Genomic DNA, 143,380 nt, shown 5'->3' on the forward strand with positions numbered 1-143,380 from the left:
AAAATACAGAAATCACAAACCAATCAGTGATGTCATTCGTCTTTTATACACAGTCTGTGCTCCATGCTACATGCCCACTAAAAAGGTACAAGAGTGGCATCTATGATCTTGTCTCCTAACCAATGCAAATATGCAGATTTTCCAAAACGTCCTTTCACTGAACCTCACCATCAACATGATGTAGTTTAGTTTGGATGCACGGGTTACAGTATTCAGTTCATCATCAACATCAAAACAAACGCATAATCTGCAGCACATTCAATAATGCCATCCAGTGTCTCTGAAACATTGTGGTTTAGACACCGTCAACAAACAATAACTACATTCTGTACATTGTTTTCCCTGCTCTCAATCAAGTTCGAAATGAATCTAATGCAGCTTTTTACTGTTCAAAAATGGAATGCTGGTAAACAGCTAGAGGGGAAATGAGTCATCCAGTGTCACTCTATAAGCACACACACTGTTCAGCCACAACATTAAAACCACCAGCTCTGAGTAGGTTCCCCTCATGACACTCGGACACAGGCCACTGATAGGGGACCACACAGAATGTCTTGTGCTGTCTGGGACTGGGACATCGGGAGCAGATCCTTTGTCCCCTGAGGGTTTGGTGCATTTTGTGGAAGCATCATAGGACTGAAATCTGGGAAGTTTGGAGGCCAGGTCAATGCTTTGGGCTGTTTTGGATGCTTTCAAGTAGGTCTTGAGCAGTTTTTTGTGGTGTAGGAAAAGAGCCCATTGCTACCAGCTGCTTTTCCCATGGGTAGCTGTGCTTGGTCTGCAGCAGCTTTAGCAGGTGTTTGTGGTTAAATTAACATCCACACGAAAGACCAAACTTCCCAGGACGATGCTGGATTATAATGAGATGATCAGTGTTCGTTTCTCCTGTGTGTGGTTTAAATGTTGTGGCTGATTAGTCTACAAATAAAATATAACATTACAACATTGATCATTCCTTGTTCACCACATTCGCTTTGTGTTAAGAAAAAAAAAGTATCTTTTCTAAAAAGAGAATTAAAATCTGTACCTGAAAATCATATATCCATTTTTTGCACGTTAGTACCCTTATTGACAGTCTATTGACAGAAATCCCAAACCTAAACTTCCTCGCAGCTTAACAACAAAATTAAAAGGACTGCTTGGAACTATAATCAACTTGCATCAGAAATATGCTTCCCATTGAAAATCTGATGGTCCTGCAATCTGTACCTTGCTGTGGGGTTTCCACTCTGCCACAAATGAAGCTATGTTTATAAATCACAGCCAAATCATAGAATTAGGGGGGTAATAATCTTACTGGGGGGGGTGCTCATAGGACGGGAACATTGACTTCCGTGCCTTTGGAGGCGGTGGAGGAGGCTTGCTCTCAATTTTCATCGGGAGTGGAGGCGAAAACTTCGGGGAAAAAGAGAAGAGTGCTCGTGTTAGGACTTCAAATAAAAATAAAAACAGAATATTTTAGCGTTTACATGACATTAAATATGTATTTGTAAGGGGGTGTGTGAGATTTTCTCTGAGCAGACATACCTCTGTAGAAAACCCGGAGTTGTCAATCTCATGCGGGTGTTTCTTTGGTGGCATAGGTGGAGGAGTCCCTGGAGTGTCAATGGTTCTGACATCATTGTCAGTGAGAAGTGATGAATAACCTATGACAGGAGAGAGGAAATAAAAGCTTTTCAGGCCACATGCATCAGTGAATACGAGGTGTGTGTGTGACCTGATTAGGGCTTCAGACCAGAATGTGCTTACACAACGGAGCCCTCCTGTTTCTGCGTGTGTAAGGCATAACTTTAAGAGAAAATAAAACGATGACATGCAGTGTTTGACTTTTTTTGGAGGTGGGGGGGTAACATACTGGAGCTGCGTGGTGTTTGCGGTGTGTGTGGAGAGGCAGGTAGAGGGCTGAGCGGGTTAGACAAGCTGAGCTGAGATGAAACCCCCTGAAACAGGGAGAGGGTAAGCCGGCGATCTCCCAGCTGTAAACTCTTGGGCCTCTGCTGCTTCTCTGGAGGAGTCTAGAATGAAAGTGGAAAACACAACAATGCAAAACCATTTAAGCACAACGGGACTGCTCCCAATTCACAGTTAAAACACTTGACACAATAACAACACGGCCTTTTTAAGTACCTTTGTTTAGTGCATGTTACAGGGGAATAAGAATAACAGAAGAAATATGAAGTGTGTAAACAGTTCTTGGGCATAAGGCCTTACCTCATCTCCATCTGACTGCCTCTCAAGGAGGTTCTGGGATTTGCTCACACTCCACTCCTTTCTGTTCTTTCTAGCAATCCTATTGTCTTCATCTGAGCGGGACAGAACAGACGCCCTGCGATCTCTGGGACGGGACAACAAGGAACTGTTTGTGAATGAAGCAGATATAGAATCAGATGCATAGACGGTGCATTTTTTTTTTTCCCAAACAAGGAAAACAAAAGTCTTTTTTTTTAAAGTAAGCAATGTCTAGACAGGATGGAAAGGTAGATAAAATAAGCAGCACAAGGATGCTGGGACTAACTCTTGGGAGGAAAGGCAGGAGGGCCCGTCTGAGGAAGCAGAGCCGCTGGAGAGGCCCGAGGAGGCGTTGGAGATGGTTGAGATAGTGGACATGCGACGCAGGGTGGAGGGCAGGATGTAGGGCATCACCACCGAGCCCACGCGACTCTTCTTCTGCTCAGTGAGAGAGCAGGGCTGGGACACACAAATGGGATTAAGCGTCACTGGGGGGAGGAGAGGAGATCTTGGCAGGGGAGGAGCACAATGACAGGCAAAACACAGGTCGCAATAGATTGGTTAAAGGAAGATTTATGGTCCTGCACTAATATAATGTACACTCTGCTTTGAATGAGAACCATTTGATAGGAAGGCAAGAGGGCCAATAGCTTAAGTTGGCACCCTCTTACATTAAATTGAGTTTTTGAGCTGGCAACACACCAAAGTTATGACGCCATATTGCTTCTCCACTTTCTCCCGAAGGTCTTGGAAGCAAGTGACCAGGCGGTTGTGCAAGGGTTTCAGCTGCTCCGTTGTCCTCTCCTCGTGGACGCGAATTCCGTCTGCCAGGAGGGGGATCTGGAAGGGGGAGAGGAGTACCTAAGTGTTTTAGAAGGCTGCTGTCATGGATACCGTGGCAATGACAAGCGAAGGATTTACCTGCAGGGCGATGAGGCGTTTAAGTTCCTCAATGCGTTGACGGTCCTCTGGGTGTGCTTGGATGTAGGCGTTTGTGAAGAAAGCCTGCAGAGAATGGAACCAGAATGAAAATTGGACAACTTGGGGTCTTTTTGTGTTGTTAAAGCCTTGTCACTTAAAATACAGCTACTGGCTACATTGAATAGAGCTCCAAAGAGTGGCAAAGAGGCCACAGTGGTATACTTATGAATACAATCAAGTAGCTCATAACAAGCAACAGGCCAGCCAGAAGTTTTGAGTGGGGGAGAAAAAAAAAGGATTTAGAAATTATAATTCACCATTATTGTTTGGAGTTGAATTAATTATGTTTTATTAGAGGGCTTTGGCAGTAGTTGGTCGATTGAATGCTTTATATTCTGGCTCAAAAAAAAAAGTTAAGAGCTGTGCAAGCGACATGAAACCAATTCAGCAAACAATGCAGTCTGCAAGGAGAAGCAGTGAGACACTGTTCTACTATAGTTTAATAGATGTAAAGGGTGGCTTCTAGTGTGCACTGTACATATTCAATTTGAAAAAGAAAAAAAGGAGCCTTTTTTCCCATTTGTACAATTTACATTGCTGTTGTCGCAGTAAATGATCAATTCATACAGCCTGCCAAACACTTGGCATGTCCACATGTCCATATGCAGTATTTCTACACCACCACCTACACCAGAAATACAAAAAACGCAGGTGAATTCAAAAGATCATTTTTGGTATGAAGTTCTGTTCGCTGTCATCTGGGTCACGGATGACTTTGTTGTTCTTTGTTCTTTTTTTGTTCCCATGGTGAAAATCTTCAAGAGTTCTTATGCGACTAAAGCCACAATGACAAAGCTTATTTCCATCTACTGACTTCTCATTTGATGATGTGATATCAGGAATGCTCAAAAACACACAGAAATAATTACCCTTTCATGCAGAGATGAGCCTAACAATGAGAAGTATTGTAACAAGGTGAAATGCATCAAAATCCATGTTTTCTCAGAGGACAGTATGTTCTCTGTGATCTCTGTGTGCTCCATGAGCACTGCTGTTCCTTTAATTCAATCATCAGATTAGAGTTTGAATCTGTCCGTTACTTTAGTTAATGACCGTATAACTGCATTCACAGTACTGCACGAGCAGTGTTGGTCAAGTTACTTGAAAAAAGTAATCAGTAACTAATTACTGATTACTTCCCCAAAAAAGTAATCCCGTTACTTTACTGATTACTTATTTTCAAAAGTAATTAATTACTTAGTTACTTTTTAAAATCACAATTTACAACCTGAAGAGGTGATAAAGCGATAGATCTTTCAGCCCAATTCTACTTTTTCTACATAATCCATCATACAAAATGTAATCAAATGGAAAAGTCTCTTTTTTAACTTGTTTTATCAGTTTTAATCTTTTAACTTTATGCATCAAACAAAAATTTAATTACATGCAACATTCTCTGACTGGAAGAAATTTGTTTAATATTTAAACCTATTTTCTGCACATTCCAGCACATAAAATAATTTTTGTGTGTTTACACTCACTCTTTCAAATAGATGCAAGTAAAACACAGCAGAAAATAAATAAAGTCAAAGACTAGCGGTCCTTTTGCTCTATTTTCACCTGTAAAGCGGGAGTGTGGTAGGCGGAGGTCAGTTGAAGAATCCGCGAGTTTCTCTGTGAGCTTCCCATTACGTCGTTGCGCACTCGATGCTTGCTTGGAAGTTTAGGGGGTTTTTTCGCTGTAAAAAGAAGTTTTCTTCCCACGCACGATGGACGCTAATGTTTTTGTCACTTTTTATGGAATCAAACTCAAAGTAAGGTCAGTACTTCCACGCTTTAAACGCTGCACGCTCATACTCTCTCCCACAATCGATATGTGATCCATTGTTGATCTGCACACAGCTGTTGTCACTAACGTCGCACTCGCTTACGTCACTGTCGTGAGACATTCTCGCAAAAAATCACAGTTTTAGTAACGCAGTAACGCAGCGTTCCTACGGGAAAGTAACGGTAATCTAATTACCGTTTTTGCAATAGTAATCCCTTACTTTACTCGTTACTTGAAAAAAGTAATCAGATTACAGTAACGCGTTACAAGTAATGCGTTACTGCCCATCTCTGTGCACGAGCTGTTCTTTGAAATCCATGCCAAAAGTTACTATCCCTATACACACTGGTATAATTGAAACAAAAATGAGTGAATGTGTGTTGAGGACGTCTTTGTCGGGAATCAGCATTTCACTGTGAAGCGTGAGATTTTTTTTTTATCTGCTTGTTGTCCAGAAACCATTTTTGTTTGCTTTGAGAACTTCCACAAAGCTTCCAGCCTAATAAGATGACCCAATTACAAAAAAAATCCCTTTTAAATTATTTGTCTGTTAAAAAAAAAAAAAAAGCAATCTGAAGAGAAAATGTCATATTAGTTTTTTTTTTTAAATGACCTTTTCATAGTTGGAGAAGCCACCCATGACTGCAGGGTCAACTATGCCATTGAGCATCATGGACAGTGGGTTGACGGACAGTGAGCGATCACATGCTTGCTGTTGCACAAGGTTACTCAGCTTTTCGTTGGTTTTCTCCATGGTTTCTACGGCGTTTTTCAAAGGACTGATTTCCTCCTGCACATTAAAAAGACACACATTAAAAATAAAGTGTATTTTAGGACAGATTTTAGTGAACCAAACGATGCGACGTAAGAAAACACAGAGTGTGAGCATCAAGGCTTAGTCCAGTGTTCTTACCATTGAGACAGATTTGACTTCAAACCATTTGAGAATCCCTGGGAAGTGATAGGCTGTAATGTATGTTGTTCTCTCGATCCACATGGTCTATAGGGCAGAATAAATAACAATAAAATATAAAGGCTGACGTTTTCATGTCTTCATCAATCTTTGAGGTGCGGCATGTGCCTACACAGGGTTTTTTTCTGCCTTCTTTTAATTTATGAGTGTATGCTTACATATGAGTCATTGCTTTAAAGTAAATTTAAAAAGTCCTAACCGCAAATTCATTGTCTGGGTCCTTTTCACCTTTCCTGAAGGGCCTGGAATACTGGAATTGGTCCACTTCATTGGTTCTGTAATAGCTGGAAAAGAACAGGGAAGGACACCATTGAGTTAGCGCTTTGCCCAGGGAACCATAAATCCCAGGATAGCCACGGGAAAATAAATCAGCCTTTAAGTGTTCTGTTACGCACTTTAATATCTGCTCTGGAACCCCCTTGTCTTTAAACTGCTTCGGCAAAGTGAGAACAGGCTTGACAGTAAAGCACTGGATGTCTGAAGTTCAGCTAAGGATAAGACGAGGGACAATATGAAAAAGCAGAGACAACAAACACAAGTCAAACTCAGTATGGTTTTAAGAGTTTCCTTAATTGGCAAATAAAAGCAAGTGCCTTCTTATTTTTTAAAATTGTACTCCTGAGGTAAGAAAAGAACTCTCACAGTGCTGGTGCTAACATACTCTCTTAGCATGCTAATATGTGCTAACTAGCCATGGACCAAAGCTAAAGCTAAAGCTTTAATGAAGGTATCAGACATACACAATGGTTCTTACATCTGCATTGGTCTGTGAATCTTCAGCTAGACCTGCTTTGATCTTTTGGGGGGTTGGGGTTTTTTGTTACAGAAATACAGAATAGATACAGTGAGGCAAAAAATTGTTTGCACATTCACTCTCTTAGACAAGCTTTCGTAAAATAGTAAAATAGTTCTCCTTTTCTTTGGATTTTACTGCCTTTTGTTCTCTGTCAAAACGATCCCACACTGCTTCACTAATATTGGGATATTGAGGCTGGGACTCTGAGGAGGCCAATCTATGAAGATTTTTGCACTTACTTAATTGATAGTTTATTTTAGATCATTTCCATGCTAAAAAATGATGCCGTTCCTGTTCTGATGAAACTTTTCTGCATTCATAATTTCATCAATGTTAACTAGATCCTCACAACCAAGGGCTGAAATCAAGCCCCGCAATAATGGTTCATGAGTTAGGTGGCATTTTTTTTATGCCTAAATAATTCATAGGTTAAGTAGCTTAACTAGCATTCCTCTGAAAAGGGTCAGATACAAGAACTGGACTGTAATGGGTGAAAAAGCAGCCAATTTCCAAAGAAAAAACTTTGAAAGACATCTATAAGGCCTGCAGAACTATGGCTGAAGACCACATAAAAGAAAGGAAAAGAAAAGAGAAAAAGAAAATCACAAGCAAGTCTGGCTTCTTGGAAGCAAAATATGAAGAAATAAGGGGTGGGTCACAATACTCCATGTCCAAAAATGCTGACATATGATTTAAAAGCATTTTCTTATCATTAAAGGATACACTGTCCTGGGGAGTTGCTAATGTTTTCTTCGGGGGGTGCTGTGCTGGTCATCCGCACGGCATTTGGAAACCGAGAGAGCAGCTTTAAGCTGAAGTCCTCGAGCCACTCATACTCTTTGCCTCTGTAGATGAACATTTTATTCTGCAGCAGAAAGTGTAATTGTGTAACACATCAAATGAAAGTCAATAAGCAGCAAGAATTATGATCAACCTCATTTTCCATGATATACGAGAGGTGTGCATGTGTGATGCTGTATTTGTGCTGACATTCGCTCGTGTCATCAGAAAGCTAATAACCTTTATCGGCATTATTGCACATTGCCCCGAGACATTTTTCAAAAAGCCAGCTCACTGCATAAGCAACGGGTACATAAGGGTTTTTCCTAAGTCTCTATTTATTGAGATAGGTGTTCATTTTCTTACCCTGAGGAAGGACGGGAATCCAAGGCCATAATATCCAACAGCAAAATACTCGGGCTGCGGCCGCATCGCATGCATTATTTTCTCATAGAACTCAGCTTGCTTTTTCTGTAACACAAGCCAAACAAGATTGTAAATACAGTTCAAAGACAGTATTTTGAAATTAAACTAACAGCAGTTACAAAAATAAAACCATTTATAACAGTATTCAAAAAAAGAAATCACTGCAACAAAACTTTCATTATCTTTTACCTAATTTCAAGAAAAGACTTCTGAAGCACAAATATACAAAATGACTAACGCTGAGAGACTTTATAACTAGACTGCACATAATCAAATTAAACTCCACACTATCAGCAGACGCTGTCGGAGTGAAAATGAGCTCAGCAAAAGGTTACCGCACACACTCTCTTCTCTCCTTCCCAGAGAACCGGCTGCAGCCTCGAACGAGCTGGCACATAATTCTTGTCATCACGCTCATTTAAATTAGTATTAATGAGGCCATAAACAATGAGAGTCTGCACTTTATATCAGTTGTTTTCCCTATCTGTTTATGAAGGTGACTTTCTCTGAGGTTTCAGTAATCACAGTGCTTTATTTGCAGTACTCAATTCTAAAGCATCTCTTCTTACCAGTAGCTGGCTCAGCTCCATGAAGTCAAACATGTGGCTCTCGTGCATCTTGGCCAGCTGTTTGCCCAGCTCAATGGCCTTTTCCCACATCTGAGAAGACACATGCACCACTCGGTCATAAGAGGGACTACTGTAAACATAACACAAGGTATACTTCGCCATCTGGTTCCCCCTGCTGTTCTCGGTAAAAACCCCTACCTCACAGCTTCGGGGGATAACAGTTGATGCTTCATGCGCTAACTACTGAGAAGCCTAAACGCTGTCACAACTCAAGAGTCTTGTGGCTGGGTCTGTGTTTTTGTTGCTTTTGCAACTTCCTGAGAAGTTTGCCAATGTTGACTTACAGAACAGACATTCTCTGGAGTGGTTTAAGCCTCATGCTAAGACAACAGCTCACATGTAGAGCAGCTAATAATCACCTTGCCCTTGTCCAAGTAACATATAATATCCTGGAAGAGCCTCTCTTTCAGCTCCTGCTGGGTCCACACATGCTCCCCGTCTCCCCGAGGTATCAGATGAGCTGCGCAAGGTTTGTCGGACCACTGCGTTAAAGCAAATAACCATAAATAAGCATTCAGTTCACCATTTAGAAGCACACTTGAAAAAGATTAAACAGCTCAGACTTAAAAAAAAAAGATCTCTCTGTCAAAAAAAAAAAAAAAAAAAAAAAAAAGGCTTTGATGTGTCAGAGACCTCCAGTAATTCGGCATGCAGCAGCAGAGTATAGGCTGCCTCTGTGTAGTTCTCACAGTCCAGGTGCAAATCTCGCAGCTTGTACAAGTACCTGTTACAAGAGCACAGCGGTTAGACACAGCTCGCCCATTAGCCTGCAAACCAATAGGCTTTACGTCTCAATCTGACACACCTAATGTAAATGTCCTCCCTCTTCTTCTCTTTGTAGAAATTCTGCAGGAAGAAAAAAAAAAAAAAAAAAAAAAAAAGAGGGAAAATTTGATGCTTTTTCTTTAAACATTTTCTTTCAAGCTATTTGCATAGGTAATTGCTTTATATTGCAAATAGCATTACACCTTTGGTTAATATAGGCAGAGGGCATACCAGCACATTGACGGTGCAGCTCATGCGGTGCTCGGGGCTCTCATCGTGTGTGATGGTGCGGTACGCCAGTAGATTCTCCAGCAGGCTGCTCAGCAGCAGAGCCAGCTCTTCTCCTGACTGGGACAGGTATCTGTGGCGTCTGCAGTGCTCCAATAATCTACACATACCCAACAAAACAAAAGTCATTTATAGACCACTCTTCAATTGTAAAGGTAAATTTCTAGTTCATCACTTTGCTAAAGCCCGACTTTCTTTCTGACAAACACAATAAAATTTGCTTTATTATTCCAGAATGGTACATTCTGTCCCTGAGAGACATCGCTTTATTAGACACTGCTTACAATTCTAACAGACTACCTCGCTCTTCTGGCTCCTTGAGAGCCGAATCAAAATACAATCAGAAAGGCCTTTGTATTATTTTTTGAAGCAATCCTATGCGAATCCCTTTTTGAGAAAGAATCAGTGCTTTTCATCAGTGCGGTGTACTCCTTAAACAGATTCGGGTAAAAGAAATCTTTGCTGTTTGATCTGCTCCTCTGGCTTACGTTTTCTCCAGCAGGACTTTGTACTGCTCATCCCCTCGGCCTCCCTCTACCTCTTGATCCAATTTTGTTATCAATTCATTTTCAAACTGCAAAGATGAAAAGAAAATTTAAAAAATAAATAAAGTAACCAAGGCCACCATCACACAAGCATCACAAATGTCATATTTAGCCAGGAGCAGCTTTCGCAGAATTCAAACAAAAACCACCAAAGTGGCGAACTTCTGAGGCAGATTTTCACCGTTTCAAACGTGTGTCCAGGGCTGAAGTTGTGCTCGCACTGCATCATATCAAAGAAGATTGGGATGGTGGCTTTCCTCAGTTCGGGCTCAGGCACTAATGTGACCTCCAGAATGGGTCCGACCATAGCTGGGATGAACTTCATTTTGTGGGGGCCTGAGGGACAACGAACATTATCACACAGAAACATCATAGTGTTATTTGAGGAGGCAATAAACCACATCTTCATTCTCAACAAAGAGAGGACAAATCTAATAATGTGGCAAACAAAACAACAACAAAATATGAAGCCGGACAATAAAAAATATTGTCTTGTTATTCCCCTTGCATTACTTGCAGGGAATGAATACACAGTTCCACAAACTCTGTGATAACAGAAGCATTACCAGATGGTCCAGCACACTCACCGAGATTATACCACATATCTCTGATCTTAAATCCAATAGTCTTCCTCATGTCTCCGTATCTGCAGCAAAATTCAATCAAAGCGTTGTTAAAATATGCTCTACAACCACAACAAAAGTGGCATAAGAGGTGTGCAAATGGGAAATGATGACAAAATGCAGTCATTTGCATATGATTTAAATCTTATATTTAACTGCAGAAAGGAAAACAAAAAATAGAACAAATAATTATCAGACCACATCCTACCTCGTAGTACCATATCACCCATATAGAGCAGCTCACTTGCTTGCTAGAGTATTTAAAAGTAAAATGGGAGGCAGAGCCTTCAGCTTTCAGCCACCTCTTCAGCTTCCAGTTTGGATTCGTTAGATCATAAAGGGCCATCTGATTGCTGGGTCTGTATTACTGTATGGTCTGTACAATGTAAAGCACCTTTAGGCCACTGTTGCTATTATTTGCGCTATATCAATAAAATTGAATCAAAAACTCTCTTGTTCTTTTAGTTTGAGAAGCTGGCAGATAAGGACCTGTGAGGTATCTGTCAAACTCCTGTAGGTACTCTGGCTTCCCACTAAAACCAGTTTGTTTAAATGGAGTGGTACATACTGTTGAATTACCAGGATACCCTTTATTTCTTAGAACTTGAGAAGAACATTAGATTTCAATTTTTTTGGTCCATTTTAACACTATAATTTGACCCGCAGAGCCTGATTCTCCACCCGCTCCACTAACCAAATTTACCACTTCTTTAATCAATGCAACAGCGGACGTAATAGGAATGGGGTTTTCAAATGATTAATCAGTCTTTTAATGTGATGAACTTGAGTTCGGTAGCACAATGTGCCACAGGAGAACAGAAGTAATGGTTGCTAACGAGGCCCAATGTATGCCTTTGTAGATACTCCATTAAAAAATTCATAAATGATTTATGATGAATTATTCCATTAATCATTATTTGCCATTTACAAGATTTCCAATCAATTTCAGGTTACATTAGAAGAAAACAAATGTGCTTTCAAAAATAAGGACTTTTCAAAACAAAAGTGATGCCAGTCTTTTTTTTCTTGTATTGTGTATTAAAAATAAAAATGAAAACACATTTATTCTTCAGCATTTAATATGCTTTTCTTCCTTCCATATTTAGCCAATTATAAAACGCACTCTATTTTTGTTTACATTCTACACAACGCACAATCTGTTTGTTATCTTTAATAACCTGTCTGATGAATAGTAAATGGTCTCACTTGTTCAGTATCTTGTTTCGTTTTTCTTGAGAGAAGGACTCCAGCTGCAGCGTCTTGTGAGTGAGAAATGCCACGGTCAAATGAAAGTAGTTATTCCACAGCTGCGAGGGGAAGCAGGGTTTTCAAATATTAATACCATAATTAACCGATTTCGAGTTTGTGTTTAATAAAGAATGTAACCTCTACTGAAGCAGGAGGAGGACGAGACTAACCTGGAGTTCAAAATGCGCCTTGTCCAGGAAAAACTTGTTAAGGACGTCTGAGTACAGGTTAATGGCCCTGAGGAAGACTCCCATCTGCACCAGGTTCATGACCATCCAGTCAGCGGGGAAGACATTTCCCATGAGGTCTTTAAACATGATGAATGTCTCCATGAGGAAGTCCTTGGGTCAAAAGTACAATAAAATCATTACTGCATGGGTTTACTCTCCAGCCCTTTAAAGAAATATAATAAAACCTGCCAAAAATTCACAGCACTGCAACTACACATCAGTCAGGCATAATGGTCCCACGGCTTAATTAAGGCCCACGGACATCCTCATCATGCGTGCTTAATCCACTGCATGAAATGTCTAGAATCAATATTCTCTTAAGGAGCAGTAAGTGGCCTGGGTGGTTTAAAGCCCATTATTGATGAGATGCTTCAGGACAAGCTGTAGCCAAGAGGGGAGGAACCAAGACACTTACAATGATATCCTGTCTCGTCTTGAAGGTGCTGATGTAGTGGGAGTAATGCATGTCGTCCATTTGTTTGAGGATCGCCGTCATGCAGGCGAGATAGTGACCCTGCCACAAGAGAGAGACAGTCAAATATCTTTAAAGTAAAAAAAAAAAAAAAAAGACACTTTCAGCACATATTTTACATATTCAGCTATATATATAGCCATTGTTCATGTCAGTGCCATTAATATTAAAACCAATGCTGACAATGTGGTTGTCAAGGACACATTTCAGCTGTAATATGAGTGTGTCTTACAATGAGAGGAGATGATCGGTCCATGCTGATGACAGTGCGATTAACCCTGCGAAGAAGCCTCTCCATTATCAGCTGAACGTGCCCCCTGGTTGGACCCTGCGCAGACAGAACAGCTTCAGGCACCGTTACCAGCGACGTAGACGTGCTGTCACAGACTGACAGAATCCCTTTTTGTTAAACTGTTAACAGGGGCGCTTTCATTATTTTTGAAATACTCAGCTTTGACAGTATTTGTCCCCGTGGAGATGAATGAAATTCCCTTTGCGGTGCCCACAGTATTTAATTTTAAAATAGACACACACGCGCACATACACACATAAAATATAATAACTCAATCAATTAGTGGATTGATTCACTAATTCCAGTTGTCAAGCATTTCTGTATCAGAAACTGTCATGTCTGGATTTTAGTCATATTAGAGTAAAAATTCAAGAGAAAAATTGTGGTCGTCCATCCCCCCCCCCATTTCTGACTAACAAGTAGTTGTGGCAACTAACTGCTCCTCAGGTGGTTGAGAGTGCAACAACCTCAACCTCTGTGTGACCTCTGGTTTCCTGGTGGAATCCGTCTCTAAACCATCACGGCCTGATTCGTGCTGACTGCAATCACTCTCAGACAAACTGGCGAAGGCTTGTAAATAATAGCAGACTGCTGCCGCACGTTCCAGCTAATCACAGTCATTCTGTTCCAATGAGTTCAGAGTTGGAACTCAACTCAACTGGTTGCCATCGGGTTGTATTCTGGTTATAATCCTTTATATAAGAGAGGCTACGTCATTTTGCAGTTGAATTGCTGTCCTGCAGCAATTATGTCCCTGTTTGTGGGGGAATGTCTGAAATCCTGTTACAAATCCACGTGGTTCTGGCTGGATTATGAATATGAATAGTTATTGTACATTTTGTGTACATGCAGAAGGCTCCAGATTTGTGATTTTTACCAGATTGCATGAAATTGACCACATTCAGTTGCAAACTAAATTAATCAGGATTAATTTATGCTTTCTGGCAATGGAAAGAAAACTTAGAAACAATTCAAAAATACAAACAAATGTGTACAACCTATAAGAGACTGCCAGCTCTAAGGTTTTTAGCGTTTTAATGGATTCAGCTCTAAATTTACTGACACCACGTTGTCAGCTTGGCTACATTTTTGACCACAAAGCTGAGTGTAAACTCAGCAGCAGTTTGCATATCACCAAGCTACACACGAAGCCTGCTCTCTCATCTAAACAGTAAAAAGATACTGCAGTGGGATTTGTTGAATTTATTGCTTTCTACTTTATTACTCTGTCATGCTTGTGCTGAATCATCCTTTGACATAGCTCTATTTTTGGAACTCGTGAATATGGGCAGGTCGCTGGTCTGTTGTGGTCTGCTGTTTTTCTTTAGGTATAAAATAAAAGGATGAAATAATTTAATGTGTATTTTTCATATTTATCAACGTTAGAAGGTAGGCTTCACACTAGTAAATGTAGGTTTGTGGATTATCCAGACAACCTATGTGGGAAGTGATGTGACTGCCATTTTTCTTCTCACTGGAGCATCAAAGAAGGTAATTCCATTCATCTCCGGTATAATAGGGTGGGGGGGGGGGGGGGGGGGGGGGAGAGAGGAAAAGTCACTAGAGAGCAATATTTCAAAACCTAGGCAAGTAAAAGTCAAACTGGGATAACTAGATGTTCCACTTAACCATCCATCCATCCATTTTGAACAGCTTATCTTGGATAAGCACAACAGTGGCAGCAGGGTAAGCAGAGCAGCCAAGACATTCCTATCCTTAACTACATCCTCCAGCTTCTCCAGAGGATCGCAGACTCCTCCAGGTTAGATGAGATCTATAATCCCTCCAGCATGCTATGGGTCTGCCTAAGGCTTTTTTCTCCAGTTAAAAGTACTAAGATAAAATCTAAAAATAGGCTCAATTCAATCCAACTGGCTCCTTGTGATGGTAAAGAGTAGCAGTTTTTCTTTGTGATCCCCATGGATACCTAAGCTCTTTACGCTCTCTGTGGATAAATTGAATTTTGGCAGCTTGTATCGACCACCTCATTTCTGACGAGATAATTCCTACGGTAATTTGGACGTGAACCAGTAATTGCCTCACCACGTCTTTGCGGTCCAGGTTGTCCAGCACTGTGCTGAGCAGCTGGACGCAGGCCTCGTAGTCTGGTTTAGTCGAGTGGTCGTCCAGCTGCCCACTCAGCTGATCGGTAACAAGCGGCAGAAGCACATCTCGACACTCTGAGGGAACACGGCACATTTCCCGTTAATGGATCTAACCTAATAAACTTGTACGCAAGTGTAAAAGTTGTTTTTCCTCTTTCATCTCGTACGAAATGTCATCACAGGCTTTTTTTTTTGAGCCTCAAGGACTCCTACCTGGCTGCCTGAAAAGGTCACTCTCCACCATTTTACACATGCAACCAAGCTTCTGACGCACGAGCTGAGAGTCGGGAATGCTCTCGATGAACTTCGCGAGGAGAACGCTGAAAGAAAAAGAGGCAAAAGAGCAGCTGTGACAATTTTAATGCTATTCACATTTCACATCCAGTAATTATAGTCACAGAGGACTAATGAGCCGCACACACGACGGGTTGATTTTACTGCGGCAAGAATTGAGGAAAAACGCCTCCTTTGCTCAGAAGTAAATATGACAATTTGCACATAGACAGGCAATTATCATTTCCCGCTGTGCAAACTCTCTGGAGAGTTACCTGAGCTCCACAGGATCAAACACAGTCTGGATGTCATTAATGATGCTGGGGAGGTATTTCAATATAGCCCCCTGAAAAAAAGAAAAGAATCAGGTCTCATCAGGCTGAAGACGATTTTTATTCTCTAGTCAAACAAGCTTTTTAACTGAGCTTGTTCCTCACCTCATCGAGCCCGCCAGCAAAGAGCTCACATTATTTTGCAGTTAATTTGTACAGCTTCCTCCATAACTTGTGTACAACAGTGTAACACATTTTTCACAGCTGGATTGCTGCAGTTATTGAACAGCAGCAGCAGAAAAACAGAGACCAAAAACCAAAATAATATCTTCATAAAGTCTGACCAGCTGCATTTTAGTTCCATTGTAAAGCTAGACAAATGGCTTTTTGGTTAAAAATAAATAAATAAATACAATTATAAAATGCTTCCACATGATATATTTAGTTCCTAAACACACAAACACCTTCAATGTACCTTTATCTTTACTCCCTCATCCAGCGGTCTGTCCATGAGAGAGTTGAAAGAGAGGAAGAGGGTGCGGATGGAGTTGAAGAAAGCGTCTCCGTCCTCGCTGTTCCCATAGAACCTGCAGTAAAAACACCACCATTAAAACACAAGAAGTCACCCTCCGAATGATGGAAATGCTGAGTGGATTCTTGTGTTGCAGTGCTTCTCACACCTGAGATAGAGGACTCGGGACTGTACAATAAACCTGAACAGGTACTTGAGAGCTTTGAGTGCAGCATAGAGTCTCTCAGTCAGGCCAGGCTCTTCAGCATGGCCCACATAGTAGTTAAGCACCCCGGTTAGCTTCCTGAGAAAGTGAATCAGTTAGACATTAAGGTCTAAGGGGGTAATTATGGTGTGGGAGGAGAAGAAGAGCTGAAAGAATTAAGAATAAACAGCACAAGCTATTAAAAGTATAAATATAGAACGGGGACTCACACGTAAGCCAAGGTGGCGCTGAAGTGCTTGTTGATGTAGGTTTCCAAGACGGGGTTAAAGTGCTGGAATTTGATGTCGCCAATAAGAGTAATTATAAATACCTGGATAAAAGCAAAAGGAACAAGGAGGAAATAAAACTAAAGTCTGTGCAGATTAAAACAGTTCATAAAGGTTATCATTTTATGTAAATGAAAAGTTGTTCACTCCTCTAACGTTATAGAAAGGCTGTATCAAGTAGGCGCTAATGCAAACAGAGCATCACACAGTCACTACTTCACACGAAGTGCCAGGTTTTGGTAAAAAAGTATTAGTTCAAACAATCGGAAAAACATCAAGAGGCAAATGCGCTCAAAGCTGCTATGAATGGCCATATTTCATAAAGTCTGCCATCACAGACAAGAGGGAGGCATGATATGATTTAAATATAGAGATGACAACACACATTTTCATACAGCGCGTCCTAGAAGGCATTCACAGCGTTCCACTTAGCTGTTTGCACGAGAAGTGCCAGATTCAGTTATGTTACAAACGGAAGAAAACAGAGAGACGAGAAAGTTTTAACCCCGATTACTCTGTCACCATCGCACAGCCTGGGTGTGAAAGTCAGATTGCTGCTTTCAGGAGTCATAGTAATAATAAACAGTGGGATCTTGCCAACCTTGGCATAAAAAAAAGAAAGTGTGTGTGTGTTTGCGGGGGTAGTACTTTCGCACAATTTTTGTAAATTTCAGAATGAATTTAAATTTGGGAAGGAAAAAAAATTCTAAACTTGTGAAATCAGTTCAGTTTTATTATTATGACTCATTTTCATCCCTGTGAACTGATTCAGCCTGAGAGAACCCAAACTGAAACTCAACAGTAGGATTTAACACATACTGACACTGGCTGCTGTTGCATGTAAACTTTTTTTTTTTGTCAGCTGTCTTTGATGTGTTTTGATCAGCTGACTGAAAATGGGCATATATACTGTACAGTTTGTTCACTGCAACAACAACAGTGCCTGTCATTGGGTAGCCAGAGGACATTGACAGGAAGAGCTCAGCAAGACACTAATCAGGTTAAATCATTTACATTTGATTTGTTGTTTATACTGATGGGATTATGAAAAGGTTTGTTCCACACCCCTGCAATTAAGCAATGGGTTGATCCCAATTATGGAGTGTTTTAATTGTGTTTGGGCTTTTAAACTGATGAGAATCCTAATATTAGGCTATATGCAATTGTAGCTCCTGTGACTAACCAAGGCATTAAACACCAGAGTGTCAAAGGTGTCCTTTTCTGAGGTTTCCATCATGATGTTGAACAGGGCATCGAGAGTGTCCTGGAGGAACTGTGGATTAAACAAAAACCTGTTACAACAATGCCATTAAATACAGTGTTCTAAAACACTCTAGATAATTTTTGTGCATACTTTAACTATCTCGCTTCCTTCCACCTCCATGAGTCTTTGCAAAATCTGGTCAAGATCCTCAGTGTTAGACCTCCAGTTCAAAAGGCCGAGTAGATCCACTAAAGGAGAAAGGGGAGAAAACAAATGAACACACAAAAAGCAGCAGGAGCAACGTCTCCTCTGTTGCCACATCACTTAATGTAATCCACATTAAAAGGCAGAAATTTCAGCATTAATTGAATCAGAAATGCATCAGACAGCATCAACACATCAGCAAAATATTGGCAACACGGATCACTTTAATTAATTTCAAAGCCATCAGCAGGGAGGTCAAATGACAGTATGCTTAGCTATCCATCAACAAAGCTGTTTCATTTCTTAAAACACCACTTGTGACAGGACATCTTTTCATTATGACAGGCTGGAAGGGTGGCAGAAAAAATAAGAGATGAGCCAGATGGTACCATTCTGAGTGAGTTTAGTGGAGCAGGTGAGTGTGGCAAGCTGGAAGCTGTCCTTAGTCACAGGAATGACTCCTGAATGGTGGAACGGCTTTCCCGTTTGCTTCTCCTTCTCCTCCACTTCCGCCCAGGTTGCTGGCAAGGTGAGATAAACCTTAGCATCCTCTGCTTTTTTCACGTCAACCTAGGAAAAGTCAGAAACTAGGGAATGAATCATGAGGTTTCACTGATCAATGGAAATCTAATTTCATATTTATTGACTCTGGAGAGATTCATGAATAATCCATCTACCCATTGTCAGCTATTCAAGACAGGCTTTTTGCATAATTAGATAAAAGCAATAAACATTCTCTTGCTTATCTTAAAGCTCAATGAATTACCTTTAACACAGCATAAATATGTGAAAAGCATCCTGTCCTATACATCATTCCGCAACAATACCTTATAGACGATAAGATCGTGTCTGCCATCTCTCAGCGTGGTTCCGTCTCCTCTCATAAGCCGGACGAAGGCCATGCCAAAGGGCTTCTCTGACTTGTCCCTAGCTGAAGGGCACATAGGAGCATAAAGATGGGAACTCATCCAAGAACACTCACACTAGCTGTGTTTAACATGGTGGCAGCATTACACGTGGGTGTTTGTCATACAAATAAGGCACAGTCACTCACAGTCCTGGGAGGATCTGTGTCTAAACATCACCCTCAAGTGGCAGCGGCACACGTCTTCAATGGGAATCGTCACCTTGCAAGGACAAGGAAAAAAAAGGTACTGGAATTAGGAAATGTGCTAATACAGGATTATGCATATGGAACAAATGCAGTTGGGAGATTTACATATAGCGCATTCAACCAATGCAGTCCCAACAGATTATTGTATAAATTGAGCCACAGCAAATCCATTTTGAAAAGAAATCTCATTAGATAACATGACGGCACAGAGCTGCTCATGTGGGTGCTTGCTGTGAGCTTACCTTCGCTGTTTCATTCCAACAAGGCTGCTTCACCTGGTAGTAAATGACAGACTTGTACTCCGTTATGCCATCATAACCGGCTCCAGGGAATATGGCTTTCTAAAGACATTAAAGGAAGAGATTAGTTTACATGACAGGAACATCTTCAATGTTCTTTCTGCTGTTTTCAATTGTCTCTAACTTTTTTCTTTTTTGGTTAAAGTACAGCAAAGCACATAAATTGCTACATGTAATCAATACAGAGTTACAAAATGTCAGTTATCAGTTAGATAATGATGCAGCAATACGGATGGTCTCCCACCAAAGGATTTTAAGAAACAATTTAGCTTGAATAATTTGGTAGATCCCTCCTTCACATCATCCACTGCCGCTTATCTGAGTTTGGGTCATAGTTGAAGCCCCAACTTCCCTCACCCAAGCCACCTCTTCCAGCTCATCTCAAGGGACACAGAGTTGTTTCCAATCCAGCTGAGAGATATAATTTCTCTGTTGAGTCCTAGCTCTGCCCTGGGGCCTCCTCCTATTAGGACTTGCCCGAAACTAGTTGGTTTCCAAGAGGCATCCTAATCAGATGCCTAATCCACCTCAACTGGCTCCTTTCAATGTCAAGGAGCAGCAGTTCTACTCCAAGTCCCTCTCAAATGACTGAACTCTAACCCTATCACTTCAGGGAGAACCCTGCTACCCTTTGAAGCAAACTCATTTATCTGCAACCTAATTTTTTCAGTCACTACCCAGAGCTCATGACCAGAGGTGAGGGTAGCAACTTAGATTGGCCAATAAGTCGTCTGCTTTGCTTTAACAACAGATTATTACAATGTCTGCTTCACTGAGGACGTGGCGCCAATCTGTTTGTCAATCTCATGCTACACTCTCCCATCACTTTTGAACAAGACAGCAAGTGACTCAAATCCTCCATTTGGGGTAGTAATTCATCCTGGTCTAGGAGTGAGCACTCCACCCTATTTTGAGTGGCCTCAGACTTTGAAGGTGTTGATTCTCATTCCAACAGTCCCACACTTTGCTGCTAGTTATGAAGTTATCATGCATATCATTGGATTGGAAAGACAAGTCTCATTCTGGAGACACTCATATGGATCTTAAAAAGCTGCAGGTATTTATTAAACCAATGGGAAGAATTCTGCAAATAGCTGGAAGCAACAAAGCAAGCTTCAACTCCAAATTATGTTTTACAAAATCCACAATAGGGCATATTTATTGGTGAATCTCATCAATAATCTCTAACAGAGAGGTATGGGGCAACTTGAGTAAGTGAACTGTGCTTTCCAGTTTTTATAGACTAGTGTTTACTAAACAGAAAAAAAACAGAACTTCTGATTGTTGATAAGTGAAATAGAACACTTTTCTATCTTTAGGGCTGTCCACAACCACATGTATACTGTCACAATTATATGACTTATATAAAGATGCCATTCAGTAAGCTGCATTAAGATCAAATTAAATTACATTTTTTTTAAATGTCATTCACTGGTCTATTTTACCTCCATGGGATTGCCTTCATCATCGTGCACACTCAGTATGACCTCTACATTTTTGGGGGTCTTCTTTTTACCACGGTCAAATTCTCCTTGTAGCAAGGTTACATAAATATCATTCCTCACGTTTCCTGGATGAGGGATAACAGACGATCAGAAGGTTGTGTTGAGAAATTTTAAAAAAGCCCCTCACAGCTTCGTGAGCAATTAAAATGAGCATGACCGTCGTGAGAACTGCCCATCAACAAAGGCTTTAATTCACCAGGGAGGATGATTTCTGGAAAGCCCATTTTCCTGACGATAGCGGTGCTGCGGTCCACAAAGTGGGGGTAGTCCTTTCTGACTTGGGCAAGATCCCCTGGGAGAAGCTTCATGGTCACAAACAGCCCTGCCAGCAAACATGTAAAGAAATTCAATGAGGCAGACTGCACCTTGCAGACCCCTCACACATCAATTATTTTCCTCAAAGCAAAAAAAAGGTCAATTTAGAGCAACCCTCTAAAATCACAGGGGAACACACTGTCTGTGAGCACTTCATTTTACCCTGGCCTTTGTGATTGACCTCCCGCGTGGCAATGACTTTGTTGAAGACAGCTGTGAGGGGCTCATTCTCTCCTATGACTCGAGAAGGGATGCGCGGAGACATGATGAGCTGCCTCTGACGGATGTAGGTTTCCATAGCTATCCTAAGAAGGAAATATAGAGGTGACAATACAATGAAAGTAAAAAAAAAAAAAAGAATCAACTGCCAGCATCTTTGACAGGTGACAAACAAATGGACGGAAGAGCTGCGAAGGCACTGTGAGGCTTTCTGGAGTTTTTGACAACACGCACCATCTCTCCCAGATCCCTGCTGCTCTGCTCGAGTGACTACAGCAGAGAAAATCTGCTTAAAATACTAGCACTACTCTAACTTTTAATAAGACAAACACCAATGTGTATAAATTTGAAATCTCTTTATAGATTTCCAAAAAAAGAATCGATCAGTTTTGATCTTTAAAGTACTTTAAAGCCCTTGACCACATTTTTAGTTTACAGTTACACTACTATGGAAGTACTCAGCGAGGTTAGCCAAACATCTTTGTATCAGAAAACAGAATTACACAGTGCCGACGCTGTAATTACACAGAAGGGAATAATCACAAAACTCTATTGTAGTGGTTTAGTAACAAGGAACAAGGAAAGCAGAAACGTGTCAGCTAAGGTTTCACTGTCAGGTTTCTGTGTGCTGCAAAAGCATATATCACATTAAATCAATGAAATGTTGTGTTTTTACTCTTCTACAATGTTGGATTAGCTTTCAGTTCTCCAACACCATGCTATGGCTAGTCTGCTCTACCTGTGACTGCAGGTTAACACAGCAGATCGGGGTGTTAATCAAGGGCCAAAATAGGCCCAGCAAAAGGTCCCAGCTGGTCCACTGGATGGCTTTTTAAGGTGTAAAATTAGCAGAGAAAGAAAATCAATGGGTTTTTTTTGTTTTTTTGGAGGGGTTACTTTATTTTGCACCACAAAGCATGGTGTTACAGGCTGTTAAGGACGAGTCGCATCACGAGAGCTGTTGTCCAAACCATTAATTTAATCTGAGACAGAGGTCTGAATCATCATCACTTTTACAGCCTTCTTGCCGACAAAGACATCACCCAAGGCTTTTACATAATGATATTAGACTAAGACAGTTAAGCCGACACACTGTGCTGACAGCAAACTGAATGTAGAAAAACTGAGACGTGTTGTTGTAACTGCATTTTTCTTGCAGCATCTCATGCTGTTTTGTAAATGGAAAGTTTATTAAATATGAACGTTTATGTATCTATGAACGTTTTTTTTTTATATGTTAGGTTATTATTTAGTTATTCTACTTCACCAGACCAGCTCAGATTAAACTGGGCAATGTGTGTCCCAAGATGTAAGGTGAACTCTAGAGTTTGCTACAGACAGCTTGCCAAAACTGGTGATCTCAATCGGTTCCATCTCACAGCCTTTCACCACGTTCAATGCTCAGGAGAAAAATGTAACAGTGTCTCGTTGTAGTTATTTATTTATTTATTTTTATCTTGTGTTCAATTAAAAATTTACTTACCCTGGTCTATTTATATTTACCTAATTGTTCGTACAGTGCGAAAACATTTACTCTGTTAATGAAATGAAAAAAAAAATCATTAACCTGTCAAGGCTGGAAAGCTTAAAACGCTCAGCGGTGCAATCTTTCCTTTGTATATGTCCAAACAAAAACTAATATTTATCTGAAGGCTTGCATATTTCCTGTCAGATACAAAGCACATAGGGCCAAAGTCTTTCAAGATAAGAAGGATGCCACGAATTGAAAATTTAAATCAGTATTATTTTTTGGTCTCTACCTTCTCAAAAAGACAGAGTGATCTGTTCTAGAGTGAAAAGAAAAGAAAAACTGAGGTTAAAACTTGGTAAAATTTGTACAGAAGCCAGAAATGAGTCGAGATATTTTTGGCTCTCTTCCATCTACGATCCCTGTGAACATATGACTGTCATTGTTTATCTCCCCCCTCCCCCTCCAGTTTGTAGGTGCCCTAAAAACATGATCTTGAAGCTTCTCTTTCATTTAGAACTGCAAAAAGTGTTTTGTCCTTGAAATACAGTGTAGGAAAAGTCGAACTGCAGCCTTGGAAAAAGAAAAAAAAGCAAACGTAATGGAACACAGTTGGCAGTAAGTATAACTCGAGAGCTATTCATGTTCTTATGAATTATTTGTGCTCAATTGAGTTGCGTTACAAAACAAGACCGAGCCTGTAAACAGCAAAAATATGACAACATTAGAGGACTCACTGCTGAAAGGGGATGAAATGCTGTTTGTCCTCGTCATCTATTTTGCCGTGGGCAATGTCTGTTATGTCCATAACTGCAATGACAAACACATTGACACATTCACAGTAAGGATGCAGACTGAAAAAGACGAGCTAATTAACTAGATTTGACAGCGTTTTCTAGTAAATGCCAAAACGACAGCAAAATGGGAATCACCTTTTTTCTGTTTTATTTTTTAAAGAGCTCGGAAAGTTAATTAACTTATAAGTCTGGAAAGTGTATTTTCCACGTCTGAAAAAGAAGCCGAGCCAGGTGTTGGATCTCGCTCACCTGTTGCCTGGCGCAGCAGAAAGCCAGCTTAGTAAGATATATTGAGCGGTCTTGATCTTGCCTTTAAATTGTTCATTTCACCCGGATCTTTTCCTAGAATGCTTTTTTTTTTTAAACGCTTTTTCCCTGGCTAAGAATAATATGACTTCTGAGTTGAATGTTCATTCTGACTCCGGTTTCAGTCCATTTGCTGGAACACCAGAGGAAAACCATTTCCCATCAAATCCACTAATCATCTGGCCGAAAACAAAAAGACAGTTGCTAAACCAATTTTCCTCCGACTGCCTTGCCAAGGCAGAGTGAAGGCATTTTCTAGGTCAGGAAGCAGGTGTTCCCATTTCGTTTTGACACATGGATCTTTCATTTCTCCACCTCAACAAAACTATTCATGCATCTGTACCACGAGAGAGGGCTAGCTTTTTCTTTTTTTCCTTCTTAAATTGAACTTTTATACTGCTCTTACAAATATTAGGACATAAAAAAGTCCCTCACCGGCCACACCAAATGGTCTCCTAAGTCCGCCTGTTTGTTTCTTGCCCTCTTTCAGCTCCATGCTGCCCACTCTGATGATCTGGCACACCAGGAAGAGTCGCTGCCTCATCAAGTCAGTGCTGCTCAGGTCCTGGACACAGAAGACACACAAAATATTATTTATTATGGCACTGCGAGAGATAAGGTGCATTAGGTACAAAAGGCAGTGACTCTACTTGCCAGTCATTGTGTACACACACAGGGCTGGAGCTGAGGACCAGATGGAAAATATTTCCATGATAAAGGAGTGGAGTAAAAGCTTTAAACACATCGCCTTCCCAGCATGTTTATATGCTTATTTTTCTCAAGGTTTTTACTTTTCAAAGGACCATCCACTTGTGTGCTTTGCTATAATCTTAAACTGTACACCTTGATTAATGTGGCTTTATCACACTCCAAACCACTAGCTCCTGATGGCACACATGGAGGTTAACACAGTGACTTGATTACAGAGCACCGCTTATTAACTTAAGCAGAAGCAACATAATGGAGGCGAATGCATTCAAATTTTCAATGATGTGCTGTGAGTGAGCCATTCAGTGAAACTTTTAGTAAATTAGGAGCAATCCAGACGCTAATTGTCTTCTTTGTCACAGACTTCAGGCGGCGCTTGGATTGTTTAAATCTGAAAGAGAGGGAACGCACTGTGGTGGGTAGGGATTTGGTTACCGTGAATAGCGCTGGCAGGTTGTTGAGTTTTTCAATTTCTTTAGGCATTCCCGTACTGTCCCAGCGCACCAGGAAGTTCTCACTGCAAGAATTTAAATAAAAGTCACAGTTAGAGACGGCGTTATCTGAAACCAAAGCCAGTGATGTAAAAGCAGCATTATTTTATGTCTCACCCAATAAAATCCAAAAGTTTCCAGAAAAAAATTTCAAGTGTCTGCATATTTTAAATGCCATAATTATAAGAGCCTAGATATCCCTGTAGGCCTTACCAAACATAGGAGGATGCAGCCATCCTAAAAGAATCATCACCAGCCGGTCATTATTGGTATTTCTGTCAGGACCATTTTAGTCAAAACAAGACTGATTCCATCTGCAGTAAATTATATTTGGCGGTACATCCCTGTTCTGGGACCTCCCCGAGAGCACACATCCCTGCATTTTCCATGCACAAATATGGAAAAATGCAGGTTGGACAGCAGCGAGACACCCCCACAGAACAGAGCATCCCATAACAATGCACATGACATCAAAGCTGCATCTACACAGGAAGTGATTTGCAGCAACGTGGTGACCATAGAAAGCCAATGTCATTCAGGGTGGCTTTAAGCAATGCTGTCAACACGAAGCAGGTGGGTCATCTCCGTGGCAAGCCAGTGAAGTGAATACTAATAAGAATGCAGAATAACAGAATAGACCAGCATCACGGAACATGACATCCGAGCGGCATTGAGGAGAGTTAAAACAAGGAAAGCGGCGGGACCAGACGGCATCACCGGCCGTCTGCTACGCTGCTGTGCTGACCAGCTAGCAGGTGTGTTCACTTACATCTTCAACGAGTCCCTGGCGAAGTCTGTGGTCCCCACATGCTTCAAAAGATCCACCATCATCCCTGTGCCCAAAAACAGCAAACCCTCATCCCTGAACGATTACCGGCCAGTTGCACTGACCTCGGTAGTAATGAAGGTGTTTGAGAGGCTGCTGAAGAACATCATCTCCTCCTCCATCCCAAACACCACAGATCCGATGCAGTTCGCCTACAGATCCAACAGATCCACAGAGGATGCCATCGCCCACGTCCTACACACCACTCTCAGCCACGTGGACAAGAAACAGGGTAACTATGTGCGAATGCTGTTTGTTGATTATAGTTCAGCGTTTAACACAATAGTGCCCTGCAGACTGTTCACAAAGCTGAGGGATCTGGGACTTAACAGCCGTCTGTGTGCATGGGTGTTGGACTTCCTCACTGGCAGAACTCAGGTGGTGAGGGTGGGTAGATGCGTCTCTAACAGCATCACCATCAACACAGGAGCACCTCAGGGATGTGTCCTCTCGCCACTGCTCTACTCCCTCTACACTTCAGACTGTGTGGCCACCCATGGCTCCAACACCATTGTGAACTTTGCTGATGACACAGTGGTGTTGGGTGCCATCTCCAACAACGATGAGGCGGCCTACATGGATGAAGTGAAGAATCTGGCATCATGGTGCCAGGACAACCACCTCCAGCTGAACGTCAGCAAGACCAAGGAGCTGGTGGTGGACTTCAGAAGGGGTCAGCACAGAGACTACAAGCCCATTATCATCAATAGAGCTCCAGTGGAGAGGGTGCAGTCCTTCAAGTGTCTTGGTGTCCACATCTCCTCAGACCTGACATGGGCTGCCCACATTCAGGTCCAGGCTAGGCAGCGCCTGTATCACCTACGACAACTGAGGAAGTTCAGGGTCTCTCCAAAGATCCTCAGGATTTTCTATACAGGTGCTGTGGAGAGCATCCTCACACAGAACATGACATCGTGGTTTGGGAACAGCTGTGTGAAGGACCAAAAAGCTCTCCAGAGAGTGATCCGTACAGCAGAACACTGCTGCAGGATTGCTCTCCCCCCGCTTCAGGACACCTACACCAGGAGATGCCGGACTAGAGCAGCGCAGATACTGAAGGACCAGCCCCATCCTGGCAACAAACTGTTCCAACTTCTGCAATCTGGTAGAAGGTGAACCTTGAATACTGAAGAGTGATGCATGACAGGCTACATTTTAGGACTATCTAGGCAACCGGAATTTCAACTAGCAACCAACTGTGAAGTTCAATGCGATGCTTAACATTCAAATCACTCCGTGTGTGACGGCAGCTTCAGTGAGACAAAGCACGAGTAGCATGAAACGATGGAGGTGGGTTGTAAAGCAACTTGCAGAAACAGCAATAAGAGCTTGCAGGCCAGCAGCTTAAACAGCAAACCACGAATAATATCTGCCAGCCATCTGCTGATGTAGTGAGGCACTGAGGTCAGCTGGTCAGCCTGGGTTTTCTCGCCAAGTCTGACTTCTTTCAGCTTTAGCCCTGCCAGATCTAAAGCTATTTGTTGCACTTAAAATGTTCCATCTACAAGATCTCAACGTCTGAGCGTAAAGTGAAAACAGTGTCATTTCCACTCGTTGCGTTTGTACGTGGTGGGTCAGATATGAGCATCGGCAGTATGACTGTTTCGAGGTTTTGCACCACTAATTTGTCTAACATTCAGTTAGCAAAATGTTTACTTTTTAAAGGTTGCTTTAATCACTTCCATTATTTATGCGGGTATAATGTCTAACAGCAAATAGAGACGGTAGTTTTCTACACCAGCAAGCAGATGAATGCCTAACAACGATCAGCCTTGAGTGCTAATTTAAAGCAGAGCTGTGCTGAGTTATTTGACGATAATGCACAACCTCCAGCCATTATTACATTTGTTTTCCCCATTGCATTACATAAATAATTGCAATTCCTAATTTTTCACTTTAGCAGTTGTAGTATTGCGAGCCATTAATACTTCTTTAAAAGTTTTCTGATCAATTATATAAACATTGTGAACATTTCTATAGACTTTTAGAGGCATAGACGAGCGCAAACTATCGAACGGCAAACTTGTTTAGTTGTCGAGTTAAGAGAAAAAAACAAAAAACAAAAAAAACAAGCTAACCTGATGAATTCAGACTGATCCGGGTCATACAGAGACATTAGCAGCTCGGCATCTTCTCCAATGTTACACACAAAGTTTTTCAAGTTCATGAACAAGCTGTAGGTGTGCACTGTACTGAAAAGAGTCTGACGCCTCATTTCCAGGTTCTGTAGCCGTGTCTGGATGAAAACAAGGCCGGAAACAGTGAGTGGACAACAACATTAAATGAAACTGACAGCCAGTGATAGTATCAACAAATCGGAACTGTGCCTTCTCCTCTTGTATCCTGTCATCAACGCTGCGGGAGGCGGTCTCATGGGCCCGGAACAGGCTGACCGTACTAGTCCTGTCAGGATTCAGCATGTTTCCCGCTTCATCCCGCACCACCAGGTCCAGACCCAGAATCCTGAGCAAGCCAGAGGATCAACACAGCATCAAATAAGTTTACAGAAGCAATTTTAAAAGGCTCACCCATACAACCTGAGGAGATTTTACAACAATAATAGTTCCTAAAGGGAAAAAAAAAAAAAAGGATTCATACCGGTTTCCATAATCAATCTTTGCTGTGACTTTCTTTTTGAGCTCTACAAGGTCATCCTTGGGCAGCGTTCCTGACACTATCTGAGATCGATATTCGATGAGGCTGTAGGCCATCTGCTGCACAGTCCTGAACAAAATTGTCTTGTTCTCCTGCCAGTTAAACAGGTTTTATTATAAGTAATACCTTTCTTCAGAGGAATGAAGAGCAATGAAACTTTATAACAAAAGTGTGTCAAAGGGGTGAAAAACAGAGGTGCACGGAACTGTGTGTACAAAAGTCAAAGTGGCAGATAAAAGAAAAAAGTCTCCACATACCACATACAGCTTCTGCCATATCTGGGCCCATTCCCTCAGAGTAGCTCCGAGCTCTTGTACCAGGGGTAAATCGGCCGGAATAATTATTTCCTGCTGGCTACCAGCCACAAAAAGAGAATAGAAAGACATTGGAAAAGTGGCTCATCACTCATAGATCATGTCATATAATTTGGATAGATTCAAGTGCTTTTCTATACATGATAAATAGGTGGATGGTTTCCTTACACAGCCAAGAAAAGCATTACTGAGTCCTCACTTATGATAATTGTAAGTGCACTGCTATGTTGCTGGCAAAACACAAGGCTGGACAGCAAACCAAAAGCAGAGCAGATTATCATCAAAATGATCTGTTTACTGATATGTGATCTCACCCTATTCCCTCAACCGTAGCCTCCTTTAAGTGGATGTAGGAAGCAGGGAAAATGCCCTGAAGAAAAAGAAAAATTTCATAGTGATCAGTAAATTACACACACACATACACACCAAGACAATGATGATAATATAGCACTATTGCCCATACCTTTTGTGATTTCCTGCGTAGAGCATAGCCCCTATACCAGCCTAAGAAGACATAAATTACCCAACAAAAACGTTACACTGAGGGATAGAGCAAGATAGGAGTGATGTCAGGAGGACAATGTAATAGACTCATTTACATTACTATGCATAACACACTGAGTGCCAGTTAGTTCAACATCTCATTTAAGTTCCTGTGTCAGCTTGCTTTAGATTAGGGGAAAGAGGGATGTGTCGGGGCCTGCTGTGTGCTTATGCTTGCTCACCTTCAAATTTCTCAAGTATGTGCACCGTGTCCCCCACTTGTAGACACAGCTCCTGTTCGCCACTGGCATCATAATTGTAGATCACTGAAGGACAAAGCAGGACTGTCTCATAATGTGAATCTTACACACACACACACACACACACACACACACACACACACACACACAACAAAAACTGTTAACCAAAAAAAATTAAATAAAAAGGTTCGGGCAGACAGATTGATTGACGAGTTTTGTTCCTCCTCAAGGTCCGGTGAATTACTGCAAAAACCCCAAATCCCTTTTCAATCACTTATTGCACAGAGGAGCAAGTCTGTTTTAAAAGAAGTTCTGGATCAGAGGTTTGCAGTTTCTCACTGGAAAAAAGAAACCAATTCAACCTCCATGTCACAGAGCACGCACGCGCAGCAGAGAGGATCTTGATCTTTGATTTATTCCTCATCTTATTGCGTTTTCTAAAAGCAGGCAGTGTGTTTGTGCAGCACGCCTGTGTGACTCAAACCTCTAAAGCGTTTGTGCTATTTTTAATTGAATTGGATGCCTTCGGGCTGTGATTAACGTTCCAGTAAATAGACCGCGCCGGAGCAGGTAGTTGCAGTGTCAAACGTGAGGAGTACCGCTAAAAAAGCAATAGCATCAGACTCTCCCTATATCCGATAACATGCGTGCTGTGACCTTTGGTCGGCAGTTACACTTGCAGCCTGTGTTTCTGCCAAGTGACTCACCTGCAAGCGCTGCCCCTCCCTGTGCTCATTTTTAACCTTGCAGCTTTCCTGGAGGCAGCTCCTATCTTTTCCTTTTTAGCCGTTTACCAGGACAGACATTGGAGGGGTTAATACAAGAAAATGCTTGTGCGTAAAAACATATGTACACTCACTCATATACACACACATGCGCGCGCGCATAAAACTGCAAAAGAGAAACCTTGGCAAACACTACTGTAGCAAAGGTCTTATTCACGACTTGAGGGAGCTGCAATAACGCGCAGCCACTCATTCTCACAGTAAGATGGAGGAACTATGAGCAGAGCTCTGCCCTGACTTGCATGGTGATAATGCTTGTTGCTGGAGGCCAGATTTCACTGCACGCTCCAACTGGCTCAGCTTATCACACCTCAGTCTGAATACCAAAACTTGACAAATCACTGAATGTGACTGCTTTTCCTTCTCTTTGACTTCCTCCTCATCGGCTTTCCATAAAACACATTTTTGCTTGAGACTTTGTTTGCATTTCTGCGCAAAAAAAACTCCTGGAATATCACGTTGGCTTTTGACGGCTGTTTTGTTAGGAGCACCTGGACAGGTGTGAGGTTCTTCCTTGTGTCAACAAAATAGACAGCTAGTGCAACCTAATAATAGTTCAACTTTTCCTGCTTTTGAACATGAACATGAACAGAAGCGACAGATGTTGTTTTCCAATCCCAAATCTAAAAAAAAAAAAAAAAAGATGGTGTGCAAAATGTAAATAATAACAGATTCCAATGTTTTGTAGAGCTCAGAAACACAATTCTATTTACAACAGAACAAAGTCTCAAATGTTTAAAGTGAGAAAATGTATCACTGTAAGAAAAGAAGTTGGGATGCAGAAACAAAAGGATGAAGATGTAAGGGGAAGAAAAAAAATAGCTGCTAAAACTGCAGCTAAAGAGGTTAATGGGGAGAAATCTCTGTGCGCAAGGACAATGGAAGTTAGTATTGCATGCCCATGCTCTTTGGGCCCTCAGGCAGCACTGCATTAAAAACAGACATGATTCTGTCATGCAAATCACTGCATGGGCTCAGGAATACTTCCACAAGTGGCATAGACAAATGCAGGGTAAAGCTCTATTGTGCAAAGAAGAAGCTGTATGTGAACATGATCCAGAAACACTGCTGTTTACTCTGAGCCAAGTTCATTTAAAATGGACAAACTGGAAAACTGTGGTGAGACTAATCCAAATTTGAAATTCTTCTTGTAAGTCCTCCCGACTAAAAAAAAAAAAAGAGAGGGACGATCTGTTGCTCAGCAAAAAAGCCTGTATCTCTGACGGTCTGGGGATCCATTAGTGTCTATGGAATTGGGAGCTTTGATTATGTCTTTTGAGCCTAGGGCTTCCATTTTTCAGCAAGACAATGCAAAAACCACATACTGCATCTATTACAATAGCATGACTTAATAATAGAAGAATCCGGTTGCTGAACTGGCCTGTCTGTCGCCGAAACCTTTCACCAACTGAAAACATTTGGCCCATCATGAAATGAGAAATGGGGGACTGCTGAGCAGCTATAATCCTGTCAGACAAGAACGGGACAACATTCCTCTCCCAAAAGTCCAATAAATGGTCTCCTCAGCGCCCAGATATTTTTGACTTTTGTTAATAGAAGAGGGGACGCTATACAGTAGTAAACATGGCCCCCCTGACCCAACTTTTTTGAGACATGTTGCTGTCATCAAATTCAAATGTAACTTATTTGTTTTTCCTGAAATGGTAGATTTTCTCATTTTAAACAACTGATGTGGTTTCTATGTTCGATTGCGAATAAAATGTGTGTTTATGAGATTTGCAAATCATTGCATTCACTTTTCATTTACAGTTTACACAGTCTGAACTTTTTTGGAATCGTCTTTGTATTTAAAAAGAAGTTACAGGCATACTATGAATCACCAGGAAATTAATTATATATGCAGCCAGAATATGTGCACTGAAGAAAATGACATCTGCCTCTAGTCAAGCCAAGAGTGACAATGGGCCATTCACCAACTTGACAGTGTCCGGGCCTGGCAAGAGCCACACTGTCTAAAGCAAAAGCATCAGTCTGGGCTCTGGCAGCAAAGCTAATCTGTGCCACTCTGAGGCACCCTGTCTTCCTCTTAAACTTCAAATGCTGAGCCTGTAGCTACTGTTGTAAAGTCCAATAAAGCTCTATCGGCACAAGTTCAAGTTAATGAGCATGCTAATGTTAAATCAGAGTCAGCCTGATTCCCCCTAAATGATTTACCATAGAGGTGCACTAGCCAACAATTAAAGAACACCCCAGTCGAAGAGTTTGGGCAGCCGCTGGCAGCTCATCAAAGTTAACACAATACAATGAGAATCTATTGTTCTTAGTGCTGACTGGGCATGAAAGGACCATTGCATGACCAAGATAAAACAACACAGCATTAAAAGAAAAGAAAAAAAAAACAGCTTTAAATGATGAAAGAATCAATTTCTGAAAGAAATCCTTGAAAATGTTACTATACAAATCCTCTGCATTCAATGTAGAAAAGCCTTCAGTGCAGTAAAAAAAAAAAAAACATAAAGTCCATAATGGGATAGAAATACTAAGTGCCACGCTGCACGGGGTTTGATGCACAGGCAGCATATTCATTTATACAAAATCAAATCACTTTTCAGATGCAACTACTAAAATATTATTATTTCCTCCTATAAACTACCACTCAGTGATGTATCACATCCAGTATCTCTTGTGGCATACAAATGTCATACACTACCAAAAGCAGGGACAGGTTCAGTTAGTATCTCTCCAAAAAGCCATTAGATAAGTAAGTCTATTAAGGTTTGCTTTTGAGCCAATTCTCCCCCGGCAGCATTTCTCAAAAGGTAAAGGCCTCACAAGAAAAGCCTCGAGCCTCCCATCTCCTTGTCTAGACAGCCAGAAATGATCTTAAAACTGTGCTCCAGCTAATAAGTCTTTTTATGTTATCCATAAATCAGAAAGTTAATTCTCAAGTTCAAAGCAAAAAGTGCAAAAAAGGATAAAATTAGAGCAGCTTGGGTTCATCTTTTTATTTGGGTAGGGAAAAAAAACCCTGCTGCAACATTAAACAGAAAAAGAAAATTAAAAAAACCTTAGAAGTACAGACTTCTTTCACCAGGTTGTAAAAGAAGAAGGAGATTCATCTGCTATTACGTTTTAAAAGCAAACAGGTATTGGTTCAGTCTGTCCGAACTGAGAACGAAGGCAGCACTTATCTCCAAATCACCGGCTGCAGTTAGGTTTGACATGGCAAGATTGGCAAACTGGGGGATGTAATGACTGTGATGTATTTACGCTGCAAAGCCAGTGGATTTTGTTAATAACAACCTCCACCCCCCAACCCCGCCCACCCCAGGCAAGCAGAGAGAACAAAAGTAAGCGGTTCATCATTTTAAAGAAAATGCTACATGCTATTTATTGCCTAATTTCATCAAGTGGAAGTTGTGGTGGCTAGAATGGCAGCTCTCTGAGGAAAACTTCAGGTAATAACAGGAGGCAGAAGTGTTGCTTGTAAGAAACTGTAAGACAGCTTTTACAATTATGACTCAATTATCACACAAGCCGCTTATTGTTACTCAGAAATGTTTATTGTTACTTCACTGGAACTGTCTCGACTTCCCTGCACTAAAGGGTGTTCATCAGCTTAAATTTGTATGTATGTGAACAAGCATAACTGTGACACAGCTATTTTCACAGTCATTGTGGGCCAACAAACTGCTTACACAAGACTGATTTGGACACCTGATGCACCCAGGGCACGTAAAACGATAGCGCACCACTCAGTTTATCGGGAGACATCATGGTTCTAATGAAACTAACTTTCACATTGTGCTTTTAAGAATTTTTAGATGGTCTATTACATTTTCTTGAAGAGTGTAAGCCCTTCTCAGACACACATTATTATTCAAGGCGATATTTTTAGGCCTCTTCAAACATTTCTGAAGGGGCCCTTTTAATGAGTACCGCCAGCGAGTAAGTGTTGTTATCAAATAATACTGTGAGCGTCGCAATGGACAGTTCTTAAAAGGGATAAGGTTCGATTTAGCACAGCCAGAAAATTCATGTTCTTATTCCAGACGACTAGTGGGAGAGGTCTGCTTTGACAAGGGTGGAGGCGCACTGATGCAGCGGTTTTGTTCTCCCCGTAGTGGTTCCTCTGTATGTATGCACGGCTAACAGGAGATACATCAGAATTTAATTGTGCAACATTTTGCAGAGGCAATAAAGGCATGCTATTCTAAATCTAAAGGAGCCTTGTGTAGACTGGCAACCAATCTACCTCCAAGCAGAGATGAGCTACAGTTTCAGAAGTCGAAGAAACTTCTTTCATGCTGCACACTATATTAGTGGATTTACCAGCCAGTGCTGATAAGACTTTGATGGATTTCATGGAAAATTCCATTATCAACATAGCTGCCTATATTCTTTAACTATGCATAGAGTAGGTATGGGGAAACAACAGATACACTCACAATACTTCACTCAAGATACAATATTATTGAGAATTTTTACCTTTTTCTTAACATTTTAACAGAATATTGCAAAGACATATGCAAATTAACAACTGCAAATTAAGCCCTCACGGTTAAACTTGGTTTTATCCAATAAGATAAAGTTATCTCACCCCAGTCTTTTTATTGTTGTAAAATGAGTCAAACGTGCCAACACTGTCACTAAAACCTGCCATAAATGTTGCCATAAGCTAGACTTCATAGACGTAAGGAGGCTAGTGTCCTATTTTCATTTGTGTGACTGAGCCATTAGCGTGCTCTGAATTAGGCGGTTGCTCTGTAAGTGTGTCCAGTGATAGATAATTTTTCACTTGAGTCAATTTAGTGTACGTCAGCTCCACTAACATTCTCTCAGTGTGGTGGTGCATTAGATGAGCCCTCTTGTTTGTAGTATTCCATGAGTATTTCCATTTACTTTATAAAACATAGATCTTTCGTGTCCCTGCATCGATAAAATATCTCCATGCAAACTATCACAGTACTACGCTGTACTGAACACACAGCATTTATACTGAAACAGGAAGAAAAAAATTATAATAGAGTCATTGTAACAACAGGGTCACTTCAAAAACTGGTCACAGTTTACAATAAAAAGGCAGGCACCAGCTGCGATGTGTCATTAGCATAAAAACAATGAAGTCAACGCTGCTCTACTGGTTAAACTGTGTGAATTTCATTCGTAAAATACCCCAAGCATCTTCTCCTGCATTATATTTCCTTGTCGGCGCACATAATACACAGCATACACACCAACAGTGGCATATCTGAAGCAGGCCAATATTAGCCGGGAATTTAAATGTATTGGTCGTTCTGTATTCCGTACCTCCAGGTTTTTTTCTTCTTCCTCAGACGTGAAGTCCCGACTGATGCTGACTCAACTGACATCACCTGAGGTAATTTACCGGATTTTCCAGAGCTCCCTCTGGAGCCACACATGTGTCATCACTCCCCAAGACCTGGTGATTTCAATGCCTTTGAGCCTCCAGGGCAGCGTTTCTCTTCTGGATATAAAAAATATGAAGCTATCCTATTATGACAGTGTCACAAATTCACCATTACAGCTCTTAAGCTCCTTATTATTCACATTTCCCCATTAACTAGTGTGATATAACTGATATGATCAGAACCCTTACAATCTCTTCTTTCATCCAAAAAAGTGTAGTTGCCCGTATTTGAGCACAGCCTTGGTTAACTAATCGGATTAAAAATGTAAGCCCTTGTACGGGGGTCCGATGGCATTTTAAGGATTACGTACAACGTTAGTGACTCCTGCCTTGTTTCTGGGGCAAGAAAAATAATGTCAGGAGAATGGCACCATCTACACAATATATATATATATATTCCTCGATATCAGCTGCTAAAACAAGGTCACATGCAAACCAAAAGGCAGAGTTTGTGTGCAGAGAAACACATGCGGCCTTAGAATTGTGGCTTAGAAATATTTTTAGTCACAACAGCAAATCGAGCACAGAACATTTTATTTAAAGCCAAAATAAAGTCATGGGCGGGGGATCCAGGTTAGAGAACACAGCCAAGGTATTTCAGTCCTAAGCTGTGATTCATCCAGAGAAGAAGAAAAAAAAGACACCAGATATATTCACTCTCATGTGTGTAGTACACCAGGAAGCGATATTGGTAAGTGTCTGTAGCTTAAACCAAAAGATCCAGCAGTGACTCAGGGAAGAAACCGATGACCAGACAACCTGTGTAGGCTATAAAATCTTTACAGTAAACATCAAAGGGATTCCTAACAGAGACAACAGTTGTGCTGATTTGCCTTGAGGGCGTGGATAACTGGTACCTGATAGCACGAGCATACGTGTATGCATTCATACATGCAAAGTAAACTGCAAGCTCACACACACACACACAGGTGGAAGGGCCACACCTTAGTTTAACAAACTTAAGTGTAAAATACAGTCGTGAGGACCACAAACATATGCTACGTGGTCATGGTCCACTGCATTGACACATTACAGTCTTATGTAAATGTAGCCAAATGCCACTTGTCCACAAAGTTCCTCTCGTGCCTATGCAAATAACATTCCTCCACTATCTCACATGAGGCATGCAGTCACAGCAGCGGATCCCATGTGGGGGCCCGACAGGAGTCCTTGAAGGAAAGGACCTTTCAGCAAAATGACGATTCATTCAAGTTCACCTTAACTACAGCACAGCTTCAGCTCGGCGGGATTATAAACTCAAGAATGGCTGATACGTTCACTGAACTCCCGGCTCTTCCCCCATTTCTCCTCGCACATTGTAGTAACTGAACTGTAAATAATTTCTCACTTAAAACCAAACTGCACAGAGGGACAAACGGGAGAACAAGCCCCCACAGGGAAGCTTGTGAAACCCAGTTGGGCAACAGTGTGGTAACAATCACTTCAGGTCACAAACAACAACAGCAACAAAGTCGCCAGTAACTTAAGTTTCCCAACTTCCCGACTCTTGTCCCTCTTGAAGTTGGTGGAGTTTCTGGGAGTTAACGCGGAGAGTTGTTCACTAGCAAAAGAAAATAATAAAGAGGGGTGGTGGGCACGTAGTTAAATACAAACACTTACCCACTCCGTACTTCTCTTTTTTAGTAGGAATCCAGCGGGTCATAGCTGAGGGGGAAGACGTGAAGTTGGGTGGATAAATAAATAAGTATATACACTTGCTAACCGAGGGCGGGCGGTGCACTCCTGCTCGTCCCGAGATCTACAGTTCCGCCATCATAACTTGTTCACGGGGAGGGGAGAGGAGGGCACAACACGGCCGAGAGAGGAGAGAGCGGGATAGGCGTGAACCATTCACTTGACGTGCTAACCCCCAACCCCCAGCGCAATACAACGCAGGGCAGTCCCACAATACACCGCAGGGACTTATTTCATCAAGGGGAGGTAGTTGTCCCAGGCAACCTTAGTCCCAGCAGCTATTTTGCTCTCGCCATCAGTCAATCGATAACTTTAACAGTTCCTCATAAATCCTCAAATGAGCTTCAAATTGAATTCGGGGAAATTAGAGAAGACTGAACTATCTCTCGCTTTGCTCCAGTGACTCCCGATAGTGTCGGTTTCAGGAGGCCACTGCCTCACAAGTTGACAATCTTACAGAGGAATAATTAATTGAAGACAGAGTTATAAATCACTGATGAGCAATAAATAAATGATAGCCAGGTTATTGTTTTTTAATTCAAAATGAGATTGAACTGCAGAGTCCCTGCTGCAGCTGGTGGTGCTCAGCACTGTGTGATACTGCAAATGTTGGTACCAGTATCGGTATACCAATACCGAGAATGATAGTTATACCTTAAAGGCAGCTTACATGAGGGAGATCACTGTGTCATGACTTATCATCCAATTACAAGTTCTTCACACATTTGAACAATTTTATTGATTACACTTTGCTTTTTATTTTCCACAACAATTAGCACAACAAAACACACCTTTCAAATGTTCATTTATTTTTGAAACTATGTTTTTTTGGAGACGTGGAATATAAATGAGCCTGTCTTTAAAGCACTTAGGGCCAAGTTCTGTTGTTTAAATGTGTTATAGGCTATAGACATTTTAATAGTATATTTAGCATATTTTTTCATTTTCAAAAAACAAATATTTATTTATCACAATCCTGTGGGCTGCATACTGACTTTGGGAAAGAAACAAAATATCGATCCTGTCATGCTAGTATCAATACCAATATCAGCGTTGGTATTGGTACTACTGATATTTGGATTGTTCGGCCCCTCTCTAGGTATGCTCTCATAGTCAAGACTATATCTGATTTAACTGTGGCCCATTCCATGCAAGCCACAAAATTAGGAGAAGCCTATGGAGGCAATGCCAGAAAACACAACTGCTGATTTGTCCATCAGTGAGATGAGACTTCACCCTTTCCCCTCCCTTTGCCTTCCCATCCCCTACCCACTGAAGTAATTTACAGCTGTTGGCTCTGAGATCTGGTAGCCCATTCAGCCTTTTGTTTGCCCGTCATATGTGTTTATTTTTCTGCTGCCACTGGTCAACCAAATGGTGCTGTCAGTAATGTTCAGCCGTGGTGCTTTTGTTGTACCAGGACAATTTCCATTATTCTGTCCCCCATCTATTGTGATGTGTCTCTTTTTTGAACACAGCTTGTAATGAATTATTACTAATGCAGAGCAGTCTGATTAGAAGCTGTTATTTAAAAAAGGGTGGTGGTGGTGTGGGGGACTATTAAACATATGGGAACTACAAAATAGCACTTTATAAGCCTATAGAGAAAACTGTAATTAATTAAAGCCGGAAAGCATTTCTGCTCTTAGTTGATAGGATTTTGAGTGACTGTGCATGTTTTCTTTCTGCTCTAAGTTTAACCAGTTTTACAGAGCTAAATGGTTTAAGTACACTAACTGAGGCCATCCAGAATACTGGGGACCAGGGATGTATTTTGTAACTGAATTTTCAAGGTTATGACTTGAGCCGTTACAGATGATTATTGTGACCTATTTCTGGCTGAGCCGTAGGTGCTCGCTGAGTTCATTGTAGGAGGGTGTTCGCATCTGCTCGTGCCCTTTTTGCCTCTGATTCTTCTTGTGCTTTGGGCAAAATCTCTCATATGAAATGTAAAGAGTTGCTTTTGGGAAGTTATAAAGAAAACACTCAAGCTTGCAAAAAGGAATGCAACAGTGCCATCACCTGACTGCTGTCTGCTATTGCAGTACTATAGATAAGCCTCATTCTTGAGTCACATTTATGGTCTGCCATGGTATTTTTTTAATATCTACTTCTGCTCTTCCTCCATAAGGAGAAATCATGAAATTTAGATGGGTGTCTGCGTGCACTGGTGTGTTAGTGTGTGTGTTTGAAAGAGAGAGAGCGCGAGAGACCGAGTTACAAGCTGACTGAACCCCAGAGTTCACCTGAAGTTTAATGCTCCATAAGCAATAGAAGGAGACAGGCTGTTCCTTACTAGAAACCCCTTTTGCCCTCATTGTCTCATTTAGATCAGGTCAGGCAGACGCCTGCGCTAGTCTTTGACTAGGTGCAGTATTTTGATAATAAAGCCTCCTTTTTCTGGAAATAAAACAGTTTATAATCCAGCCGTGTGCACATGTGCAAAGTAAATGGAAACAGGTTGCACAAGCAGCTCAGAGCCACAACAGCTGGGACATAAACACTGTTTGTTCTCAGCTTCCTACATGAAAGCAAAGAAGTTGTCCTGGTGATGAGGATGTGCTGCTGATATGGTAGATAAAAAAAAAATCAGAGCTAGCAGTAATGTTTTTGTCTTTATTGCGGGATACACTATCCGTTTACATTGCCTCGGGCTTTCTCAGTGTATCGTCGGACAGATGAATGTGCATCTAGTATGACAGACAGCTGAAATAATAATAAATAAGCTCTCAATCCAGCGTCCACCTTGTTATTTTCTGCTGCATTTGATGAGTTTTTTTCTGCAGGGAAAAGCTTGAACGCATATGCCCGTGTGTGTGCATTTTGTTTTGTTTTTTGCGGCATGCACAAAGATGAAGCACAATGGGCATCCATATGTATGAAGTGTTATAAAGCTTGACCTGAGTTGACTTTTCCTCAGCGTCGGGAATTACTAAACTCAGTGAATTCTGATTTTCTAGTATAACGTGAGGAAAGCACGGAGGCCTCAGAGACTTCTAAGTGGAAGGCATCTGAGCACAGAGTCGCACTGCCCCCTCTGAGGGAGGGCGGTTCAGTTCCTGAAACACAAGTCGACAAAAAAGGCTTAATGGATTTATAGGTCCACAGCCAGAACCACAAGATGCCAAAGGCAAATTGGGGTTGGGCATCCACCTGGCTGTCAGGCTGCAGATACAGGTAATTGCTCAGTCCAGCAGCTCTTTGAGGATAGGTCAATGCCCTGCCAGTGCATGACAACTCTACATCCTGGGGCACCGGCTCCTGTTGACTTTCTCTGTTGTTTCTTTTTCTGAGACATTTGTAGTTTTGAAAAAAAAAAAAAGCTTCTGTTTCTCATGTTTGCTGCATGCTTTTGAAGCCTGCTGACGTGTCACCACATTTCCTGTGCAAAGATCCTAATTAGATAAACAGTGTTATTTCCACAGGACGATAAATGTAGCCCTCACATGACTTAAGGAAATATACAGTGTCAATATATGTGATCACACCCTCCACTTTCACAGGTATAGTCCAAGCAAGCTTCAGCACATTTGTATCCACATGCCTAACATCTCATTTTCAGGTTGTGATGCAAGAGAAGGGATGCACCCTGAGGCTTTCCCATTTGTCTCCATCTGACTCACTGAAGCATTCTTTGTAGCACTGAAAGTGGGTGCATGAGGCCATCTGAAAATTGAAGCTAAGCTGTATGTACACATGAGAATCTATTTATAGAACTGGAGTTTGCAACCTCTTTAAATGAAATGGTCTCTGCCTGCTGCCTTCCAGGCCAGCGTGAGGGCTCTTTTGACACAGGCTTTTTAATTAGACCATTCTCTCAGATCAGCAGAGGGAGCTGCAACTCTTATCCAGATTTCCGTGTTTAACATCCATCCAAAAAAAAGAGAAAAAGACAGACTGCAGTGCCACCACAATCACTGTCTGGACCAGAGCCTGGGAGCACATGCCCGCCCACCCACAATTTAAAACCCATAATCTGGACGACAAGTGCTGCTTTCAAGGTGAAAACACCATCTTTCCAAAGACATGGAAAGCATTCATTCCTGCAGTGTTTTTAAAAAAAAAAGAGTTCATGCTCATGTTTTCTTATGCATGTACACCAGAGTGTATCAAAGTGCAGCTTTTTGTTTTAACAAAACAACTTAATTAATATTCCATAAAAGACCACAAAAGATTAGTAATGCTGGGATTCTGCTTTGTAGATTAGTGCTGTGCCAGACTGCACATTTTGGTCGTATCAGTCACCCTAGTATTGAGCCGATACCAATATCGGCATTGATATTGAAATTATCGATACTTTCATGATATTTGTAACAATCTACAAACCACTATTACTCCTGAGATTTTTACCCTTTGGAAATTATAATGATAGTGATCATAACAGAAGGTCTATATTCAATTTTTAATGTTGACTATGTCAAATGATCCAGGGTGTTTACACGGGAGTGGATGTATATCTATTGACTAGTAATTTCTTTCTAAATCTGACACAAAGTTGAATCAGTTAATTTCATCTACATCATAAAACAAGAGTTTACACTTACTGTACAATCCTGACACTTTTTTTAGCTTGGTTTTTGTCAATATCTCCTGCTGCACCTCCAGCTCTTTGTTTTCTCTCTCTCTCTCTCTCTCTCTCTTTTTTTCATCAAAGGGATGTAACTCTTGGAGGTCTCCGGTGGGCCCCGGTGATAGGCCTCCCTGCCTCTAACATAGTGTTATGCCCAGAAGAGGAAGAGGGCCATAAGATTTATACACCAGTCCGTTCACAGCCCAAATGTGACAGATGAAACACGAGCTGAAAGTCAGTATCTGAGAGATGAAATGTGATAAAAAATAATACAGCCTTGCTTTGATATGCTGCATTTACAGGGGATCTGTGCCCCACTGTGCCCTGAGCTGCTTCACACAAGCTGTAGGCACATACATGCACAAAACCTTGCGAGGCTCCCTAGCTGTATGGAAGGCAAGTGGGAGAATACATCCTACTGGTGGTTTACTATTTCTGCTCCGAGGAGCCTTATACCCTTTTCAGCATTCTATGTGCAGCGTGGTTTGTGTGTTATAATCCACCCAGTGGTATGTAATTAGTGGTCTTTTAATCCAGTAAAAAAAACATTTGCTGTATTGCTCTGTCTGAGTGGTGAAAGGTGTGTGTAACACAAAGCCAAATTCACTCTAAAGTGGAATTTCTAATAATTAAACGGAGTGCTCCTCTGGACCGACTCTACTGTGGCAACCAAGAGCAACATAACGAGGAGGATGGCGGTGTGTGTAGCAACGAGTGAGGTAAATTGAGGACATGGGGGATGGCGAGAGAGTGGCAAAAGATACTGCACAGTGTTTAGGGCATTGCCTTTATACATGCGACACTGAGTAGGAAATCTGCTGAATGAATTAAAAGGGCCATTATGTGCTTAAAATTATATGATGCAGCACTTCTAACCACTTGTGTGTCCCATTTGTGTGTGTGTGTGTGTTTGGGGTTTACTTAAGTGATAAGAACTGCATCTCTGCAAATGCCTAAAGGAAGCCCTGAAATCCTCCACCTATTTGCTGGATAAAGACAGTCTGTCCTCTGTCAAGGTTTTAGTGCAGCAAGCTATTCCAATGCCCCCACCCCCCGAGTCCACCCTCAATCTGTCTGTCTTTCTCCCTAATGAAATAATGAAATTGCTCTCTCTTTTTCCTCCACTCCTCGCTGTTCTGCATGAGCTGACACTTTGCCAGATTCTTTGGTGCAGCAGACTAGCTGAGTCATAAAGGTTTCAGGGCGCCCTGATTTATGGACAGTGATGTGGATGAGGGTGAGGCAGCAGGGAAAAAAACACCGGTGTCAGCTCGCTGATCAAACACAGACGGGACAGCGGACGACCTGCTGACTTAAAAAGCCTAAAACGCCAGCTTAACACAATTCGTTAACACCAGCCTTTGGTTTCACAAGTTACTGGAAATCTAAGGAGACTTTATTGGCTTTGTCATGTTGAAAAGCTAAAAGATTAATGCTTGCCCGATACACTGAAAATTTATTGTGTCGTGTGTTGTTTTTCATGCATTTTAATTGTGGACTGGTGTGTGTTTTTTTTCTTTTTTTTTGCTGAATAAGACCTAAGATGATCCAGACTTGCTGACCGTGCTGGTTTGCTGCAGCCCTCCTCCTCTCAGTCAGTTGTGAGCTGATTTATCGTGGTGAACAGAAGCAAGGCCCTCTGGCTGCCATTTCTGTACTTTTCCATTAACCTCCATTAACATTCTAGTGCAATAGTAGCATTTTGCTTTAAGACTCTGAATGAAAGAAAAAGAAGCTCAGGGTCTAATTAGGAAGGAAAAATTTCCATCCTGACATGTGCAAGTGAGTCACAGGACTTGGACACTGAATATGATTTTCTTTTTATGCGTTTTATTTATGCTAAATGTGACTCGATTTAACACACCATTGCAAATTATTTTTGTATGGAAAAATGAAAATCCAGGAGATAGCTTCTGGTTAAGAAGGCTTCAAGGCTTTATTGGAGTTTAATGCAGCACACGATGGACTTGAAGGCTATTGCACATACAAGGCAGTTACATAAGCATATTTTGGTTAAGGTAAAGCACCAGCAAACATTTCTCCACCAAGCAGAATTCCTACTCCTGACACATCCTGTCTTTGTAAATACATTTTTTTTTTTATCTTTTGCAGAGTGTACCTGTGCATACATGCTTTCAGGTACAAGCTTTCACTCGTGTCGACCACACAGAGGTGAAGGTCACCAGCACTTTTTTAAGATATTTTCATTTGGTTTGAATGAGACATCAGAGCAAATAGGAGCACCAGAGGATTTGGAACATCCTTTTAGCTACAGGCTAGCACTTTGTTTTTAAAATGAGTAAAGTTAGACTTTTTTATCTGTTGTTTTCCTATTTTTCTCTTCAGCCTCTGCTTCCTCTTCTTTTACAGTTTCTTCCTCCTTCTCACCCTCTTCATCGCCCTCTGTTTCTTTCTGTTCGGCATCTTCCTCATCTTCAGGCTGGCCGTCCTCTCCTCCTTCCTCCTCATCTTCTTTTTCTCCATCCTCTGCTTCAGCCTCTTCACAATGAAAATGAGGTGAAGAAAGATAAAAGGTCACATTAGTTTCCCACTACATACACACAGGGACACGCACAGGGGCATACATGGAAATTTACCACACTAACCTTCTGCATCTGCCTCTTCCTCCTTCTCTCCCTCTTCTTCTTCTCCTTCCTTCTCTGCTGTCTCCTCCTCCTCTTCTTCCCCCCCTTCCTCCTGCTCTGCCTCTTCTTCCTCCTTTTCTTCTTCTTCAGCTTTCTCTTCCTCTTCCACCTGCTCTTCTTCCTCCTCTTCGGGAGGGCTAGCCTCTGCCTGCTGTGCTTGGCTTGCAGATATTGTCTCCTCTGTGGGCAGCGATGTAGTATACAGGCGGGAGCTCAGCAGGTATGGAGCTGCAGAGCTCAGCTGAGAATGCATGGAGATCTGCGTTCTTCCATAGGACGGAGCAGAAAACATGGCTTGGGAGTACCCAGTGACAGAAATCGGTCCTGCCACATTCAAACGATTCTCTTCTCCCTCAAGAAGCTTCCTGATAGGATAAAGCACACATTACAAGAAGATGAAATGCCTAATTACCCATTTTATTGTGTATTCCACAATTACCATCCAGTATATAAGACAGTGGGACACTATGTATAAGACACTTACCTGTATGCAGCAATTTCGATATCCAGTGCCATCTTCACATTCAGAAGGTCCTGGTAATCTTTCAAGTAGCGAGCCATGTCATTTTTGTTTGCCCTCAGCTCTTCTTCCAGTTCACATATTGTATCCTGTACAAAGAGAAATGTTATATGTACATAAGTTAAATATCTGCTCTGTGACTCCTCTGAGTAACAGAAAATAACAAAGGATCACTTCTTCTTCTTTTTTTATCACAGGAAAGAGACAGAGGTCACTGCACTTCCTTTGTTTCTGTGCCTCACCTGCAGTGCAGCAATCTCACCACTCTGTTTCTCCTCCACTTCCTGTAGTTGGTTTTCCAGAGCTTGGTTCATCTCGCGGCAGGCATCAATCTCCAGCATTTTGGCTTTAAGCAACCGGCGGTACTCTCCAACTTCATCTTTGGCACTGCGTGCAGTCTCCGTGGTGCGAGTGGCGCCCACTGTCATGACATTCATCTTGTTGCAGAACCATTCTTCGGCTGACTGCAGGTTGCGCTGTGCCAGCTTCTCGTACTGCACTCGGATGTCACGGAGGGCAGCAGACAGGTCCGGTTTGGCAACCTCCATCTCCACTGACACCTCTGCGCTGTACTGGATTTGGGCCTGCAGCTCCGCAATCTCACTCTCACAGAGACGCTTCAGGAAGGTCAGCTCCTCCAGCAGGGTCTCGACTCGTTTCTCAAGCTCGGCCTGGCCCAGTGTGGCTTCATCTGCTCCCTTCCTGGCATCCATGAGCCTGCCCTCGGCCTCCTCTCTGCCAAGCACTTCCTCCTCATACTGTTTCTGCAGGTTCCTCAGCACATCCTCCATCTGATCCCTGTGGTCCTGGGCTGCTTGCTTCTCATGGCGGGCCTCTTCCACAGCTACGCGGAGCTGGCGGATCTCATGCTCATACAGGGCCCGAATGTTGGATGGCTCCGTCTGCCTTTGCCTAAGCAGCAGGAGCTCAGTCTCCAGCAACTTGTTCTGCTGCTCAAGTTCATGGACCCTCTCAATAAAGCTTGCAAAGCGGTCATTCAGGTCTTGCAGCTGAGCCTTCTCCTGGGTCCTTACTGCTTTGAACTCAGAGCTGACTTGGGCTGCTTGGTCAAGGCGTAGCTCAGGAGCAGGTGCAAGCACAGGAGCAGAAAGAATGGTGGAGTAGCTGGAAGTAGCTCGGGCGTATGCAGGATAACTTCTGCGTGAAGATGCATAGGAAGTTACTGGGGCAGAGTGGGTGGAGTAGACAGACCTAGCTGCTCCCCCTCCACCAGTCCCATATCCTCCGCTGCGCACAACTCCCCTCTTCTTGTAAGCAGAAGAAAAGTAAGGGTCAAAGCCTGCGGAAGCCATGACTAGTGAGACGGGCTGCTCTGTGTCTGTGAATGTTGCCGGGCCGACTGCACAGTGAATCTGCATCACTCTGACTTTTATAGGGCCAGTAATGACTGTGACGTAAGCTTTTTTTTTTCTTTTTTTTTTTTTTTGTTGCAGGCATGCTGACAGAAAGAATTGATAATAGTGCCAGCCAGCCGGTCTCAGCCAAGGAAGAGATGGGGTGGGTGAGGATGAGTGTAGGGATGGAGAAGGCGGGGGAGAAGCAACGAAAGAGCAACAAGGGACTGCAACACACAGGGTCAGTGAGGACAAAGATGATATACTGTTACACCTAGAAGCTGCAGTTTTCTTGCAGTTCGTCATCAGAAACCCTGACAAAGACCTCATCTCTCTATCACATATCTGTGCAAACTACAGAAGAAAGGGGAAACCATCTTTTAGCCACTGCTTTGCATAATTTTATACAATTTGTCAGCAGTGTCTGAAAAGGTATCAGTGAAATTTCTATTATGATCCAACTATCACAGCAAACGTTTGCTAAGGTAATCAGCTCAGCATCTTGGGGTGCTGAAAAAAGGGTGAAACCCCCCCCCACACACACACTGGATCTTCTCATGATTATAGATAAAAGTTTGCCCTCTAGTGGTTGATTGTTTCCCATGCATGTCACAATGTTGATCACAATGTTCAATTTCCAGAACTTCATTTAGACCCTGATCCACGCCTTTAAAAAAAACCCGAGTCACTCGAATGGTTCTTAGTACGTGAGGAAAGTTCCCATGATGGAAACAGGGTTATAAATATTTAAGCACTAATGTATAACAAACGTTCACGTTTACACCTTGTTATCTCCTGATTTAGGCTGCTGGGGGATTCCCATGATGCATTGAGTTTTTCCTTTCCAGTCACCTTTCTCACTCACTATGTGTTAATAGACATCTCTGCATTGAATCATATTTGTTATTAACCTCTGTCTCTCTTCCACAGCATGTCTTTTATCCTGTCTTCCTTCTCTCACCCCAACCGGTCGCAGCAGATGGCCGCCCCTCCCTGAGCCTGGTTCTGCCGGAGGTTTCTTCCTGTTAAAAGGGAGTTTTTCCTTCCCACTGTCGCCAAAGTGCTTGCTCATAGGGGGTCATATGATTGTTGGGTTTTTCTCTGTATCTATGAAGCGCCTTGAGGCGACTTTTGTTGTGATTTGGCGCTATATAAATAAAATTGAATTGAATTGAATTGAATTGATTTAGCCAATATGAACTGTATATTTGGTGAATAAATATATATATTATAAATTAATTCAATAATACTCATCGACTGTATGTGGTTGGTGTTACATTCAAAATGAAGCGATATTTTTCATAAAACAACATGTCTCAGTTTCAACATTTTATATGTTATGCACACGTGCTGCTTATGCTGCAACATCCACGCTTTCCAGGAAACGGTTGCATTTTTATCTTGTAAATATGGGGAATTGGATTCTCAAGAACATATGCACGTCCATCCATGGGCAGTCAGCTTTATAGTGCACAGGCCGAACTACAGAACCGGTCTAAAGACGTACTTGGAAAAAAATATGAGATGGCTATGTATTTTACTACAAACTTTGCGTGTATTTCTGTTAGTTTTGCAGTTTACATACAGTTTTGGAGTGTCGCAAATCAAGAAAAAATATTTAATTAATAAATGTTTCCATTATTAATGCATAATTGATAAGTTATGAATGGTGCAGGAGAAACACAACATTTTGCTTAGACATTTTTTTGTCTGATTGTACACAGTTGTTTGAAGATTTAATAGCTTGGACTTTGATGAGAACAAGTAAATGTACAAACAAACAGGTACAAGGCTACTGGTTTTCTGCTCAAAGTATTTGTTGCAATAGGATGTTCCCAAATCCCTCGGTGTTATCTTTACCAAATCTGTGCACTTGCTTACCTATCTAACTGTGGACCATGACACTAGTACACACTAACGAATGGACCTCTGCGCAGACTTGACATACTACTGTTAGCCTAGCTTCTGATGAAGTTATTTTAACTTTGGTCAAGAGGGGATAAGCATATCTCTGCATATTAAAAGTTCATATTCGTTTTTAGGAAGCTGGCACAGGTATTGTAACGAGCCACTCATGCACATCGTGCTGTTTAAATAGCCTGCTGCCCCAGTGAGGCTTTAAGACCGCAGAGGGGCTTTTTAATGGGCTACTTGCTGAGAAAACCGGTCTATTCAATTAGTATGATTGATGATCAATGATAGTATAATTACCAGCAACAGGATAATTTCTTCCCATTTTAATTAACCACTAAAATATACGCACGACACTATTATAAAGATATAATGTTATTTCGCGGAGCATCCACATTTGGAAAATAAAGATATAACCAATAACAAGTGCGCATCCCTCTGACCGACCTGATTTTGCCCCAAACTTTAATTTGCAATTTTATATATAGAGGTTCCTGATTGGTCACCGATGTAGTTTAAAATAACACTATGCAAGAGTACGCATTTGGCAGGTTGGGTTTCTGTTGCACAGATTAGGATAATATACAATATTCTTTTTAATTCCAACAATTGGGCCACCTTAGTGTATTCCTTGGGTAAGGTGTAGCTATGTAATAAATGCTCTTTCAGTCGGCGTGCTCTTTTCCTTGTCGGAACTCAGGATATCCGACACTTCAAATGCCTTGTCGCGCTGCCCCTCCGGCAGGCGTACGGCGATGTAGTAATAAAGCGAACCCAGACGGTGTCACCCAATATCATACAGTATCGTTGGTCATAAGAGTACGCCCACTGGGTATTGACCAATCAGTGACCACGTTACTGATTGGCGGGTGGCAAATGTCATCCAGTGACGCAAACATTCTCAGGGTCTCATCCATATTTGACAACAACAAAGGATGATGTATAGGTTAAGTTTCTAAATTGCTTCGTAGCCGCGGAGTTTTCAGGGTTTGTTATGTTGCTCGAGTACCTGAAACTTTACAGGTGCAGTTTAATTGAGAATGAATGGTAAGTCGCTGAGCTCTGGAAGTGACGGTCGTCCGGCGGACCACAAGCTACAGTTAGCTCACAAACGTCTCTGCTAATTTCGGCTAGCTGGAGAAACTGTGAGCTACGTTTAGCATCTACTCTCCAGAGTTCTGTATATTTGCTAAGAGCGAAATATCGTTTACAGAGAGCTAAGTTAACCAGATTTGGTTTTGAATGGCGTGTCGGTAATGTGAGCTAGTCGGTCCCAAGTGGTCGTAATCTCCTCTTTAAAGAGCAAATACGTGGCGTGATAGAAACGCCGGCTCGCATTGCTTTTCTGTGTTGTAGGTTGTGTACGCCCAAAGCTCTCACATACACTCAAATGAATAGATAACAGTAAATGGAAAAGACACAGAGGACATACTAAATGGCTTTGCAGTGTATTTTTTGTTTTTCTTGCATTAAACGAAATCTGCGAACCGTGAAGGCAGAAGAGCTGCTTTTCAAATATTAAAATGGTAAGACCTTGAATCACAGCGTCAGCTACATCCTCACTGTAACTGCGCACACTCCCTTGCCTAAGACAGATTATTGCATGGTAAAGCGTTTTCTCTCTGCCCTTTTACACAGATTCGCATAGCAGCACTAAATGCTGCTTCGGCAGCTGCAGACGAGTCTCAAGATCCCCTGAGAAACAGCAAGAGTCAGACAAAAGAGGCTCAAGTAGGCTACATACTATATGCTGATGAATAAGCAATATTAGTTCTATCTGCTGATGCAGTCGTTCATCTCTGTACATCCCATTAAGTCAGTTGTATTCCCCCGTTTGTTTCTGTCAATAGGAAGCAGAGGCATTCGCTTTATATCACAAAGCTTTGGATCTGCAGAAACATGATAAATTTGAGGAGTCCGCCAAGGCCTACCATGAGCTTCTCAAAACTCCACTGCTCAAAGAGGTAAACACACCAACACAAACTAATAATATGGTTGCACAGAACAGCCCATCTATCCATTCTTTTACACTTTTCAGGGTTGTGGGGGTGGGTGGGCTATCCCAGGGCGAGAGTCAGGGTAAACCCTGAACAGGTCAGCAATCTATCGCAGGGCTAACACATTGAGACGGTCTCTGGCAGGAAGCCGGAGTAACTGGAGAGAACCCACAAAAACATGGGGAGAACATGCAAACGCAACACAGCTTTCCCCCAATCAGATGGTGGATTCGTAATTAGGACGTAGTAGCTGTGAGGCAACAGTGCTAACAACTGTGGCGCTCCTTAAATTAAAGCTGTTCTAAAATTAGCGCATTACCTATAGAGGTCATTAATTTTTTTCTATAATTCCACCATCCAGTCAACAGTGCGCCGGTATTCTCATCACTGACAGCCATCTCACCCAAGATCCTTGTCTGTTCCCATTCTGTCAGTCTCCATGACTGATTGAATGTGGTGAAACCGGCATCAGTGGATGTGTGCACGCACAGAAGTCCATCGCTTGGTCAAGGATGACCACGGGAGACATAAAGAATGAAGCAGACGCTGCCTCACTTGCTCCGTTGGCTCTCTACGCTGTGATGTTTCTCTTTAAAGAGCTGGAGAAAATCAATTTATCAGCAGCGCAGACCTTAACAACAGCTTTTATAAAGGCAGCGAAGGAGACCCCGAACCTACCCAGGATGCTGTTATCAAAATGTTGGAAAAGAAAAACTTAAAAATGAACTATTAAGAGGCTATAATTTGCATGGCTGCAGATGATATGGAGGAGTTGATAATTGACAGGAAAGTGCCAAAATTCCAGGAGCTGAATGAAAGGGCTCAAGCTCTGAAACTCATCCTAAGCACCCTACCTGATGAGCTCATCCTGCATCCCATGTTTGTGAATTGCAATGAGACCAGTGCAGTGCATTTAGCATTCAAACTGAAACGCCACACGTAGCCAGCTTGGAGGCTCATTTGATCATGAGGACTAAAGTGGTGATCTGTGATATTTAAAGTTTCACACATTGTTGCAGATTTTCTTCCATTTGTGTTTCTCAGGACATACATTTTCATACTTTGTGTCATTATGAACATATCATGTTAACCATTTTCTGTGTAGAATTCAGTTTCACTGCGTAAATAAAATTGGCCATGTTGACATTATTTACCTTGCTTGATCTTATCAAGACCCCATGGGTTTGGTGTTGAATCTAATGTATCCTCTTAATATTTCAGGCCATGCCCTCTGATGATCAGAGAGTGGGCCTCAAGCACCCCGGATTGATGCTGAAATATTCAACTTTTAAAAATCTGGCTAGTATGGCTGCGTTACGGGATGACCTGGAGACCGCTATGGAGTTTTACTTAGAGGTAATGTGTCACTTTAACTTGATTAAATTCAATGACCGAATGAATAACGCTGGCAGGTGTTCTTACTATAAATTCTGCTCTGCTCTGTTCTCAGGCTGTCATGTTGGATTCCACTGATGTGAACATGTGGTACAAAATTGGTCAGGTGGCTGTGCGACTGGTGCGCATTCCTCTGGCTCGTCATGCATTCCAGGAAGGATTGCACTGTAACCCTGACCACTGGCCCTGCCTGGACAACCTCATAACTATACTCTATACACTCAGTGACTACAGCTGTATGTAACATGTCATCATAAGCTTTTCACGGTCAGGTTAAGAGCTCATGTATGGGGGGGAAAGTAGCTAACATTTCTCTATGTATTTCCAGGCTGTTTGTACTTCATTTCCAAAGCCCTAGAGAAGGACCATTGTTACACCAAAGGTCTGGTGTTGAAGGAAAAAATATTTGAGGAACAACCTTGTCTGAAGAGGGATACGATGCAGATGTTCATGAAATGGTAAAGGCAACTTTCTTTTAAGTTCTTAATCTGTTTACGAGTTGCACCATACTTTTCCATGACTGACAAACTTGTCTCCGTCTTTTTTTTTTTTTTTTTTTTTTAAACTTTTCTCAGTGATATTTCTATTCACTATGTGGAAGTAGAAGAAGAGGAATGCAAATCCATTATGGAAGAGGCACTAGAGATAAGGAGGCGCAGGCAGGCTCTCTCTCTTTCTGAACCAAAACCTGACCTTGTACTCATTCAGCCCATCCACAGCTTCTCGTGAGTGCTCTGCTGTTGTTGCTGTCTGCGTCATTTCATCACACAGTCAGCATTTAACCATAGATTATTTGTTTTAATGAGAACAGATTATTGTTAATTATTACAATGCTATGGTTTACATCAGCAGAAAATGCAGAATCTGTTAGATTTGTATTGTTTATTGTCATTTATGCTTAGAAAAATTAGTCATATATGCTTAGAAGTATATAATCATTTGTAGATTGAAAGAATGTCTCATCCTAGGAGGTCTGTAACAACTCTGTGTAGCATGAAGAGGGGGGTGCGTTCACTCCTCTACAGAGTGTTCTGGCATAGATCACACACCTCCTAGGAGAGGTCATATCTTCTCTTGGTGATATATGGTATAGCAAACACACGTATATCTGTTTGAGTGTAAGAGCCTTTTGTTTAGATGGACCGCTAGACTCCTGGCACCAGCTTTGGGGAGTCGCATCTTGACCCCACACACGCACACACACATACTTATGCAACGCACAGGCAAGGTACTCTTTGTGTGTATGTAGACGTCTTATGTTAATGAACCTATGTATATTCATGTGAGCTCAATAAAAGAACAATGTTATGGGGGAGCGGACGAGAGCGACTGGGGTCAAGCGAAGGAACGGCGCTTGTTGTGGTTCTCTCCCTCATGCATGAGTAACACAAAGAATTTTGCCTACTTGTGTCTTGCTTTTGCTGTGTAGTAAATTGTCCTTAACGTTCCAGCGAATAGGTTTATGCTACAAACCTATCACCGGACCAAATTTTTTGCTATATCTTCTGTATTTATTGCAGATGGAAACATCTGGGTGAAAGTCTCCTTGCAATGTACAGACATCAGACCACGTGTGAGCTACCACGCCCAAGTCTTGGCCGCAGAATTGACTTGTCAGAGTACCGTGACCCAAACGTCCTCCAGAACATCCCCCAGCCAAGCAGCCCTGTCAGTATGGGCCAGACCACAGTGCTAAGCAGCAGCCCCAGTTCATCCCTGCCTCCAGTGGTCTTCACTGAGCCAGCAGTGATGGCTCAATCTGGCAATCAACCTCAAATTGCCACCAGTCAGTCCACTGTAGAGGTCAACACCTTTGTTCCACCTGTTGGTCAGTGCTGTTTGTCTTGCCTCTCAATGTGATTATTTGTATCAAAAGTATTATTGTTGTTGTTATTGTAGCCATTTAAATGTTCTCAAATCTTCACAGCTACAGCAATGGAAGTGTCGCTCACAGATAAGGTGAAGAAAGCGCCGAAACGGAAACGCGTGGTAGAAGATAGCGGGGAAACGGCAAAGCGGCGCTCTGCACGTGTTCGAAACACTAAATGCAAGAAGGAGGAGAAGATTGATTTTCAGGAACTGCTTTTTAAATACCTACCTTCTAGGTAGCCGCTCTTTACTGAACCTTATGTAGAATGCGTAAATCTTACAGGTCTATTATAGTTTTGTTGATGTAAAAGTATTTTTCTGGTTTCTCTTAGGCTAAAGAAATTTGATCCTGATAATGACGATGAGAGCCTCAGTAATCTCGAGACACAGTGTGATGGCAAGGATGACATACAGCCTCTGCATGGGAGTTGCTTACCTGTGGACTCAGTTGAATACATGAAGTCTGGTATGTGGTGCATCCTAAATGTGTATTCACAATATCATATCTCATTTTGGTGTTTCCATCATATTAACACACTATCCACTCCTTCCTCCAGAACAACAAGATGTCCACAACTTCCTACTTGACAATATGGCCAATGGTGGTATACTGGACCTGATGATGCGCTATCTGAAAGCAGTGGGTCAGAAATTCATGGAGGAGTGGCCCCGGGGCTTGACTGCTGTGGTCTTGGAGGTCTATCAGACCTGGAGGAAGCACAGTAACGGTCTTCCTAATCCTCTCCTTCGGGACTGCAGCAACCAACATATCCGGGTAAATGAAAGTTGGTTAATTTTATGGTTGCTTGAATGTCTTTTATCATCATGCTTATGGCTTAACATTAATTTACTTTAAGCCCTTTAAGGCTTTTCTCTAAGGATCTAGTTTTGTTTTTTTGTTTTTTTAACGTATGCAGGGGATGTTGACAATGAGCTTGGCCTGTATGGAACTGCAGTTGGAGCAATGGTTACACAGCAAAGGGAAGGCTGGTAAGTCTGAGTGAGCTTCATAATTTTTCTCATAGCCTAGTAGATTTTGAAAAGATCAATTTGGACAAATAACACTACTGAGCAAAGCATTCAAGAGCCTGAATGTGAGAAATGTATTGCCATTTATCTAGCATTTTAAATTTGGCTTAATGATCTAAAAGGTGTTGGAGTCACTGTTGAAGTTGAACATGATGATATGTAGTATTTGTTTTACAATGGAAATTCATTGTTTATTTTTGGCTTGCATTCATATTTTAATTCCTTATCCAGTTACTCCTAGAAGAAGCAGCTGTGGCTCTGGAAACAATACCACTGACTCAGAATTTCCTGGGCAGCACTTCCAGGGTGATTTATTACTTCTCGCTCTTGGTGCATCTCAAAGAGATCTGTTTGAGGATGACTGGCTGGATGTCATGGTGCGAGTATACTGGCTAAAGGCACGATTCCTGGCCCTGCAGGTAAAGTTTATATGTCTATTTATATTTTACTTGATTATTATTGAGTTATTTTTTTCACTCAGTAACAGTGCATTTCTTGTTTTGACAGGGGGACATGGAATTGGCTCTGGAGAGCTATGATGTCTGTGTAGGCCTTTTGCAGAGCAAATCAAAGAGCCCAGATGGGAAACAGTACACAATCAACCTGCCTAACCTTCGTGTAGATGCAGCAATCTCTGTAGAGGAGGTTTGTGTGCTGGCCAGTATATATATTTTCTCTTTTATTAATATATTTCCCATTTCTCTCTTATGGGGTTTATCAGAATCAAAATACTTAATTATGTAATATATAAATGTATGTATATATGGCGTATGTAAAAGAGAGAGGGGAATTTTTAAGCATTCATTTCTTTCATAGCAATTTAAGCTTGAAAATATCGAAGTGCTTATTTTGTAGATGTTTTGACTGTGTTTTTGGTGGGTTTTCTCTGTTCCCACACACAGATTGACAAAAGGCTAAAGTGTCTGGAGCGCTGTCAATCTTTGGAAGAGATCCAGCGCCTCTTTGAGTCATCGGATTTCGACTCAGTGGTGCGTCTGCTGCAGCCCACCCTTAATTATGGGAGCAGGAGCAAACCTCTGGAGTTTGTGAGCTCAACACCTGAGCGTCCCGCACAGTTGACGTTACTACAGGTTAGACAAACTACAGTGATATCAGTGGAATCGCTAAACGATTTGAAATGCGTAATTATTTCTAACCCTGTGTCCTAGAACTCACTATTGAAGCTGCAGGACTACCAGCAGTGTTTGGAGTGCAGCGAGCTGGCCTTGAATGAAGCCCTCCAGCAGCTCAACTCTGCTCCAAGCAGCTCTCCACCTAGCAAGGAGGAGTGGGTTAGCACCATTGTGAAGTTGCTAGATGGCATCGAGGTCTGCTTCAATAAAGAGGCGGAGCTTCTGAGCAATGTCCCCCACTTCTCTAGTATGGCTCGACTGGCAAACAACCTAATCCAGGTTCAAAGAGAGTTTCTGTTCGCCTTAAGTAATGCTTTAATTCACGCAACATTAAGGTACCGATACACTTAATTTTTAGATTGCTAATTTATTGTGCTGTCGGTTTGCGTTTCAGCTGATTGATCTTAGCATGACCATTTCTGATGATCCCAAGGAGCCATTTTTCTTCTCAGTCCTGCCTTGGATTATCCTGTATCGCATTATCAAGCACGAAGAGGCTGCCTTTGACTGTATGCTTCGACAGCATATGTCTGTAGGGGATGATGAAGGTTTGTTGATATCTTGCTTTTATGCTTTTTAGTTTTCCTTCAGTGTACTGTATATGCCATGTCAGTTGTTACACTGAGTGACACTGTCAAGTCTTAATTTTTAGAGGACTCAGACACCCCCATGCTGCCCTCCTCCCTGATGCTTCTAAACACGGCCCACGAGTATCTTGGCCGTCGGTCCTTGTGCTGCAGCTCAGACGGAGCCCTTCTCAAATTTTTTGTAAGTTTGTTTGCTCTCTGCAAATGCTACATCAACACCAAAAAAAACAAAACAAAGTAATGTACAGCCTGACATGTAGGCTGTACATTACTTCGTTTTTTTGTTCTTTTTTTCAAAAACATATGAAAATGTTTTTAAATATTTGTTTTTGTTGGTTTAGGTGCGAGTTTTGGAAAAAGAATTTGCAGCCTCTACTAGCAGTGACTCTCACCCCTACAAGGAGGAGTTGGAAATGGCCCTGGAACAGTGCTTTTTCTGTTTATATGCCTACCCCAGTAAGAAGAGCAAGGCCCGCTACCTTGAAGATCATTCATCTCCACAGGTTATAGATGCTTAAAACACTCTGCTTGATTTAACGTGTTATAGTTTGGTGTTTGATCTACAAGCGGCTCTGCCAAGCAGAAGTTAATTAATTTAATGACATAGTCCAAAAGTCAATACCTGAAGAACAGGCAGAATTGCTGAGAGGTAACTTAAGGTCGGACTATTTTGTGTGATTTCCCAGTGGTACTGACAAACCTGCATAAATAGTGAGTTGTTTAGCTGAGGGCTGATGACTCAGACAGGCCCTCATGACACACAGAAAAAGTCTGTTATATCCATTAATGTTGTTTTGCTGGTGAGGAATACACTTCTGATGTCACTGAAATAAATTGCACCGGTGAAATAGCGTTAATGGCACTGATTCAGTGTGTGAGGAAAAATGCAACCACATTTAGATTAACGACTTACCAGCAGAATTGTGGTTTGTGGGCTTTTAGACTTTTACCGTAATTTAGTGAAATTGTCTTTGAGTAACTCACAAGATAATGAAATATTTAGTATATAACAGCATGCTTCCTTTATTGCTTTGTCACTATAGGAGATGCTTGACAGAGTTCTCTGTAAATAGTTACATTTGATTGAAGATAAAGAGTCAAAGGGAGCGAAAAAGGTAAACTCGTGTTATATTATAAGAGATAAAGTGACTCAGCAGGAGGTTTGTGTGTAAAGTACCCAATCTCTTGTATTTTTGTAGTACTTGCGTTTAGCCACGAGGTGGGGGTCATTCCCACAGTTGTATGTCATTGGTTTTCAGTGGCTGGAGTCCTAACTGTACACTGTAACTAATGAAAGAATAGTCTTATTGGGACCTTTTAGCAGTAATTGCTGTAGCCATGTATGTTACACAGGTATTAATTTCCCGTGGTATTACTCTGCTTTAAGGTTGAGCTTCTGTGGAGCGATGCCCTCTTCATGTTTCAGTATTTCAAACCAAAGTCGCTGCCTGAGTTTGACAGCTATAAGACGAGTACAGTGTCTGCAGAATTGGCCAATTTGCTGAGGAGGTTTGCAAGCATCGCCCCCCCAAGTGACACTCCCGTCCTCACAATGGATGAAGTGGCAGCCTACATTGAGGACATGACAGAAAAGGTCAGTTTGTGGGGCCATGGTGAAGAAGTGAGAAGCACTAAGTGACTTGGACGTTATAAACAGGGTCTTCCTTGCTATAATATTTATATATATTTAATATATTTTTTAAAAGCCTTGAAGTCAGTAACAGTCTCGTCTAATTAAGATTTTTTTGTTTCTCTCTTTAAGGCTCCATGCCTTCCCGAGGGCAGTGCTCCTGCACCTCCGATCATCAATGAGATCTACTACCTTGTGGCGGACTATCATTTTAAGAACAAGGAGCAATCCAAAGCCATCAAGTTCTATATGCATGACATATGTGTTTGTCCTAACAGGTAGCTCATTGCACACAGTAATCAATTTTTTGTTCTTAATGTTTTAAAGTTAAGGTTTACTGTAATTTTTGTTTGAAAAAAGCACAAATTTGGATGTGCAGAGGAATTGTTTGTATTTGTTTGTTTTTATAAAGTAACATAGTGTACTTTTAAATGCAGTGAGAATACTGAAGTGTTTTTCCTCGTCTTGCTTTAGGTTTGACTCCTGGGCAGGTATGGCTTTAGCGAGGGCCAGCCGTATCCAAGACAAGCTCAACTCCAATGAGCTGAAAAGCGACGTTCCCATATGGAAGCACTCCCAAGCAGTGCTTAACTGCTTTAAGAGGGCTCTGGAGATCGACAGCTCCAATCTGTCATTGTGGATAGAGTATGGTACCATGTCATATGCGCTGCATTCGTTTGCTTCACGGCAGCTCAAACAGTGGCGCAGTGAGCTTCCCCCTGAGGTGGTTAAACAGGTGAGGCATGCTCTGACATATAACTCACCTGTGTTTCCTATCCGTTCACCTTTTTTTTTTTTTTTTTTTTTTAAAGACATTAACTCACCGATTGCATTGGGCCACTTCTTGCTCATTCCATACTGGCAGTCTTTATAGAGTCAATTAATCTACCTCCTTGAGCTACAACGTTCATGATGTTTCCAACATGTGCATGTTTGTGTGTCTGTGGTGTTTCAGATGGAAGAAAGGAGAGACTCCATGTTGGAGACGGCCTTTCAGTGTTTTCAGGGCGCCTCCCGTTGTGAGGGTGACAGTGACGAAGAAGAGTGGCTGATTCACTACATGCTGGGAAAGATAGCAGAGAAACGTAGACAGCCTCCGGCGGGATATCTGCAGCTTTATAAAAAGGTGAAGTGGTTTGGTGACAAGAAGCTAGACCAGTGGTTCTCCCATTTTGTAAAAAAAAAATTTAAAATATAAATCGCTAACGTTCAATACGATTCATCAATGTTCCATCAGAAAATCTTACCATTAGGGCTGCTCGATTATGGCAAAAATGATAATCACGATTATTTTTACTGAAATTGAGATCTCGATTATTTGACGATATTTATTTAACCCTTTAAGACCTACTATAGAACCAAGTCCGCCAGAGCTTATATTATTTTTTTTACATGTTGTAGTGCCATTTATGGGAGCATTTCAAGTTGCTATACAACTGTTATAGCCCATATTTTAATAATATGTATGCATTAAGTCCATAGTAACTACATTAATTGCAAAAAAGTGCAATAAACTACAAAAAAAAATTTAAAATCGTTTTTGTTTGTTTTTTTTACATATATTACTTGGAGAAATTTAAGAGGTTTATCCCTCAAAACTTTAAATACAAAAAAGTTGCAAAAAATAGTTTACAACAACAGGAAATTTATTTTGAGTGTGTTCATAGTTTTATTTTGGAGATACACCAATTTTTATATACTGCAGGAAAAACAAAAAGCAATCCTATGATGCAAATTGCAAAGAAAACAGCAGGTGCATCAAAATAAACTATTTCCAGCAGTGCAATTCGAGCTCTAAGCATCCCAGCAACTATTCAGAAAAGTCAAACATGACCAGTATAGGCTTTTAAGGCCTACAAGTAAAAAACTACATTTCCGCGAAAATGACGTCACTTCCGGAAGTGTTAAGAACAGCTGATCGGCGAAGCGTGTTTCTGGAATATTATGCTTTTGTTCCTGCAAGCACTTTTAATGCAATTTTTGCAAAGCTTTTTGTGGAAGGAAACCGTGACCGAGGACAAGCTGATGGCATCAGATGTAAGTACAACTCCTCCGGTTTCATATGCAAAACAAATTATTGCGCTAGCTTACGCGGTTCCGGTTCTACAGGGATTTAAAAATAGTTACACAAAACGGAGCGTGCTGCTCTGACCGGCTTTAAAGGGTTAACAATGACTTTAAAAAATAATATAAAATAGTGTGCAACACCACTGAAGTTTTTTTTTTTTACCTCTCTTTTCAACCAACGGCAGTCACTCTCCTCTCCAAATAACTCCTGCTTAGCTTTCCGAGCTTCCCTCGGGTCCTCTTAATCAGCGGTCTCCAACCTTTTTTGCGCCACGACCGGTTTATGCCCGACAATATTTTCACGGACCGGCCTTTAAGGTGTCGCGGATAAACAAGGGAGGGGCTAATAGTCGGCTCAGTCATTTTTAATGATCGTTGAAAGCCCAGATCGTAATCGTGATTAAAATTCGATTAATTGAGCAGCCCTACTTACCATCATATTTTCCCCTGGTTTTGCCCCACCAGGGTTGCTTACCCCACAGTTTGAGTATCACAGGGCTAGACACATTGTTTAAATCAGGGGTGTCAAACTCAAATACACAGTGGGCCAAAATTCAAAAGTGGCTCAAACTCGCGGGCTAACATTAATATTCATTGAAAAAAAAAATCTTCCTCCAAATATAACAAGGAATCATTTCTTATGGACTCAAACAAGTTTTGCTGAAAAACTGAATATGGAACAAGCAAAGCTTAATACTAAACAATATATATAACTTATATAAATGTATATATAACTTAATATTGCACACATGCAAAATCAAAATTCCAATTAAATAATACATCAGTGGAATTAATTTCTTAAATAAAAATTGTATTTGCAGCCTTCTGAATTAAATTGTATCATTTTATCATTTATCAAATTTTCATCATATTCTCCCACCTGTCCAGAAAGCTCCTGTTTTCTGACTTTCTTTTTGCCATTTTGGGATAGGTAGCATGGCAGTATTTGCATGGTTGCTATGACTATGGTCAACAGAGGAGAGGGTGCTAATGGGTCCTGTCATGACTGACGTGCCAAAACACCAACAGAGCATTCTGGGAATTGTATTATTAGCAGTACATGCACTGTATAATACTGGCAGGCCAGCTCTAATGGTAATTTTGTATGGCTTCGCAGGCCAAATGTAATTAGGCTGCGGGCCAGAGTTTGACACCTATGGTTTAAATGATCCTACATACTGTGTGTGTCAGGAACTCTTTAAATAATTGATGTTTAATAATAAACATTGGTATTGAGGTGTGACTTGCCTGGAACTTTTCTAAGGATAGCACAACGTTAAATGTATTCCTTTCAGTTTCATTAGATATTAGTTAAGTAATAACACAAAAACCACGAGGACTGTTCCAGTCATTGTAATCAACCTTTGATTGCCGATGTATTCTTTTTTTTTCTTCTCTCTGGTGTTGTTTCATAATCCACCTACAGAAGCAAAGATCACTGCCCTTCCACTCCCGCAAGATGTTTCCTTCTTTTCTTTTTCTTGTCTCTTTCTTCCCTTTGGCAGAACAGTTAGTCATAACTCTGTTGTTCTGATTAGATTGTTGGAAGCACATGAACTGTATGACCCGTGATTTCAGCAGGCATTTTTTTTATGCGTTTAGGAGTTAATTTCATTTGGCAGATGATTGTCAGGTTGGTGACTCTCACCTTTTCTGTGTTTATAGGCAGCAAACTATCTGCACGAAGAAGCTGCCAGATACCCCCGTAAAATCCATTACCATAATCCTCCTGACCTGGCCATGGAAGCCCTGGAGGTATGCTATCTGTGACATGTGGCTCCCAATAGTTTCTAGTTGTGTTACATCAGTGCTGTGTTATGTAAGATTACTGCCTGGAAACATTCACATTTTAAAGACATTCTCTGCATATATTAAACTTCTTCTAGCTGCATTTCCGTTTGAGTGCCACCATCCTGAAACTACTAGAGGCTGATGAGCCAGATCTGGAACACGAGCTCTTGTTTAACTTACTGGTTGAAGCAGCTACAGGACCATTTGCGAGGGGAGAAGAGAAAAGTATGCCAAGCATGCCAAGGGCCCATGAGAAGTAAGTTATAAAAAATACAACACAAGAAGTGTGATATAAGAGTCAAATTTAAAAAAATCATGCAGAAGAACTTATTCTTGTTTTTGATTTATTTCAGGGAGAAACCGCCCTCTATGATGGATGAAGACTTTAACTGTCCCTCAGTCTGTATAGGGAATGTCCTTAACTCATCCATTCCATCAGTTGTCACCCCAGGTCTGACATCACCTCCTTATGTGGCCACGCCGTTTGACCACGATTACGCCAAACGCAAAACACTCCGAAGGCAACAGTGGCAGCAGCAGCGGCATGAGGAGCGGCAGGCTGATGGTACAGTCCCAGTCCTAGACACTGTCTCAGGGGTCGGGCTCTTTGGAGCTCTTTCTGCGCTGGGACAGGACGCCCACTGGGGAGTGTTCCGATTGCTAATCACCATGCTTAATTGCTTTGGTTTCAGTTACAATGATTCCTGTGCACTGGGTGATTGGGATGTGGTGAAATGGGCAATATGGCTACTGATTATTTGACTAATTTGCAGCAGCAGTGTGGAAAGAGACAGATTTCAAGGTTGGGTATGACAGAGCATTAAGGCCTGTGGGTTTGCATATATCTGTGTGTAGGTGTATTGGTGGCATATCCTTCTCTTGTGGCTCTTTATTGCTGGCACCATGTTCTTTCCTAACTATCACTTTGCCCCTCCTAATATGTAATAGTTGTTGTTGTGTTGCAACTTCCTCAGGCTTTTAACATCCAGCATTTGTTCTGTTGCTGATATAGGGGTTGCATACATGAGCTGCTGTTTATCACACCAAGAAAAGCTGAAAATTCTCAGTGATCTGGATTTTTATTAAGACTTGTGACTGGTACTTGTTCAAAGTCTGCTGCTAAGCATAACCAGTTAGTTTACTTTAACCTGGTAGATTCTTGAATTTAAAGTCCTATAAATATTTATGCATGCCTTGCACAGCTCAGAAGTGAAAGGTTAGATTGATTAAGTTGGATGATGTATTTGAGGGTTTTATCTGTAATTAAGTGCATTTAGTATTAAATAAATAAATGGAAGTTCAGTATTTATACACACACATTTTTAGACGGCAGAGGTCAGATTAGTTCGGTCTGCAGGTAGAAAAACTTGATGGTGTTTGGATTTTATTATGCAGATAAAAATCTAGTTTAACATGTTCAGAACGCTCGATGTGCTCGACATGTCAGCGCTGATAAACAGAATTGTTTTTGTGAAATGTGATTTTTCTCATGAAGCTGGAAATGAAAGTAGAAAATTTTAATTCTTAAAAAAAAAAAAATTTGATAGTTCTATGTAGTAATGTGCTAATAGCACAATATTGCTTTCAGCAATGTAAATATACTACCGCGTGTACAGTTAACATTATAAGAGACCTTACTGACTCACGCGAACTAACCATCTGTTATGTTCTTGCGGTGTGTACTGTAAGCCTAACTGCCTTTCTTTTAAATTAAGGGACAACACTTTAAGTATTGCAAGATGGGCTGTTTTTTTTTGTTTGTTTGTTTGTTTGTTTTTTTATTCCAGTGGTTGTTGCATACTTACACAATGACTGTGCAGCAGAGCTGATTTCAATTTCCTGAACTGTAAAGGCCGAGTGCTGTTTGGACCAAAGAGTCTTGGACATTGTTTCCATGTGACAAGAACTGTGACATCTGTCCACCCACCCCATGTATCATGTTGAGCTTGAATGTGCAAATAACGCAGCCATATTGCCCATGTTGCCAGTTTTGTCACCCTTTCCAGATTCCTTCCTACCTACCTACCTACCTGCCTGCTACCTCTTTGCCTGCTTGCTTTTACCACCTGCTTTGCCATTTATATGCATGTAGTTCTAATGGGGTGAATGCCTTCACAACTGGACAAAGTCCGTCCTTTTATCACAATCCACTAAATTGTCTGGTGTATCATATGGTCACATTTTTATGTGGGCTCAGTGTGGGGGGTAATTTTGCAGAAAGTCAAACTTCTGGGAGAGATTTCAAAACCTTGCGTGAGTCATGTTTGCTATTTACCACTAATTGGATCTAATTTCTAATTATGGCCAATTAGTGTGAAAATGTCAAGTCAGAAAGAATGTGGCTGCCCTGTTATTGGCACTCAAAACTGAGACTGAAGCCAGAAAATGCCCCACTATGCACATTGCTGCTTGCAGGTGTCCAATTTCTCTGTCTTGAGTCCTGCTTAAAGTGCATCAGCGTGGTAAAACCGCAGGACCAGATTCAGACATGCATTTATGAAATCTTTATGTTCATTATTGACTCTTCGACACTTTTCGAAGAATTCTTCCTGGACTACTCCCATGATTTGATTTCATTTTTAAAATTCTAATAGTAAAATGGGAGAAAATTTATTCTTGGTTTTATTCATATTGCAGATTCTGGACTTAGTTTGTAACCTGCAGATTTTCTTATAGAAAGAAATGTGTGTCTGAATCAGGTTCTACACTTTTAAGGGGAGTGGCATTAAATTTGCATTCAGTTGTCTAGAAGCATAAATGACTGATTTTTCTCTTTCTTTTTTTAATAATCTTTTCTATAAATTAAGAGGTGCAATATTTGCTTGATTATATCTTAAAACCAGCTCCCCGTATCTTCAACAGCCTCACCAGAGTTTGACCATGATTACTGCCTGCCCAGGTCTTCAATATGGCTGGCTTCCCTGAATGGTACTGCTCTTCAAACCCACCAAACCTTTTAAGAGGCTATATTTTGAATCTAGAGTGAAGTGCTTTCTTGTAGGAAGCACTGAATGCACAGCTGTCAGTTTACACAAATTTTACAGTACCATAGTAACTTGGCTGTTGACTCATGACTGAATCTTTTGAAAAGTCCTTTGTGTGCATTATTCTCTGAAATAGCTAAAGCTTGTTGCCCTCTTGATTCTTATTTACAGTTCTCAGCCCAGGATTATTTTTTCCTGAGACTGCAGAACGTAATTAGGAGGAACTGTAGCATTTAAAAACCAAAACAAAAAACAGTTTTACTTACAAAAACAGACCATCTCTCTTTGTGCGATGCACTAATAAGAATTTCTGGCTCATGAGTTGTTGTTTTTTTTCTCCTAAATATGTATATACCCCCCCTCCTCCCCACATTACAACAGGAAATGTTTGTCACATTACCACCAATTCCAAAAAGGCATCCACAGCATGCTGTTACATATAATGAATTATTATGAAAGTTTTCACTGTACAGTATTTTCACTTGATCTTTATGAAAGATCACTTCACCAGAATTACCTTTTTGTACACAAAAACTCACAAATATGAATAATTCTCCATTTTTATCCCAAATACTGAAGTTATCTGTCTGCGGCCATGCAACTGGCAGCATAACCCTTGTTTTCTTTTCTTTTTTTCCTTTCCTCCCCCCTCTTTGTTTGTTTTGCCAGAACGCAGTCAGGACAGTGAGGTTGTCTTGCTTTCTGACTCCAACTCCACTCAGGATGCCTTCACAGACCCTGCTAGCTCACAAGACAGCAGCCACAAACTCGCCTCCGGGAAAGCAAGCTCATCGTCATCAGAGAGTACAACCCCGGTAAAGGATGGCCAGCCAGCATCTGAGGACACAGGTAATCAGAGATTAAATGAGCCTTTTATTGCTTCAGGCACATGTTGGCCCGTTCCTCCGTAAAGTAGCATTTTGAAGATTTTTATTCAATTAAATGAATGTAGTTAAGGTTCCCAAATGAGGGAACACAAACTTAGTGTTTGATATGAAATAAATTTTATTTGAAAGTTGTTTTCTCTTGCCGTTTAAATAGATCATAACATCACTTAAAAATGACATCTTCCTTCTCTCACTTCGAGCCAACAGCCTGTGGACTTTCAGTGAGAAAGAGTTGAATTTGCTATAAAATTCAGCCAGAATCCAAAGGAAGCAACACTTATGCCCTGAACATTGCAGAGTTCCCAAAAGGCTCTGCTCTTCCACTTCACTCATTTCACCTCAGATAAAGCAGGAAGTGAAGGGGTGGGACTTTTTAGGTCAAAGCCTATTGGTTATCTGCTTTTGACATTGCAAGAGGGGGAAATTCTTTCTAGCTTGTGAAGGTTTTAGGTTATGTAGGTGTTTCTGGGTAGAAAGAATTTTGATATTTTCCCCTTCAAGTTCATAAACATGTCAGAAACTACAACATGGATACTTAACTGCTGGATTTTTTTAATTTCCGTAATCTCAGCTTAGAGGTAAACAAATGCAAACAAACGGCAGGACTGTGAATGTCTTTGAACACTGAAAGCTTGTTGTTTTGAGACTCATAATAAAGAAAAATGCTAATAATTGGCCAGTTTATTTATTAAAACAATCAAAGTTTAGTTTCCTGCCCAAAGAATTGTGTAACCCAAGCATTAAAACCACATTTGTTTCTATCAACATTGACCTAACCAAATGCCCCACAACTGAAATCTTTGAGACTTTTGCGCTGAATTCAGGGTCTAAAGTTTTGATTTTGTGCTGTATCTTAGCCTCACGTGGTGAGCACACTGGCATCCAGACAGAAGAGAAAGTAATCCAGGAAGAAGTCGAAGCAGTGGTGGTGGTTGTGTCTGAGGGTTCAGCTCCCAAAGTCTCTTCGGACCCCTGTCCTAACCTGATGCCTGTGCCAGCCACACCTCCAAAGCCAGCATCTTCTCAGCAGGCCACCCCCCAGACCCCGGCCAGCGAGGGTAAGAAGAAGCCCGAGCCCCCCGCTGAGGTGATAGAAGTGCCCAAAGCCCTGCCTCCAGATCATCCTGATCAGAAACGAATGCTGGTGGAGATGTGTGTCCGGGCTCTGTTTCTCTGTCTGGGGCGCTTCCCTCAGCACTACAAGAGTCTCTACCGCCTGGCCTTCTTCTATGCAAACAGCAAGACCCATCAGGTCAGTCCAGCCCTGTTAACTGATGGCCAAGCCACATGCCTGTTCCAACAGTTTTGACAGATACTGTCATGTGATTTCAATCGTGAGCCCTTCCGTTCCTTCTCTAGGGAGATATTCTTTTCTTCTGCTCATTCTGATCCTATAATCTAGTCTCATCTGTCAAAAATAATATTATTCCAGTCTAATTTGGCTGTTAATTTCTTGATCTTTAACAGTTATTTACAACTTGAGGTTAACCTTGTGCTATTTACATTCATAAAAGGGTTAGGGTCCTTTTGACTGTTCAGTATTATTCTACTACCTCTTCAAGAATGTGCCTGATTTGGTCTTGTAACAGAGAACTGCGCCTTAGTTGTCTTTATATCTTTGGCGGTCTTCCAGGTTCTACTAAGACATCTCATGTCACTGATAGGCTTGTTTTGTTTTTTTCATTTGGATGGCTGCCTTCACCTGAATAGACACCATGTTTTAACATGTTCTTGTGAAAATCAGTGAATGCAACTTCAGCATTTCAAGCCAACACCATGAAATGTCAATAAAACATACCAGGTTTGAAAGTGAAGCTGCTTTGTCCAGTAAGCCTGTGGGAAAACGTGGGACTCAGGAAAAGATGTCACAGACAACACAGCTGTAATTAAAGATGACACTAAAATGAAATGAAAATGAAAAAATGAGGTTCCTCTCCAATTACTTATGTATTTATCTGTATTTCTATAGTAATTACTCCAGAGCTTTCCATTTCTTTGTTTTTCTTTGGTTTTCTTGTGGGACTGTGAGCTCTGCAGTGATACATGAGCTGCTGAAACAGCTTGTGTTGGCTATGAGGCTTTGTGGGCAGAGGTGTGTGTGGGTGGTGCGCAGTGCTCTCTCAGCCAGTTTGGCACAAGGAGACTGCAATGAGCTTTACTTGAGATGGCAACCTTCTGTTACCACTTTAGTTTTTGTTTTCTTAAATAAATACAGTCTTTCCCCAAACTGAATAAAGGTAAATTGGGTGTGGTAAAGTGTTAGGTGTTTTCTATATCCTCATTTGACCTCGGTAGTCTAAACAAGCACTGAAATCAAGTTCAGTAAAGGAAATTTCCATTAGACTCAGTTTAGTGTACAATAACTTTTGATTGAGGCTTACCTAGTTAGTATTAGGCTCAAGGAAACCGTTGGTAAGGTTTCCTTGAGGTTTAACATGGAGGAAAGCAAATGTACCCCGGCACTGAGTGGATGACAGTCACTTGATGCTGTTGCCACAGGTTGCTTAGACACCTCCACAACGTGACACACTGAGTATTAAAAGCCTCTGTTCCATTTACATTGGCTGGTCATTTTTATTCTCACATTTCAAACTTGGAAAGAGGGGAAGCCTGTTAATTTTATGCTATGGGCAGTGGGATTGTGACAGGTAGCATGAAGTGGTGGTGGTTTCCAATCTTGTTTTCAACAGGGCACTGGTTAGGCACTGCTTAGTTTGTGAGTCATCTCGATATGAAAAGATGTTTACATTGCAAATGTTTTTCATGCGTTATTCATATATGTATGTGTGTGTGTGTATGTGTGTGTGTGTGTGTGTGTGTGTATATATATATATATATATATATATATATATATATATATATATATATATATATATATATATATATATTTATTTAAAAAAAAACAGATAAATGTTGTACATTCGAATGTATGTTGTTGCTTTTTTCCCGACACAGAACCTACAGTGGGCTAGAGATGTGTTGCTAGGAAGCAGTGTCCCATGGCAACAGCTGAAGCACATGCCAGCACAAGGACTTTTCTGTGAAAGAAACAAGACAAACCTGTTCAATGTAAGTCAGAGTTCACTAAACACACACACACACACACACACACACACACACACACACACACACACACACACACTCTTCCTCCTTTAATATGTCATTAAGCCACTACATGTTTAATGTGTTTTTGAACAGCCATTTCATCACTCGATATATTGCCAACCATCAAGCATTTGCACCAAAGACTTTTTTATTTTATTTTAAAGTTAAAATATTTTACGTGAGTCATGGCTATCAAGGCCAATATTGCATAAATAATGGGGCCGGGTTATGACTGTACAAGCATGCCGAAATTAATTTAGTGAATATTCCACATCGTATTCTAATAAATATAACCTAAAATTTTGAACAACCCACAAAATTTACAGTCATTATCTTTTACAATATTTACAAATGAAAAGGAAAAACTTGAGTGCTATAAACACATCAGAGAAATACGAAACAGACTTCTCCAAGATGCTTTTCAGACTGTAGCACCTGTGTGTAGCTGTAGATTATATACAAACAATGGCCATATCTACCACTAATACTCCATTTTGAACACTTGGCATTTAGTTGTTGTCTTTTGCTGAATGTGAGCATGTTTTATAAGAGGGTTATTATTATGCCATTAAAACAAGCAGCAGCCTCTGGAACTGAAAACACAGAAGTGCAAAAAACTGCAGTTCTTGTTGTGGCCACGTAAGACTTGCTCCAAAAACGAGTCAAGAATCATGTCACATAAGAGATCCCAAATTACTTGCATGCATACCCAGGTGGTTGTTGTCTCATCTGTATAAAGTTTAGCCTCAGCATAAGAACGTAAGAACATTTATTGACATTAAGTGTTCAGATCATTTGGGACTCGGTGATCTGTGCAGCTTGCTGTGAATAATTGGCATTCCATAGTTAGGTTTACACACACGAATCAATTGGATTCACAAAAATCAGCCCTATATATGGATCACTAAAGACAAGCACTACTATAATCTGAGTCACACAGTGGGCCATCACTGCATTATCTGCCTTTCAGAATTATGAGACCTCTGTTGGGTACCAGAGGAGGAGATTACTGTCAGAATCTGTCATCTGTTCTGCATGTCAGTCTGTTTACCTCTTTTCACTTGAAGCACATACTATGCCTTCTCAGCATGTGCAGAAAAAAGGTTACTTTTTTATTTGCTCTTTGTGTGATTTGTCAAAGCGTAAAGACTCTCACTAACATGCCAGATAATACAAACAGAATGTTACATCATGTCAGCACCTTGTATCATTCAGTTGTCAGGCACGTTTTAGCAGTGAACCTTATTTTGGACATAATTGGTTGTGTGGGCTGTAGAGTCAAATGTCGGCTACAGAATGTTAACTGACTGGAAACGATGAGGGCCAGGTCTGAGCTAGAGGAAAGCTTTGCTGCTCTTTGGCTCCCACTGGGTTGTTTCAGAGCCCCTTCTGTAGGCAAACCTGCCACCCTAGCATACCAACTGTTGGAGCTTTACTGTTCACTTTGAACCAAGCACTCTGTATCTGCCATAAGACAATCTAAACCTTTCTAAATATGAATGAGAAATGCCTGTTTTCCCCTAGTCTTTAAGTTTAGGCGCACACAGATTTGCTGGCTTGAAGTGGATTTGAACCGTTCAGGAAAACTATACCTTTAGGTGAGTAATTTTCAGCAGACAGTCAACAGCTGCATTTGAGACAAACTAATCACTTAGTGTGACTTTTTCTTAAATATTCTCTGTGTGTTCAACTCATGTCTTCATCTGCAGCAGGTCTGATGTGCTAGTGTGATTACATCAAACATGTGGCATGATGCGTGGCGCCTCTAGATGTCAAAGAGACTTGACTCTCAGCTGAGTACACACCTCATTGAGCCTGTTGGTGAATACGAAGTTCCCTAATGTAGGTCACGATGCCCTACTTTTCCCTCTCGCATTGGCAGGGTTACATTAACTGCACAAAGTAACCTACATACTGCTGTAAAGAAATGATCCAGATGAAGTTATGCTGCATAATTTATCAGTGTGGTTGTCAGCACAAGTGAACCAGTATAAGGTGGGATGTGATTATGACATTAAAGTAATTGTGATAGAAAGAAAAGAAGAAGCAAAACACATTAATAAAGCACATCCATCTGCAGAAAGAAGCATACATAAGAAGCATAAATGTCTGTCTAGACAGATTCTCTTTTATTTATTCATTTATTTTTAACAGAGCACTTCTCTCAGGCTGCAGCTTTACTTGTGGTTCCTAGGATATTGAAAAGTAGAATGGGAGGCAGAGCATTGAGCTTTCAGGCCCCTCTTCAGCTCCCAGTTTGGATTTGGGAGATGAACACCCTACTTTTAAGATGAGGCTTAAAGCTTTCCATTTGTTAAAGCTTACAGTTAGAGCTGGATCAGGTGACCCTGAATCCTCCCTTAGTTATTCTGCAATAGACCTAGACTGATGGGGGATTCCCATGATGCACTAACTCACCTCACCTCTGTGTTTATACACCACTCTGCATTTAATCATTAATTATTCATCTCTGGCTCTTTTACTCTTCTCCTCAGCAGAACCAGGCTCAGGGAGTGGAGGTTTCTTCCTGTTAAAAGGAAGTTTTTCCTTCCCACTGTCGCCAAGTGCTTGCTCAGAGAATGTCGTTTGATTGTTGGGGTTTTCTCTGTATTACTGTAGAGTCTTTACTTTACAATATAAAAAGCCTTGGGACGACTGGTGTTGCTGGCGCTGTATAAATTAAATTAAACTAATTTTTAAAATGTTTGGCTTTTCAGATGCAGGGAATAGATGTAAAATGCAGTTTGGTTTTAAGGGAGCAACACGTACACTTTGTTTTGACTAAGTCCCATGTCAGTTTTATTGGGTTTGAAAATATTATTAGCCCAAACGCATTGCTCGGAAGCTTCATTCAAACAAGGAGTATAACATACTATATGTTTTTGTTGAATAATGATTAAACTTGGTAGCAGATACCAATATATAATTTAGCTTTACATTATTGATGTGTGTATTGTCACACTTCATACAAAGCAGAAATGTTTCCTCTTTAGTCTGCAATTTGTTATTTATGACCCAAGTGATGTCACATGTTTATAATCCAGTGAGCATGTTATAAACTCAGACTCGGCTGCCACCAAAGACTCATTAGTAACAGGATTCAGTATATCGTATTTCAGCCCTTTAAACTATACAGATAATGTGATGTAACATCAACATCACATACTGATTTTTCTGAATTTCCAAATCACCCTGTTTGGTTTCAGTGTCGTCATTACAGGCATGTAGTGGGATTATTGTAGCCATTATTTCCACAGTGGTTTACAGAGTGAGAAAACTGAGTTGTAATGATATTTCTTGTAATGCTGTTGTAACAGCAGGCGGCTTTAGCTACAAGACTACTGTTGAGTAGTCGTGAGGAGTCCCTGAGTATTCACTCAGGCACATTTACCACCTCCTTCCTTCCCCCGCCACACACACGCACTCATCTTACTTGAATATTCTTCCACCCACTCACGTAGCTCCAGAGAAAATGGGCGTGCTTGTTGCTATATTTCAGACAGACGTAACTCCGCTTCTGTCATGTTTTGAAATGATACCCTTTTTTGTGCGTGTGTGTCGGGTGAGCATTCACGTTTAATTCAACCACTTGAATCTAACTTTGTTTATGGGTGAGCTTCGCTGTCTTGTTATATTATAGGGTAACACAGTTGAGTCAGTTGACGTATGACTCAAACATTTGTGTGTTCAGCTGTGCAGCGTGCTGTAGGTGGAGCCTCACTTAGGAGAACCTTGTTGTGTTTTTTTTTTTTTTCTGCCTCTCTTAGAGGAGGCGTGTTGGCCCAATGAATTCATTTTGTACAAGTTGATATTTGGATTTGCATGTTGGAGGGTTAACTCTGGCTGCAAGTCTGTTTTTCATTGCCTTCTCCTGCTCTGTAATTGAGTGAGCTCGATATTTTTCAGCACTTCTTTTTACACTCACAACAGGAAGCGGGAAAAACAAGGTGTGTTTCCTTAGTATGTTTTTGGTGGCCAGCTGGAGAGAGACGACCAGAGTTAAAGGAGAGGAAAACAAGAAGGTGAGGGCTGCTGTTGCTGTGCTGCTGGCTGACTGAGGAAATATGTGTACACAACACAATCTGTTCAGGCAGCACCGTTCTTCACACTGTTTTGTGTGGCTGATTGCGGGGGGAGGGCTTTACTTACACAAACGTTGAGGGACTTTTTTTTTCTGCTAGTTTTGCCTTTCCTTTCTCACTATTGGTTTGTCATCCTCTTGATGCATCACACTACACAGATGAGGTAGCACTGAATTCATTTTTCAGCCAGTTTATGTTCTTTTGTTCTTTTCCTGTTGCTCTGTCTTCAGGCTGATCACGCTCTACCCCTCCCCCTGGCTCTTTTTCACTCTACTCAACTCCTCACTCTATTGCTCTGCTTCCTCATTACTCTCTCTCTCTCTCTGGCACTCCCCTGTTTGTGTGTATTGTGTGGGTGTGCACTAATGGGCGGGAGTTTCTCCACCAGCCTCCAATTGGCTGGCGTAGACCTACGAGGATTGGATGTATGCTGTGTAGAGTGAGAGAGAGAGTGAGTGAGAGAAGGGGAGGGGGGGGGGTGGAGAACTCCAGCAGGCTGGGGTCAGGGGGAAAGCGGAGATGGAGTGCGTGGGTGTTTTTGTTTTGAGATGGCAGGGTTTGAAATCAGGAGAAGAACGAGTCAGCTCTACTGTCAGTGGCGTACTGAGCTTATAGACTCCGGCACAGTCTCTCCTCTTGCCATTCTTTCTCTTTTCCTGTTCTGCCATGTGCAGCTGTGCTTCCCTCTTCTCCTCTTCTGCAGCTCTTGCTGCCCTAGCACCCAAATGCAGCCCACCCCTGGCTCTGAGAGCGTGAGCCTCTTTCAGGGTGGAGGCACTGCTGGTGCTGCCACCACCAACAGGAAACTGTCCAAAAGAATACTAACACAGGCGTCGTGGAGTAGCTTTCTTTGGTGATGGTGAGTTGCCTCCTCTCGTTCCTTCTGACTTTTTTTTTTCTTTTCAAAATCGAGCGCAAATTTGTGTTTATAGTAGCTGTACCTTGGAGTAGAGCTGTTTTTAAATCTGTGATGTTTCTGTTAGATTGCACAGAACTGTAAAGGACACTCCTGGAGTCTTTTATTCTTTAGATTCTTCAGATTTCTGCATGTCAGGACTAATGCAGAGAAGAATTTAGGAAGATATAAAATTACACCAACAACCTGCCAAATGCTCATGGCTTTAGCAGGAGACCAGCCATCTTGGATCCCCCCCACCCCTCGAAATCGTACAATCTAAAGTTGTAGTTGGTTATAGTGAAACTGTAGTTGATGTAACATGGGATAGCGTTGCTTTAAGACACAGCAACGCTTAATTTGTGCAACTTTCCTGCCTTTTTACTTTCTTTTTTCATGCCTTTCCTTGTCCATGGCATGTTTACACATGAGAAGATAAAGTAGATAAGACAGCCAGTTTTTTTTAATTTGGCTTGCAAACAAAGAATTCCCCAGTTCAGTATAACTGTAAAGTCCAATAGCTGTTTTTTTGCCTTTTTTCTGCTTTTCCCTTTTAACCAGCTTATTATTTAATTGGAAAAACACATCTAAAGTATGAGTTTGTCTGCTGTGCGTCTTACCCCTTGCCTGATTCTTACGTGATCTACTGGCCACGTCTGGGCTTAAGCTCCAGATATCAAGCAGTGTTCATATTTTCTGCAGCAAAAAGGGGGAAAAAAGATGCTTAAAATTATTGCAGTTAAAGTCTTACAAATCTGCTTTAGATGCTGTGCTGCTTCATAATCTGTGTAAACCCATGGCTCTGCTTCCCTAAACAGATTTGCTGAGGTTGGATGCTACTGTAAAGAACAACTCTTCTCCATGAAATGTTGGAGGCTTATTGAAAGGTTAAAAACCTTCCCAAGCCTGGCCTGATTGCGTCGCATGACATCATAAATAAATCTTCTTGTCTTTGTGCAGACATTTGAGCAATGTTCGTGGGATTTCTTTCCTGACCTCTGTTTTTTTGGGTTTTTTTTTAATTATCATCACAAAAGTTGCTTAAAAAACAGTACAAAAAGATTCCTATGTACAACAAAAATACTAACAGAAATTAGGAATGCTTAAAAACAACATGTATCAGGTTTTCTGGGATTCATTTGCATTTCATTTAATTTTCTAGGTTAAAAGGCTCTAGGTGCATCTTCAAGCATGGATTTTGTTTTGATAGGTTTATCTCTCCTGCTTTGTTCCTCTCCGGTGGATTTGAAAATGTCATCTGACAATCTGGAGCGGTCTGTTAGGAGGAGCGCCATGCTCCCCATGCCTCCAGCAGCTGATAGAGCCATCTCATTTGTTTTTGTTCCATCCTGATATGGTCATCTTTATTTGTCTCTCTCACTCTCTCTCTCACACACACACACACACACACACACACACACACACACACACACACACAGAGTCTGTAACTGTACTATGTGCCATGTGCTTTGCGACTGAAGCCTGTGTGCTGCCTAGGCCACCATCTGCACTCGCATCAGTAGCTTCAGAGTGCAGATCCTCTCCTCAGTTTACCTGCTGAGTGGACATGTGCTCACTGAAAAGGTGGAGTGCTCCATTTAAAAAAACAAAAAAGAAGGGGGGGGAAGAGGACGTTGTTTGTTGGCAGCTAGTCTGTTGGTCTGTTTCATTGCTTGGACAGAACTGAGCACTAATGAGACTGCCCATCATGTGCACCCAGAGAGAAAGCCCCCCTTTCTCTTAATATCTCCTACATGGCAAGCTAGACCGCTAGATCTCTCCTGCAGCCTTTCCATCCCCTCATTAGGGCTTTCTTCTTTGAAAGCCATGTGTTTCAGTCACATTAATTTTTCTTGCTTTCCCCACTACCTTCTTTCCTTTCAGCTTTTCCACATGTCCCCGTTAATTGTTTCCGTTGTGTCATGCCCTCCACATGCCTCTGAGAACTTAGAATAGCAGCAGAGAGCATTTATAAAAACACAAACTTTCAGAATTTTACAAATTGGACTTTTGGAATATTGAGCGGTAACTTTTGTTTGAGCTGCTGGAGATCATTTGGCTTCACTGGGAAGTTTGAAATACTCTTGGGTAACTGCACTGTCTCTTTTGACTGTTCCTACTCCAACTGCTAGCAACAATGATGAGTAAAATAGTCAAACCTAACTGTGCATTTTCCTTTGTTTTCTCCTTGTCTTGTCCAGGGCATCTGGCGTATTCCAGTAGATGAGATTGATCGCCCGGGTAGTTTTGCATCTCATATGAACCGATCCATTGTCCTCTTGCTGGAGGTGCTGTCTCAGCTCAAGGATCACGATACTCTGCTGAAAGTCTCTTTTATGCTGCAGAGAACCCCTGACCAGGGAAAGTAAGCACCACGTTCTGTGTGATGATGTTAATTCTGTCATACGTCTTTTATTCGTTCCATGACATCTCTATTCCTTCTTTCTGAAGGAAGTATTTACGGGATGTTGATCGCCAGGTTTTGGCCAAGAGAGCATTTTTCCTAACTGTAAAAGTCCTGGAGGACAATCTGAACAGTCTCACTGGGGTAAGACTACTACAGCCCACTGTGCACATGCACGGCCGAGAGCCACTCAGTGTTTTACACATCTGGCATGCACCCACTTCATGTTTTGACAGGTTCTGTTCTTTTTCAGGTGTCTGAGCAGCTTCAGAAAGCGCCTGCGCCCTCCATGGGGGAGATGACCACAACAGACACATCCAACAAGCCCAGTTCAGATGACAGCAAACACACCGTGCCTAAGAAGCCTGGACTCACAGAGGGCGCCTGTGCTACTGATCCAGGTCCAAGAGAAGCCTCCCAGGCGCAACTCACCCCATCACCACTACCGTCAATAGATAAAGGGAGTAAGGTTCAGGAGGGCTACCCTGGGAAGGCAGAGACTCCTGGGAATGAGGGGCATAAAGCAGGGCCTGCAGAACCCATGGACCTGGACATCTGCCACTGGAGGAAACCCTCTAATGCCACAGATTCTCAGGGCACCCAAACACAGGCTGAGACCTCAGTGAGTGGCACTGAGCCTCAGCAGAAAGTCACTGACATCAGCCGGACACCAGAACTTTCCCTGGAGGAGCTAAGTATCAGTTCCAGACAGCAGCAGCTTCAAGCCTCAGCACCCAAAATCACCGTGGCAGCGAGTGGGACTGATCAGGGGTTACTACGAAAGCCAAACAGGAAGAGGAAACTTCTAGAGGATGTAGAGTCTGGAAAAACCCTCCTGCTTGATGCCTACAGAGTGTGGCAACAAGGCCAGAAAGTCATGACCTACGACCTGGGGCGCATTGAAAAGATAATGTCAGAGACTTATATGCTCATAAAACAGGTAAACCTCTTGCAGATGTGCCACACCACATGTCTTCACTGTGCACATATAGGTAACATTATTGTTGCAATAACCGCACTGCATTTTTTTTAAATGATATTTTGCAAAGTCATACATTCTTAATGAGAATCCTCCTAAAATAATTTGGACTCGGGAAACCCCTTTTCTAACTGAATTAGTAACAGTACTCCTATTGACAATCAGGGACTTTCCCACTTTGAGTTTTCGAGCTCTGCAGCAAATACAGCTCAAGGTGCGGTTGTTTTTACTCTGAGTAACCCAAATTCAACCTCGGTGTGTCCCGTCCTTTTGCTGTTATTTCTAAAATAGATTGCTGACTCTAAATGTAGTTTGGTATTTTTAAATAGGAATAGCCATATTTTCTCTCTTTCGCTTGTCTCTCTCTCTCTCTCATGATATATATATCCACCTCTAAAGCATGCAAAAACCACTTTGGCTCAGTCACTGCTGATTTAAAGATACAGTGAAATTTATCACTACATTTCACTTTATGAATTCCTGTGATTGGCCTCTTAACTTTTCACATTGATATATATTGATATCAGGTTCTGCACTGAAAAGCAAATTGTTTTCTCATGTCAGCCCCGGCTAGTTTTTGCCATCAAAGTATAATTGATAATGAAAGATTGTTTTTACACTGCCAGCACAACTGATGCAAAGTGTGCCGTGACAAAGTGCATACACAGAAATGGAAACTTTGTAGGATATTTCTAGAAACAGAAAGCTTCTTTTAATGAATTATGTTAAGATAGTTAAAATAGAATAGCCATGTGGTTTCCATTGGAAAAATATAAACTTTGAAAATACAGCAAGAATGAGATAAAAAATTGAATGGAGTGGTTTACTGTCTGCATCGTTTGCTTGGTTTTTCTGGGCGCTTAGCTTTGCAGCAAGATTCTTTTTCCTGTGCTTTTTAAGAAACAGCTTAGAGAATAATTTTCTCAGAGCCGTACCTAAAAGCCAGAGCCAGGCGCAACATGTTTCCTGTCACCAAATCACGCAATTAATAAGCCTGGACATTTTCCAAAGCCATCTTGTGGTTGTGTACCTACTTGCACAAACTGCAAATGCTTTGTTTTCTCTTTTCTTTTTTCCCCTCCAAAACACACCTGCACATGGTTATATTTTAAATCTGTACCTTTTGATTTTTTTTTTCATTTTTGTTTATGTCAGCAGTGCTGCATATCACACTCAAGACATTTTTCAGTCTCTAACCTCTCTGCTGAGGTGTTAAAACAAAAACCCACTAAGTGTGTATGTAGATTGAGCATTTCCTGCCATCAAAGTATTTCAGCTTGACGAGAATACTGGTTGCTCATTACTACCTCAAAAAAGATCCTCAAATGCGCATCATCATGTGAACATTGCGTTGGTTCAGAATTTGTTCAAATGCTCAATTGTTTACAAACACTGTCTGTTAATGATGCCATTACAGTTCTCTAGAAAGTGGCGTTGGTCCTCCATACCTGTCAGATATTTTTTGGGCTTTTTTGTGGTTTTTTTATTGGGGGGGGGAGTTTGCAAGGGATTTTTGAGAAGTTCTAACTGGCAAATAAGCATGCACACACATGCATCCTTGTGTGTTTGTGGGGAGGAAGTTCAACAAGTAAAGAGTTTGCAGAGAGCTACAGATGAAAGCAGAGGGCTGTCCTCTGTGACATGTTGAAGCTTGACTCAATCTGTTTCTACAATAAGCAGTTTGAAAACTCGATTGAGGATGCTGTAAATTCCCTCCCTTTGGGGGTCCCTGAATTGCTGCAGACAGCGAACGTCGCTGTAAACATGCTCACGCAGCTGTTAAAGCTGCCACAGACAAAAATTCGATAGAGGAAAAATAAAGTCCCCCTAAATATTTGTCCTCTCACAGGCCTTACGCCCACTCCTCTGGGTGGAAGTTGTATGCTTAACTCATACAGACAACTATGTCTCGCAGTCACGGAGGACCTTTAACACATGCCTATAAACTGGAAAACATTTGGACAACAAAGACCTGTGATTGCCTAAATTCTCCAATCGGGGTTTAATTTTCTAAAACCTGAAAACAATCAGTGGTAGATTCTAGATCTTTCTCAGAGTACTTGAGTTACAATATGCTGAAAGGTTATTATCCAATTTGTGTCCCCGAAGATGCCAAAACCTGGCTGCCTACTCCAGCTTCGAGTGTGCGGTGTTGTTCTCTAGCTAAGCTTGCCAACTCCCACACATCCACCAGCTGAACTACGCCTTTCTTTACTTGTGCTAATGATCAGATGCGAAAGCTGAGGAGAGAAAAAATCGTGCTGGCTCAGAATCAGATTAAGTTGTTGTCGGTTTGGCGTTGGTGTATGAGGATTAATTAACACTGTATGTTTCTCAGGACAGGTCACTTCAGAAATCTGATGAATTTGTGGTGCTATAATCATTGCTTCTGTATTTATACTGCACGGAAACGTATGTGAACAAGTTGACATCGTGGAATCTGATTATCTGTAGATACACTGCGTTCCTCTGCTCGAAAATCCTTATTCTGCCTTTTCTCCTGTCTCAGGTTGATGAGGATGTGGCTCTGGACCAGGCTGTGAAGTTCTGTCAGATACAGTTGGCCACTTCTGCCCAAAGACAGGTAAACCTTTGTAACTCAGCATGTTCATCTGCCACCTTTCTGCTACACCCACACCTTCACATTTTCCCTCATCCTTGTGGTGTAGCTCCCTGTAGCACGTGCTTAACTATGGGTCTATTCCTTCATTATAAAAGATGATGCAAAAAAAAAAGAAAGATCCTGGGATGTGCGTTGCATAGCAAAACACAAATTTTAAGGTTTTCTTTCAAAACAAATTAACAGGACACCAGAAATGTCTTATAAACTACAATCGTCTAGCTCACCCATCTGGCGAATCCAGGAAGTTTAATTCTAGTGTTACATGTCTGCTGATTTAGCTCATAATAGCACTTGTTATAATATATGTTCTGTGTTATGTGTGGGGTTAAGTGTGCAGCATCTGTAGTAAAATGTGCTAAAGTGATGACTAACTTGGTAATTCCCAGACTTCAAGTCTAACCTGCTCCTGCCTGCCAGTGCTAAATATAGCCCAAAGCGTGGTGTGAATGCTCCCTGTTGTCCCTTCAGCCTCACTCAGTCGCTGCCAAACTTGTCATCATTTTCAGCGTGACACTGATATTCAGGTTGTTTATTTGCACAGGCAATATGCATATGATGTCTTTCATTTTTTAAGATAAAGTGAAAGAAATGAGTAAATACTTAGTATTTGTGTAATCGCAGACAATCAGCTAGTGCCTAAGCACGTTATCTCAGTTTTGTCTCCAGTACACGGATTCCTCATCGAATCATTACTTGCTCTGCCTCACTCTGGTTCAGTGTCTCTCTTCCCCCCCCCCCCCCCCCCCTCTCATCCCTCCTCCTGCCCACACAGTCATCAAGGGTCTCTCTGCCCACATCCTGTTGTCACGGTGATGTTCCCTGAACTTCAGGCTCATGTGTACCACAGTTGTAAGCAAAATAAATCTGTGGGTTTTTTTTCCCCAGTTCAGCGATCGCACCATCTTATTTTCTGCATGATTCCTTTTGTTCATCTTGGTCTTTTTATTCGTTTGTCTACTTTCCACGCGACGCTTGACTCATAGATGATTGCAGAGAGCTGGAAGACGCCATGTGTAAAAACTACAGTTGTTAATTAGTAGCAGTAAATTATATTTTTGTTTTTATCTACATGTATTTAATTTCACATTATTTTGTTTATCTTCTTTTTACCTTAAAGAGGCTAATTATAATGTGCATAAAGAAGTGAATTCCTTATTTAACTTATACTGGGCCTTTGTGCAGCCACCTCAGTTCACCATCTGTCTTTAACTAGGGATCCTCTCCCTTTAAGACCAATGTCCCTTTAAGACATTTTTATTTCTGATTTGCTGCACTTCATAAACAGCATGCCACAGAAATTCAATTTCGCTGACATCACACAGAGCCAGGAGTAGAAAAAACGCTGTAAAGAGCCTTTAGCTCACTTCGGGGACTGTATGCTGACTTATGTTATTTCAGTTTAGAATAATTTAAATGTGAGAAAATTGAAATGATGTCTAAATAATGCCATTATTACGGTTGCAGAAGCCTAAACCCAGATGCATCCACACTCAAAAAGAATTTAAATTTGACCACTTTATTTCATCATGATCATTTATATTGGATGACTAATACTTAACAGCTCATACATGGATTCTTAACAAGACACAGTCATGCCGCCTGACTGCCAGAGCCAAAGGAAAATCACCAGCATTGTAATTTATTTTTTTAACCACCTTCTCAGATTTTTTCCCATATAAGCTAATACAGACGTATTGCCTTTACTATGTGCATAGTCATCTGCCCAAAGGCCCATTGTGAGCCAGGAAAATCAGTGGATTACTCTGATAGGTGGCCTGTATGCACTGGTGAGTGTCCTTGCATGCCCAGGATGTGACAAACGGAGGGTGCTTTTCTACATCAAAGCTCATTCTGTAGTCTTATCTAACTGCTGTTAATGTGTAATTATTGTGGCACCAATACCTGTCATGGTTTGCATTTGCTTACATTTGTATGTGGTGGGTAATGTAGATCGTAGCTTGAGGAATATTTTTTTTTCCCTGTCGCTTGCAGATTCACACATTTCCTTCAAGCCCCCACAAATAGAGGGGGAGGGAGAGGGAGTCCTTTGAGTGCTGAGCTGGAAAATCAGCTGTGTTGTCCTCTGTCTTGTTTTCACTGGAGGAGTCCATACAATTTGCTGTCAACTGGTGAATGTGAACTGAGGGGCTATACAAAAGCCCAGGATAAGTTAAATAAGGATAACACTGAATTGGTGGAGGTATTTTATTAAAAACACTCCTGTATTTGAGCTGGAACATTATGGGTTTACTTCAGTAAATACGTTTTGTTTGCTTCACAGTGAAATGCCAGTATTGCTTCATTTTTGGAGGGCAGTTTAATGGAAAAAGTTTGTTTCCTCTGTGTTGGAAAGATCTGCCGCGGCTCTAATCTGATCGACAGCCCGATCTGTGATGACAGAGAACAGTCTTTCGGTTCATTGTTGGACCTCGACCACACGGGAACGCTCAACCCTGAATACTGGCTTCATGCTACGTGCTGCAATCTAATGTTTTTCTAAGCGCACAGTCCAGCTGACTTGTTGGTGTCTCTATTGGGGATGTTTAATTCATGAGATATGAATCATCAAAGCCGGCTACGGAGCTGCTGCTTGCTTTAAGCTACTGTGCTGCTCTGCGTTGGGCTGGAGGATCTTTTGCTCTCCAAGCTTTGGGAAGGCTACTCTGCTTGTTTAATTTTGCCTGTTCTCTGCTGTGTGAATCCCATGGGAAGCTTCACTGCACGCAGCTGTGAAGCCGAGCACAATTTGACTTCATCTCCCTGCAGACACCCAGGGAGAACTGGGACGAGAGCTCTGTTATTGCCAAATTTTCTTGAGCTAACGTACTATATCTGTCAAAGGCCACTTGTCATGACAGAATATATACTATTACCCTAGATGTCTTAACAGAGCTGTAGCAGATGCAGTTTAGCTTTGACAGATTCTTTTGCAAGTATGAAGTCATATTTGCCTCTTTTCCATCCCTGCATAATTAATGCTGTACATGTCGGTGTAGCCTTCTAGTCAATATGAAATGAATTCATTCCTGAATGTCTCACATTTTGGCTCGGTTTGCACAATAGACCGAGCATCTTGTGTGTCATGTGCTTAGAAAAGCTGTTTTTCATCCAACTTTTTATCCATTTAGATATAAAAACTAGAGGAGAAGGTGTATTCATTCCTTTTAACTGTGCTCCTCTGTGTTGCCATGACAGCGGCTGTGGGAGCAGGGCGGCTGTTGTCATAGGTTGTTTGTGCAGCTCTTGTGTTTATAAGTGGTCCTCAAAAGGACATCCACCAAAGTGGCTCAGATCTGAGCTCACCATAACCCAACACACAGTCCAGCGGGCAAGTGCTGCCAGCCCGTGAAACCCCGAGGAGCGGCATCGAAACTCTGTAAAGGATTCATTACTTGTTGTGTGAAAGAGGCAAAACTAGCACGGCTGATGTGTGTTTGAAAAGTGCAGAAATATCGACTCTGCTTCTCTGAGTCTCGCAGCAGTTCTGTCTCAAGGGGAGAGGATGTACAGTACTCAGAAGTCTGCCGGTGCAGGGGGTGGTTAGCCAAGGTCAGTCACACCTCCTCATGAATGCTGCTTTGTCTTTTTTTTTTTTTTTTTTTTTCTGTCTTCAGCAGGCTTCGAGCGATGCCCCGACCACACCTAAGTACACAAAGGAGCAACGAGACCTCTTCTTCCCCGCCTCCCTACCGACGCCCGTCCTGGTCAGCCACTCCACCTGCCACCCGCTGTCCACCCAGGACAGCCAAGCCAAGGTGGTGTACGAGCCCCTGAGCAAGCTGCCCAGACCTCAGACCTCAAGCTTCCACGATCAGCCACAGCACAGGAGAGGAGCCAGCCACTCTTCTGCAGCCATGGCCTTCCTGCCACAGACAGGTACAGCGGCCTCCTCCCACACACATCAAATGTTGCGACGTCCTCTGATTCTGCAGACAAAAATCAATGCAGTTTTTCCATTAAATTCTGCTGCTTTAAGTGGAGCTCCAGTTTCTAATGATACTACAGTGTCCATGTGACCAGCAGAGGGCGCCTGTGGGTTTCAGCAGCTCAGTTACATAACAGCAAGCTCTGGCCTGGTTATGTTTTGCCTTTTGGGTTTTGTCAGTCCACCAACAAGAGTTTGAGAAATTCACATCCTCCAGATTGTGACTCTGTGTGCCTACGTGAGCTCCTCGAAGGCTTTGGCTTAATCACCGCAGATCTCATAATGAATATTCAGCTTATCTCGTGTTTGCTATCAAAACATGTCATTCTTTCCTCTTTAGGTTTTTAGGATGAGTAGAACTGACATTTCTAAAGGCTGAGAGCTTGAATCTGTAGTATGCAAATTCAGTGTGTGAACCTTTTCTTTGTGGTCAGTAGATTTAGCATCAGTTAGTTAGAATAATCATTTGACGACATTTGACGACGGTCATGATGTTGTTGACGAAGTTTTGGGTTTTTTTTGTTTTCTTTTGCCTTTCTTACCTGTTTCTACTCTTAAGACACAGAAAGGTAGTTTAAACGAACCTTTTATTTTCAAGGGGCAAGCTCCCTCAGGGTTACTACACAGGTAGAATAACAGACATGGATACATGGATACATAGAAAATGAATACACATAGGGATGTTTAAGTTGCATTGACAGACATGAATGAAACATTTGATCATTCATTAGCTGTTAACCAGGCGGTAGTGAAGGAGGCTGCCAGTCAGTCACAGGAAAGACCATTATTCACACTCACATTCACACCTGCAGGCAGCTTAGAACCAGTGAATCTTTCATGTGTGTCTGTGTACAGAGAAGAAAACACATGTGGCCAAACCAACTCACAGTAGGAGTTATATTTTCTTAACCATGAACGCAATAACGGAAATATAAAAAGACAAAGGCAACTTGCAGTTTAGTAGTTTTTTAGGGTTTTTTATGTTTGACTAATAAAGCTGCATTAAGTCTCAGAATACCGGGTATTACACTTCTACCACCATCACAGATTTCAGATCAGGGTTCTTTGTGTGTCTCGTCTCTCTGTCATGCCTGGCATTTTGATGAACATTGCTTCCCATCATTGTCCAACCATTTGCAGCAGACAGCTGCCCCTCCCTGAACCTGCTTCTACAGGAGGTCTCTTCCTGTTCTTCCCCACAGAGAATTAGAAATTGTCCTTGAAGTACAAATATCTCTTGCCGTGACACACTGGTGATTATTATTATTACTTATTGAATTGCATTCATCATTCATTTAGCGAGAGCGTAACCAGGAGCTGCATATTAAGATAAGATAAGATAAGATAGAACTTTATTAATCCCTCGGGTGGGTTCCTCTGGGAAATTCGACTTCCAAAAAGCACAGCAACGACCGAAGTTACAGTTACAGAATTGTTTTATATATAAACACCCAGCACGCCCCTGCGGGCGGTTTATCCTTCAAGCTCGGGTCCTCTACCAGAGGCCTGGGAGCTTGAGGGTCCTGCGCAGTATCTTAGCTGTTCCCAGGACTGCGCTCTTCTGGACAGAGATCTCCGATGTTGTTCCCGGGATCTGCTGGAGCCACTCGCCTAGCTTGGGAGTCACCGCACCTAGTGCTCCGATTACCACGGGGACCACCGTTACCTTCACCCTCCACATCCTCTCGAGCTCTTCTCTGAGCCCTTGGTATTTCTCCAGCTTCTCGTGTTCCTTCTTCCTGATATTGCTGTCATTCGGAACCGCTACATCGATCACTACGGCCGTCTTCTTCTGTTTATCTACCACCACTATGTCCGGTTGGTTAGCCACCACCATTTTGTCCGTCTGTATCTGGAAGTCCCACAGGATCTTAGCTCGGTCATTCTCCACCACCCTTGGGGTGGTGGAGAATGACTATATATATATAGTAACCATCACAGTGGCAGATATCCAAGAAAGGGTCTCCAGTATGAAGAGTTGGACAGCACCAGGGCCCGACATGGTTCACGCCTACTGGCTGAAGAAGCTGACTGCACTCCACGAGCGTCTGGCAGCACAAATGAACCAGCTGCTAGTTAACGAGAGACACCCGGAATGGCTAACTGAAGGCCGGACGGTCCTGATCCCCAAGGACCCCAAGAAGGGACCGGTCCCCTCCAACTACCGACCAATAACCTGCCTCAGTACTACATGGAAGCTCCTGTCAGGCATCATATCGGCTAAGATGAACAGGCACATGGGTCAATACATGAGCGGGACACAGAAAGGAATTGGCAAGAATACCAGAGGCGCAAAACACCAGCTACTGGTAGACAGAACAATCAGCCGAGACTGCAAGACCAGACTGACAAACCTGTGCACTGCCTGGATTGATTACAAGAAGGCCTATGACTCAATGCCCCACAGCTGGATACTGGAATGCCTAGAATTGTACAAGATCAATGGGACCCTAAGAGCCTTCATCAGGAACTCAATGGGGATGTGGCGTACAACACTAGAGGCCAACTCCAAGCCCATAGCACAAGTCACCATCAAGTGCGGGATCTACCAAGGAGATGCTCTGTCCCCACTGCTGTTCTGCATAGGCCTGAACCCCCTCAGTGAGATCATTAACAAGACTGGCTACGGATACCGACTACGGAACGGAGCAGTTGTCAGCCACCTCCTGTACATGGATGACATCAAGCTGTATGCCAAGAGTGAACGAGACATCGATTCACTGATCCACACTACCAGGCTATACAGCAATGACATTGGAATGTCGTTCGGACTGGAGAAGTGTAGTCGGATGGTATCAAAGAGAGGGAAGGTAGTCAGAACTGAGGGGATTGAACTACCAGAAGGCAACATTGCAGACATAGAGGACAGTTACAAGTACCTGGGGATCCCGCAGGCAAATGGGAACCATGAAGAGGCCGCTAGAAAGGCTGCAACCACCAAGTACCTGCAGAGGGTCAGGCAAGTCCTGAGGAGTCAGCTGAATGGTAAGAACAAGATCCGGGCCATCAACACGTACGCCCTGCCCGTGATCAGGTACCCTGCTGGGGTAATAGGCTGGCCAAAGGAGGAAATAGAAGCCACTGACATAAAGACAAGAAAGCTCCTTACCATGCATGGAGGGTTTCACCCCAAGTCCAGCACCCTGAGGCTGTACGCTAAGCGGAAGGAAGGGGGCCGGGGACTGGTGAGTGTCAGCACCACAGTCCAGGATGAGACAAGGAACATCCAAGAATACATTGGGAAGATGGCCCCAACTGACCGAGTGCTCAGTGAATACTTCAGGCAGCAGAAACCCAAGAAAGAGGAGGGAGACGAGGAACCATCATGGAAGGACAGGCCCCTGCACGGTATGTACCACCGGCAGATAGAGGAGGTGGCTGATATCCAGAAATCCTACCAGTGGCTGGACAAAGCTGGACTGAAAGACAGCACAGAGGCACTAATCATGGCAGCACAAGAACAAGCTCTGAGTACAAGATCCATAGAGGCTGGGGTCTATCACACCAGGCAAGACCCCAGGTGCAGGCTGTGTAAAGATGCCCCAGAGACAATCCAGCACATAACAGCAGGGTGCAAGATGCTAGCAGGCAAGGCATACATGGAACGCCATAACCAAGTGGCCGGCATAGTGTACAGGAACATCTGTGCCGAGTATAACCTGGAAGTCCCGAGGTCAAAATGGGAGATGCCCCCAAGGGTGGTGGAGAATGACCGAGCTAAGATCCTGTGGGACTTCCAGATACAGACGGACAAAATGGTGGTGGCTAACCAACCGGACATAGTGGTGGTAGACAAACAGAAGCAGACGGCCGTAGTGATCGATGTAGCGGTTCCGAATGACAGCAATATCAGGAAGAAGGAACACGAGAAGCTGGAGAAATACCAAGGGCTCAGAGAAGAGCTCGAGAGGATGTGGAGGGTGAAGGTAACGGTGGTCCCCGTGGTAATCGGAGCACTAGGTGCGGTGACTCCCAAGCTAGGCGAGTGGCTCCAGCAGATCCCGGGAACAACATCGGAGATCTCTGTCCAGAAGAGCGCAGTCCTGGGAACAGCTAAGATACTGCGCAGGACCCTCAAGCTCCCAGGCCTCTGGTAGAGGACCCGAGCTTGAAGGATAAACCGCCCGCAGGGGCGTGCTGGGTGTTTTTTTTTATATATATATATATATATATATATATATATATATATACACACACACACACACACACACACACACACACACACACACACACACACACACACATATATAAATACAGAGACAAATATAAATAAAATAAAATATAATATGAAATATATTATGAAGTTGTATAGCTTCATGTCCATTTCCTAAACTTGCATGACCTTTGAAGTCTGAAAACACATGCAAAAGTGTGTTTGCATGTGCATGCAAACACACACTGGTCGGTATGAAGCAGCACTGCACTGATGTGTGTTATGTAACGGTTTCCTAGGCAACATTATGGGTGAAGACTGAAAACGTATTAGATAATTTTTGTTTTCATATTTGTGTCCGTGTCTGAGCTGCAGGGGGAATTTTTGCAGTTAGTGTTAGCAGCAGTGTTCCTGCATTCATTACAAATGCTTGTCTAATGAATGAGGCTGTGAGGTCCCAATCAAAGGGAAACTTGTTACTGTCAATTGTCTGCTAATAAATGCCAAATATAAGGAGATTTATTACGAAATAATCCCCTCATTCATCGGCGACCTGTAAACAATCAGTCGCTTGTGAGTGTTCCTGATGACTTTCATGGGACCCCTAGTCAAAAACACATTTCTCTGCGTGTGCGTGCGTGTGTGTGTGTGTGTGTGTGTGTGCGCGTGTGTGTGTGTGCGCGCGCAGCCTCTAGTCGTGCTAAAGAAGGAAAGCAGAGAGGAAGTGAAATGGTACGCAACGCAACTTTAAATCAAAAGCACTGGAAACCATTCTGAAAAGAAATGTTTCTTGTCAGTGTCCAAATGATTTGCTATAAAAGCTGACATTTTACAATTTGCTGCAATATTTATTCTTTTTATACACTGATTTATTTGTTTTGTTTTGTAAATTGAAAGCACAGTTTTTGCGCACTTGCAAAGTTTTTTGTTGGGTCGAATCGATCCCTAACATGTTATTTGTTGCTCGCAGAGGAGCGGGAGGAGCCTGCAGAGGGACTTTTGTACCGACAGCAGGAGTCGCACCTTTGCCAGCAGATGAAACTCGCCACTGTGTCCCAGCAGGGGCAGGAATCAGCAGCAGGCTGGTTTCAGGGGGAAACTGCCACATGTAGCACAATACAACCTTGCCCAGGTCATTACCTAAGAATCAAAGTGTCTTACAAAAACATGCGTAGATTGGATTCAACAGATAATGCACATAACAGCACCGTTAGTGACTGTGCATGCCTTCTTTCTTTTTCCTCCACGCTCTTTCTCTCAGACCAGCAGCAGTATGCCAGCAATGACCAGTCGAAGCTTCCAGACCCCAGCCGAATCCGCTCCCGAGTCCCGCCCAACATGCCAAAGCTTTTCATCCCTTCCACCGTTACCAAGTTCCCGCCAGAAATCACAGTAACGCCTCCGACCCCCACGCTTCTCTCCCCCAAAGGCAGCATCTCAGAGGAAACCAAACAGAGACTTAAGGTAAGCACTCTCAATTACCACGCATACGGCTCTCTGTTGTCCCAGCACTCAACAGTGACCCCTGCTGTCTGCTCCTGTACAGAACGTCATCCTGTCGTCCCAGTCCGCAGCCACAGTCAAAAAGGACACTCTGACCCAGCCGGCACTGGAGGTGCAGGAGACATCCAGCCAGGAGTCGTCTCTGGAGAGCGAGTCGGACGAGGAGGACGACTACATGGACATCTGAGCCTCGGAAGGCCTCTGAACTCATGACACATCCAGGCCTGACTTTGCCAAACTCCACTTCCCCCAATTCTTAAAAGCAACAACAAAAAAAACAGGATGTTCATACCTCTGCAGCTGTCTGTGTTGATGCTCTTGTCCCCTCACGTGCATTGCAAAACAAAAACAAAAAACCCCGCACTCCCACTGCAGTATTCTCATCGGCTGTCATGTCGCAGTGTTGCTCTGGTGATGATGTATATGACAGACAATGATGGCTTTCGTCTCACAGCATGTCTGTAATGTGCCATTTATGCATATCACTCTTTAGCTTTTTGAGCTCTCCTGTGACAACTTGGGGAAAAAGGAAAAAAAAAATCAGCCTTTAAAGCAAGCCAGTCCCGTGTTTATGCATCTTCTCGTATGTTGTGTGCTAACTATATCGCCAAGCTGCAGCTTTCCAGTTGTCTCACGAGCCCATCGAACTGAGGCGCCTCGGTCTGGATGGGCGCTCAGCAGCATGCACCTGCTGTCCTCCACTCTGATAGTTTACTTGGGCATGAGATGTTCATCTCCAGGACACAATGCATTGCTACACGAAATATTTCAAAGGACACAAGAACAATCGGCTGCGTTTGATGTTCGCCCGTGGAGACAACGAGCCACGCGGCCTCATGACATGTAGCAGGTTGAAAATGTTTACACTTAACATTCGGGATGTTTTTCAGTTTGCACTTAACTTTGCGCTATTTTTGTACTCACTGTATTCCTTGTACTATTTTTTTCTTTCTTTCCTTTCATGTGCATTTGTAGCTAAGAGGAACAGTTCTTACCAGGATGGACCTCCATGTCACCAGCATTGATCTGTATTCATATGGGAAGGGGTTATTGGAAATTAGCTTTTTTTTTTTTTTTTTTGGTACGTATCAAAATCCAAGTATCTTTCTGACATGTTTTGGCTTTCAGCGGTCAACTCTTAAGCTCGAGAAGCACTTTTCGTGATCTTTCCCGATCTTTGGCGCGTCCCGAGGAGGACTCTCTAATCCCGATGCCTTTCCATTGAAACCATTTTGGTAAATTTGTCACAATCTAGCTTAACTCAGAGGAAGACAACAGAATGTTTTTTAAAGATTGTTTTGTTTTCTATACAAGATGTTAAAGAAAGTTATTTACTGATTATGTTTCTTGAAAGTTGTCTAAAACATAATTTTTCAAAGAAAGCGTACAAGTGAATAATTGTAAACTATCACCCTTGATAAAAGAAGAAACGTTTTGTATTTTATTTCACGATTATTTTTTGGTGTAAGATAGTTTTTCTATTGTTCTGCCGAGCTTCTGGGAATGTAACGCGGCTAAAGAGGGCGAGCGGGTCAAAGGCTTGAGCTCGAGCTTCGCCCAGCTCCCCTCTGGTGCAGGCTGCTGAAGTGGAACTGTTCTCTGTGTCTGGACTGAATGCATTATAGATGTCAAACCAAAAATATATTTGAGAAACACACGATCTGCACTGTGTGTGCTGTTTGTTATCAGGTGCAATGTGTGCATCAAATTAGATGGTTTGTTTGGGGAAACCAGCTGTAACTTACAAGAGTCGTGGATGCAGACTGATATGGTGCGGATGGAGATTCTCATCATACAGTGTAAGTACTTACATGCTGTTGCTTGACTTCACTTGATTGCTGAAAAAGTTGTGACGTCAGAAATGTTGGGATGCTGTGTAAAATGTAAATAAAAGCTGAATGGAATTAATTTTTAAAATTAATTTTTTTTGTAATTTGCCAGCACCCTGGGGGAGACGGTAGCATGTTGACCGCTCTGTTGCATCACCTGTTCTTTTGTTCTTTTAACACTGCTGACATATTTTCCAACTTTTGCATCATAATGTTTCAGGCTTCAGAGCGTCCTTTGTTCTATCTTTAATTTCTTAAGGCACCAAATGTTTTCACTGGCTGACTGGTCTAGTCTGCAGACAGCCCAGTTTAGCACTCAAGCATGCTGCTGTGACATGTGCAGACTGTGCTTTGGCGTTGGCTTGCTGAAATAAACGATGATTTCCCTGAAAGCAGTCTGCATAATAGAATGTGTCACTCCTAGTCTTGTAAATATTAATGCCTTCTCAAACCTGCTGCTTACGTTCAAGTTTTACCCACATGAACTCTGAGCAGTGAACTCCCCACGTTTACCTCTGAAAGACTCGGCCTGTCTTATGTTCTTTTTATACCCAATCATGTTACTAATTAACCTTATTCATTCTGAGATGCTTTTTCAGGTGATTTCTCAGTGTTAACTCTTGATGTGTTTTCTTTATAATATAAACAGTTTTATTTCTTTTTTTATCATATGCCTTTTGCATTTTACACAGCACCCCAACATTTTTTGAAACTGTACGTTAGTTTTATTTCCAAGTATAAACACTCATTGTCCACTATGTTACCTACACCTTGCTAGTACTGGTTTGGACCTTCATGGCACAGATTCAACAAGATGCTGGAATCCTTCCTCAGAGTTTGGTTCATATTAACATCCCAGATGTTTTCTGTCGAGTTAATATTTAGTGTCTGTGGAGACCATTGGAGTACACGACAACTCATTGTCATGTTCAAGAAACCAGCTCGAGATGATCCGAGCTTTGTGACATGGTGTGCTATCCTCTTAGACGATGGGTGCACTGTGGTCATAAAGGGATGGATATGGTCAGCAGCAATAGGATGTGGGGTTTCAGCGGCATGTCAGTTGGTACTAAGGGCTCAAAACTGTGCTAACAAAATTTCCTCCACATCATCACGCCACCAGCAGCAGCCTGAGTCACTGACACAAGGCAGGATGGATCCATGCTTTCATGTTGTTTACACCACATTTTGACCCTGCGCACTGAAGCTGCAGCAGATATTAAGACTCGTAAGAGCAGGCAGCGTTTTTCCAGCCTACTGTTGCCCGGTTTCAGTGAGCCCCAGCGAACTGTAGCCTCAGTTTTCTGTTCTAAGCTGACAGGAGTGGCACCTGTTGCACTCCTGTGCTGCTGTAGCACATCTGCTTCAAGGTTTAACATGCATTCAGAGATGCTCTTCTACCTTCAAATGTAACAAGTGGTTATTTGAGTTGCTGTTGCCTCACTGCTCAAAGCATTCTCCTCAGACCTCTGACATCATCAAGGCATCTTTGTCCCTAAAAACTGACGATTCTCTGTAAACTCTACAGATGGTTGGGTGTTAAAATCCCAGCAGATTTTCTGGCAACAACAACAACTATGCCACATTCAAAGTCACTTAAATCACCTTTCATCCTCATTCTGATGCTCAGTTTGAGCTTCAGCGGGTCATCTTGACCACATTCACTTGCTGCTATGTGAGTAGCTGATTAGATATTGGTGCGAGCAAGCTGCTGTACCTAATGAAATGGCATATGAGTGTCCTTTTAATAATACATTTACAATAGATTACATAAGCATTTATTATTCATGTCAGACAAAGTAACACATTTAGCAAACTGTATTGTAACAAAGTCACGTTTAAGCAATCTGACAACTATGAGTGCAGTTTGAGGCTGTTGCTCTAATGTTGAGTCAACTCTCTGTTTAGTCAGAGGAAAGCACCATAGAAGTGTTAAGACACCTTACAAACAACTCTCATTGGACAGTATAAATGTCCCACACTTAAAGAAAGCACAAACCTTTGGGGGGCACACATGGTGACTTGGATTTCCCACTATTTCCCGTTGTCTGCATTTTATTTTCTGTTGTGATCAAATAACTTAAAACCAAAAACTCCCAAAACTCATTTCAGGACAGCTGAAATTGTGTTCTTTTCATCTTGTGCAATGTCACACATCTGCCTTAAGGAGATTCACAACTGGGGCACTGTGCACCTCCTAAGACTCAGCTCTGGTGAAGATGGATTTCTCCTCTTTGAGTCCTCCTGCTGGTGGTGGAGCTGCACAGCCTCTGAACTCCTGCAGCCATCTGACCACACTGACTGCGGTCAAAGGGCTTGTGCACAGTGGTGTGAAATCTCTGACACAAGGGAAGCCATTAGTCTTCATTAGCAACTTCCAGGAGTTTCTTATGAAGTGCTGTGAAGTTGTCATTTGCCCTCTTTGCCAGGCAAGCTAGATGTGAGATTTGTTTTCTTATGTGGTGGACCAAATGTGAGGTCCCCCAGCCCCAAGTTTGTGTAGATGAGATCACGGCCACTCTGCATTTAGGACAGGGATGTCAGAGGGGGCATGGAAGGATCCTCTCTCCCATTTTTCCTCAACTTTTTTCTTAAAGTGACCAATCATAACACAGCACCTCCAACGATCTAAAGTAAATTGATCGTTCCTCTCATTCGTCGTGTTAGTTGCCGGCTGCTGTCTCTACAAACCACTCAATGTGGCTGATTTAGCATCAAAAGGACTACGCTGCATGGCTAATGTGAGCAAAAGGTGTGAGATTTCTCGTCATTGCACTCAAGGGGGCGTTTTATTGGGCTGCCAGAGAGCCGTCTGATCCCTCGGCCCTGGCTGTATATTGGCAGCTGTTAAATGCTGAGCACAGGGAGATCTGTGCAGTTAAAGCAAATGGCCAAAGACTGACACCTGGTAGGTAGAAGAGCTCTGCTGAAGGTGATCTGGGAGTAGGAGTCACTGCGACACAGCGTATCTCTGATAAGTCTTTTTTTGCAGCGCGAGACCCTTTCTGTCACCCTCGAACATTCTTTAGTAAAAAAGCGTTATTCATGGAGTATATTTGGGCTTTGGCAGCCTCTATCAGTCTTCTCCAGACAGGCTCCCTAATTTGTCATCCAGCCTAAATCTCCCCTGGGCTTGCTCTTACATAAGCTCTCTGTCATGGCTCTGTACACCCTGACTTTTTGTCGCCTGGCCCCGCACTGAGGCCTTTAGCAGTCACACCTGTCGCCTTCAGAACCACTGCGTAATGGGATTGACACTGCCGCTGCTGAAATGTACACCTCCGCTCTGAAGCTGACATGCTCTCCTCTGCTAAAGCTGAAGTGATCTAAAGAGAATTCAGCCCTTCGCGTTGCTGACAAACAGCAAAAAAAGTTGCGTGACCCCTTCTCTGGTCCCCTGAAACATGACCAGAGAAGAAGTGTGGAGAGCATCAGTGTATTTGCGTTTCACATAAGGTGGGGGGGGGGGGGGGGGAGGGCCAATTCCACAGAGAGAGTGGAGAGCCCTGCATCAGGGCATTTAACATAGGTAAATTATCAGACCACGATCTCTTAAGTGTATCATTAAAAGCTGAATGTCACCCCTCCTCCTTTTTTTTCTTTACTCTACATCGACCCTCCACAAAAGTCTTAAACAGGCTGCTCAATACTTTCACAGGGGAGACTTTATTTCTCGCGCCTCTTTATGCACACCCAACTGCCAATTCTGCTGTCTCATAAACCCACCTCTGTGTTTCGCTCCTCACCTGTAAAAGCCGCTCGTATATCACACGCAGTTTTGTGCCCGGAGCTGTTATCCATACAGTCACACGTGAACAAAAGACTCCTTGGTGTGTGGGAGTAAAAGGGTTTGGGCCTACAGAAGGCATTGTATGCAGCACACATACATGGGATTACAATTAGAAACCTGACTGGAAGTGATGTGTCTGTGCTAGGAAAAAGAAAAAGAGGTTCAATGAGATGTGAAACTCACTTAATTCAAATTTGTGAGTGTGTGTGTTGGTGGAGGCAAGAAGGGAAACTGTGGTTTTCTCTCTCTTTCCCTTCTATGCAAATACTTGCAGTTTTCTAATAAATTCTTTTGCCTGCAGCGAGTGGCATGATGCAGGAGGAGACGGGCCTGCGAGCAAAGACGCAGCTGTGGATTTTGTCCCGTGTGTGGAGGGCTGGAGGATGGCTGGATTGTTGTGCCAGGTCTTTATTCTCTGACCCCTCCTGTCCCATTCAAGGCTGACTTGGGCCTTTGGTGCTAACTGGCTGTTAATTGCCTGGGCTTTCTCCATGCTGCAGAAACGTGCTCATTTCAAGGGGAACCAGTTTAATGAGATTATCTATCAGGGGTTGTCTAGACACCTGAATACACATACCCCCCCCCCCCTTCTTTCCATGCAGTCTTCACTACCTGGCAGGCTTCACACAAAGCCCTCAGGTGAAAGTTACCTGCAGAAAGAGTGCATGTTGTCATCGTCATTATGGGTTTACATAGAGTTTCCCACCCACTGCTGTGGGTGCCTTTGATGGAAAGTGTAAAGGAGATGATGAAAAAATGTATTATATATAGAATATGAAAATACATATATGTGTGTGTATGTGTGCATTTCCAGACCAATATGTCAGATTTATGCAATGTATTTATGAGAAAAGCCTGTGTACTTTAACTAAGCTATTGAAAACACTGCTGATTTTCTGAAAAATGTAAAAAAAAAAAAAAATAGACCCTACCTGTATGCACACACAGACCACAGTGCATTAACCCGTTTACACAGACCTTCAGCTGTGTTTCTCTCAGTTGTGCCAAATGAATTATAATGACTTTTTTCTAACCACAAACACACTAAATGGCATTTTCATGAGCAGACTCTGTGTGTGTGTGTGTGTGTGTGTGTGTGTGTGTGTGTGTGTGTGTGTGTGAGGGAAATATTTACACAGGTTTTGCTGGACTGAGTTATGTGTTCTGCAGCACGGAAGTCCATCTCTATTTGTTTTTAAAGTCTCTTAGCAGTTAATAAAGATGCATTTCTTTCCCCCCCCCCCCCCCCCCCCCCCCCCCCCCCCCCCCCCCCACCTTCCTGTGGGGATGGTATCAAGCCTCTGTTAAGTCTCTTTGATTTCCAGCACTCTCCAATCACAGTTGGACTCCAACCCATCATTGTGCCACTTCAAAAGGATGGCCTCCCTGGCCCCACCCACTCCTGGGCTACCCTTAAAAGTCATGGTCATCCCATCCTGCAAGGACTCAGCATCTCTGAAACATCTGCAGCGAGGACTGATTTGACCTTCTGACTTCCTTCCTGGGCTGTTGGATTTTTCTTTTGCATGTGTGGAAAGAGACCCAGGAGACAGAGAAGAGCTGAAGACGCACTTTGGATATCACACACCTGGACTGAGTTCTCTGTCTTTTCTTTCTTTCTTTCGTTGTTTTTTTTTTTTTTTTTTTTTTTTTTAAAAGCCTTTTCAGTTAAAAACATATCAAGTTTAATCCAAAGGATGCAGTCCATCAGAGGTGAGTTGATGACTACTTCTTAATATCAGCTTTGCCTCCGTAAGCACACGTGTCTTCTTCTACCAGTTTTTCCAGTAAAAAATGCTTATTCATGTTTTTCTTCTAGACTTGAAGTCCAACTTCAGTGGGCCTCCTCCGGCCCACATAGCTCCCGGACCTGATGCCTATCTCCAGGGCAATATCAGGATGTTTCTGGAGGACACTGAACTGTGGACGACCTTCCATGAAATAGGGACAGAGATGATCATCACTAAACCGGGAAGGTAGGGCAACAGAAAAATAAAATAAAATGTTAAATGTTCACACCTTGCTCCCCCACCTTTTGCAGAACTCATTCTTTCTCCCATGTTTACCAGGCGAATGTTTCCACATTGCAAAGTGAATCTATCCGGGCTTATTCCATGTGCCAAGTACGTGTTGATGGTCGACATGGTCCCAGAGGATGGTTTCAGGTATAAGGTAAGACACCAGTAGCTTTCTCCTTTGTGTATTAATGAGTCATGCATGAGAGAAAATTCACTTCCCAAGGCCTCACTAGAGTCATAGGTTTGGCTGTAGATAACCCAAAGTGGTAGCCACTAGCCCCAGACAAGACATCCCCTGTTTATCACCCACCCCCACCCCCCACACACACCCCCAACATTGTACATCAAAGGATGTTATCTCTTCCTGTTTTTCTATCCCCTGCTGTGAGCCCACTGTACTACCCCCCGCTCCCCTCCCCATCTCTGTGGGTGGTACAGGCCAGCCACCGCTCTCCAGTCTATGGTGGAAAAGGAAGGATTTGAAAATTCTTCCGCTACTCACCTTTTTCAAATTGACTGACTCATGTGTCTCTTTCCAACAGTGGAATAAAAAGAAGTGGGAGGTGGCAGGAAAAGCAGAACCTCAGCCACCCTGCAGAACCTACCTCCACCCAGACTCTCCAGCACCAGGGAGTCACTGGATGAAGCAGTCCGTCTCCTTCCTCAAGCTCAAGCTGACCAACAACACGCTCGACCAGCACGGCCATGTGAGTAAAAGCAACATCTGCAACACTTTGACGTCTTTAGACCGAACGTTTCGGCAGTGCTTTTTTTCTAACATTTGGCTGGAGGATAGTTAATTCAACAACCTTCCGATTACAGTTTCCTCCCACCGGGGATAAAAGCGGATAAAAAAGACAGCGTGGTCTTTAAGTCGACATGTCAAAAGCACACAGTAAAACCGCGTTCAAGGAAGCGAAAAATGTTCAAAAAAATGTTCCTTGTCTGCAGATCATTTTGCACTCCATGCATCGCTACCATCCGCGCTTCCACATTGTCCAGGCAGACGACCTGTTCAGTGTGCGCTGGAGTGTTTTCCAGACCTTCACCTTCCCGGAGACTTCCTTCACTGCAGTCACTGCCTACCAGAACACTAAGGTCTGTTTCTAGCACTGCAAGTATGCCGTGTGCCGAGAGACAAATCACAAAGTTTTAACTTTGACTTTGTGTCTCCCTCTCCTGCAGATTACAAAGCTGAAGATCGATCACAACCCATTTGCAAAAGGCTTCCGGGATGAAGGCACTAATAAGAAAAGGTGAGGTTAAAATGCCAACGCGAAAGCTCCAGTTTGGTCCGTTGACTTGAAAGGATCTGAGCTCATTTATTGTTCAGTGTATTGTAGTTTGTATTTGTTTTTAATATAACTGATCTACTGCTGCAGACGTGCCAACAAGGACCCATCATGCCTTGAGAAGAGGACCAAGGCATCAGACATTTTGAACTCTGAAGAAGACAGTCCACCAGGTACCGTTTTCACACTCTTCTCTCTTCATGTTGATGCTTTTTTTGTTTTGTTCTTCCTCTCATTTGATGATCTGTGGCTCCTCAGACTTCTGCCAGTCTTCGTATGAAGGTTTCGACGGAGAGGATGAAGAGCTGCCCAAAAGAAAAGAAGAGGATGGTGTCAAAGAGGAGCGCTACTCTCCTTGGGATGCTGAGAGAGAGCACAGAGTGAGGACTGACTCTCCTGTTGGGGCAGACACAAGAGATCTCTACAGCACAGAGCAGCTTGTTCCTACTCCAGCTTCCTACCAGTCATACAGGTAAACAGCGATGCAGCAGATCATATTATAATCATGTTGTTTTGATGAATGCCAATCAATATTTGTTCTTTTCTTCTTTTTTTTTTACTCCCCAGGTTCCATGAGTATGGAAAGTCCCCGTCCCCCTCCTCCAGCATCGGCAGCAGCAACAGTGGATCCGGACGCAGCAGCTTTGAGTCCAGAGTTCCCGACATAGCCACGGTCCCTGATCACGACTCCTCAAAGGCCCGTGAGGTTGGCCCTTCCAGCTGTGGCCCCCAGCACCTCCCGGGCCCCCAGGACTACACAGGGGTGCTCAACATGTCTGTGGCCCAGGCCAGCAAGCCAGGGGTCATCGGTCACCACATCTACAACCCCTACAGCACCGAGCAGCCCCTGGGCCAGTGGGGCGGCCCAGGTCCTTCCCAGTATCCCCCTCCTCATCATCTGACCACTGACTACACCACGCAAGCTGTGCATCACAGCTATCACCATGGCAACGTGGCCGAGTGGAGCCAGTACCCGCTGTTCTCTTATTCGTGCTGGTGAAGGAATCTCCACCGTCAACTGAGAGTTACTTTACCGCTGCCATCTTAACAAAAAGCTGATCCCGGCACTCACAGCTGTGAGAGCGCATGACTATACAAGGCTGAGGGCCCCAACCCTGCAGCCAGAGTGAGAAAAACTGAGAGGAGAGAATAAGAAAAAGGAGTGGCTCTGTCTGCTGCCCCGACTGGCAGGATTCAAACCGGCCATTTAATGCTGAGTGCAACTCAAGTTTGTGGTTTAATTGTTTGAAAAAAGAAAAAAAAAACTATTTATTTTGCATTTCACCTCATTTCCCAGTGTAAATAAATATTTTTGTAAAAAGCTAAGAATAATAATGTAAGAGTTAATCATTTGTGTGCAATTATTGTTTGACAAATTGTGGTGTGACATAAAAAAACATAAAAAATAAATAAAAGTCTCTGGACTCGAAGTCTTGTGTGTGAAATCCATATCATTTTTACACTGATGTCTTATTAACTTGAGATATGAAAGTGTACAAAAAGAGACCAATATGAGGTATGAAACAAATATTTTTCTATCCTGAATCTCACCCTTATGCATTTTTCTTCTATTCAAACAAAACTGTGACAACAAAGGTTGTGGAGTGTCTCTAGAATCGTATCCTTTTTATTTACTTGTGACCCTTTAATTATTTCTCACACCAGCATCTGCCCGTTGACTTTGATTTCCTCCCAGTCGATGTTCACGCATGCAGCCAGTCTCCTGACTGAATGGATAAGAGTTTGTAAAAGTGCCTGAACTCCTTGGCCTTCTCCCAGTGGGTGCACATCTGCATGCTTTGTACCTGGCCACCCCTGATAAGAGCCGCAGCCTTTGGTGGTGTTTGTTTGTATTTCCTTTTTGTTGATCTAATGAGGCTATACTCTGTAGTTTCGACAAGCACAGCATGCGTTAAAGACGCTGTATTACTGCGACTCTGGGTCACCTGCTGTGGTTTACCCACCGGCACATAAAGCATCTCCACGGCCCTCGTTCTCCATGTCAATGAGCCTTAAAAAGCATGAAAAAGGGGGAGGCTGTTGGCTCCTTTTCACAACTGAAAAACACAGGCAGAACCCACTGTCTCCACCCTCAGGGGGATATGGGCTGCTAATGACTTTCGTAAAATCCAAGGGGGGTAAGAGGAAGAGTGGTTTGGGGGGGGAATTATCCTTCAGGAGAAACCCAAGTCTAGTGTGGATTTTATCCAGTGCAATTCATTATCCGAGCGCTTCCCTGAACTGGCGTTGTCCACCCACAGGCTTCTCCTGCTGAACACACTTCATTTGCCCATTTTAAAGAGGACGAGAAGAGGCTGATCTTTACAGGAATCTGACTGCCCGGTGAGCAGGTCGGAGCAGAGGGAGCTCAGATTCAGAGAAACAGTTTGCTTAACCTCTTCCACCCTGGGCTCCGTTGTACAGGAACAGGACTGTATTTGTTTTTTGCTTTCATCACCACATTTTCTACCTCTGCCCACAATAACTAACATTTCTGTTGCATTTTAATTAATCTACAGTAGCAGCTGAGAGTTTTGCAAACAGATTCACGACTCATTGTCACAAAAGGTAACTTTTTTAAAATCTGTCTGACCTGATGATAAAGATCAGGAGACTTGCAAACTGTGCAGCTGCTTTCCATGCAGGCTTTGAGGTTTTCACACTTTAAAGGGTTGAACTAGGTGAATATAGGCTCATACTGCATGGATGAATGCACAAGGGTGATTTGTCTTCATGCCATCTACACCTGCAGGAAACCTGTGTTCTAAGCCAAAAACATGTGCTAAAATACTCATCAGTGCATTACGTTAATTTGCTTACAGCATTACAGTGATGTCACAGCTGGTCTCCGTTCATAATATGGTCTCATAATCTGTCTAATAACATGTTAACAACAGTAAAATCCCATCTTTCATGCGTGTCATACTAATGAGACCCTCAAGTTGCATACAGTTAAGTAGGTCTGGACTACACATGTAACTTAGACATGCAAAATCAAATAAGTAAAAAAAGAGAGAAACAATGGTCAGTTTTATTACTTTATAGAAATCTTTTCTGAGTAATTAAAGTATAAATTAATATATACATGTGAAAAAAAATACAAATTACACCTGGGAATAGTTCACGAGGAAAGTGCAAAGCAGGCCAAATGTTCAGCAACTGCATGAAAAAACTTTGTGATACAAAATACATAATACAACTTTTTGCAGGACTTCAAGCAAAAACAGGGGTTACTTAGATACTAGGGCTGGGTATCGTCACTGATTTCTAGAATCGATTCGATTCTGATTCACAAGGTCCCGAATCAATTCGATCCATGATTAGATTCAATTCGATTTGTATCTGGGAAATTTTGCCTCAGACAGTCAGAAATATTATAATTAAGATCAGTACATTTACATATTTTTGTATCTATAAAAAGGAAGCTGACACTCGCAAGACTTTATCAAAGGTGTAAGCATCACAGCAGATGCCTTTGTGTCAAAGTAGCTGAAGATAAAACACAGAAAAACCTGAAGGTGATTTTCCTGGCCTGGGATTTTATAAAAATATTCTGTAGTAGATCAAAAACGAAAGAAAACCATTAATCAACATGGACATTTCCTCTGAAGTTACAGCGGTTTTATCAGAGACACAGCTAAGCGTTTTGCATTTTGCATAATTTAAAAAAGTTTCAATTTGTTCTGTAGCCCATTGAACAGCAGAAATTAGGTTTTCTTTTCAGAAGTAAGTAAAAGGAAAAAAAACAGCAGCCGACAGCGCTGTAAACAACGGCAGTCTTGTGCGTAACAAGCAAGCGAATAATGCAGAAAACAGATTTTTAGACGGGAAACTGTTCTTGAAGTATTGTGTTCCTGCTTTCATTCACTGTTTTAGCTGTTTGGTGGTTGTTGAAATGTTGTGAGGTTTCACCTGAGATTCTGGCATTTCAGGCAAAATAAATTTATATTAAAAAATCGATTCAGGATTTTAATGAATCGATATCACGTTATCTGAGCTAGAATTGATTTTAATCGATAAATCGATTATCAAAACCCACCCCTATTAGATACTGGTGCAAACATAAATGATAAACTCATCGTTTTATGCTCCACGATATAAAGACAAAGCCCCCCTATGGCCCCTATGACTCTATATGTCTACACTCCAGTGTAGACATATAGAAGTGAAATCGTCTGCGACACAATGATAGGCAATGTTTTGCAGGCCAGATCTTCGTCTACAGGTGACTTTCTTTGTTATCTATTGAATTGACTTCCTCCTCTCCTGCAGAGCAGGAGAAAGTAGAGGATAATAGTGGGCACTTAGCAAAATCCCCTCGGCTCATACATCCTCAACTCCACTGGGTTTAATCTGCATAACTCTACATCACAGGCTAATGTGGGCCTTTTAATTGCTCTGATAATGGTCCAGCAAAGAGCACCAGATCGACCCGCACTCAGATGTCTGTAACGGCCGCTGACGCGGTTAAGAGCGTGACTGTACGTTTTAAGTGGCCCCGAGGTGGTAGTATAGTTTTAGAACACAGAGATTTGATGCGTAAACACAAACACAGATCCTGGATGTCCAGCGCTGATGTCAGCAGATCCTGCCAGACTACTTGCTAGGGGCTGGCACAATAGTGTGAAAGAGAGGGGTGTGTGGGTGAAAGAGAGGGGTGTGTGGGAGGGAGCACACACACTTAGTGCTGATGGGGGGTAACAGATGTAGATGAAACAGCCTCAGAGAGGAAAGTAGCAGTCAGCCTTCATAAAGCTGATGGAGTTTAGAGCCAAATGGAGAGGAACTGGTAGAGACTGGGAGGAATAAAAGGCAGGAGGCAGCAGTTCAAACAAGGAGCACAATCAACTGTTGGGAGCTGATGTTAGATTTATGAAATGGGCTTTAAATTAAACAAACAAAAAAAGACAAACTCAAGTCAGAGAGTTGTCGAAGCCAAAACATCTGCTTCTTAGTTACACGCCTGACAATTTCCTGTAACTTTCTCAGCAATTACTTCTTCTTTTCTTAAGGAAAAAGCAAAACAAAAACTAATATTTCTTAGAAGTCAGTTTCAGTTCCGTAGATGTTTGATTCCCAAGACATATAAATGGTGCTTCCAGCTCAACGCTGGCACAAAATCCAGTCCATTGTAAAATCCATGTAACACTTTTCCCTATACAACATTCAGACGTGACAAAAGCAGGACATATATTTTTTAATCAAATTTAAAAAGTTATCTTGTTTGCATATGTTTGACAGTGTTTCCAGCAAATCATGTGGAAAAGGCGGGTACATTTACAATTACGTGGGTTCAAATGAAGCGTTAACAGTGGTTGAGTCCAGTGTGAAACAGGGTTTGCAATGAACCATGGCAACACACACTCACACTCTCTCATACACACACACACACACACACACACACACACACACACACACACACACACAGTGCTAAGCGATTCGGTGAAGACAAATATTCTGAAATAAACCATCATGAGGATTCCGATTAAGCTCAAGTGATGAGCGGATCAGTGAAAGGACACACATGCACAAAAATAATGGTTAATTTTCACATTTCATTTACAAATAAATGGCAACTTCAATCTGTAGACCCCTTCCTCTATCTAGCTACAGACATAAATAAATTAAATAATTATTATTTGGAATTATTCATTATTTATATGATGATATCAGAGGCACGATAGCTAAGGCTCGTCTCTGTTCAGACATACGCAGATCACATATAAACTCAGGCTAAGAGTGAATGAAAGCAAGAAAACAAGGCACGATATTTGCAAAACATAACGATCATTCAGAGGTTTGGAGAGATGATAGCTCCACTGAGCAGCTGTCTGGGGGATGGAGACAAAACCCACTTCTTGTATGCTTATTGTTGTGCACTGACAATGCAGAGAACCAGCTGAGGAATAATGAGAGCTTAACTGTGTGACCCCCGCCATTCTTTTCACAGATAAAACACGTGCTTGGGTTTTTTTTTGTTTTTTGCAAAACTGCTTTTATAGTATTTTTGTTTTAGAAACAGGAACTGTTATTACTACAGAATACAACTTCAGTGTGTGACATTGCAGAAAATAGAAATAAGGAAGAAGTCACTTCTCCAATCTCCAAGTGGCTTTGTGACCCATTCAGCTTCAAGTTGTCACACCAGAGCACACTCTGGTCTGGGATATGCCTGGTCATAGTTTTTGCTCTCTTGTTTTGGTAGTTGTGGATTTCGGTGGAGATTCATCGTCGGGTTTTGAGTTTCTCCGGCAGTCTCGCCACAGACTTGTCCTTGCTAGCAGTGAGCAACATGTTGCTTTTATGTTTATTTAGCCACACAGTAATACTGTTCCCACAGTAATAACTCGGGGCCCCACAGTCTTAAAGGAAAAGCCCACATTCGTGTCTTTACTCCAAAGTACCATGTTATTGCATAGCTACTAATCTCGAAAGCGTCCTTTGCTCTCTGTGATAAGCGTCGCAGAAACACCGGTGGTTTTAAGGAAATTATGACGAGCGATCAGTAACAAACAGCAGCGTGAACATTTGTTCAGAGAAGAGATTCCCGGACGGGGCAAGAGTACCTAAGGTCAGATCAGAGAAATAAGAAAAAGGTCCTGAATGACACCTTTGGTTCAGAGGCACTCCAAAAAACTAAATACATCCGAAACTCAACATGCAGAGTTAAATGAAAGAAAGAAAGAGATCGCAAGGAGGTCCTTGATGATGATGGAATCCAATTAACACGGCAGCTTCAGTCCACACTTGAGTCATCCGAGCTGTCCATGTCCACTTCTTCCCACGAAGCCTTGGTGCGTTGCTCCCAGCTTCTGGCCTGGGCAATCACAGCGGGGGTCATGAGCGCTACACAGGCTGCCAGGCCGGAGACGTGCGCCTTAAACTCCGTGCCGTTTTTCCACTCGTCTTTGTCGGCGTTGTACACGTGAACGTATTTCATCCTGTTGCCTTTGTCGTGCGTACGCCCTCCCACAACGTAGATGTGACTGTCCAGCACAGCTATGCCGGGTTCTCCGTGGCCCGCAGGGAGGGGGGACATTAAAGACCAGGAGTTGGCTGTGGGGTTAAAGCACGCTACCTGAAATTGAAGAAAAAAATAAAGCAAGCAATAAATGACTTTTTATTTCATAAAAGTGCTGCAGGCAGAGCATCAAAACGTGCTGCTCTGGCTCGTACAGATTTTAATTAGCTTGAGAAGTCAAAGCTTCTGGCCTGTATTAGTATGCAAAATAATGTCAGTCTAGAAAAGGCCGTGGAATATTTTTAAATTTAAATTCATACTATAGGAGGAAAAAACAGAGGTGAGCAGGCTGAAAAAGAGGCAATACTTTAAACTGCATGAGAAGCAAAGAGCCAACGATAAACAGCTGCGATCACTCAGGACGATACCTTCAGGACATCCCTCCTGTATCCGCGCTCGTCATTACTTCCTCCAATAACGTACATGCGGCCGTTAACGGCTGCCATGCCGTGCCACGCCCGCTCCACCGGGCCCTCTGCGCACCCTGTCCAGCGATTGGCTGCTGGGTCAAAACAGCAAGTCTCTCTGAGGTACGCCACGCCTCGGCGCCCACACGTTATATAAATTTTTCCATCCACCACTGCTCCAGCATGGGCATACACCTGAAAGGGTAGACTAGTATTACAGTGGATGTAGGTCTCAGCACAAATGTGAGTAAGCAGCGCCATCATGTGGACAGTAGAAGAATCAGATGCACTCATTTTCAATCTTTCACACCTTCAGGTTTCCATACCTCTCTCTTTAGAGGAGACACAAATTCCCACGTGTCTTTGTGTGGGTCATAACGCTCCACCGACTCCAGCTCGTGGTTGTAGTCTCGTCCTCCAATGGCATAAATATGGCCGCCCACAACACAAACACAGTGGTCGGCATGCTGCTGCTGCAGAGGCTGGATGGTGTGCCACTTGTTGTGACGGGGGTCGTATCTGGAAAGAGCAGACGAGTCTCAGAACAGTGAAGAAGAACCTTATGAAAGATGAGCTCATTTGGAAGCAAAGTGGAAACTCTATTAAAACAAAACAGAACCGTTAGGCTTCTATTGATAACGTTTTAAAAATCTTTAAGGATTTAGCAGCTCTTTTGTTGTTGTTTTTTTTTTCATCTTAAAGCAACGAGCCAATCCCCTTTACTCTAACCTGTACTCAGTTCACTTCTTCAATTTCCAATGTTCATATAAAAAAAAGGCACTGGCAACATTAGTAAATGATTTTTAGTTGGGGATGTTTGTGTGCAAAGTCTCAGCATGAAGTCAACTTTCTTCCCCCCACTTCATTTCTCCACCTCCCACCAGCCCTGTCAACTGGTGTTAAAGCTCAGAAATTACGAATATTCAGCTCCATGACTTTATGATGCGGTGCACAAGTCAGTAAGACATCTGACGCCAGCAAGTAACATCAGTAATGTGTCAGCCAAAGAAACGCCTCCAGAGACCGACAGCTGCTCAGAAATCCTCCACCACAGTAACTGTGAATCAGAGAACACCCCTGGAGCGATGTATTTAGTATCTTTACACTGAATTAAAAGCATCTAAATTAAACTATAAATATCAGTGTCTAGTTTACTTGAATCAAACCTGTATCCCCATTTGCATCTAATTAATGCTTGAGCCCTTTTAATGTTGGTCGCTGTTGTGGCAAACTACTAGTAAAGATAATCTTCCTCACCAGAACAGCAGTGTAAGCACATCATATTGACCATTCAGACCGGTAAACAGGAAGAGCAGGTTCGCTTACTTAAAGAACATCTCTGAAAGACCAGAGAGTTCTTTGCTCGGGCTTTCATGTGAAAGCGTCACTGAAAATAACACCTGAGTATGAGGCAGTCATTCTGCAACATAATGGAGACAGGCCGAGAGCATCAAACATCACCGGAGATTGCTGAGCAAAAGAGGATGAAATCACAAAAGGTGTGTGATTTCAGTCATTTTCTGCTTGTCCAGAAGAAAACTCCCTCCCTGATATTTCTGCAGCTGTGTCTGGTTTCAAAGCTCCCAAATTACCACAGTATTGTGAATGCTGGAGGTGTGGATGTACCTAAACGGATGTTGTCAAAATATAAACTGTGAACACATCATTTAAAAAGCAAACACGGAGAAAAAGTTCTTTAAGATACTGAATAACTGTAACATGGAAAATCTACATTTCCATGACAACTAGGCAAACTCCATCTGCTGGCAAAGATCCTCAAACTCCTTCCTTCCTTTCCTTTTATCGTCTCGAGGATCAAATCATGCAAATGAAAGTCCAGAGCCTCCTGTAAGATTGCTTCCTGTATTTATAATTTAAAAATTCAGTAATAAACTGATTAATGAGATTAATCAGCTGCAGCTTTAACTCCACCACAAAAATGAACCATAAAGGGCGTATGATAGGCTCTCACCTCCAGCAGCGGGTCTCTGCATGAAATCCACTGGTGTTCATGTCCCCGCCAATAAGATAAACAAAGTTGTTGAGCACGGCGATGCCCTGGTTGGACATCCGGGGAGTGTGAGCTGCAGTGAGACTCCTCCACTCCCCCCAGCTTGGGTGAAACACCTGAAACAGGTGATCGGTGTATGCGAGGGAGCTGGAACTAAACATTCCCCCGAAGCCCAGTATGCAGTGGAAAGTGGACCGCGGCTGGGTGAGAGGAGTCTGGAGGACAGGCTGCAGGAGCTCCTGCTCGTGGTAACGCAGTGCAGCTGAAACAGAATCCTTCAGCGGACACTGCTTCAGTCTGTTGTGCAATCTCTGCAACATGTGCTTCTCAATCAGGCAAAATCGCACTGCGTCGAGCATCTTGAGATTGTCCTTCAGGTGAGGGAGACAGAAACATAAATGCAACACTTTAATAGAGTGTAATTAAGATGTGTGCTTTATTTAGATAGATGAGTATAAATGCAGACACACCTTTGGACTGACCTGCAAGTACACCTGGTCAGTTTCCACCTGCTCGGGACTGTAATGATAGTGAAGCGCTGCCTCGTACACCTCATTCTCGCTGTTCACCTGGAGCTCGTCGCTGCTCAGCGCACTGAACACTTCATCCTGGGGCAGCTGTCGGTACACATCTGTTCGGGACAACGTCTGAATGTTGCTGAGCATGAAGGAGTGCACTTTGGCCTTCAGCTGTTGCAGTGCGTAGAGATCGGCCAGGTGATACAGCTCTAAAATGTTGCTCTCGTCCATCCAAGAGAAAAGGAAATCACAGCAGAAGCCTATGACATTCTCGAGCTGGAAAACACAAAAGCTGCACAGGTTAACTGAAAGAATTAAAAAAAAACAAAAACAAAAACAGAATAAGAATAAGAAATAAGTAGGAACAACAACCTACTTGTACAAGTGTGGCAGCTATCAGGACTTCCTGCACGCACTCTGGGTCTAAGTCAATCTCTGACGTGTAGATGTAATCAAGTATTTTCTTCATGGCCATGTAGGACACTCCATGAATTGCAATCTCCTTTTGCTGTGTTTCCCGGAGGCCTCCTGCAAACATCCCCCTAGTGGAGAAGGGTAATAAAGTATTATGCTGGGTCATCCTGGTCGCCCAGTAATGATAAGACTCACAGGGAGAGCTGTAGCAACTCAAAGAACGTTGAATTCAAATGTATGGGAGAAAAAGCAAAAATGGTGCCAGCAGAGGGAGAAAAGGCCTTATTTTAGGATAAGCCAACAAACTGTTTTTAATATAACTGATTATTCTATATACGCACTTTTAAGGTCATATTTACCAGTGAAATTAAATTGAATTTGACAATGCTTAATGGAAAATCATTATCTGTAAGGGGGTTAGAGGGCAACCTGTCAAGAGCAGAGCCTGGGAGTTTACTGACACGTTGCATTACCCTGAAAATATTCTGCAGTCCTGCACTGACTACAAACAAGCATTCAGAACAAAAATGTTGCATTGACTCTTGGCTTATGCAAACTACAGGCTGACGTTTTCAGTGAAACGTCTAAAATGTTTCTCTTACAGTTTTAGTTTGAGACATGACGTAGGAAAGAAATCGCAAGTAAAAGTAAAATTCACCACAGACCTAAAACGAAACTGCAGCTATGTCACCTTACTGGTTTAACTAGCTGATGAAACATTTGGGGAGATTAAAACACAGATGCAACATTGGGCCTGGTTGTGTTGTCAAAATCAGGTGCAATGTTGCAATCAGCTGAACCAGCTGCCCTACATTGAGTGCGAGTGAGTCAAATCACTGCTGACTCCTCACAGCAAGAAGGTTCCTGCTTTGAACCTGCCAGCTGGTTGTGTCTGCATGTTCTCTGTGTGAATTTGTGGCTTCTTCCCACAATCCAAGGACATGCATGTTAGATTAACTATTTAATGTAGACCAGCTCCAGGTGTGAATGTATGTGTAGTTGTTTATTTCTCTTTGTGGGAGTCCTGTGACGGACTGGCAGCGTCCCCAGGGTGTATCCCGCCTGTCACCCTATGACATTTGGGACAGGCTCCAGCCCCAGAATTGGATAAGCAGTTAATAAAATGAACAGAAGGATGGGTTGACGAGTCCATCTTTTTATCTCTGCTTCACACAGACATCCGCAATGTTTCCATTGTTGTTAACATTTCCAGGCTGTTATGGAGTAACTCAAGTGAATAAGAACACTTATGCTCAAACACTGACTGTGATCTGACGAACAGATAGCCAGGAACAAATACCAACAAGTTAGGTTTTTACACGTTTTTGAATCTATAGCATTACCGCACAGTAACTATGCTCACAGTAATACACTCGAAATTATCTGGTGGTGACATTTGTATTCCAGTCACAGTAGCTCTATGGTGACCTTGTAAGCAGTGGACTTAAAGGAACAAGTGACACTGGTTTTATTACCAGTAAATGTTTTCAAGTTTTAGGCTTTAGACGGTAATAAAAACAAACCAGAGTTATATCACAGAGAAAGAACTCTTTAATTTTTTTAAAAGTTAAATCACCTCCACAGAAGTTTTGATGTGACTACAGTACGCAGGGAAAGACTAAATCACAGGTGTAATTCAAGGCCTCTGAGGGCAAAGCAATCATGTGACTGGTGGCAGAACCCAAAATATGCAAACCACTAGTAATCATATGACAATGTTGCTGAGCTTGAGGATACATTTGGTTTCAACTGGACTGTGCAAAATGCCTAGGCTGTGTCTTGTGACACGGGGGTGCCAGAGTAACTGGTCAGATTTGCTAGAGAACATATTAGCATATGTTGTGGTGTGTGTTATAGGAAACAACTTATTCATTCACTAGCCTGGAGGTGGCTGACTATTTTGATGGTCAATGGCATGCATATGAATGCTCTTGTATGATAATTTTGGATCTCTGTGGAAACAGGCACAAAAGATTGCATACAGTACTGTCGTGTGCACAGAGAGAAAACAGCAAAGTGAAGATGAAAGCAAAACAAAAAATAACTCCTGTGGGTTTTACCTGAAATAATCACAGGAGGCTGCCAATATTATACGATGGGCTTGTATTGGGCGACTTTCCACAACCAGCACAACATCAAACAAGGTCCCACTGTGTCTGAGAGACAGTAGGCCGTCCAGCAGGCTGCAGAAATGCTCTGAACTTCTGTAGGACTGTCGGCGCAGGCGGCCTGATGACCCGGCGCGTCCCCCTACTGGACTCAGAGCTCCATCCTCAGCCATGACAGCACAGCGGCGCTCGGGCTTCATCGCGTTTGTCTGCCTGATACATACATCACGCAAAGCTGCCTTCACTTTACTTCTAAAGTGGAATCATACAGCACAGCGACATGTGGTGCAAACAGGATGAAAAATGTAGCTAGAAGCTAAACACTCGGTGTGGGTGGCAATGCTCGCTTGGAAATGGCACTGCACAGTCAGTGTGAAATTACAGAATCATACCACATTAAATGTCCGATAAATACCACACGTGAACCCAAAGAACTGTTAGAAAGCATATAAATTACAAACAAATCTCCCTACCTTCGGCTAGCTGTCACTCCGCGGCAGAGCTGTTAGCTAATGTTACTTTCGTATAAAAGACAGCAACCAAAACAAGCTAGAGGCTACTTAGCGCGCCAGCTAGTGCAACGCACTCTGTATCAGCAGGATGTACGCTTAAAAACACAACCAAAGCGACTGCACAGAGAAGAGTCCTCGTATTGTTCAAAACCAGACGGGTGTCTAATACTACACGGCCTCAGGAACACCTTCACTTCTGCGAACTGAGTTGCACCTGATACATAAAAACAAAGTCTGTTTACTTTTTGGTATTTTGGCATTAGATCAACTTCCATTGGTCATTGCTGCGCTATGTCCCACCCATTTCTGAAATCAAACCAATCAGAGAAATCTTTCACATTGCCGAGAAATAAAGCGAGAGCTCCACCTTTTCCTTTAAAATGAGTGTTCAGTGTGTAGACATGATCATTTTTACGATGGGCCACATTAAGAAAAAACAAACAAACATCATTTTGAGAATAAAGTCGAAATATCGAAATTATAGTCGAAAATCTATGTGGAGGAAAAAACAGTCGAAATGTGGAAATTACAGTTGAAAAAATGGTGCAGAAAGTTGCATCTGGTCAGACATACCCACACACAAGCCTAGAAGAGTGGATTTGTTCAAAATGAAATGGCTGGTAATGGACAGATGCGATCAATGGTCACACCTTAGTATAACAAGAGGATGTATGTTGTATCACACGACGGCTTCTTTTTCTTCACTAACTCAGCTACACAAGGCATTTTGTAGAGCAGCAGCCGTGGCAGTTTGTCTCAAAACAACTGTATTCTGCACATTTCGACTTTTTTCTTGAAATTTCGACTTTATTCTTAAAATGATCAATAATATTCTTTTTTTTTCTGAAAATATCTGCATTATATTAAATCTAGCCGTTTAAAAAAGAAATTAAAATGATATGAATAAAAATTTCTTTAACACTACTTTTAAAGACAAATACATGCTTGTGATATTTTCTGACACAAGATGGCGCTGCTTCCTTCTCAAACAACTTTGAAGCTTCTACCTGTCACACCTGCACCAGGGGCTAGGAATTAGCATATTTACTACTTTGTCCCACTTTTGTGTTTATTTTTGTAAGGTTATTGCTCAGGGAAAATTGTATACAATTTACTTTATTGTGTTTTGGGAACTCTTACATAGACTGACCGATTAAAAAGCAGTAGTTAGGCTACACAATGCAAAAAGATAATATAAAGCTCTTCAAGCCATATCTGTTCTTTTTTTTTAAGCCTCCAGTATTTTTGCTCTCCTTCATCACAGATTGATTTCCCACAGTTTTAGAAGCATGTGCTACCAGATAGATTTTCCAAGGGAGCAAGTCATGATGCTTTTTTTGTTTTTAATTTATTGTGGCTTCCATGTTTCTTGGGCTTTACAGTTTCATTCATCTTCTGCTGACATTTCATTTTGCATACATCATTCCCCGACACTCAGAGCAGTTATTTTTCCCACCTGCGAAAAAAGAAAGGAAAAAAACACTGCTGGAATAATCCATCACTTGATGTATTTTTCTGTCCAATACACTGTACACAGCAGCACGGTGCACGGGGAAAATTGAGAGTGGGGCTTCTCCGAGGGGTTTCTGTCCCGGGTGTAGAAATGCCCTTTATAAACACCAAATGAATTTTTGTTTGCATATATATTTTCCATCTGGGTGAAGAAGTGCCCTCCCACAGTCCTGTCTATAATAGATCCTGCTGCCTTTGTCTGAACAGCAAGCATAGGCACCACATATACACTACTGTATTTCTGTCAGCGTCATTCTTCAACCGCTAGACCTGAAAGACTCCAGCACTCAGTTAATCAATTAGTTGTTGCAGATTTCCATTTATTTCTCTCCTGCCTTTAGGCTTTGCAGAACTGATTGGACCAAATTGATTAATCATTTCATTAGAGGTACTCTGATCTCTGATACTGTGGTATGACATCACTACAACCCCCCCTCCCCCCCACCACACACACACACACACACACACACACACACACACACACACACACACACACACACACACACACACACACACACACAATAAAAATATGTCACCAGGCAATGAAGTTTTTACAAAACCAATATTGCCTTTTATTTGTCCTCTGACTTCAGGCTGATAATGTACAGCAACACTAAGTCTTTTTTTTTCATTTTAACTCCTAACATCAGGTGTCAAGCAGATCACACTTATCACTTCAAAGAGACAAGCATTTGCTTAATAATTTTCACATGTCTTGTGAATTGGATTTACATAATAACAGGTGGACACTGAGTAAAAAAAGAGTTTGTGGTGTGAAATATCCAAAAGCCTGCTTTTCTGTATAGTAAGTGTGGTATTACAGAAAGTACAGCATTCCAGTATACCAGCACAGCAGCATCTCCTCACATCAGGAAAAAAACTAAATTAAACCGTGCAGACGACGCACATAGGAAGAGGAAGAGAAATGACAACATAATGAAAACAAAGTGGGCAACATTTACAGAATTAACTGTGGGTGTATACCACAAACACTCAGTTAGAAAGACATAAACTGGCCCAGTCCATGACCTTGAGCTTTTATTAGCAACCCTGTTACGCAAATCACGCAACTATTATTAATCTTCATCAAAATAATCCTCGAAGAAGGCATTTTATGCTGCTGTTACTGAACATTGAGCCTGTTTTGCAGTAAGGACAGGCACAGCATGTCTTTTGTCCATCAGCCTGCTGAGATGCAGGCTGATGGACAAAAAAGGGAAAAAGAAAAGTTAAAGTACTAGGTATGCTCCACAGCGTGGCCCCCTTATACTTTATCTGATAAGAGAAGGAGCTGGCAGACCAACAGACAATACAGCTGATTAGATTGGGACAGTGGAGCTCCAGTGGTGCCATTCATTCTACCTGCACCCCATCTAAAACAGTTTCCATGCCAACTAACTGCCATCTTCAGTCTGGCGCAGGAGATGTGAGTTGTAAAATGTGGTAGAAAAACATAAAATAGAAGAAAAGTGAGTATTTCTTGCACACGTGACTTGAATCCATAAGAGCGGGCATCGTTAGGAACGGCTTTAAAGTTCTGATGACTGAGGGCTTATTTAGGGATCCAGCATACGGTTGAGTGCGCCACAGGAAAAATGCATCATATAAAAACATCTTGATGGTGTTTGTAATCCATTACGACTAAATCATACGTCTAGACGCAAGATGCATTTGTTAGGAAGGCTTAGGTTGCCCTGCTTCATTGTACCACACTAACTGCAGGTGAATGAAATCCACAACAGGGTAATCTTTCTTTGTCAACCTTGAGGGCACATCAGATTTTAGTGAGGACCTCTTGTGGCCAGTTGCCCATACTTTGAGAACCACAGCTGCAAAGTTTGTATGAGCTAAAACCTGTCGTAAGAGCACGAAGAATGCATGGCAAGACTGTAAAATCAGACGGCTTACAAAGGAGCAGGAGCAGTGCCAGGTGAATTGTGTGTTTTGTTCGAAAGGGTGGTTATAAACTGACAGAGGTGGCAGGTGCAATTTTCCCAGGGTTACTTGGCTGTTTGAAGCGAGGAATCAATTTTCCTCCACACCACAATCCTGCAAGACAAAACTTTTCAGGTTGTTGTTTGGTGAAGCCAACTGTCTTGGGGCGACGGCTGCTCTGTGATGCACGGCTCTCCCAGAATGATGAACAGCACAGGGTCATTTACACCGCCATGAGAATTGAACAGATCTGTGTCAGTATTTTGTTGTCGTTATGAAATCATGTGGTGAGAAATCACATTTGGACACTGTAGTGGGCTTATTTGGATACAAAGAAAAAACAACAACAACACATTTCTGAGGAATGATTAGAATTAACACAGCATGGGAAAATAGTGACCATATTAGCCGCTGAAGTCAGCTAAAGCAGTGGCACGACCTTCCTCGGGTTTGTCTGTCACTGAGGTCTGAGCCAGCTCTGGAAAAGGCAGAGATATTTCCCTGCCTCACTGGGGTAGTTAGAGAAAACTAATAATGGTGAAATATTTAAGCCTCCCAACTGTGTTTGCTGCTGTGAGTGGAAGGATTTCACTCACTCTCGATAAAAAAGAAGAAAACAGGGAGTAGAAGTCACTCAGTTTTCTGCACTGTTCACTCAGACATCGTAAAATCCAGGGCAGCAGCCTTATAGCTTATAGCGTCTTGCAGTGACAGACAGTGGGTGGATCATCGCTTTTTCACACATGGCCCACACTTGGCAGGAGCTGGGCATTTCCCTGTGGAGAACATTATACAAGACAGCAAGCAGAGGCTTGATAACTCAACTGGACTGTCCTCTGACACATGCTCTCAAAGGAGAAGCACAGCCTGTGTGTCATATTACAGTTTGCCTATACTGCTAATGGAAAATCTAAGAAATAAAAAAGTCTTTATGTCTCTGGTTTAGCATGTGTATGATATGATTTGATTGCATCATGCTGGACACAGCACAATCACACAATCAGTGATGCATGATGCTTTTAAACATTTCAGCCTCATACAGCAACACATGATGACTGGCATCCTCTCCGAATCTTGCAAAGAGGCGATGTAGCAGTGGCCAAGAACCCCCGAGTGGGCGGATGGTCATATCTGCCATGTGTCAGCAGACTCATATTGAACAAATGCTTGAGTGGATCAATAACAACTTGCTGTCCCCCGCTATCATATTATGCTGCCTCTGAATTCAGTTTTCACCTCTTGCCATTGGGGGGAGGGCTATTTTGAGGTGTGACATCTACCATTCTATTTGCAGTGACAATATTAGTGTGAATTAGGAATCCTTCACCAGCAACAAGGAACAGGGAGGCGAAAGCCAGGCGGCAAGAAAGACTGTGCATGCTGCACACAGACACGAGCTGAGCAGAATACATATGTGGCTTGAGAAAGCAGAGAGGAGATGCAGAACATTTATATGAATTACACGAAGAGGGTCAGAGGGACTAATGCCTGCCGCTAATGCAGCTATGATTTAATAGACCCCAATCTCGGGTTCCTCACTTGTCTATTTATTTTTCTTTTCCCTCTCAGTCTATTTGTTTTAAAATTAGGTTAGCGCATGATATGAAAAGCAATTCTATAAGTAGCTTGAATCAAAATTGAAATGAGTTTTATTTTTAGCTTGCCTTATTTGCAGACTTTCCATTATGGCTGTGGCTTGGAGACTGATAAATTAGGTGAATTAAGTAAGGGAAATACCAAAGATTAGAAGATGCAAATATACAAATATTATATGTTACGCTACATTGGGTTTAGCTAAACTGCTCTTAGCTTGAGGCTTCACAACTGACGTGGCTAACAAATTGGTGACATCACATGGATTATGTGTCTTATATACAGTGAATTTTTTTATATTAGCTTAAGCTTTTTAGGTTAGCTTAAGCTAATCTGCAACTTGGCAGAAGTTCACAGCTTTATACATTCCCACTTTGTGCACTTCTGCGAAAAACTAAGCATGCCTTTAATGCTTTCATAAAACAGTAAATATCAGCCACATGCTGCATGTCATCAAGTTACTTTCACCAACTGTGAGCACTGCTATAAAAACACACATTTTGTCAGATTGCTGGTCTGGAGCTTTCAACTAATTAGCTCCAAGATCAGACCATGCAACATTCAGAGATAGACAACAGTTACATCTCACACTCTACAGGCCTCAGTCAGTATGTTAAATGTTAAAGTTCATGACAGTACAATTACTGAACAAGGACGACTTGTTTGGAAGGGTTGTCAGGAGAAAGCCTCCTCTCTCTAAAATGAGCGTGGCAGCAGCATGGATTAGGTTTGCAAAGTTGCAACAAATCACAAGACTGCTGGAACAATGTCCTTTGGATAGACCGGAGTGCAGATGCTTGGCCATAATACACAGCACCATGTTTGGTGAAAACCAAATATCAGCACAAACACCTCATATCAACTGTGAGCATAGTGGTAGAGAGGTGATGATTTGGGTTTGCTTTGCAGGTCTAGGATCTGGGCAGCTTGCAGTCATTGAGTCAACCATGAACTAAATCTTTGCTAAAATTAGGTCATGCAATAGGACAATCATCCCAGTCAGACCTGCCTACAACAGAATGACTGAAAAAGAGAAGAATCAAGATGCTGCAATAACCCAGTCAAACCACTCAAATGCTGTGGTTGTACCTTAAGAGAGCTGTGTATACCTGAATGCCTGCAAATCTCAATGCATTGAAGCAATGATGCAAAGAAGAGTGTAAAGAAGTCATACTGCTGCTAAACCTGGTTGAATAAGCTGCTGAAATGTGCACTGTCCTGAGAAAACGTTCTTCATCACATGACCGTAGGCCTATTCTGCACAGATCAAATAAAAGAAACGATTCTCTTTTTAAAACAAAACAAACTATAACTGTGAAGGACAGTAACACTATATTCAAGTTTTTGTGAAAAACGTGTGGTCTCTCACCTGATTGTGAGGCATGTTTATGTTTCAATTACATTTAACAGCTCACCTTTTTCTAACTTCTAACTCTGCCTTAGCTTCCACTGACTTCCAAAGGAAGCATCAGACTGCTTCACATTTAGTTGAAATCTTTTTGTCCTTTTTAAAATATTATTTTCGCTGTCCCCGAGCAGACCAAAACCAAGGTTGATGATAATAAAGCGAAACTGTGAAAACAAAGCCGTTAGCTGGAAGACACTAACAAACTCGACAGACTTGAGGGGACCGCATGCAGAGTCAGCTGATGATTACCTGTGGGCTCATCACAACACCAGTGTGATCCATCTGTTACAACATAAATGTGTGACTTATTGAAATGCTGAACATTGTACTTGTCAGTGCTGAATAATGTGCACATCTTATATGTACCGCCCACCGTGTGCTGCTCCTTTAAGTCGCATTTTAAGCGAAGAGCACCGGGGTGAGCTCGATGTCAGATGTGATCTGTGCAACTGATGAGGGTTGTTTGTCATCGCAAGCTACCTGAGGCATTGTGGCATTTGCTCATTGCTGGGGTTATTTAAAGCCTCGGGGGATTTGTAGAACTGTGTTGCTGTGATGGTGTCAAGGATCACTTCAGCTTTATTCATGTAAGAGGCTGCGATACTGCAGGGGAGATTGTGTCACAGTTCAGACAGGAATGTAAAAGCACAGCACCCAAAAAAAGGCACATTTGATTTATATGTAGTTTACTAGATGTTAGTAGACTTACAAGACGGTGCGAACGAGACAAAGGGAGCAGGCAGCGATCGGGTGTCCAACACAAACAAGCAACGACTGACATGAAAAGCAGACAATAGAGGAGAAAATTGAATATAAATAAAGGTCATGACAGAGTTTCCCTTTGTGGCTTTGACAGCAAAGTTCAAGTTTATCTAGTGTTACCATTTCATTCACATGATAAATATGTTTTTGTTTTAAAAAGTTATAATGTAGGATTGCTTTATTTAAAATATATTAATGTTGGCTATTGATTTTTAGGCCAAGGGTGTCAAACATCAGGTCCTGGGGCGTAAATGTGAAGGATACAAAATGCAAAGGAGTGGATAGACTTTAAGCTTTAAATCAGGAATGTCAAACTCATTTTATATACTGACCACTTTAAGTGGACCAGACTGGTAAAACTTTCTGTCAGTGAAAAGCAGTTCAACTTCATATTTAATATCACAGACATCTCAGTACAAGAAAAACAAGTTCACTTTCATATATCAGTAAGCCTCTACATGATAAAGAAAATGTTTTTGTAGTTAATGAAAGAAATCAGTCAGCGCAACTCTTTGGGCTTACATTGTAAGAAGTGAATGTGTAGCCTGTTGGATTACTATCCTGTAATTATAAAGCAGAAAGTTTTTGTTAATTCACAAAAGATTTATTTTATGTTATTTATTTTTACTTTGCAAAAAAAAAAAAAAAAAAAAAAAAATCCCAGGAATTTCTATAGTGGTGAAAATGTTGCAGGATGTGGCATGGTGGAATAATTGAGAGAATCTCCCACTAAACATTGGGTTGGCATCATTTTCCATTTCAATTATTATTGGTTTGGTGTTTTTGTGGATTGGCCACACCAATGTAGGAGTGGAGTTTCCACTCTAGTCCAGCTATTTGGAGTTGAGTACAGGGAGTAGTTGATTGGTAATGGGTTTAGGCCTTATCTATAAAGGAGAAAACAGGAAGGAGTTTTTTCTGTAGGACACAGTTGCAGCAGGGAAGCTGGTTTAAATTTGGAAACTCCAGTGAGAGAAGTGAATATTTTAAAGGAAAATAGTTTTAATCTGGCCTGGAAGGTTTTGCTTTTAAAATAATCAAATGACACTGGAGGGAGGACTCGTTTTAATCAGGGTTCATGTGGATTTGTTGTCATAAAAAGACTGGATTGGAAACTGTTGGTATGCTGGGTTCAAGGAAGAAAAGCCTACTCCGGAATTGGGAGGTAACCAATGAGAGGAAATTGATCAAGACGTGTAGAGGAGGAGCTTGAGAGCTGAAGTGCCAGGATTTGATGTGGAAACCCACTCCCTAGCAAGGCAAGGTTAACAATTCTGACCGTGCCGACTGTGGGCCTTGGATTGCAGGCCAGAACTGCATCTTCAGCCACTAGTCTGCTTCAGAGGAAAAATAAATCTTGTGTACCCCATTTCCAGTTCATTTTCATTAGAACTTATTGCTTTCTTGTATGGAGGCCATTTTTATGGCCCACTTAACAAAAAATAGGAACTTTTCTGTCATTTAATTGTTTTCACTACTTTGGGTGTATTATCACTGTGGGGAAGGTCTTTATCAGAAAGACAAGCTGCAAAATTGATGAAATTACAGTGAAATGTCCAAAATTCCTCCAAAGTTTCCAAAGACGTCCAGTGGGCCGCATGGGGTCAAAATTCTTGCCCCTGAGCATCGTGTTTGACAACCCTGTTTAAAGCTTTTCCTATTGTTAAAGTCTCCCCCCTTACTGTTGTGAGGGACCAAGCAGCCAAAGCAAAGAGGACACAGGCAAAAAAATATCTTCAAAAAGGGTTTTCTTTATTTTAACCCTCAAAAAGTCCAAAATTAACAAAATTCAAAACCATACTTAGCAGGCCCATAAAAGAGGTCAACTAAATATAACTCTACAAAAAAGAATTTCCAGAAACTTCAACAAAACAAAGTGAGACACAACTTAACTCACAAACTGACCTAATTACAAAGACACATGAGGGTAACTTTTATAATGATTTGGCCAAACCATTTGAACACAATAAGGGGGGAAAACAAAACACACACTAATATTAACTAAGCACAGAATAACCTAACTAAACCTAAAACACGCCTGCTCCTGGTAAGCCCATGGTTGGTCCTGCTGAGCAGGCATTTTGTCCCCAGAGTCCTCAGCCACGCCTTTTGCCCAGACAGGAAACAGCCACCGCCCAAACCCAGGTAACTCAAAGAAAGAGAAACATAATTAATATAACAAAACATTTTAGAAAAACCACACAATGTTACTATGTGCGCGCCTCATAATACCAGTGTTAGGTTTAACCAAATGATTAATGAAGAAAACTGCAAAGCAAACTAATAAAGTGAAAAATGGACTAATTTACCCCTGTGTGGCTGATGCCATCACAACTGTTCATAGTAATTAACTAACAGATCAACAATTAAATGACAGGAAAGTCCCTGTTTTCCTTTTATTTGAAAAGTCCACAGTTTAAAATAAAAGGAACATTTTCTGGGAACTATAAAAAACTTTACATTTCATAATTACAGGACAGTCTGAGCAACAAACTAACCACTTTTCCTGTAATTTTTCACAAAAGGTTCATCATGTAGTTTGATGGGTACGACCCACTTAAGGTCACCATGATATAAGTTTGACATCCTTGTTTTAGGCCAGCACATGATTATATGTGAGATTTGCTGTATTGTTTGGCAGCTTTTATCATTTAGAATTTGCCAAAAACAAAAATTGAAAACAAAAGCAAAGTCGTGTGTAAAAACTAAATACACCCATACAAAACAAAATAAGTGTTCCAGATTATTTGCCAGTGATAAGACCCTCCTTTGGAGAGTGACAGGTGGGAGCTGTCTTATCCAAATCTCTGACATCTAAGATGTGGTGTTCCCATTCTTAGTGAAGCATCTGCTGCTTTCCTACCAAAATACAGAGCTCTCTTAACACCTTAAAAATGGCAGAAGCTATGCATGAGTCTGTCAAGATGTCTAAATACTTTGAAAGAAGTCTCTCCCTTTTGAAGAAAGAAAACATTTTCTGCCAAAGTACTTTCTCAATCTGCATGTGGCAGATGCAGAAAGGTTTCAATCATCTGCCGATTTCTTTGGGACCTCTCCGTATTCAGCCGAAGAGGAGCCTCATACCAACTGTGAATCATGGTGGTGGAAATGTTATAGTTTGAGGTTTGCTTACTGCCCTCGGGGACTGGGCAGCTTGCAGTCACTGATTCAGCTAGAAATTCTGCATCATATCAAGTGTGAGGCCATCTGTTTGAAGGCTGAAGCATATCCTTACTCCTTTCATAAAAGCCGATTACATCTCTGGATATTTTTGCCCCATAAATTAGCTTTTAAAAGCCCAGTTTGCTTGTGGTTATCTTCACTTATGACACTATTATATATGAAAGTGGATCAAGTATTTCATTTCTCCTAATGTCAAAACACAAAAATTAAATTTAGATGCATATAAAAAGACTGTAATTAAAAAATAGTCAGCATCCCACTTTCTCAAAAAGTTCAATTTCCCCATCTCTGAATGACAGCATGGGTAGCAGGACAGCTTTTAGTTAGTGCATAGATCACACTTTACAAAATCAGCACATACATGTATGCATAAGGTTCCTTATCACTGCCTGACATATGGATGTATTTATACTAACTAATATGTGCTGCAATATAAAATACTGGCATGGAACAATATTGCTGTAACATGAGTGACTGATCCGTTCTGTCCTGATCATTTCATGCTTACATCATAGGTGAGCTGTAAACAGGGCCATAAACTAATTCCCTAAAAGAAAGACCTTGATCTAACCTGACTGAAACGTGTGTGAAAGGTAAACATGAAGTGTTCAAATTTACGACGGTGTCACTATCAATACACGGTGTGTCTCTAGCACCTTGAGCGTCATTTGTGGAACAAACAATCATAATTCCTTTTAGTCTTACAGATTAGACAGTATCAGCACTACGAGACCGCTTACTACGCCAACAAGGTTAATAAGAATAAGGTTAATAAAGCTGAATAAAAGAAAAAGGAGACACACAGCAGTAAAGAGAGATGCTTGAAATAGCTTGGCAGTGCCAGGAGTTGCACAATCATGTAAATGGAGGTTTGTAGACCTCTATTCTGTTCTGAACACGTGCAGGCTGATTTAAGGAAACCTCTCAATTAAGCGGATTACAGTGTCACACTTATAAAAGGGTGTCTAGAAGTATGTTTGTGCACACAGCGTGCTCAAGCTGCGATTGATTTTACTCCGGGCCAGAAGAAATGCATCAGCAGTCTGTTCAAAGACTTTGACTCCCATGTGTCCCGCCAAGAATCTGCCAGATGCAAAATATCAAAGCGATAAGGACCTGGAACAACAACTTGGCCCAGAGTGGTCCAGTCACCCTCATAAATCATCACATATTCATAAGCACACTGTTAGTGATAAGCTATCGCCGAGAAATATCGGATGTCATCCTTAGCATCAGATCTTAAAATTTACATGAAACTTTATTTAGTTCTCACTCTTCTCTATATTTTGTTTAAACAAAATATAGTCCACACGCCTCCACAGGTGTGGGAGGAGTTCACTCACTGAACTCCTCCCACACCTGAGTTTTTGTTTCAGCTATAGGTGCCTGTGCGACGTTCCGGTTGGCCTTTATCTGTTAGCTCCCTCCAAGGTCCCACAGGCTAGCCAAGCCTGATAGGACTCCTTTAGCTTAATAGCTCCCTTCAGCTCTGATGTCTTGCATCTAGTTTGGAGATTACCACCACGAGAGGTACCAGCCACCTTACAATCCGTTCTTCATCTGTGTCCCTAGTCTCTTTTGGAATACTGTCCAAGTTCTCCCAGTCAGAAAGTTAAAGATTTCACAGGCTGCCAGGCATTCCCAGCAAACCCTCACTATACGTTTAGGTGTGGCAGAACATCAGACTAGCATTCTCCCACACTACCTGATGGGTCTGTCTAGCACAAACCCCTATTGCTGGAACGCCAAGACAATTCTACTATGACAGCAAAAGCAAGACGCAAGTCACCAGAGCTCTTTGTGTTACTCGTGCACGAGGGAGAGAACTGTGACGAGCGCTGTTCCTTCCGCTCAAACCCCAGTCGCTCTTGTCTGCTCCCTCGTAGCACTGCTCTTTATTGAGGTTACATGAATATGCATAAGTTCATTAACAAGTGACGTCTTACATAGGCATACATGTGAACAAAGAGTACCTTGTCTGTGTGTACGTATAGGCATGCGTGTGTGTGTGGGGTCAAGATGTGACTCTGTGAAGACTCCCCACACCTGCTGGTGCCAGAGTCCAGCAGTTCACTTAAACATAAGGCTGTTTCACTCAAACAGATATAGGTGTGTTTGCTATACCATATATCAGCAAGAGAAGATACAACCTCTCTCATGACCCTAGGAGGTGGGTGATCTATGCCAGAACACTCTGAAGAGGCGTGAACGTACTCCCCTCTTCACGCTACACAGGGTTGTTACAGACCTAGGATGAGACATTCTTTCAATATGCAATCGATTATAAAACTCTAAGCATATATGAATATATATTTCTAAGCATAAATGACAATCAACAATATAAACCTAACACTACCTGAACCAACTCCCCACCAGGTGTTCATCAGCTCCTCTTCACCTGATTGTCGTGAACATATAGTCGCAGATCTGATGATACAATTACAGACTCAATCATCAATCTGTGACCTAGGGCGTCCTGGTGCCTCGTGCACTTATAAACATCCTAATATTCGAACATTGTTTTCCATATAGACAAACTGTGATTTGCACAGAACTTGACTCGGTTCAGATCAGACAGGCTGTTCCTCCTAATCGTGCCCCTATAGGTCTTTCATCCACTGGCAAGCTGAGGGGACACGAATACCCACCCCTGCCTCCAACCTCATCATGGGCAAGTCTAAAGGAGGAGACTGGTTCCAGAGCCCAAGTCATGTGTTGAGGTGAACCCGACTATATCTCAGCCTCAGACACGAGCTCAGGTTCCTTCCCCGCCAGAGAGGTTACGTTTCATGTCCCCCTGGTCAGCATTAATAGAATTGCCAGGTCTCCGCCCTTGGCTGCTGCAAAACACACATTGTACCCAATTCCTACAGCACCTCCTGAAGGTGGTGGGCCTACAGGAGGGTGGTCTATGTCTTTTCTTCAGGCTGCATCCAGCTGGGTCCCATGGGCTAAGGCACAATTGCCAGTTTGCCTTGGAGACCCTATCAGGGGCAAGCACAAAAGCCCCAAACAACACACCCCCTGGGATCACTGGAACACACAAACCCCTCCAACACAGTGAGCTGGCAATTCGACAATGGGCCTGAGCACCATTTAAAGCTCAATTAAACTCTAATTTGAACCTAGGCTGTAGTCTAATATCTTAAATTATTTTGTTAAGTTATTAAGTTTCTGATTTATGTGGGATTTTTCTAATGGTAATAAAGTGCATGTCTAAGTAATCTGTCGATGTGACTAGTTTCATTTATCAGACTGCCTTGCACAGCAGTATGACTTTCTTTCTTTCTTTCCTTACATACCTACATACAAATGCAACTGAGCAAAGTGTGACATTTCACAGCACCACCCTTCCTTCCTTGTTTTAGCTTGCTAGTGTTAAAAACTACACACACTTGTACACATACCTTATGTAATATAAGCTTTCTGTCCAAATAGGGCCCTATTTGAATCAAGTGTTGTGTACAAGCACAGGGGGACTAAATAGCAGATATTGTGTACCAACTGCAGTAAGTGATCAAAGAGTGCTTAAATCTTTTAAGTGACAGCAAGATGATGTTTCCAAAATGTTTAGAACATGTCTGTTTCTTGTTCTACCTTATCATGTCATGTGAAACAAACCTCCCCCTGCTTTCTGGTTGTGTGCACTGTGAACTGCGACACCATTTTTGGCTGGAGAAGCAATGTTCCCTTATCCACTCGAAGTCTTTTTAGACTGCTCCGACTTCACCGGCCACACTTCCTTTTACCGAATCAAGCTGTCGCTTTTCAATCAAACCGACATGGTGACACATGCGGTCAGGAAACACAATTTCAAGTCATAACAGTGCACAACTGTCTAGACATTAGAGATTTGCTCCAAGAAGTGTTTTCTTCTTCTCCTTCCATCAAAACAGCTCCAGTTCAAAGAAAACTCAAAATGTGACTGACAGCAGCGCTGATTGCACAGAGAAAGGGCGACCGTGGCCAAATAATATGGCAATATTGCAGTCCTGGAGCATTTCTTTTTTTCATTTCAGCAGTCCTGCTCTCCTCTGAAAAATATGTGCATAGATTTGTCGTCTTGAGTGACTTGAAACTCGTGTCTCTATGTCGAGTAAACACCCACAGAGCTCTGGTGGCAAGTCATTACACAGTTCTGCTTCTCAGACAAACAGCTATTACTGTTGTTTCAAACAGGCTCCTCTTCATACAGGAATGTGTGGGGACAGTGTGAAGATGCAGTTAAGAATCTGTTGCACAAGCAAGGGAGGTGCAAAAAAAAAAGGGTTTAAAATAGTTCTAGGTGTTAGCTGCAGAGGGATCAGAGCTGCGAGCTTATTCGTGATGATGCTTCAGTCGGTTTGGGTGAAGAAAAGCCTGTGATAGGTGCATATGGCAGATTCAGAGAACATTGCCCCTGGGTGGTTAGCAGATATGCAGATCTGAGACATCTCACAGACAATCACAAAGGCTGGTGATCTTTATAACTAATGGGGAAGTCAGCTTATGTCTTAATGCAGGCAGTGTCTATCAGTATTCATTATCAAACTCTGGCAGCAGATGATTTTAAGATGCGTCTCACTGGCTTTGGGGACATAACACACAGAAAGTTGTAGGCACATTAGACGCTGACATTCACATCAATCCAAAATTCATTCTGCAGAACTATAATGAGTGAAATTTGTGCCTGAATTTCTCAGTTCCATATACGGAAACAAAAGCACAATTATGATATACAGTACCGTACAAAACTCTTCAACCACCCCTCATTTATTTATAATGGGAAATAGGTGCTGTGCAGTGATTCATTGAAATGTTTGCAACATAGCATATAGGACAAAAACAGAGTTTATACAATTCTAACAAGCTTGAAAGTCAGTACTTGCTATGATCACTATTATTCTTCAACACAGCCTGAACTCTCTTAGCTACGCTTTCTTGTCATGTCTTTAAGGACTCTTCAGACATAATTCTTCAGGCTTCTTGAAGGACATTCAAAGCTCTTCTTTGGATGTTCCTGCTTTTTGTTATGTTCACTGTTGAGATGATCCAACACTCCTTCAATAATAATATGGTTCAGACTCTTGGAAAGACTAATCCATGACACTATCCATGTATGTTTTTACTGCATTAGAAGCGTTTAGAGCAGGGGTCCCCAACTCCAGGCCTCAAGGGTCTTGCAGTTTTTAGATGTGTCCGTGATGTGTCCACCGTGTTTTACAGATGCTATAGACACTTTCTTCATAAGGTGGTGACTTTCACATACTGTTTGTCTGCTGTTTTCTGTGTGTTTTACACCTGCCACTTCTTCTCCTGTCCTCCAGTTGTCAAGCTACCCCTCAAAGTTTTTAAGCACATGGTGAGATATGCCAACTTTTTTGCCTAGTTGTTATTTGTGTATTGCTTTGTTGGTGTAAAAATACTCTTTTATACCTGTCAAACTGTGTTATCACTGTCAAAGGAGCTTGCAAAGAAAAGCGTCTGGACTTCTTTAAGTTACTTGAAGACGTTTCACCTCTCATCCGAGAAGCTTTTCTTTGCAAGCTCCTTTGACTACGATGATCTGGATGACTGAGAACCTTCACAGACATGTGTTATCACTGATATATATTTTTATTCAACTAAAGAAATGGGAACAAATTACATGTTTTGTGACAGACTGCTCTCCATTAGGTACAATTTTTAAAACTACACCTTTGCTGAATTTCTTGTTATGTGTGGACAAAACACTGGTTCATCCCTTAAGTTAATCACCTTTTTTCATGCTTGAATGCTTGTAAGTCAGGGTTAAGTGAACAAAAAAGGGGGAAAAGGTCAGGAACAAGGCCTGAATTCACAAGACTGAAAAACAGCCAGTGTCCAAAGAAAAACTCTGAAATAGTTTCAGAAAGCCTGGAGAACCACTGATCAAGACCACTTTAAAGAATTAGCAGAAACTCAGGCTCCCTGGAAGCCAAACACAAAAAAAGGGACGACCGGCTCAAGACTTTTGCATAGTACTGGATTTCATTCTATACTTTATTGTTATACAGCAAGCACTGTCTGGTTTTTTAAAATGCGCTAAAAAAAAATAACACGTGAATATAAATTTACTGTGATATTACGGCAATTCCTCATCTGGGAGACATGAAAGCTGACGTCGTTACGAGAAACCTCCGCGTGCCCCTTTTCCAAGAAACAAAAACGGATCATCTGATGTCACTAATACATGTCTCCAGGCTTCAGGTGGGTACGGCCAGCGTCGGTCTGGCTGAACCAAACCATATATCAAACAGCTGAATTTCCCCATTGGCCCCCGTGCGTGTGCGAGAGCGCGTGCGCCTGCGTGCGCGCGTGCCAACCACGGAGAACTTATTATGTAAGATGTTCCCAGTCGCATCTCTGCCTGCAAGTGTGAGGCATGAGGTCGCTTTAAGAGACATCTCAGCTCCTACCAGTGGTCCTGGCAGGACACCACCTACCTCCTCCTCGACCACAAACTCTCAGCTTTGTCTCACTTGATGCACAGCGGCGCGAAGAAGTCCTGGAAGAAATAAGACTCGGTAAGAAACGGTGGCTAATTAGTGTGCCATTTCCTCTGGCTTCTAACTCTTGCAGGTGGCGATGGGAGTGAGTAATTAAAATTCCCAGGACGGTTATTTATTTTTCATCATATGCTAAAAGAAAGCTCTAATGACCTTTTTCTAGGTGATGGCTCTCTGTAGGCTCGTGCGTTCTTGCGCGTAGAGTTTTTAATAACCTGATCGCTCGCGCTGGGATTGTTGATTCCCGTCGCTTGTCGGTCTCCCCAGTCCAGTGGGATTTCCTTCCTTCCCTCGAAATATTTGCCCCCCTGGTCAGACTGATCTCCAAAATGACATGCTTAAAGTCTAAGTGGAGCTTTATATTGGACATTTACCGGTTTGTGATGTGGAAATGATTGACGAGTCTCCCCCCCCCCGGACAGAAAAGCAGTTGGCATCTACCAACAGAGGTCTCCTTCACCTGTCCGGAGCTGAGAAAGTCCGCCCAAGTGCGAGCAGACGCACAGCTGCAGAGAGACAGTGGATCCAGGACAGAGCTACAAAGACCGAGGGTAGGGCGCGCGCACACAATCATTCTATCATACTTTTCATTGATTTATGCGTTTCAGCCTCTGTAATAATTCATGTGCTGACTTTGTGTCTTGGCAAAGTTGTTTGGTTTGGTGACAGAGCAGGGATAACAACACAGGGTGGGGGGAATCTACATTTTGCATTCATCTCTATTTCGAGATAAATCCCCACGAGATATAATTTCTCCTTCTGTGTGGTTTTTTTTTCCCCCTGCAGTGACTTCACACATTCCTCCCATTCAGACTATTTTTATTGTTTCCCCACCCAGCAGGTTTCCTACTTGTGTGTAATCTGGAAATAATCGGTATAATTTACACATTAAGGATGAAATCTAATGTCAGCTTTTAGCAAAATTTCTCGTTACTTTTGCTTCTACTCCTCCGCCTGCAGACACCGCACAATGGGAAGCACTGCATCGCTTCACAAGTCCAAATTCTGTCATAAATATTCTGCATCAAGGCTCTGAAGGATGGGTCTTGGCTACATGTCCGCCATATGCGTTGAAACAGAGTCAGACTAAGTTTGGCACCCAGAAAAAGATTGTGTACCACAAATGAATTCAAGTCATTTTAGCCTCCAAGTTCAAGTATATACCTGAGTTATTCTGGTTCTGTGTACCGCAGACGAAGCGAAACATTCTAATAGGACATCAGGGCTCATTATCGAGACAGCCACGAGCAATTAATGTCCTACCTGTCAACATTTATCATTGTTAAGGAGTGCTCAATTAAAATGATAAATACTTTCCATCCTTTGGTGATTTAATCCTGTCAGCATGTTTGCAAAATTATTTTCTAGGGAACTGAGCTGTGGGCAAACATCTCAGTTAATCAGGGCTCTTTTTACTGCTGTGCATACGCACTTACAATAATTATACACATGCGGATACACACACTACTCAGAAGTCCTTGGCCTTGGTGGAGTGGAATTGTATTTCTGCTGTTTTCCAGTGCAGCCGTTTCTCGGGAACTGTAAGGACTGTGAGGCTTCTGTGAATGTCCAGTGACGATGAAAGCTGTTACGGACAGAATAAATTCCCATCACTTGATAAGAGTGATTGGAGGCGGGGTGATTGTTTCTGAAGGAGCAGTCATTATCACTGTTATTGTGATGGAAATTTGAACCAGCATGCCATTACAGCGACGCCGCAAAAACCTAGATCTGTGCTTTTTCTCTTATGATATTCCATCAGTGCATCATTTATTCTCATTGCCTGCTTGCAAAGATTTATAATTTTAAAAAAAAGTGGGGGTCTGTGTTCTGCTCGTGATATCTGCATAGCGAGATTAATTATCCCCTTCATCAGTTTCTGTTTTTGTTATATGGAAACTACCTCTGCTGCGTGCGAAGTTGAATCTCCAGTACTGAACACACTCTTTTAAAAAGACACTTGTGGAATGGCATCCTGATGCGCTGCACATTTTAAAATCCTATCCTGCAGCATGGCAATCAGTTCTAATGGGTAAAATGAGCTTTTTAGCGAGCGAAGGTCAATTTCCTGTCATGCTGGTGTGTTTGTGGTTGCTACATTTAAATTTGAGCAATAAACCGAAGTCTTCATTTCTTAAAATTCCATTACTGTGAAAATAAAAAAAACTCCAATGATGGAAAATTTTGTTAAAGGTTGCACATTTCTTTTCCTGTTTTCTTTTTTCCAGGCCACAAAGGAAGACTGCTTTAAAGACTGGCTGAGCTTAAGGATTAGGGAAAACTCTTATATCATTCATAAAATAATTACAGCAGGTGCTGCAAAACAATCTGGTTCGATTGGTCCTCTGTGTTCGAAGCGAGCCTGGGAAAACTATTGCCATGGAGCTGCAGCACAGCACCAATCACAACCAAGCCTCGTGGAATTCGACCGAGGACTGCTTGCTGTCGGTGAGTGGCACCACGTTACTCATCATTGCTTACAGTACAGTCATGGCAGTGGGGCTCATTGGAAACTCCTGCCTGGTGTTTGTCATCACACGGCACAAAGAGATGCACAACGTGACCAACATCTTCATTGTCAATCTGTCCTGCTCAGACATTCTCACGTGCATTATATGCCTGCCGGTCACTATTATCTACACACTGATGGACCACTGGATCTTAGGAGAGACCCTCTGCAAGCTCACACCTTTCATCCAGTGTATATCAGTCACTGTCTCCATCTTCTCCCTCGTTCTGATCGCCATGGAGCGCTACCAGCTTATCGTCCACCCGACAGGATGGAAACCCATGGTAGCCCACTCCTACCTGGCTGTGGCTATCACCTGGATTGTGGCCTGCATAATCTCAGTGCCTTTGCTTTCCTACAACGTACTCATTTTGCCTTTTCAGAACTTCAGCACTCCACTCCCAATAAATGACAACTTTATTTGCATGGAGCAGTGGCCGTCAGTTAAGGAACGGCGAGCTTACTTCACCTCCCTGCTCGTCTTTCAGTACTTCCTCCCGCTTATCCTCATCATGGTCTGCTACCTGCATGTCTACCTTCGCCTGAGGAGGAGGAAGGACATGGTGGACCGCAGCAGGAACACCGCTCAGAAAAAGAACAAGGGCTCCACGAGGATAAATGCCATGTTAGTCGCCATAGTCGTGGCTTTCGCCCTCTCCTGGCTCCCGCTCAACGTCTTCAACACGGTGTTTGACTGGCACCACGAGCTCATCCCGTCTTGCAGCCATGACATCATCTTCTCGCTGTGCCACCTCACTGCCATGATCTCCACCTGCGTCAACCCGATCATCTACGGTTTCCTCAACAGCAATTTCCAGAAACAGCTCAAGTCCACGCTGCTGCGCTGCCGCTGCTGGGCCGTGGTGGAGAGGTACGAGAGCGTGCCGCTCTCCACCGTCAGCACAGAGGTCACCAAGGGGTCGATTTTGAGCAACGGCTCTGTCAGCAACAATACGTAAATCCATACTTTTTTTCTTTTTTTTTCTTTTTTTTTAACTGAAAGACAAAGAAAGCAGCTGGTGCTCTTCAGCCTTTATTGTGTCACTCTCCAGAGATTTTCTTTCTTTCTTGGTTTGACATTTGCAAAAGGTAGACTCTTCAGGACGGCAGTCCAGAAGGAGCAGGCTGAAGAGCCCTAAGCAGGATGGCAGGTTGTCCTCCAATCAGTATGAGTCCACATGTAAGAGGAAAGAGAACGCAGTGATGGTGCAAAGGTTGGACAGGTTTACAGGATATTTACAGTATGTATAGTCTTTTCCCCCACGTGCTGTCGCATATAAAAAAGAGGAGATGCCTTTTTACTCTGTTACACCATGTTTTCTCTCTGCAATGATCTGCTTGGAAATCATGTTTAAATGCATATTAGCACCCCAAGAGAGTGCTGGAAGGACAAAAAAGCAGGTGGGTCGTGGAGCAGCAAATGTTTTTATTTTTATTTTTATTTTATTTTTTATTTTTTTTATCTGGTGTTAATAGTGATGACGAAAACATCGAGGGGTTGTGAACTGCAACATGTAAATGATTATCAACAGAGTAGCTTAGAATACAACCAAAGGAGGGAACATTTGTGCATTAGATGTAGCTCTAGGCGGAGGACTTACCGGCATCATTTTAATGCATTTCTTATTACCTAAACCCGCCACCGTTGTCGCTTTAATGGTCTTTTGCAGAGAACCTTGGCAAAAGATGAATGCATTTCATGCTGTCTGACACGTCCATGCTCCCGTGTGTGTGTGTGTGTGTGTGTGTGTGTGTGTATATAATACAGATGTGTAGGGGGGTCATAAAATGTGCGACACAGCCACCATTTCTCAATCGCAATAAAACAAAATAGAAGTGGCAGTAAAGGACAAGAGCGGGCTCCTTCCGTTGTATATAAGATAAAGCACAGTTTTAGCGTGTGGTGTGCAATAAAAAGCACTGTGTAGCATAGCACTATAGAAAGTATCTCTAGGAAATGTGTTGTAATATTTGCTTCATATTTAGCTCTTGTACTGACTTTTTTTTTTTTTTAAACTCTTTTCTTTGTTTCTGCCTTGCTTTACATGCTGGTTTGAAGCTGTCATCTTGCAGGTCAAGTTACCCAGGAAAGTAAATGCTACCCTTTGACCAGAAGGCTGGTCATTTAGCGCTGGTTTGATATATTTTTTTGTGTTATATAGTGTACATGGGGGGACCCTCCAAACCCTTCAACTTCTAAATATTAAATATTTCAAACTCTTTGTTTCTTTCTGAGGTCAAATTCTGTGTGCTGCCTCAGTGTGCATTATTTAGAAGGGGGAAGTCTGAGATCACAACACATTTTAGATGCGCTCGTAGTGTTGAATAAATCAGTGTTGTGTTTGGTGCAATAGATGTTAAACAGCACGGGAAGGGGAGGAAAGTGTATGAGAGATCAATGGGAATTAGTGCTGAATATTCATATTCGGGGAATGCCTGCTAACGCTCATGCTTCGTCCTGTCTGAAAGGGAGATCAAAGACCAACTGCGAGAGATTTTTTATTTTTTTATTTTATATTTATTTTATTTTTGCTGCCAGGTGCCTTGTAGCTTTTATGATATTTCAGGAGGTCGAGTGTAAGATGTTTTCACACTTTACAAAGACCCAAACCTGTTCACCTGCCATGCTGTTTTCCAAAAGGCAGCTTAGCCCTGAAGAGAGCTCTCAGGTCCTTGTCAGCATAATTGACTGCATGCTTCTGCTGGCCTGTGCTGCCCTTTGCTGACTTCCAATCCCCTCTCCTTTCCCATATTTCACTCCTCTAGTCTGTTTCCTTTCAGAACACCAGCCGAGTGAAGCAGAAGTATTCATTCCCCCCGCCCTTGCAATAAAGGACCCAAGATGCCAGAGGTAGTTGCAAACTCCAGTGGCACTTGACAACGAGTGGAACCTAAATTAGCCCCCCCCCCCCCCCCCTTTTTTTTTTAATTTTTTTTTTATTACATTGTTACCAATTGTAACCCAGTCTACAAGCACATTACTGCACTACGAAATGAAGCTCAGCTGGAGACAAATACTTAATGAGTCCACAGGGCCAGTCTCTCCTTGTCAGTCGAGCTGTTCCAGGAAGACTGGGATCTTGGCTCTGTGCATTTTAATTTAGAGAGATTCTCTCTTTTTTTTTTTCTTTTTTTTCTTTTTTTTTCTTTTTTTTTAAAGGGAAAAAAAGAAAAAATCTCTCCAGATCACAGGAACAACATGTAATAGTTGGCCAGAGATTTGCTCAAGCTGTTGTTTTGAGCATTTCAATTCTCCTCAGTCATATTCTTGCTTTCCTTTCAACAGTGAGAATGATGTATAATTCATCTTGCTTTACCTTGTGTCAATATTCATAGCAAGAGGATCAATATTACAGTGGAAACCTGAGGGGTTTGTGCTGCCTGTGCCAAAGGATTTGTGAAGAATTACAATATAGATGTGCTACAGAATGATTTTTCAGCTTGTACTCTTTGCTGCAATCTCATGAGACAAAGTCAATGGCACCTCTGATCCCGGCTGAGAAAGAACTAATCTTTAGACTTTGGCAGATGAAAAGGTCAAAGGAAGACCAGCTGCTGATTTTCGAATCCCAGTCCTGGTGTTATGCAAATACCGACATCCGTTAGACATGTAGGTTGTTCATTTACAGGTCAAACACATAGATCGGCTAGGTCAATATTTTCTTGTTCCCTTATCATTCTGCTGAATTGCCCTAATGGTCCTCCCACATTGTGTTCATCAGATCTTGCAGGGAAGCTTTATCGTGACAGTGTTCAGTTTCATCTGCTAATCAGCAGATGAAACTGAACAAACACCATGACAGCGAGAATACATGACCACCTCCAGAATACAATTCTGCGTGTCTCCGGTATTAAAATACATCTGGAAATTTTTTTTTTTTCTTTGTAGACTGCAAGATATTTCTTGCCTTCATTTGCCTATGTGTCTTCTGTACTATTCAAAATAACACACACACAGTTGCTTCTTGCATAATGCAAGCAGACTTGACAGCTTGGAATAGCAACTCCCTGATTGGTGTCGGCCAGGTTGTACTCACGATTTTCTGTTGCGTGCATGAAAAGATAGATAGATAGGGTCTTGGCCTCTGCGTCCGGCCTTCCATTTTCTTTGAGGAAAAGACCACAGCCTCTTTTAGTTGCCTGGCTACAGCTTCCTCGGGGTATTCAATGGGTCTCCTTCAAGCTGACACAGAGCACCAAGCTATTAAAGTCACTTTATTAAACACTGACAGAGGAGCTGCACAAGGCGGAAGCAGTTCAGTGGACCCATGTCAGCCAAACAGTCCTACGTAAGACATGATTGCTGAGGATGCTTGATGACGCACAGCAACTTTCCTTTTGACTTGCACTGGCTTGTGATAGTTACATCACAGCAAGCAGTTTTTTTTTTTCTTAAAAGAGCATTTCTGGAAGTTGTAGCAGGGAAAGCACAGGCGTGTGTAGCTACATTCATATTGGCAGTATGTCATTTGCCTGTGTCAAGGCCAGTTAATATTGCATGGTTTATTGCAAGGACACCAGGAGGAAAGGCTTTATTAAAGGAACATTTTCATATTTTGGCAAAGACACAAGAGTCAGGTTGGAAATTTCATTGCAATTCTCACGCCTGAAAAGCAAATATGAGATGGAGCCAGGAGCCGAAGACACTTTAAAATCTGATCCAGATCACCAGAGACAAAACCTTTTTGTTTCTGCTTCACAGTCAGATCACATATTAGCCATGGGTTTGGTTTTGTTTCTGCTATTTTAAATCCCTTTATTATTATTTTTTTTCCAAGAATGGATGATATTGAAGAGTTAATGTGCGTTCACAGACCATTCAGCTGGGGGAACAGTGCACCCTGGAGTAGCGCACTCCCAGCAGACAATATATAAGACCACCTGCAGAAGCTGTTTATAGCTTAAAGACTAGAACATTTAGGTCCTGTTCAAGATTGCCTGAAGTATAAAAATGACCTTTGCACAGAGTCAAGTCTTTTCCAGCCTTTATATAAAAATATAGCAGATAAAACAGAGTTAGTTTCTTTTCTAACTCTTTCCAAGGTTTTTTTAAAAAAAAAAGAAAGCTTACTTCACTGTAATTTCTTCGCAATACACTTTCTCTTTAGTTTCACACATAAAATTGGTCTCCAGATTCAAAGCCTACAGAGTCTGCCAGCTCCATGACTAAGGCCCCTGTTCTCTCTTATTAGTTCATCTATTCTCAGGCTGGTCTCAGTGAGACTAATTACAAGTAACCTGGTGGACCTCACAGCTGGTGGGGGGTCCATGCTCAGCAGCAAGGAGCTCGTTTCCTTGTACAGTGTGATTTAAAATCTGCTGCTGATGTTCCTCTTGAGGGAAGCAACAAGAATAATAATAACAGAAGTTTCTTATAGTCAGTAATGTTTGACATTTCAAATGGAGGGTGGTTACTGTACACGAGGGTATTGATCTCCGGTCGATATTTCATGTCCTGCTGCGCTGTTGCGTTTCATAGATGATTCAGCCCTTATCAAAGCTCTTTAAATAAAGGACAATACTTGACCCATGTGGTGTGGACTGTATGCTCAACCAAAGTAGCAGCAATCTCATCAGTAACTACGGAGACGATTTTCTGTCGTGTGTGTGTGTGTGTGTGTGCCCCAGTAACACCAGAGTGACAGACAGATTGAACTACTGTGAGAAAAAACAAAAAACACTTTCCATTGAAGATAAGAGTGCGGCAGCCCCACTCGCTCTTCAGCAGGATATTACAGGCTGCTGTATGGATGTCAAATCGTCGTGATGAATAAACTTCGATTTCTTGTGCAGTTTGTTTAAAATTCGAAGCACACATTGGCCCGGCTGAATAATTGTGCTTATCAAACCATAAATAAGCACTTTTATAATGCAGAGGAGATTGCGGAGTGCACATGAAATGGACTGAGCGAGCAATGAGCTGTTGCGATACAGTAAATTGGCTTCGGGCACATGTCCTGTTGGAAAGCAAACACAGTAATGTACAGTAAATGTCATTAAATGGTGCTCTTGACGGGATCCGGTGCAGTAGGGAGGGGGCGGCAGTGGCGGTCCTAGCCTGTTTGGCGCCCCAGGCAAATAGGGTTTATTTCTGGGATTTCACACAACCCAGGATTCAAATCATGAATAGATAATGGGCTTGGATTTACAACATTATGAATGCAATGTGCTCTATTTGGAAGCAGCAGGTCTCCCTCCCCTTTCGACTGGTTGTGTGTGAGACTTTAAATCATCAAACTGTAAATTATAAATTTTCAATTGTTATTGATCCCTTTACCCCGAGTCCTAAAGTGTAGGGGAGACCGGGGATAGTTGTAACATTTTTGACATTTCTGTCTGTAAATTGGAGCTCTTTTAAGGTAGTGGATTCAAAATGTAATGCAAAGTATTTACATGTCTCTGCTATTAAATAGTGCAGCTATTTTCTCTGCAGCACAATTACCCATTGCATGGTATGGTCTCAAACACAAAGAGTGAAATGTTACAATTAACCCCATAGTCTGGGTTAGTTGTAACATATCCTGGGGTAAAATGTAACACAATGAAATAAGGGTACTAACAAAACATTAACATGTAATCTTTGTTTATTCAACACATGAATGCACTTAGAGCCATTTATGTAGTTATGTGTGTGTGTGACAGAATGCAGAAATCTAACTTTTGAACATATACCAACCCCCCAAAAAAGACAAATTATGGAATTTTCTGCAACTGAATATTTCATTAATTTTGGTTGGTCTTCCTTGAGTTTGGCCTCATTGGTCCAGTGGGCATTATAACCTACAGCTCTTGCACCAATTTTGAACATAACAATGAAGCTGAAAAAATGTAGTTGTTCACCAGCATCGCAATTCCATTACTTTTTATCATGGCTTACCTTGGTGTGGTTTGCAAAGTGCTTCAGAAAGATGAGGAAATCTGTTTCTTGCACCCATCCTGATTTATTTCCACTACCAATACTTCCTACTGGTCCATCTCTGACACAGTGTGAGAATGTGTATGTGTGGGAACACAAACAGTGGAGGAATTGTGTTGCCAATGGCATTAACCGCATATACAAATGCGACCAGTGAACCTCTCTCTGCTGATGTCGTTGCCCCAACTTGTTTAATATAAGTTAAAGTAATAGTGTGGTAAGTTGTAACATCTGCATTATTGTTACAACTAACCCAGACTGTTGCTGTTACAACTGACCCAGACTCCTATAGCCATGAACTAGCTAACATTACAGCCAACGGCTAAAACATTAGCACTAAAGACCTACACAGAATATATCCCCATAGACATACAAATAACATAATTTAAGTTTGATGAGTTTAACTGCAAAGCAGATAATGCTATTAGAAATTGAAATAAAGTAGAAAAACTTACTTTTTGGCATACAAATTACTTTTTTTCGTGTTAAATTGTTTGTGTTTGACAAAATGTGCTGATTTTTCACGTGATAGCACAACTGAGTTGGGCATGCACAGGATTAATCACATCATTTGAAACTTAGCCCTGATTGGAGAAATTGGAAGTGTTACAACTGACCCACGTTTAGGGTTGCCAACCGTCCCTTAAAATACGGAATCGTCCCGTATTTAGAAACAAAAGTACACGTCCCGTATTGAGCTAATAAGGGACGCACTTTGTCCCGTAATACAGTGAGAATCAAAAGTAGTCTATAAATGTTTATGGAATTAACGCTTTGTTGGAAAACATAATTCCCAGCCCCTCTCCTGCTTTGTGACCAATGAGCTGACAGCACACTTATGACAATTCGAGTATGACAATTCAGATTACCGCTCATCTCATTGGTCGAGGAAAGGTCGCTTACGGAGAAAATACCGGAAGACAACAGATGACCACAACAAGAAGCATGGCCAACAGGGAAACAAACGCCGTCACTGCGGTGCAAGTCTCGGACGACAGTACACCTAAAGCTGGGCAAACACTGTGCGATTTTTTTCAGTCGCGTTATTCAGCTCCTGCTCAAACTGCACGATTGACTCGCAGGGGTTAGAAGTTGGTAGGTCACGATGCAGGTCTCACACTATACCGCCCGATGCTCTGATGCGACCTGAGTGCTCACACTGTGCCTCCATAACATGAAGGTTATAACAGAAAATCTGTCGCTCGCTCTCTCTGTCTTTCACTCACACAGACACACCACTACCATCAACTTTGCTAAATTGCTAATGAAAAACATTGATCAGGCAGCTGTGATTTAGCAGCGATGTAGATCCAACTATTTTCACGGTTGTTGTGGTCGTGATAATTTTGTGAGGCCACATCGAAAAGGCTCGGATGAGCTTTTCAAAGTTCTACAAGTTGTGCCTCCATCGCTTGTGTCCAGATCACACGCTGCACAGCCGTGCTGCGCCGTCTTTTTCACGGCGTTTACGTGTTTGCGCGCGAGCAGTGTGAGCGGCTCACGAGCGATTGATGATCGGGAGCTGGTCGTGAGGTGTTAATCACTTCTCGTTACCCCACGTATACTACACGACGCACGATGAAGGCCAAAATCGGTCCGATCACTCAAAAATCGGCTCAAAATGGGCCTAAAACCGCACAGTGTGAGCCCAGCATTAGAGCAGCAATGTTTGTTCCCCTCAGAGAAAGGGAAGAATGGGAAAAGGAAAACACCTGGCTGGAAAAAGTTAATATGGGCATGTGCAGTGAATATCAGCGCTATGTGGCCAGAAGTGTGATAATATAATTTATTTTGTGTAATGAACAACTGCAAGGATAGATGATTACAACAAATTGATGACTAATACATAAAAGTAATACATAGATGAATAATGATGATGAGTTATGATGCGTAATCATGGGAACAAGCGGGTTTTCAAACCGGAGCAGCTGATTAGCATTAGAAAAGCTGAAATAATACCTCAGCTGAAGCCAATTGTACTAAATGCACTAAATGTGCACTGTTACAAGAATATTTTTCTTTCTATTGTTTTCTATTATTTTAAGTTAAGCAGGACAGAGTTCTTTTAAAGAAAGATTTACTTATATTCTCAAAAGTTAAGCATGACAGGCTTCTGTTTAAGAAAGAGACCTGTTTTATGTGTTAATGTTGTCATTTTGAGCTAAAAATAAATGGCTAAATGATCATTTGTTTCACATGTGTTCATATCACAAAGAATACACATCTACTTAAATCAAATTCAAGTCAAAGGGTTAAAAAAAATAATTTCACACACAAAAAAAGAGCTAGAAAATTCACCACACTGGGAAGGGTGAAGACAACTGGGTCGCCCGGCCCTGGCCACGAGGTGTCCCTTATTTATTTTTCAGGGAGTTGGCAACCCTACCCACGTTACAACTATCCCCGGTCTCCCCTATATTTATTTTCTTACTCTTCTTATATTTATTGTTTGTTTACTTGCACTGCTGTAACTGGAGCCTCGTCGTCTCGTCTCTCTATATACTGGACTGTATGTGGCAGAGATGACAATAAAGTTTACTTTGACTTCAGCAGCAAGCAGGCATACCGAGGGCTCTCGCGATCACTTTTCGCGTATAGAATTTCGAAAAAACATCGGCGCAAATTACAAGTCTGTATCATGATGTCTGGTGTTTTCGTGTTTGCTGTTTTGTTTTTATTTTGTTTTATATTGTGAGTTGGTTATTAGATGCTGCTCCAGCCAGCCAGAGAACTCCGCCCCCCACCACGATGCCGCCCCGTGTCGCCCGTATCAAAACCCTCACTGGGGGGCGGAGTACAAGTCCACGCAGTAGATAAAACCTCAGAGGTACTTGGAGAGAGCATGCAGACTTTACAAAGTTGCAGCTCAATTTGTGAACATGACAGCTACAAAAATATCACACCGACACTAAAACATGGAAAGATGGACTGTCATGTTGTTGTCTAGTGACCCCTGGTGGCTAGAGACGCTGCATCAGGCTCGTGTGTCCTGCTGGAGCCAAAAACAAGTATTTAAAAAAATAAAAATTTAAAAAAAAATTAAAAAAAAAAATTATATATTATTTATATATTTATATATTATTAATTTATATATTTATATATTATTATATATTTATATATTATATATTATTATATATTATTTTTATATATTTATATATAATTATATATATATATATATACATACATACATACATACATACATACATACATACATACATACATATATATATATATGGTTGTTTTTTTTACCACAAAACTACATTAGTACACACGCCCTTATTTTTATTCGACTGACCAACACACACACACTCCTGCTGGATGGTTTTAGTTGTGGGGTGGAAAGAAATGTGTACTGGAGGACCAACTTTTGTTTTAATGCTTACAAAACCTACATGCAAAAGCTGCGTGGGAACAAACTGTGTTACCACACCCTGCGATGCATTACTAGGACAAAAAAAAGACAAGTAACAGCGGAAGACAGACTGGTTGGGCTGGGCTCCTCCCAAAGAGAAATAAAGGTAGGCACACAAATGATGGCAGACCAGCACAGTCCTCAGACTTAAACCCCAGTCAAGCTTGTTTGGGATGAAGCAGACGGATGGGAGCAGCAGTACTGACTGAACTGAAAGGTTGAAAAAAACGAAGAGGAAACAGAAGATGTGAGAGGGAGAATTTAAAGCTGAATAGAAAGACAAATGTATAAGAGTATGAAGAAGTAGGGTGAAGGAAAGGATGGTGAACTGAAGGGATGAGGGAGCAAAAAGACCGCTTAAAAAAAAGAGAGAGAGAGATCCAGGTGGAGGGCACAAATGGCAGGTATAGGTTCAAAGGGTAGGAAGATGACAAAGTTAGTGGTGAGAAACATAAAGGATTATGAAGATGAAGGAAAAGGGAATGATGAAGAAGGATAGGAAGCTTCTTCCCAAGCATGACCAATAAGGTGTAATTTATACTTACATTTGCATATGTCTTTCTGAGGTAGAGAGATGTAAAGGTCAATGAGTGTAATAGAAAGACAACAGAAAGTGTGGAAATTTAATATTAATAAGGAAAAATATGGCTAAAAGGGTTGAGAAAGATAGGTCGCTCAGCGAGAAGCACAAAGATGACATCAGTAGAAAGAAAAAGAAGAGGGGTAGTAACAGGAGAAACAAAAAGAAACTGGATAAAATGGAAGAAAGATGAATGTGGAAAGAAAAGAACGGGGAACAGACAGAGTAGTCTAATCCACAGAGTAGACGATTAGTAAAACTGATCAGAGAGAAAGCAACTAGTTGGAGGGCTACACTCCTCCTCCTGAATAAAGATGAAAGAAAATTAAAGACAAAGTGAGAGAGAGTGTGGACAAGAGATATTGGAAGATTTTTTTTTTGGTTTTTTGGTTTTTTTTTTAAAAAAGCCAGTAGAAGAGAAAGACTGACAATAGAGAGGTTGAGTTAAAAAACAACAACCCAGAAACGAGCGGAGTGACAGGCTACAGAAAAGTGGATGAAGATCTGTTAGATGGCTTGGTGAAAGATTAAAAAAAAACAAGGCTGAGTGAAAAAGTAAGACAATCAAGATAGAAAGATCAAAAAACACAGAACAGAAGGTGTAGACATGAAAAGAGTGCAGAGGGTCCAAAATAAGGATGTAGGATACAAAGTAGAGAGAGGAAGGAATGAAAGTAGACAGAAAAGGAAGGACACAGAAGCAAAGAAGATGAACGCACAAAGGCGGGGAGGGCAGAATGGGAAAAGAAAATGCTAGGAGACAGGAGAGGGTGTGACACAGAGGCAGAAGAAGCTGGAGAAGTGTATTAGAATTACAGAAGGTGTGAGGTGAAGCTGGAAGAAGATGAAGAGGACACAACAATGGCAGAGCGATGGAGGTTAGGAATGAATTGTATAAGCAGAGCAGTGGGGAAGATGAACAAAAGAAAGAGAGGATGATTAAATGATGGAACAGAAGCACAGAGAGGAAAAAGTACAGACTGTGACTGAAAGGGAGATGAGGACGGGCTGATGGTTTTAGGATAGGAGGTGGGGGTGCAGGATGAAGGAAAAGGTAGATAAAGAAGGTGAAGACTCAAGGGAAGATGAAAGAGGGGAAGGAAGATTGCTGAAGGAGCACACTGGAGAGCAGTGGAAGTGTAAAGGAAACGGAGAGCAAGGCAGGGTTCAGAGGAAGAGGGGTGCCAGAGGCCATGACAACTCGATACAGGATAAGACGATGTAAAAGAAAAATGTCAAACAAAAATTGACAGCTGGATGGAAGAGAGAGAAAAGCCAAGGGGGTGGGGGATAGAGGGGGCTGGAAATATAAGAGGGTTTGCATAGATAAGAAGGAAAGTTAGAAATTTTGATGAAGGGAGATGGAA

General features: G+C 42.0%; 6 protein-coding genes across 8 annotated transcripts; 3 read left to right on the top strand and 3 right to left on the bottom strand.

Moving 5' to 3' along the window:
* Positions 1-1,167: 1,167 nt before the first annotated feature.
* dock5 (dedicator of cytokinesis 5) lies at positions 1,168-37,817 on the bottom strand. The gene is made up of 51 exons (XM_085367128.1): positions 37,664-37,817; positions 29,849-29,932; positions 29,587-29,627; positions 29,438-29,493; positions 29,067-29,163; positions 28,753-28,901; positions 28,482-28,617; positions 28,233-28,390; positions 25,273-25,354; positions 24,565-24,694; positions 23,764-23,836; positions 21,502-21,644; positions 21,221-21,346; positions 20,965-21,089; positions 19,463-19,561; positions 19,161-19,233; positions 18,934-19,037; positions 18,496-18,676; positions 18,053-18,150; positions 17,882-17,971; positions 16,642-16,742; positions 16,376-16,510; positions 16,171-16,282; positions 15,699-15,769; positions 15,364-15,470; positions 15,089-15,225; positions 12,986-13,081; positions 12,697-12,795; positions 12,222-12,392; positions 12,010-12,110; positions 10,768-10,826; positions 10,362-10,516; positions 10,124-10,209; positions 9,579-9,735; positions 9,388-9,428; positions 9,216-9,306; positions 8,942-9,064; positions 8,523-8,612; positions 7,894-7,998; positions 7,471-7,612; positions 6,347-6,428; positions 6,151-6,235; positions 5,892-5,978; positions 5,592-5,768; positions 3,151-3,234; positions 2,932-3,069; positions 2,516-2,688; positions 2,212-2,356; positions 1,856-2,015; positions 1,528-1,646; positions 1,168-1,395 (listed from the first exon to the last, which is right to left on the bottom strand). Exons 1-51 carry the CDS (start codon positions 37,704-37,706, stop codon positions 1,294-1,296), a joined length of 5,619 nt encoding a protein of 1,872 aa, XP_085223254.1. The 5' UTR covers positions 37,707-37,817; the 3' UTR covers positions 1,168-1,293.
* A 6,796-nt stretch (positions 37,818-44,613) lies between these two features.
* Positions 44,614-46,786, bottom strand: neflb (neurofilament light chain b). Its single transcript, XM_085367723.1, has 4 exons — positions 45,716-46,786; positions 45,438-45,562; positions 44,915-45,318; positions 44,614-44,795 (listed from the first exon to the last, which is right to left on the bottom strand). The coding sequence occupies exons 1-4, from the start codon at positions 46,784-46,786 to the stop codon at positions 44,614-44,616; spliced, it is 1,782 nt and encodes a 593-aa protein (XP_085223849.1).
* A 2,852-nt stretch (positions 46,787-49,638) lies between these two features.
* Positions 49,639-91,509, top strand: cabin1 (calcineurin binding protein 1). The gene is made up of 38 exons (XM_085367129.1): positions 49,639-50,265; positions 50,378-50,470; positions 50,590-50,703; positions 51,958-52,092; positions 52,187-52,367; positions 52,460-52,589; positions 52,707-52,856; positions 53,652-53,959; positions 54,059-54,236; positions 54,333-54,466; positions 54,558-54,775; positions 54,918-54,990; positions 55,261-55,448; positions 55,537-55,674; positions 55,932-56,120; positions 56,199-56,441; positions 56,557-56,710; positions 56,815-56,930; positions 57,091-57,252; positions 58,137-58,343; positions 58,512-58,657; positions 58,854-59,115; positions 59,335-59,505; positions 62,112-62,201; positions 62,333-62,493; positions 62,591-62,802; positions 65,100-65,165; positions 65,891-66,070; positions 66,966-67,360; positions 69,064-69,177; positions 76,392-76,555; positions 76,642-76,738; positions 76,848-77,534; positions 80,083-80,157; positions 83,811-84,072; positions 89,245-89,406; positions 89,536-89,738; positions 89,821-91,509. Exons 1-38 carry the CDS (start codon positions 50,263-50,265, stop codon positions 89,962-89,964), a joined length of 6,705 nt encoding a protein of 2,234 aa, XP_085223255.1. The 5' UTR covers positions 49,639-50,262; the 3' UTR covers positions 89,965-91,509.
* Positions 91,510-97,093: 5,584 nt separating this feature from the next.
* Positions 97,094-99,706, top strand: tbx16 (T-box transcription factor 16). Of its 2 annotated transcripts, XM_085367962.1 has the most exons (9): positions 97,094-97,109; positions 97,216-97,372; positions 97,466-97,568; positions 97,957-98,121; positions 98,366-98,512; positions 98,600-98,670; positions 98,797-98,879; positions 98,965-99,178; positions 99,274-99,706. In XM_085367962.1, the coding sequence occupies exons 1-9, from the start codon at positions 97,094-97,096 to the stop codon at positions 99,704-99,706; spliced, it is 1,389 nt and encodes a 462-aa protein (XP_085224088.1). The 2 variants fall into 2 exon arrangements, with proteins under 2 accessions (XP_085224088.1, XP_085224087.1); XM_085367961.1 differs by lacking the exon at positions 97,094-97,109 and having other exon boundaries at positions 97,191-97,372.
* Positions 99,707-104,221: 4,515 nt separating this feature from the next.
* klhl22 (kelch-like family member 22) lies at positions 104,222-111,909 on the bottom strand. 2 transcript variants are annotated; one of them, XM_085367964.1, is made up of 7 exons: positions 111,138-111,909; positions 109,040-109,205; positions 108,628-108,939; positions 108,107-108,516; positions 106,461-106,653; positions 106,096-106,329; positions 104,222-105,784 (listed from the first exon to the last, which is right to left on the bottom strand). In XM_085367964.1, the coding sequence occupies exons 1-7, from the start codon at positions 111,383-111,385 to the stop codon at positions 105,443-105,445; spliced, it is 1,905 nt and encodes a 634-aa protein (XP_085224090.1). In that variant the 5' UTR covers positions 111,386-111,909; the 3' UTR covers positions 104,222-105,442. The 2 variants fall into 2 exon arrangements, with proteins under 2 accessions (XP_085224090.1, XP_085224089.1); XM_085367963.1 differs by having other exon boundaries at positions 108,616-108,939.
* Positions 111,910-130,954: 19,045 nt separating this feature from the next.
* npy8br (neuropeptide Y receptor Y8b) lies at positions 130,955-132,064 on the top strand. Its single transcript, XM_085367965.1, has one exon. It carries the CDS (start codon positions 130,976-130,978, stop codon positions 132,062-132,064), a length of 1,089 nt encoding a protein of 362 aa, XP_085224091.1. The 5' UTR covers positions 130,955-130,975.
* The last annotated feature ends 11,316 nt before the right edge of the window (positions 132,065-143,380 follow it).

Source organism: Diplotaxodon limnothrissa, linkage group LG12 (genome assembly GCF_057381915.1).
Source record: "Diplotaxodon limnothrissa isolate DT_005_m linkage group LG12, D_limnothrissa_male_GT1.1, whole genome shotgun sequence".
Lineage (NCBI taxonomy): Eukaryota > Metazoa > Chordata > Actinopteri > Cichliformes > Cichlidae > Diplotaxodon > Diplotaxodon limnothrissa.

Bases quoted from the DNA above. Each gene is read 5' to 3' on its own strand.
- cabin1 (XM_085367129.1), top strand. The intron at 56,121-56,198 runs GTTAGACAAACT...CCTGTGTCCTAG, and splicing joins CACAGTTGACGTTACTACAG to AACTCACTATTGAAGCTGCA. The intron at 67,361-69,063 runs GTCAGTCCAGCC...TTCCCGACACAG, and splicing joins CAAACAGCAAGACCCATCAG to AACCTACAGTGGGCTAGAGA.
- npy8br (XM_085367965.1), top strand. From the start codon at position 130,976: ATGGAGCTGCAGCACAGCACCAATCACAACCAAGCCTCGTGGAATTCG.
- tbx16 (XM_085367961.1), top strand. From the start codon at position 97,191: ATGCTTATTCATGTTTTTCTTCTAGACTTGAAGTCCAACTTCAGTGGG. The intron at 98,671-98,796 runs GTGAGGTTAAAA...CTACTGCTGCAG, and splicing joins GAAGGCACTAATAAGAAAAG to ACGTGCCAACAAGGACCCAT. The intron at 98,880-98,964 runs GTACCGTTTTCA...GTGGCTCCTCAG, and splicing joins TGAAGAAGACAGTCCACCAG to ACTTCTGCCAGTCTTCGTAT.
- dock5 (XM_085367128.1), bottom strand. From the start codon at position 37,706: ATGACCCGCTGGATTCCTACTAAAAAAGAGAAGTACGGAGTGG. The intron at 29,494-29,586 runs GTATGGGCAATA...CTTTTTCTTCAG, and splicing joins TACGCAGGAAATCACAAAAG to GGCATTTTCCCTGCTTCCTA. The intron at 2,689-2,931 runs GTGTGTTGCCAG...TGTGTGTCCCAG, and splicing joins AATATGGCGTCATAACTTTG to CCCTGCTCTCTCACTGAGCA.
- neflb (XM_085367723.1), bottom strand. From the start codon at position 46,786: ATGGCTTCCGCAGGCTTTGACCCTTACTTTTCTTCTGCTTACAAGAAG. The intron at 45,319-45,437 runs GTAAGTGTCTTA...TTATCCTATCAG, and splicing joins ATCGAAATTGCTGCATACAG to GAAGCTTCTTGAGGGAGAAG. The intron at 44,796-44,914 runs GTTAGTGTGGTA...AGGCTGAAGCAG, and splicing joins GGAAGAGGCAGATGCAGAAG to AGGATGGAGAAAAAGAAGAT.
- klhl22 (XM_085367963.1), bottom strand. From the start codon at position 111,385: ATGAAGCCCGAGCGCCGCTGTGCTGTCATGGCTGAGGATGGAGCTCTG. The intron at 106,330-106,460 runs GTATGGAAACCT...CTACCCTTTCAG, and splicing joins TGTCTCCTCTAAAGAGAGAG to GTGTATGCCCATGCTGGAGC. The intron at 105,785-106,095 runs GTATCGTCCTGA...CTTCAATTTCAG, and splicing joins ACAGGAGGGATGTCCTGAAG to GTAGCGTGCTTTAACCCCAC.